We start from the raw sequence: 134,462 nt of genomic DNA on the forward strand, positions 1-134,462 counted from the left end.
TTATAGGAAAATGATTATATTATCAATAACATTTTTTGATAAGTAGCAAATAGAATAAATATACTGAATTACTTCCCAATGAACTTGGTACTGTTATAACACATGGGTTTATATTTGATACATGTCTGCAATGTAGACGTTACTTTTTTGAAAGATGTCCCACCATCAGTGCTTTTCGATCTGACTAGAGAGGTCAGGAAAGCTCAGTACTGAAGTCAACATTTTGGGCGTATAATGTAAATGGTAGTACTTAACAACTTTGTTTAACTTTCCTCTTACCTAAAGATGCATTGTTGAGAGTTTTTATTGAAAAGCAGTCTGGTATTATTTATATTTTTCATCGTACATCAAGATATTATCTTCTGTCTGAATCTGATAATGTTTCAATATCAGAATGATAAATGCATTCATTAACATTAATATGGTGTGGTATGAATGTCAATTAGAAAACTATACACCTAAGACCAAAGTGCAAGGATGAGATGATTATAGTGTTTAATAGAACTGTATAAATTGTATTACCTGCAGAGTAAAAACATCTTTAGACTCACTTAAGTTAATTTTTTTTGGCTTAGAAACCATTGAAAAGCCAGGCACATCATTGGTATTAGATACGTGTTATCCCAAAGCAGTTAATATACTATTCATATATACCTGGATTGAAATTTTATATTTGCGCTAGACACGCGTTTCGTCTACAAAATACTCATCAGTGACATTAGATAAAACAAAATTTAACATGGCCAAATATAGTACGAAGTTGAAGAGCGTTGAGGACCAAACATTCTTCAAAGTTTTGCCAAATACAGCCTATGTAATCTATTCCTGAGGTATGAAAAGCCTACGTAATTTAAAAAATTCAAAGTTTTGTTAACAGATTATTTATCATTATGACCATATCAATGATGTAAAATTGTCTGTTAAAACAGAAGTGCTGACTATTGAGTTTGTGATAAACATTTTTAGGCTCGCTTCAGTTAATAAGTTATTGGCCCAGAAACCATTGGGAACCTGGCACGTCAACGGCTTTAGATACTTGTTATCACAAAGCAGTAACATATTTCATATTCAGTGTGAAATTTGTGCTCCTTCGGTAAAAAATATTACAAAATAATCTGTGAGATGAGTTTTGAGAAATTTATTTGTATTACATCATTTGATCACGATTTTCACACTTTCTGAATAAGTTATCACTAGTAGGTAAACGTACAGATATTAATGTAATAAATAGTAATTAACATGGTACATGCATATGATATATTTTTTGTTTAATTAAGTATACACATTTCTCTAATGAGTTATAAAAGGACATTTAGTGTCAGGTAACATTTACATGAGGACGTTTCAAAGACTTATAGAGTGCACAGCAAATCTTTCAAAATGAGAAAGTTGGCTGTGATATGGATATTTACTTTATTTATAGTTTATAATAATGCAGGTAAGTGAAAATATAGTGATATATAATTTTTATATTTTCATATAGATTTTTCATGCATAAAAAAAACAACATTCACTATATATGTATAAAAAAAGCATTAAATGGTAACATTGAACAACATTTTATGTAGATATGAAAAAAATGTATGTTCGATACGATGATTTTATATATGTACAAAAAAGAGTGAAATCAGTGATAATTCAGGGATTAATAATATTTTTTTTTCTATTTTTCGAAGTAAACAAAATGAATAAAAAAGGTCAAAATGTCACATATTTTTCTGAAAGGTTTAATACAAATTATTATATAAATATATTATATACGCCGTACAGTAATAAAGTAAGTTAAATTCTTAGCCAAAGTTGACTTATGAAACACTAATTATCCACGAGCCACATTACAAAAACTGATTGATTGTATCCTTAACGATTCAATGTCAGTAAATTCCCTTGAATTTGTATACCGTTGGATAGAAGTTGTCAAGTAACACTTTCTTATATTTAAAACAAGGCTCTTTTATATATCGACCATGCTACGATATCATTATCTTAATTCCGCTCTGTTATTGTTTTTAAATTATTTTGAATAAAATCATATTCAAAACAGTGTGGTCCTGGCCATTGATTGGCGACCTAAATTATCCCATTGACTGGGACAGATTAGGTGAACGTTTGTCGGTAACAATCACTGCTCACTGTGTACTTTTTAAAGACACTGAATCTGTGGGGTCACCAAAGGTTCTCAACACCGAAATAAAGCAATTCGAAAAACAAATCCGGAATAATACGATTATAAAGGCGTAAAGAACCTTTGGTGACCCCCACAGTTTAAATTCTATAATAAGTAAGAAATGAGCAATGGTCGTTACAGACAAACGTTCACCTAATCTGTCACAGTCAATGGAATAATTGAGGTCGTCAATCAATAGCCATGACCACACTGTTTTGAATATGATTCTATTTGAGATTCAAGGAATTAACTACGTGTTTTCTACAAACTTCATATAGATATAAGAAGATGTGGTGTGAGTGCCAATGATACAACTCTCCATTCAAATAACAATTTATAAAAGTAAAACCATTATAGGTCAGTGTACGGCCTTCAACACGGAGCCTTGGCTGAAACCGAACACCAAGCTATAAAGTGACCCAAAATCACTAGTGTAAAACCATTCAAACGGGAAAACCAACGGTCTAATCTATATAAAAAAGTTTATATATTTGCTTCCGCAAATTTGCAGATCTTGTTGACCTGAAATTTAGACGAACTACTCATACAGAATGTATTTTAAGCCTTGTATCACCATCACTGGTGATGCGATGATAAAATCTGCCGTAGAGTTATTATGGTATAGCCTGTATGGTCGAGTAGTCAAGCGCGTTGTGTATAGTGTAAGGCGATTTGGTGCCACGATATCTCAGTAGCACGACTTGCTAGGGAAGAACAAAACAGAGTTACCATTGTTTGGCTGATATTAGAAAAATTATATATTACATATATATAGTGTGACTATGTGGCATGATTGCAAAAGAGACAAATCACTTCCAGAGTTAATAGATTGTCTTAGAAGTTAACAATCCTCATTGGGTTTCTAGCAAGTTCTATAGGTAACCGTACGTCTTCAACAATCAGCAAAATCTATACTGCATAGCAAGATATAGAAAAATTATGAAATGTTAACCCCGTGAAAAATTTACATAAAAGCTTAAGGTGGTACCCAACACCTTGATTAAAACTCGTTTAATGTTCAAAAATTTTTACAAAATATTTACATTGACCCTTTGAGATTCCTAATATTTCTTATAAATACACCATGATTATCCGTTTAGCTGATTTTACAGAGTTATCTCCCTGTAGTGTTAGGTTAAACCTTAACATTCCTTTCTTGTAGTTTCCTGTATATGTATGCATGTTTTGACGATGGTCATTAAGCATTCATATCAATCAATCATTCTATGATTTTTGACTTGGAAAATAGACACAGGTATTTATTTTGCTATTTGCTAATTAATTTCTATTTTGTAAATTTCAATTTACTTTTATTTACAGGAGGACTTTCTGAAGCACCAAACGGTAGACAAGGTGTAGATGAACCACCAAATGGTAGAAACGGTGATGGAAATGGGGGAAATACTGGAACTGGCGGAAGTAATGGAGTAGTTGTGCTGCCAGGAGGTGATAGTACATCACCTTCAATGAGACCAAATGGAGATGATAATGCTACACCTTCAATGCAACCAACTGAACCTGCTGTGACATCACCAACAACTGAAGGTGGTAACCCAACGCCACCGAGTACAGGTGGTAACCCAACGCCACCGAGTACAGGTGGTAACCAAACGCCACCGAGTACAGGTGGTAACCTAACGCCACCAATTAGAGGTGGTAAGCCACATAGGAAATTCAGATTAAGATCGCTTAAAAGATGGGTTCGTGATCCTGACAGTTGGGATTTCAGTTCCGAGAGTTCTGATGGTGCACGGAGGTCAAAAACAGTGCACGGTGGACAGAGTTCTAGTAGCTGGGAAAGTGACAACGGTTGGGATAGTGATAGTTATGAAATTCAACCAGCTATAAATAACATGAAGAACAGATTGGCACCAAGATTTGGAGACGATTCTGATAGCGATGATTGGTATAGTGAACGATGGGATAGTGATTCGGACGATAGATTTACAATAAGGAAATCAGCGATAAAAACTGTAGCACCTAAACGTCGAGTTGGAGTTCTAACCAATGTTCTAGACAGTGACTCGGGATGGTATAGTGATGATTCCAGTGACAAATCAGATGATTGGTATAGTTCTGAAGAATTGGACGGTAAAATAATGAACAAGGTTGATAATAATAAACAAAAACTCATTAATAAGGCAGAAGAGAGACCGAGGGGTCAGTTTAGTGATTCTGACAGTGATTGGTATAGCAGTGAAGAATGGAACGACAAAAGGATAAACAAAGTGGGAAATAACAAAAGTAATAAAAATATCAAGGCGGGAAAAAAGGTGAGGGCTTATTTTAGTGATTCCGACGACAGTGATTGGTATAGCAGTACTAGTGAGGAATGGGACGACAAACAAATTAAGAAGAATGGAAATAATAAAAATAATAATAATATCAAGGCGGAAGTAAAGAAGAGGGCTCATTTTGGGGGCTCCGACAGTGATTGGTACAGCGACGATTGGTACAGTGATGACAAAGACGACAGGAATGATGATAACGGCGACGATTGGTACAGCGATGACAATGATTTATGGGAAAGTGATAGTTCAGAACGAAATTTTAAACGGAAAACTGCAAATCCCACCAAAGTTCCGGGAAATGGAAAAGTAGTAATACCGAAAACAGTTCTTTCCGAGGGATGGAAAGATGATGATTCAGATATGGATGACTGGTGGGAAGATAAAGGAAGAGCATCAAACATAGTAAGACGGTTGAATACTCAAAAATTAAGAAGTCGTACTGCTAAAAGACGACCGTTGTCTAGAGCTTTAGGTTTAGACGACGATGACACAGATGAAAAACCAATACCTGGACTTAAGTTTTTAGGACGAGACGACGACTAGCCAATTGTTTAGATTACAATCCCATCGACCATCCTGGTTGTAATGAAATTTGCTGCCTCATTTTATTTTCCTGACTAAACAAAAATGAAAATTGAGAAAAAGATGAATTGAAATTATTTCTATCTTGGTGATTTTACAAAACGTCTTAAAAAAAGAAGAAACGATACGTACGATTTTCATATAAGACTATAATTTTTATATAATTTGTTTTTCTATTACCATGATATATAGATCAATCGATAAAAACATTGTATAAACTTTTTTTATGTGATAGTTGATTGCATCTTGAGTTGTTTCCCTTCAAGAAATTGTAACTGAAGTTTTATTGATGATGATCAAGGATGAACAAAATTACACCGTTCCTTCATTACTATAAATATTCAATGAGTTCAGCGTTTTAGTCTCAGGAACATCTCAAAACTTATATGACAGTATCTTCTCCTAATTTTAACATCATTAAAATAGTTTTATTTCAAATTTAAATATCATTTATATGTTCATATTCTGTTTTGTAATAAAGTCCACTGTAAGACAAAGATTATCAGCAATATATTTGATTAGTAAGAAATAACATGAATTACTTGATTCTGCCCACAGTTAAGGTCCAAAAAAACATTTATGTAAAATAATGCATTATCTTTAAGGTCAGACATTTTGCGTTGCTAAATGGAACAGAAGACCAAAAGTAATCCAATACATGTAGTTCTTTTACGTGAGAAACTACATGATACCTTTGAATCTGCATGTCTGCTGTTCGGACGTGACTTTGTTGTAAAAGTATCTTACAATCAGTGTTTTTTTTTATCGCACTAGAGAGTTCCTTTTTACCATATTTCCGTACTCAAGTCAATCTTGAGTGTGTAAACAATATGCAGTTGATCTCCAATTCTGTTTAAATTTTCTTTAACCTAAAAATGCATAGTGAAGAATTTATATTCAAAAGCTATTCGGTATTCATATTTAATAAATGGTAATGTTTCTCACCCTACATTAAGATCTTATCTTCTATTCTTATCTTGTCATTTTTTAATTTTAGAATTATCAATTCATTCAGTAATATCAAAATAATAAATGTGGTAGAATTGACAATTAGAAAGTTCTACACTAAAGACCAAAGGGTAAGGATGTGCAGATTATAATGTAGTTGCTTTAATAGAACTGAATAAACTGTATTACCTGCAGAATTAATACATATCTATGCTCGCTGAGGGGTGTTTGCTTGTCATGTTTTGGATTCTTTGTCAGATTTACGGAATCCTCAGGTTTTATCCATTTAAATGCTTTAAAATATTTGCCCACTAACCCCCATTTTTCTTTTTATAAATCTTTTACATTGATAATTATAAGCCATCTGTAAAAGTCTTATACAATCTTTGTTATTTTTTAATAGTTTTTGAGAACTTAAACTTGTCAATGATAAAGCTATGAAAAATCAACAGAGAATATTTTCCCGCCAAAATTTGTAATGTCTAGAATTTCGAAAAACAAGCACATTGACCTATATACTCATATAGTTTCTTTAATAATCCCATATCAGTATATACTAGTGTTATGAGATGCTTATTACTTGGAAACTGAGTAGCCAACTTCCTGAAGTAAATTAGTTATGGATCCAGAAAACATTAAAAAGTCAGACACATTAATAACAATATACATTTGTTATCTGAAAGCAGTAACATATTCCAGCACTTCTGTGCTCACATGAATTATCATTGATATGGTCATATTTATAAATTATCTATTTAAAAAACGTTTGCATTTTTGAAATACTAAGGCTTTTCTACCTAAGAAATAGATTACATTAGCTGTATTTGGCAAGGTCAAGTATGGTTGTGACTAGGTTGAGCATGGTTCAGACTAGGTCGAGCATGGTTCATACCCGTATAAAATGGTTAAGAACAGATCAAGTACAAATTCAGACGGTTAAGTATGGTTTAAACTACAGTCGGTTATTATCAAGTAAATATCAGACCAATTCAGACTGGTCGAGTAAATACCAGTACAGTCGAGAACAGATAAAATGTACAGATCTTAATGAAATATATAGTAATTAATTTTGTACACGCATATAATATATGAAATGTTTAATTAAGTATACACATATCTCGAATAAGTTATAAAATGACATCTAGTGTCAGGAAACTATTACACGAGGACGCTACAAAGCTTATTGTGTGAACAACAAATCTTTCAAAATGGGAAAGTTGGGTGTGATATGGATTCTGATTTTATTTATAGTTTATATTGATGCAGGTATGTATAAAAATAGGGTTGTAGCATATATATTTTGTACACACAAAAAGAAATTAATGTAAATATAAGAAAATATGGAGACGCGATAGGACGATTTCCTTGTGTCTAAACTACCACGGCAAAAAATTTTTGGATTCAAAAGTATCTAATATCGGGTATGGTGACGGACTACCAGTAGACAGAGAAAAGTAGGATTTCTTTTTTGTTTTGTTATATTTATGATATTGAAGAATATTTATACACATATAACTATTTACGCTTGTGAAATGTAAGATTTTCTACAACCGATTTAGAACAACGGAGAAATAAATAAACCTGAACGTCAAAATGATGAATTGAGTGAACTTTGCCTCGAATTTGTTAAATTTCTCATTACATTGTGCATATTGTACGGAAAGAAATGTACGGACTGAAAGGTATTCACACAGAGATTGCAAGACTAGTCACGTTAAGTACATCATTTTTTTGTATTAAAGAGCACGGAACGAAAGAAATGGGTCATGTTAAATTTGAAGGACCCAGTTTTGTCAATGTGTACGACCCAGTTTCGTGGTAAAATTTCACAAAGCAGGACCCGCTTTTTTCATAAAAAATAATCGTATACAATAAATTAAAATACGTCGTTCAGAGGACAATTTATCGTTTATTTGAATCCGTAAACACTTGAATTCCTGCTTTATAGGAAACAAATAATTTTTAATCTTGCTTTGTATAAAACAAATACTTTTACGGCGAAATACAAAGAAATGAAGGTTGTTATGCAATATGAGTTTAAGCTCTCTATTAATTTTTTTTTTATGAATTATGTAAATTTAAGTGATCAAATTTGGATAGTGTATATTTGTGTGGCCTTGCAAATTGAAGGACAGATATTTGATATGGGTTATTCTTGGACAACAGAATGGTTATTCTAATAAATATTCCACTCTACCTTGGGTGTGAAATTCTTTCTACTGTCGTCTGATAAGAAAAATTTCTAAACACAAATGTCCATAATAACGCAAGAGAATAAGACAACATATGATTATGCATGCATTTTCATACGGCGCTGTGATTCCAATAATCATACATCAAAAATCTAGATACCCCTCCTTGTAACTATTATACTATATATAATTCTTAATTAGTAAATGTCTCTGGCCATCCATAAAATGCAATAAGGATTATACAATCAATAATTTTATAAATAAATGTGGTTTTTTATCTCATCATTGTGTAATGATTATTGTACATTGACAGTTATCATTTATAAACCTTGAAAATCATGACATAATAATCTAAGCTATCGTTTGCTAAAAAAGGGGCGTCCGCCACTGATATAATATAACTCTATAGTGTATACCATCTTAATATTTTATAAGAAAAGAGAAAAAGGGACAACCGCCAAATAGGATGTGTATTGGATTACTAAGTTTACTGTGGATTCATTATTATTCGTTGGATACCAATGTTCGTGGATTTTGTGGGAACAGTCGAACCACGAAATTAAATGTTCAACGAATGACAAATTTTCTTATGGCTTGTATGCAGACTTCGGCAAAACCATGAAATCAAACATCCACGAACATGTAAGTTTTCCTCAATCCACGAAAATTGGTACCCACGAAAATAAATGAATCTACAGTATATATTTTTTGAGAATCGTAATAGTATATGCAAGTTGAGTTTTAGACGACCCCCCTCCCCGCCATTGGATTACTAAATTTATACATTTTTGGGGAATCGTAATAGTATATGCAAGTTGATTTTGAGACCCCCCCTCTTGCCTTTCATTTTAAAAATCAGGAGATGTGGTATGATTGCCAATGGGACAACTATCCACCAAAGTTCAAATAAAGTGGATGTAAGCAATTGTAGGCAACTGTACGGCCTAAAGCAAGAATTACCCATACCGTATATTGGACAATTTAAGGCTCCGACATAAAAAAAAAAAAGGAAACAATTCAATTGAGAATACTAACGGTCTATTTATATATTAAAGTAAAAGTTATAATCATATCACAACAAAGATATAGTTTTAAGCACATTTACTATACAGACACTGTAATTGAACAAGTTATGCCCTGTACAACTGATTTTTGTAGTTTGACTGTTCTTATGTTACATGCTGTTACATCACTGTGAAAGGTGGGAGGTGAGGGGTTTGCGCCGATGCGTTTTAACCCACTATTCTTTGAATGTGCAAGTCCCGCATCCAGTAGCATGTAATTTAGTGGTTGATTTTTGTTGCTTTATATCATAATTCTTTCCATGCACACAAATACAAACATTGAGATGCTCAAAGTGACTAGTCTTGCAATCTCCGTTTTAATATGTTTCTTTCTGTACCTTAATTACCTTACAAGGTGCACAATTCAACGATAAAATTAAAACAAATCGAGGCAAGGTTCAGTCAATTCATCAATTTGACATGCTTGTTTACTTATTTCTCCGTAAATCTAAAACGGTTGAAGAAAATCTAACATCTCACAATCGAAAATATTTATGTCTTCACATATTCTTCAATTTCATAAAAATAACAAATAAATAAACAGAAATCCTACCTTTTCTCTGTCTATTGGTGGTCCGTCATATGATTTTCACCTGGATGGCTGCACATGCCTTATGTAGCTAATTTGATTAGCAAAATACTGCGTGGATATATATAGAATATGACAACTATTTCTTTAACACTCATTCGTATGTTAAGGTTACATTCTCAGACATGTATATAATCCAATTTAGTAACTGCATCAGTTTATTTTCAAACTGATCCACGCCTAATTAGATTGAATGTTAATTGTTGCTATTTTTAGCCACCGAAAGCTTTAGTGTCTAGAGCCTAGGTGGTCAAAGTGCAAGGCGATTTTGTGCCACGATATCCCATTAGCATGAGATTCAAATCTAGGCCAGGGAAGAACCAAAAAAGTTGCTACCTCAAATTTACAGATCTACCAGTGTTGTGCTGTTGTTTAGACGAATTATATATACAGAATGAATTTTCAGCCTTGTATCACCATCACTGCTGGCGATCCGATGGATAAAATCTGTTGTAGAGTCGTCACTGGTTCAGACGTACTTATAATACAATTAGTTTTGTAACTGCATCTTACATTCATTTGTAGGTAGCTTTACAATAGATAATTAAGCTGTTATCTTAAAATTCCGTCGTCATGCCTATTATATCATGTACTGTGCTTCAATACTAAATAAATCTAACGAGTAAAGGTAACACCCACCCAACGCAAGCTTGGTTATTATAAAGTCTCGGTATTATAAGTACATCTGAACCAATGACGACTCTACAACAGATTTTATCCATCGTATCATTTTTTTAAGATCCAACTGAAAAAACACCCATGTTTTCTACTTGATACCTAATTGTTCTGCTTAATTATGTAATAGATATATTGAAAACTTGTGCAAATGATGTTTTTATAATAAAATACTTCGTTATTTAGCCTAAAACTGTCTTTTTTCTTTGTTTCTAATAGTTTTTTTAGATTTTGTTACTATAGCAAACATTACAGTAAGCATTTAGCGCTTTTTCTAACAAGGAGATTCGATTCTTTTGTTCTATTTCAACTGGGTTTCCGTCTGATTAGCATGCGTTCGAATTCGGGACAGGGAAGATAAAAAAAATGCTTCCTCAAATTTACAGATCTAACATTGTTGGGCTGTTGTTTAGACAAACTATATATAAAAGGTAACAAAATGGATCTTTGTACTAATCTAATACCAAACAGAAAACAATAAACTTGTGGCAAAGATGTTATACCACAAACATGAGTACACCATATCCTGATTTCGACAATTAATGTCTCTTCGTTGATGTTAGGGATAGACATGGTATTTGGACGGCCACATAATTTACCTCAAGTTAGGATAGACTCTTGAATATTTAAAAAAAATAGTTGAAATAGGATGAACGGATTATATAAACTGGAGGGAAAATATAATACAAGCCCAAACGAAAATTTATAAACAAGTCAGAATTGAAAACAACGTTCAAACCCATGTGTGCGTTGGATAAAAACCGCGATTTTTATACGTGAGAGTGTAAAACAAATTTCGTAGTAGAGGGATCTAAAAACAGCACAAACAACATTTTCCAAAAGACCAAAAAAAGTGAAAAAGTATATTTTAACAAAACCCATTTAACTAACAGGTCGAACAACTGATGTTCTTAAACCCTGTTGACTGCCATTGGCGATTGCCAAATAAATTGATAAAAAATGTAACAAAATGGATCTTTATACTAATCTAATATTGATTTTAAAATACTTTTAGGTGTATATAAAGACAAAAAAATAGAAATGGAATTTTTTCTTCCAATATACTCGTTGGCAAACACGATTATAAAGCTGATAATGTGTGTAACCTAAATATACACATAGCTTTGTTTTACTTCACGTCGGTACTCTGCACTTCAGTATACTTCTAAACGAAGACAATAATCTATATTTAAATGTATATTTTAATAAGATTCGGGCTTTCGGAAGTGAGTTTCTGTAAAGTCCTATATGTAACCGTACAGCCATCGACAATGAGCAAAACCTTTACAACATAGTAACCTTCAAAATGCTAAGAAATTTACAATCTAAAACAGATTACATAAATGTTTTAAATTTCTTTCTTGTTAGTGTTCTATATATGCATGTATAATTTGTTGATGGCCATTTAGTAGTCATCAATCAATCAATCTATTAGTATTGTCTATGCCTTGAAATATAGACATAAGTGTTTATTTTACTATTTGCAAACTTAATTTGTATTTTTTAATCTTAATATACCTTTATCTACAGGAGGCACCGGGGATAATGGATCAAACAGTAGAAACGGTAATGAAAATGGGGAACGTAATGGGAATGGTGAGTTTAATGGAGATGGTGGTATGACAAATGGAGGTGGTATGACAAATGGAGGTGGTATGACAAATGGAGGTGGTATGTCAAATGGAGATGGTATGAAAAATGGAGGTGGTATGATAAATGGAGGTGTTATGACAAATGGAGGTGGTATGACAAATGGAAATGGTATGACAAATGGAGGTGGTATGCCAAATGGAGGTGGTGGAGGTGGTATGACAAATGGAGGTGGTATGACAAATGGAGGGGGTATGCCAAATGGAGGGGGTATGACAAATGGAAGGGGTATGACAAATGGAGGGGGTATGACAAATGGAGGTGGTATGATCAATGGAGTCGGTATGCCAAATGGAGGTGGTATGATAAATGGAGGTGGTATGACAAATGCCGGTGATATGCCAAATGGAGGTGGTATGACAAATGGAGGGGGTATGACAAATGGAGGTGGTATGATCAATGGAGGTGGTATGTCAAATGGAGGTGGTATGACGAATGGAGTTGGTATGTCAAATGGAGATGGTATGACAAATGGAAGTGGTGTGCCAAATGGAGGTGATATGATAAATGGAGGTGGGATGACAAATGGAGGTGGTGGAGCTGGTTTTTCAGATGGAGGTGGTTTGGCAAATGGAGGGGGTATAACAAATGGAGGTGGTATAATCAATGGAGGTGGTATGACAAATGGAAGTGGTTTGACAAATGGAGGTGGTCTGCCAAATGGAGGTGGTGGAGGTGGTATGCCAAATGGAGATGGTATGATAAATGGAGGTGGTATGACAAATGGAGGAGGTATGCCAAATGGAGATGGTGGAGGTGGTTTTCCAAATGGAGGTGATATGCTAAAGGGAGATGGTATAGTAAATGGAGGTGGTATGACAAATGGAGGGGGTATGCCAAATGGAGATGGTATGATAAATGGAGGTGGTATGACAAATGGAGGTGGTTTTCCAAATGGAGGTGGTATGCCAAATGGAGATGGTAGAGGTGGTTTACCAAATGGAGGTAGTATGCCAAATGGAGATGGTATGATAAATGGAGGTGGTATGACAAATGGAGGTGGTTTGACAAATGGAGGGGGTATGACAAATGGAGGTGGTATGACAAATGGAGGGGGTTTTCCAAATGAAGGTGTCATGACAAATGGAGGTGGTCTGCCAAATGGGAATGGTGGAGGTGGTATGCCAAAAGAAGATGGTGGAGATGGTTTTCCAGATGGAGGTGGTTTGACAAATGGAGGTGTTGGAGGTGGTATGACAAATGGAGATGGTATGACAAATGGAGGTGGTATGCCAACTGGAGGTGGTGTGATAAATGGAGGGGGTATGCCAAATGGAGGTGGTATGACAAATGCCGGTGGTATGCCAAATGGAGATGGTTTCACAAATGGAGGGGGTTTGTCAAATGGAGGTAGTATGAAAAATTTAGGTGGTATGTCCAATGGAGGGGTTTTTTCAAATGGAGGTGGTATGACAAATGGAGGTGGTATGATCAATGGAGGTGGTTTGCCAAATGGAGATGATATGACAAATAGAGGTGGTATGATAAATGGAGGTGGTGAAACGACGCAACCAACTGAAGGTTATCATCCAGTAAAACGAAATAGAGGTGGTAAGCCACATATGAAAGGGAGATCAAGATCTGGTAGAAGATGGGTTCCTGATCCTGACAGTTGGGATTTCAGTTCCGATAGCTCTGATGGTACATGGAGGTCAAACACAGTACGTGGTGGTCGCAGTTCAAGTAGCTGGGGTAGTGACAATGGTTGGGATAGTGATAGTGACGGAAATCATCCAGCTAGCAATAACAGGAACAAATTGGTATCAACAATTAGATATGATTCTGATAGTAATTTGTATAGTGATCGATGGGATAGTGACTCGGACAGTAGATTTACAATAAGAAAATCAGCGATGATAACTAGAGCACCTAAAAGTCCGGTTGGAGTTCGAAACAATGCTCTAGGCAGTGACTCGGAATGGTATAGTGAGGATTCCAGTGACATATCAGATGATTTGTATAGTATTACAAGTGAAGAATTGGACAGTAAAATAATTAACAAGAATGGAGGTAATAAACAGAATAACATTAGTAAGGCAGTATTAAGGCCAAGGGGTGATTCCGACAGTGATTGGTATAGCAGTGAAGAATGGGAAGACAAAAGGATTAAAACAAATGGAAATAATAATAATAATTATAATAATAATAAGAATAATATCAAGGCGGGAAAAAAGGCGAGGGCTCATTTTAGTGATTCAGACAGTGATTGGTATAGCAGTGAAGAATGGGAAGCCCAAAAGGATAACACAAATGGAAATAATGAAAACAAAAATAATATCAGGGCGGGAGAAAAAGCGAGGGCTCATTTTAGTGATTCCGACAGTGACTGGTATAGTAGTACTAGCGAGGAATGGGACGACAAACTAATTAAGAAGAATGGAAATAATAAAAATAACAATAAATATATCAAGTCGGAAGTAAAGAAGAGGGCTCATTCTGGTGACTCCGACAGTGACTGGTACAGCGACGATTGGTACAGCGACGACAAAGACGGCAGAAATAATGATAACGGCGACGATTGGTACAGCAATGACAATGATTTATGGGAAAGTGATAGTTCCGAACGAAATTTTAATCCGAAAACTGCAAATCCCACCAAAGTTCCGGGGAATGGAAAAGTAGTAATACCGAAAACGATTCTTTCCGAGGGATGGGAAGATGATGATTCAGATATGGATGATTGGTGGGAGGATAAGGGAAGAGCATCAAACATCGTTAGACGGTTGAATACTCCAAATTTAAGAAGTCGTACTGCTTAAAAGACGGCCATTGTCTAGAGTTTAGGTTTAGACAACAATGACGATGACACAGATGAAATATTCCATAATTTGACTTAGGTTTTTAGGACGAGACGACAACTACCCAATTATTAGATTAGTATTCCATCGACCGTCCATTTGGTAAAGATATATGATAACTTATTTTGTTAATCTGACTAAACAAAATCAGAGACGAATTAGAATTATTCCTATCTTGGGGATCTACAAAACAAAAGAATTGATACGTGCGATTTTCATATAAGGTTATATACATTTTTTAAATACCATGTTATATTAGAGATCAAACGAAAAAATGTGTAAAATTTTCTAATGTGATGTTCAATTGCATTTTGAGTTGTTTTATTTCCAGCAATTGTATTTGAAGTTTGATAGGCAGTGATCAAACAAATCGGCTTTGTTTTACTACACTTGCAAGGAGCTATGATATTGAAATTAAAAAAATACATCTAGTAATGAAGGCCTATGTATTCTGTTGAGTCAAAAACAAAATAAAGATTTAATGAAAAAATTGATAATTACGTTATTTTCAAACAGTTAATTTTTGTAAGTTTTACTGAACCATAATGACATTTCATGTTGAAAAATTTACACTATCAAATAACTAAAAAGCTTTAAAAGGGAGTTAGTTCATGCGAAGTAAATAGTTTTTAAAAGCTATTATAAGTTCAAGAAGTCATTTTCCCAAACACACACAATCAAAGCCACATGATTACACCACCTTGTTCAGAGGGTGAACAAACAATACTGTGTTTATAAGTTCCAGTTCAGCAACATAATTAAGGTTTAAAAAAACACTCACCGAGCTACCAGGCTTACAATTGAGTACACCAGACAATGTAGTGTCAAGTCAAGCTAAGGTTATCTCGTCTGGGGTAGACAACTCATAGTTTTGTAAACAGCTGATATAAAAATTAATAGATGAGATATGATTGAAATGTAACATTTATCCATCACTGACCAAATGACGTAGAGGTTAAAAAATGGAGGTCACCGTAAGGCATTCAACAATGGATAAAACGCATACCCGCATTGTCAGCTTTAAAAGGTGATAACAAAATAAAATTGAAACAGATGAGAAAGAGAAACTCAATGGCCTTATGGTAGACAAAAATAAACAAAAAAAATGGTATACATCAACAATTGTCTACATTTTTACCACTGAATTACAGACTTCTAATTTTGGACCAGCATACAAAAACAATTTGCAGGGTTAAGTTATTTGCTTTCAAACCTCCTGTTATATAGGGAACAATAGATGTGGTTCTATTGTAATAGGTATCAAAGGTACCAGGATTATAATTAAGTACGTCAGACGCGCGTCTCTTTTACATAGGATTCATCAGTGACGCTCATGTCAACATATTTATAAAGCCAAACAAGTACAAAGTTGGAGAGCATTGAGGATCCAAAATTCCAAAACGTTGTGCCAAATACGGCTCAGGTAATATTTTCCTGGGATAAGAAAATCCTTAGTTTTTCAAAAAAAAATAAAGTTTTGTAAACAGGAAATTTATAAAAATGACCACATAATTGATGTTCATGTCAACACCGAAGTGCTGACTACTGGGCTGGTGTAAATAATACAACCATCCACCAAAGATTAACTGAAGTTGATGTGAGAAAATATAGGCAACCATTCGGCTATCAACAATGGAAAAACCCATACCCGGTGGTCGGCTATAAAAGATACCGACATGAAAAATATGCAAAATTCAATTGAGAAAACTAATCAAGTTTTGTTTGGCAGATATTATCCATGCTTTATAAATATTAAAAGATATGATAAGCCTGCCATTGAAGCAACTCTCCATCAAAGGTCCTATTTAGTTCATTATGTTGTATTTTTTCCTATTCTATTCTATAGTCAATATTTGATAGGTTTTCATTGTTAACATTCTTTCCATTATTTCTTCTTACACTCTCGTTCTCATTTCAAATGTTAACATACAGTCAGGTTAAATGCTTGCTAATATTTTTCGTATCGATTGTAAGCATGATTTGGCTTCTTTCAGTTGCTCGTACATGTCAAAGTGCCAGATTGTCTGTCCATAGAGTAGGTGAACTGTTGACAAATTGCATACTCCAGAGTTTAAAGTTATAAATATTCTAATATTCTATTCGGATACTTATATTAAGATGAAGTTTAATACTACGGAGCCCTGTTGGTCTAACACAGATTATAAAGTGTCTTTTAAAGTCCTGATCTGAAGATGTGTAAAGTCTATCGTTGAAGATGTAAAGTCTAGCGCTGGAGATGTTAAGTCCAGCGCTGAAGATGTAAAGTCTAGCGCTGGAGATGTAAAGTCCAGCGCTGGAAATGTAAAGTCCAGCGCTGGAAATGTAAAGTCTAGCGCTGGGGATGTAAAGTCAAGCGCTGAAGATGTAAAGTTTAGCGCTTGGGATGTAAAGTCTAGCGCTTGAGATGTGTAAAATCTAGCGCTGGAGATATGCAAAGTCTAGCGCTGGAGATGTAAAGTCAAGGGCTGAAGATGTAAAATCAAGCACTGGAGATGTAAAGTCAAGCGCTGGAGATGTAAATAAAGGCAACGGTAGTATACCGCTGTTCAAAACTCATAAATCCATGGACAAAAAACAAAATCGGGGTAACAAACCAAAACCGAGCGAAACGCATTAAATATAAGAGAACAACGACACAACACCGAAACGCAACACACACAGAAACAGACCAATCATCAGACAAAACACCACGAGAACAACAAATGTAACATGAAAACCAAATACATGAATTTGGGATAGACAAGTACCGTGCCACGTCTTATCTCAATATCTCAAAAATAAGAGAAAACACAAACGACTCAACGTTTAAATGCAACACAAAGAGAAACGAACAATATTATAACAATGACCATCTTCCTGACTTGGTACAGGACACTTTTAAAGGGGAATAAAAGTGGTGGGTTGAACCTGGTTATAAGGCATGCCAAACCTCGCACTTTAATGGCAAAGTTAAATATAACATTGAAATGACAACATAATATTACAGGACTACAATACAAATAAATAGGAGAACATATTAGACACAGAAAAACATGATTAATAGATAACAAAAAGCATCAGGTTTAAAATTCAATACGCCAAAAACGCGCCTTGTCCACACAAGACTCACCAGTGACGCCCAGATATAAAAGATCGAAAGTGAAAAAAGTACAAAGTTGTACAGCACTGAAGATCAAAAGTTGAAAAGGTTTCGCAAAATACGGCATTGTTTTTATGCCCGGGATAAGAACATTCTTATTATATAGAACAATTCATGCTATTGCAAACAGTAAATTTTATCAAATGAATATGAAAGAGATATACACAAAGAAACTAAAGTATTACCTAATTACAGAAAACTAAACCTGAATACATAACGCCTAGATATAAAAGATCGAACGTGAAAAAGGTACAAAGTTGTACAACACTGAAGATCAAAAGTTGAAAAGGTTTTGACAAATACGGCATTGTTTTTATGCACGGGATACGAACATCCTTATTATATAGAATACTTAATGCTATTGCAAACAGTAAATTTAACAAATGAATATGAAAGAGATATACATAATGAAACTGAAATATGTAAAATTAATCGCTGGAGATGTAAAGTCAAGCGCTAGAGATGTAAAATCAAGCGCTGGAGATGTAAAGTCCTGCGCTGAAGATGTAAAGTCAAGCATTGGAAATGTGAAGTCCAGCTCTGAAGATGTAAAGTCCAGCGCTGAAGATGTAAAGGATAACCAAACCTTTGCACAGATTTGTTCACAAGAGATAAAGGTACGACGTGATGGTCAGTCAGTATAAGATGTCATTTTCTGAAAGTAATATTAAGGAACTCATCAGAGTTTTAATATTGTAAATAAAAACACATTTATTCCAAAACCTTTTGTTTGGATTATACAGTGTAAATTATTCTAGTATGATTTATGATGAGTTGATACTAAACCAATAACGGAACAATTTGTGGGTAATTTCTATATAGCTAAGACATAATCTTTCGATCAGATATTAAAGTCTTAATCTGGCGTAGTAATACCTTCAAGTAATTCTTTATTAATTTGTGGTATCATAGTAGTAGTTTTGGTTACTTTCTTCTATTAAAAAGTCGAACATCCGAACTTTTTGTTTTCAATCAAGAAATGATTTTGACCAATAGATTTAATTGTAGAACTTGTATTGCTGATCATTCTGGTATTTTTCAAGGGTTTTCTCCATCTATTGTACATGTTATAGTTTTCAAAATTATACGCAAAATTGAAAACAAAAGGAAATTTTTGTCATTTAAGGTAAAACTATTTCCTATAATTGTCTGCATTTGTTTAAAATATTTCTGTTTTAAGATTCCAAACAGAATACCAAAATCCATGGTTTCATCCCAAAACGTACTAAATTACCTAAAAATTACTAAATGATATTTAAACAACCAAACCCAGATTTTTTGAATTATTGTTCCAAATGCTAAAACAAAATCGATATTTCTACAATTCTTGCGATTTCCAGTCGTTATTCATCCGTTTCATGAAGGTCGGTAAGTATGCGTCTATGTCGAGGTCAGTTGCAGTACTGATAAAAAGTTAAATCACCAAAAACTGAACTCGAGTAAAATTCAACAGTTCCTAATCAAATGGCAAAATCAAATGATAAAACGTATCAAACGAATGGACAACAACTGTCATATTCCTCACTTGGAACAGGCATTTTCAAATGTAGAAAAAGGTGGATTTGATCCTGGTTTATAGCGCTTAATCTCTCACTTGTATGACATTCGCATCAAATTCCATTATATTATAAAATTCAATTATTTGAAATGTGGTTTCTAAACCTGTGAAGACAATTTGTTTGTTACAGTAATTAAATAAGGTAAAGAAATCACGTTTGTGGTTTTCGACGTGGTTAAACATATGATATTGTTTTTCAAGTGCAGTGATAATTTCTAATTCATTTATCAAGTACTTTACATATTTTGATTAACAAAAGAGGTTTGTTGGACTTCCAGTCTTAAATACAGTTGGTAGAAAGTATGTGTATATAAAATCGAGACACTATGTCAATTAATGATGATATGTATATATATCACGAACATACAGTTTGGAAATTATGTATTTTAGTTTTAGAATTATAATAACTTATTCATAAATTCAATTGATGACGCATAGTGTAGTGTTACATACCATAAATCATAACGAGACAATTATTGCACAATTGGTTTTACATAATAACGTCTACTAACTACGACAAGAACAAAATTAAATGCTGCAATTGGACAACTTAAATTATGTTTATGGTATGACACTATTAATCTGTATTCGTTTTCATATTTGCATTACACTAATGTAACCTTAAATAAGACGTTTTACGTGTTTTTGCCGTTTATCTGGATAAAGTAAAGCGTCATCAGGACTTCTTATATCGACAAAATTAGCTTCTGACGTATTCGATCTGTCGTGCTGGAATTAGGAAGACTTTAAGTGCAATTCCAAAGATCATCTTGTAAACAAGCTAGTTTTATTCTTTCAGTGAATGATTGATGTTCAAAATACATATGAGCAAATCTACAGTAATTGAATGAGAGTAATCTGATGGTTTGTTCATCAATAACAAAAATATAACACGAAAAAAACTTACTGTGTACAATTCAAGTGCTGAACATTAATCTGAAAATATATTTAGGAAATTCAATGTACTGCCGACAAAATGATAGTCATTATGTACACTAAAGGGGCACTAGCTACGAGATGCATAAAAATTTAAAGTATGATTATTTTTGTTCAATCAATAATACTAGAAGTGAAATAGTGAAATGATAATTCGCTTATAGCAGCCAAAATGGTTCAATTTTGTCAAATTAAGCTAAATAATATTGATAATGACTGATTCACTTGAATTGCAAGTGAAATAGTCGACCTCATTAAATCCGTATTCATGTGAACTTCAATGTAACCCCTTAACAAGAGATGGACAACGCATGCTTTGTACGTGTACTGTTTATTTAAAGGACAGAAATGTCAACATTGAAAGTGAAACAAAGGTAAATCATTTAATGACTGATTCGATCCACTAAAATCTTTCTTCTACATGTAAAAACGACGAGAAACACATATTTTTAATCTATAAAATAAAATTAAACAGACATATAAAAATTCAAATGCACGTGTTGGCCAAATCTTTTATATTTATGTTAACATCACCAATATGGTCATCTGAGGTCAACTCATTTTCCATTAGATGGAGTCCAGACTAAAATACACACGAAACGATATTACATATTATTGACCCCCTGCTCTGTAAACTGCTTATTTCACACTTTTGATAGTTTGGATAAATGTTTTCCATCGTTATAAATAGAATATGAAAATTTGTGTCAAATCGGTGACCATGAATTTGACAGCTAGTGCCCCTTTAATACGAATATTATATAACATTAAGAAATTCACATCGGACAAACCAAACTTTATACAGAAAAAACACTCCTGTCTACATTGCTGTGTATTAACAATGATCATGGTCAGGAAAATGGATTTTTATCAATTGTGTCAATATAAGGAATCTATATACAACTTGCATAAAAATGGGAGGCTCAGCTAGCTATACAACCAGGTTTAACCTATGATGATGATGAGGAGGAGGAGGAGGACATATAACCTGTTGACGTATCTGCTCTTGATCTTTTTATGATTCATAAGGTTCATCAATGTAATTTTTTCATTGGTTTGTATCGTCTAAATAGATTTATGAGATTTAAAATTCGGTAAACTACTGCTGCGTGTTTTTAGGCAGCTTTATTAAGGAATTAGATCATTATTTATCTATATGTTTGGTAACAAAAGTCATGTAAAACCGTTATATGTATTTTATACGGAGTATATATCTCCCAATTGAAACGATATTGTTTATCCAATCATGAATTCCTTGTTTAAAGATTGCAGCTCACAAGGAAGCTATTAAACAATGAGTTCCAAATGGTGAAATTGAAGGCATCCTTAAGTAAATTTTACAAACGCCAGCACGAGTTAGTTAACGTTTCACAGATGTCGTCTACAGTCCCCTTCCCTTTTCATCACCTACTGAATGAAGACTATTTACCGGCAACACGACGGGTGCCACATGAGATTAGGGTCTGCTTATCTTTTCATAGCACCTGATTACACATCCGGGTTTTGGTGGGGTTTATTCTGCCTAATCTTCAGTTTTCTTTATAGTTTGTTGTGTACTTTTATTTGTATGTGTGTCTCTTTTTTAATTCACGGTGTTTTCATTTTTTTTCGATCTATGAATTTGACAACAGTATCTTTCGTCCCTTTTTTTGAGTAATTACAGTACATCATAATCTTAGTCACTTTTTTTAATACAGTGACTACTTTAATATCCGTTTTAAAAATTGTTTATTTTAGTCCTTTTTTTGCACTATATTTACTAATATCATAACCAAAAATTCAATAAACACAGATACACTGACATTTTAAAAATCGTTATGAAATACATGTACATTTGCGTGATGATTTATAGTTACTGATCTATAGGTTCATGACGGAAACGTTTTATTTAAATATGATGTTAACTGAATACGAATCATCCCGTAAAACATATCGGACAGACTATCCCTCCGTTTAGTATTTAGGTAAGTTAGATGGCCTTCGACTGTATCATCTCCTTGGTCGTGTTGTTGTCTCTTTGACATATTCCCCATTTCCAATTTCAATTCTAATATCATTCTAAATTTTAAAGCACAACTGAGAGTCACTTAAAGCCATAACATTATATAGTCTCCACATGTTTGAGATGACAACATTAACACATTTTTTCGGTAACTTCATAGAATAACATACGTCTACAGTTTTGTTAGACCTCACATATAGGGTATCCATATTTTATGTTTTAAAAATATAGACAAATTGTATACGTGAAGGTTTACCTAAAATGTTACAACGCCAGAATCACAAAAGATGTTGACAGCATTATAATAATAAAACAATGAAAGATACAGTCAGTCACTAATTGTTCGGGAAAAGTACAATCTCAGCATTTAAAAAAAACAAATTAGTGCCTACTGTGCTGTTTTCATTTTGTTCATTGATGAATAGGACAAATAATTCATCAAAACTATGCTGTAACATTATTATCATAAGTTTCTGTTCAATAGAAATCTTTTATTTATACTATCAACCTGTTTGATTGGCGTAAACAAAACGTATCATTTGGGGGTAAACTGATTATGAATTAATATGCAAATGAAAGATTTAATCTGCACGACTGAAATTCCAATTGGCGCAAAATAAAATCACTGGTAAGGACTAACACATAAAATGATACAACTGACTACTTTTGAGGTATGTGCAAATATATGACATCCATTCTATTTAGGACCGACTAGTTGACAATAGAAAAATGTATTCATTCTTCTTTTTTTTTATAGATTGTAGTTTTTCAATATCCATTCGCATCAATTCTGAGAGAAAAGATTCAGGTATATATCAAACATTATCTTCTTTGTAATTAAGATACTATAACTTTCAAATCAATCAGTACCAATTTACTTTCAATTTTAATCTTCATTGAGATGAAACATATATACAAATATATAAAACGTACCATCGTAATGTCGTTACAGCTTTTAAAACCGACATAGATATTATGCATTAATACACATTAGACACAACACGCTCGATATAGATACACCATTAACATTTTAAAACAAACATGCTTTGATGAATGACATTTTAATTTTGAAGAGTTCAAAGTAGAGCAATATAACAAAGTATTCATATATATTGCAAAAGAAACAAAACAATATACTTTATGCTGAAAACTCAAAACAAGATGCACTATACTAAAAAATCTAAACAATATACACTATGCTAAAGATTCAAAAAAAGATGCACTATGAATCAAAACAATATACACTATGCTATTTCAAAACAATATACACTATGCAAAAGAATCAAAACAATATACACTATGCTAAAGAATCAAAACATTATGCACTATGAATCAAAACAATATACACTATGATATTTCAAAACAATATACAAATTGATATTTCAAAACAATATACACTATGCTAAAGAATCAAAACAATATGCACTATGCTAAAGAATCAAAACAGTATACACAAGGCTTAAGAATCAAAACAATAAACACTTTGATAAAGAATCAAAACAATATACACTAGGCTAAAGAATCAACACAATATACACTATGCTAAAGAATCAAAAAAATATGCACTATACTAAAGAATCAAAACAATATACACTAGGCTAAAGAATCAAAACACTATACACTATGCTAAAGATTCAAAAAAAGATGCACTATGAATCAAAACAATATACACTATGCTAAAGAATCAAAACACTATACACTATGCTAAAGAATCAAAACAATATACACTATGCTAAAGAATCAAAACAAGATACACTATGAATCAAAACAATATACACTATGATATTTCAAAACAATATACACTATGCTAAAGAATCAAAACAATATGCACTATGCTAAAGAACCAAAACAGTATACACAAGGCTTAAGAATCAAAACAATATACACTTTGATAAAGAATCAAAACAATATACACTAGGCTAAAGAATCAACACAATATACACTAGGCTAAAGAATCAAAAAAATATGCACTATGCTAAAGAATCAAAACAATATACACTAGGCTAAAGAATCTAAACAATATGCACTATGCTTAAGAATCAAAACAATATGCACTATGCTAAAGAACCAAAACAATATAGACTATGCTAAAGAATCAAAACAATATACACTAGGCTAAAGAATCAAAACAGTATACACAAGGCTTAAGAATCAAAACAATATACACTATGCTAAAAAATAAAAAAAATTACACTAGGCAAAAGAACCAAAACAATATACACTATGCTAAGGAACCAACACAATATACACTAGGCTAAAGACGCAAATCAATAAACACTACGATAGAGAATCAAAACAATATAAACTAGGCAAAAGAACCAAAACAATATGCACTATGTTAAGCTCCCTAAACAATATACCCTATGCTGAAAAACCAAAACAAGATGCACTATGCTAAAACAACGAAAACAATAAACACTGGGCTAAAGACTGAAAAAAATATACACTAGGCTAAAGAATCAAAACAATATACACTACACTAACGAATCAAATCAATATACACTAGACTAAAGAATCAAAACAATATACACTAGACTAAAGCAACAAAACAATATACATTAGACTAAAGCATCAAAACAATATATACTAGGCTAAAGAATCAAAACAATATACACTAGACTAAAGAATCAAATCAATATACACTAGACTAAAGCATCAAAACAATATACACTAGGCTAAAGAATCAAAACAATATACACTACACTAACGAATCAAATCAATATACACTAGACTAAAGAATCAAAACAATATACACTAGACTAAAGCATCAAAACAATATACATTAGACTAAAGCATCAAAACAATATATACTAGGCTAAAGAATCAAAACAATATACACTAGACTAAAGAATCAAATCAATATACACTAGACTAAAGCATCAAAACAATATACACTATGTTAAAACAATGAAAACACATGCATTTCGCTAAAAAGCAGAAAATAAAAACACAGATGATATGAGTACGTAACAAAGGATTCACAAATTCGCTGTAGAGCATTTATTCTATCATAGTGTTTTCTTCGTTTCATAAAATTCCTGCTAAAAATCAGCATGTACGAACAGGATCGGATTTCAGTAAAATTCAATAACCAAACCATACAGGAAGATGTCATTCTGTATGACTTATAGGTGGTACTAATGTAGATGATTGTTTATGAAATGTATATTACAATAACAATTCAGTCATTAAATTTAAACTAGAACTAACGTATTTCCGACCAACTTCAAATCACTGACAATACAACGTCGAAAATGGAAAAGTACTATATTACTGATGTCATGTCCAGCAAAAATATACTGAACATACTGGGACCGATAAGAGTAAAAATGATCACAATTTTCTAAATAATTTCAGTTTCCAATTGACCAATCGTTTACATGATGAATAACTGTTCGATCTATGAATGTCCATCTGGTATTATTCGTCCCTCTTATATTAATAAAAGCGAACCTTCACTGTACAAACACATTTGATGACTTACAGAATGTAAATACAAAGTTTATAAAACTAAGAGGTAAGATGCAAAACAATATCAGAAAGACAACCATAACCTTGCCAAAAATATCACTAAATAAGATAACAAAAGGAATTTTGTTGTACCGTTTACATGGAATACGGAAATATTTTTGGGTCTTCAATGCTCTTCAACTTTGTATTTGTTTGGCTTTTTAACTGTTTTGATCTGATGAGTTTTATGTAGACGAAACGCGCGTCTGGCGTATCAAATTATAATCCTGGTACATTTGATAACTATTTATAGGTTTCCTAAAACACTTAGGCCGTTTTATTTTCAAAACAGAAATATATAAGGCATATTTATCATTCAAACAACTAGGTTCAATTTCCATAACTTGTGAAGTGGAAGATTAGGGAAGTTTTTTTGTTGATATTCTGGTAATATTGTTGACGACTTCCATTTTATTTTGTAAATATTCAAACATGGACGATACCTACATTTGTTCACATAGATATAAGAAGCTGTAGTATGTAACACTGTTTTGTAAAAAGATTAAATAGTTTTTGTCTCAAGAACATATGCTGATTAAAAGTCCCACTGAAATTAACAAATTATGCATATCTATTAGAATAATAAATAATTTTTAGTGCCTTTTGGTTAACCGCTTTATATATCTACCTAACATTAATATTTATATTTTGACTATAAATGTAACTGTTTGCTTTGTCATGAAAATCGTGTTTTAAACTTCTTATTCGGTCAAATTTGTGTGGTAGCAAATGTAAATAACAATTGTCTAGCATATGTTTCTGTTGCTGTGTACGTATTAGATAATAATCAATAACAGATCTGGTATTGCGTCATGGCTTAACCTATGGTTTAACTTATCAGGGTATTTCATTAGAATAACACGAAGGGTAAAATGTGTTAAATTCTTTTAAAATCAACATTAATAGAAATAATATTAAATACAGGCATCAGTAGTATATGTATACCTCTGTTAAAAATTCATAAATCAATTGAGGAAAAAAACAAATCCGGGTAACAAAGTAATACTCAGGAAAAATCAATTATAAGAGAAAAACAACGTAGCTACAAGAACACTGAAGTGCAACAAAGACAAATGCCAATGCAAACGAACTATTAAATTACAACTGCCATATTCCTGACTTTTAAGAAAAAATTGTGAGTTGAACCTGGATTTATGGCTAACCAAACTAAATATGATAGTTCTATATTTTATTGTTATACATCAATCATTTTAAATGTCCATTAAATGCATATCCATTAACAAGCAAATTCTATAATAAACACAGTGTTTCTAATGTTTAACACGTATTAGCTAATGAAATAAATTTGAATACTGTAAATTTATAGATATTATGTGATCATAAATAAAGTTACGAATATGAGTCAATTTTAAATAATGTTCAAAAATACAGACAAAGAACAATAAATATGTAAAAGGTTTATTGAATTTGTTATCAATAATGATCATGCAGTATGAACAATTTTTAAGTTTTTAACGAATTTTTATTGTTGATATTCATATTTCTGATAGAGGTGGGTACACGTATTCATAAATTGGTCATATCGGTCATTTTGATAACGAGGGCTTATCAGGAACACACTCACCAAGATAAACATATGATGTTTTAAATATCAACGAATAAAATTTAAAATTAATTTATCAATTTTCTCTTTAATATCAACATGCGGATCGAGGTTTGAATATGCTTGTAAAAGACACTTATGCTGAATAAACAAAATAATATAAAAGCCCAAACAACACAAATTGTGTATCTTGTGTTTTATTATATTTGAGTCTATCCATGGCGACGGATATCTTTAACCTAAAGCTAGTCAACCGGGAAAATGACCAATTATCAGTAATTGTCATCATTTAAATAAGTAATTACAATACTTTTTTTAATTCTACATGAATTTGTTTAGGGGCCGGCTGAAGGACGCCTACGGGTGCTGGAATTTCTCGCTGCATTGAAGACCTGTTGGTGACCTTCTGCTGTTGTCTGTTCTATGGTCGGGTTGTTGTCTCTTTGACACATTCCCCATTTCCATTCTCAATTTTAAGAAATGGTTTAACTGAAAAGATATATTTATCATCATTTGACATCAGTATATCTTAAGTTTTATAAGGTATACATGTTATTAGCATGTTTGATGACAAAAACATATTCAAATTGTTAGTCAAAGGGAGACAATTGAAATAGATATTAATCAAATGTCAATTGGTATATGTTAATTATTTTATAAAAAATATAAGCATTGATTGAAAACCAAATAATATGCATATACAGTACATGTACTAGTGAAAATCATTTTTAAACAGTATTGTTTAAAGCCCATATATTAAAGTGACGGTATCATTTATTATATATTTGTCGTGAATTTATTAAATCAGTCAAATTTGTTTTGAGCAAATATGTTCTATTCTACCATACACCTCCATGTGTTTAAATTCACTGATTTATGTGTTCAGCAAGTTAAACATTCACTGATGCATATATTCATCTGCAATTATTTCCTGTTCAGTCTTCTACATTTTCAGATCCCAATGGTTGAATTCGTGGTATTGGTCCATGCGTAAATGATGTCTAGTGGCAAATAGCCAAACCATCCTGAAATTTTAAAAGAAAGTACAATTTACATCGTATATCCCCGCATAAGACTTAGGATGCTACTTAGCCATACATTTTGATTCATATCTCGATCTTTTCTCGAAATTGACACAGTTGGACGACTTCAGACTTAATTCTCTGAAAAATACTTTATTAATTCAATTTTTCCAAGTGTCAACTTCCCATTTCTCCCATTTCCCAGTGGATACCTCGTGACATAGTAACAGTTGTGTGTTACTACAAAAAAAGTATGAGATATTATTTCCAAAGATACAAGCCAAATTGTTTTGCAGTCTTAGATCTTTAGATGCAAAATATAAGTTAGTATATGAAATTTTGTGTACAATTTCCGAATGCAACATTTTGACCTAGTCTAGTTTTTCGTGCATTAGATTCAATCAGGTTTTATTTGCTACATTGATTTGTCATTTTATACGGTTTTTAAGATTTTAACATTGGTAAACTACTTTTGTTTTAAAATAAGCTTATAGTCAAGAACTACAATTTGAATGAAGTTATTTTTCGATACATAAGGTACTTCTGATTCAAGTGCATGTTAAAACAGTATATGTATTGCCATTAAAAAGAAATGTTTGCCAACACAAACAGCTGGTATATTGATTAAATCTTCAAGTATAGATCTACTCATCTAAACATTTTAATTTCTTGCTTAATGCATGCCTAAACAAAGAGCCTAGCTATATGCATACTAAAAAGTATCAAAGACCAATGGCTTGACATCACACCAATTCAATAAGAACAATGGTACAAAATAAATGCATGAGGCTATCAAGAAGCTTATGAGGCTATCATGCCTATAGGCTATCATGCCTACCGAGGCTATGAGAAAGCCTATAATGAGACAATGATGAAGCCCATAAGGAGGCTATGAGGAAGTCAAGTAGGGTTGATGCATTGAACACAATCTTCAGTATCGATATTGTAAAGAGAATGTGTACGTAAGGAGGACGAGATAGTGTCCCATGAATACATATTCATTAGTGAAGAATAGATTTTACTGCTAAATCCTACTTAGTTTGATATTTTTGCATTTTGCATGAATGAAAGTCCTCTTGCAAAATAGAATAATAAACAGTAGTATACCGATGTACAACAATCCATAAATCGATAGAGAAAAAAAATCCGGGTTACAAACTAAAACTGAGGGAAACGTATAAAATATAAAAATATAAGAACACTACGACACAACAGAGACACCACACCGAAACGTGACACACACGGAAACTAACTATAATGTAACAATGGCCATTTTCCTGACTTGGTACAGGCTTTTTATGAAAAAATGGTGGATTGAACCTGTTTTTTCGGCATGCCAAACCTCCAGCTTTAATGGCAGTCCTAACTATACCATTAAAATGACAGCATTACACAACAGTGTTTCAATAAATTAACAGATAAATGCGAGAAAATATAGGACAAAGAAACATACGATTAATAGCAATCAAAAGGTAACAGGTTAAGGATAGTTTTATACTCCAGACGCGTGCTGCGTCCACACAAAACTATAATGAGATGTAAAACGTTTTAAAAGCCATAACAACTAAAAAGTTGAAGATCGTCACTTGCACTTTTCTACAAATCGGAAAAACTTTATTTTTAGTTCTTTTTTTTTTACATTTTGGACAAAAAAGTATTTGTTTTAAAAGTTGTAACTTAAGATTTCGCCAGTATTGAGAAAATCAAATGGTTTGACTAGACGTCAATAATGAGTCATTCAGCCCAAATTACTTCAATGAAGGTGTCGATTTTCAATTAGATTGCTTGGAAAATGTCTATCAAATTTGATTATTTATTTAACAATATGTCATATAATGATAATTTATTGTTACATATTTCTATCAATCATTCAGAGTCCATTAATCTATAATGTCAATCATTTTTCAAATTAATTAAATTGGCATTATTTTTACTGCACTATTTATACTTAAAACATGAATTGTGTGTAAAAAGGTGTTGATTTGTAAATATGGCCAAATAATCAATAATTGATGCTTGTGTTGCTTTTTACAAAAACAAGTAATAGAAAAATCAATACATCATCTCACGGTATTTCGTATTTCAGGTTAACAGGCCAGGATTTGTATAAGTTCACAATATTTGTATGAGTAAATATATTATAGATTATGTATGTTTTAAGGATTTTTTTTGTCGTATAACACCCCGAGGTTTGTTTTATTACAATAAAAACCTGAAAATATGCATTATCTGACTTATATGGCGTCAAAACATACTATTATTTTGAGATTTCCAGGAATTGCATCATATTTCACCAAACACTGAAGTGAACTATATTTTTATTTCACCCTACGGTTCGTTTAAAACATGAAATAAACTTTAGAAATAACTATCCAGATACATTAACATATACCTGTAATTGCAAAAAAGCAAAACACAATTGAATGATTTCATTTTAAAGTAACTTATTGTATCAATATAACATTTGTACGAAAGGGAAGTGCTTTGTCCTTTTCCTTCTTTTTTAGTGAAATTCTTACAGCGGCAAAGCAGCCTATTTATTTTTATCGCACTACTCAGAATGGTTGTTTTAATTTTTGTGTAAGGCAATACAGGTTTTTCAAACTGATAATCAGGATTGATTGTTATACTCCTAACTCCCCACGCAAAATAAAAAAAAATGTTCATTTAATCAGGTGTTAGATTCAAAGTTACATGCAGATGTAAAAAGTTAAAAACTAGCACGAAAACAGCTATAAATTGTGAATATGTAACTCGAAAAGCAAATAACCATAGGTCAAAGTGGGGTTTCTATTACAGAGTGATTCTGTGACCAGATTGTTTCCCTTAAATAGTAATACTTAGTCACCCATAAGTCGTTGAGCTCTTAACGTAGTTCTTAATCTTAGTCGGTTGGAGTGATATCTTGTAACACAAAGATCGAGGGTTCCTACCCCTGAGGAGAAAACGTGACTTTGTAAGAATCCCGCTCTCCGGTTTCAATTATTGCATAACAATTACAACCCACAGTTAGAAAAATTACCTAGCTAGTGAGGTGTTAGAGATAACATCCTTATTATAGAATAATGACGTTTGATGTTGGGGAAGTGAGGCAGGATTACCTCCCTTGCATGGTAAATACTTTTTCAGACGTAAGCGGATTAGCTACATGAGAACTTCAATAGCTCAAGCGGCTAAAGCGCTGCATTAAAGAAAAGGTCCCTGGTTCGGATCCCGGATGAGACAAAGGGATTATGTATTAATATTCATGCTATCTGGTTAAAGCTTAAACTATTTACGCGCTTATGTGTTAAATCTAGATAGTTGAAAAGTGTTATAATATTTTTTAAATTATTTAATTCACAAAGCGACCCGAAAGTTCGCATGAACGTAAACTTCAATAGCAGGTATTTCGGTCTATTAAATTGAGAAAGGGATTGTCTCTAGTTAAAATTATCCATTGATTAAAATGAAAATGTATATCACTGGTCACAACACATGATTAGTATATAAAAAGTGAATGTATCAGGAATTTATACTTTGGATGTAAATCAAGGTAAACAATTACCCTCCGTAGGTCATTATTTAATGCCTTGAAGCTAATTTCATAGGAAGTTATTATCCAGTTTCACTCTATGAAAGAAGCGACTCGATATAAACGTTTCTTATATCAAATAGCGATATTGTCTTATATCACGAGTTACACTGTGGAGAATTTCAGACGAATGCTGACGTTTGTACAAAGAAGGCAGATTTCTCGGTATAAAGTAATGATTTTTTTCTTAAAACAGGGTGACATTAAACACGACATACGTCTGCTGTATAATTTCTATGAATTGTTCAATACAATAACAAGCAATGTGTATTCATACGAGAAAAATGAATTGATGAATAATTGAAACAAAAATGCACGATTTATCATTTGTAGATGTACACATTCAATACATATCTTGTAGCAAATCCAGTGGAATGCAATTGAGATGAATTCAATTGTTTTCTAATCCAAAATCACTGCTATATTTTATTATTTCAATGCGGTGTTTGTCTTATTTAATAGCGATGTGTTTTTAATATCAAAAATTCATGAATGCGGTACTTTTCTGATATAACTGCTATAGTTTTCCAATAAAAATGAATGCGATAACACGTCACAATCCATGTCAGGAAAACTGCAAACATAATTCACAAACTTAGTTAATTACCGGTTAATGTTTGAGGACGAATATCACTAAAAGATAGTATACCTTTGACAAATTTAACACTTTTGTTGCTTGACCATGTTGACAGTGTTAACAACCTGTTTAGTCCATTGTTTACAATCACATGGTTTTACCGACTTATTCTATTTGAAGCGATTATGCAATGGTGACATTTTAATGCGGTGTAAAGAGTCTCTCGACCTATTAGATTCTAATATAGGTAACACTGATGTAGTTTATTCACATTCACAGGTTATATCGAAATAGACAAAAAAATCATTTCTTATTGGAAAAAAAACATTCATTCAAACAATCCAATCCAATACAGTTCCGTATTACTCTTGACAATGAATATTTAAATGGTAAAATAAAAATTCCAAACAAAAAGCTCGCCGATAGGACGCTCTTTCACATCGCGATGATTGTTGCCACATAGATATGACTTTCGTTTTTGACTGGTAACCGATCGTATAAATACGCGGACATTTTAAGTGCAAAATAACAATCCGTATCAAGTATAGCTTCATATTTTTGAATGAATACTCATAAAGATATTTTTTAGAACACAAATAGATAAGATTTCAAAGTCTTTTGACGTTAGAAATGAAAAAATAAAATCATTTATATCTATGCACATGTACAAAATAAAATATGTTTTAAACACATACTAGAGCATATTACATAAACATTGTGTGGGAACACTGAGTGCTTAATAAAATTCGTTCGGTTAGATTAATCGGATTATTACAGAAAAGTGTCCACCATACATTAGCTCTGCTCTATTATAAAAAACAAGAATAGAATAATATACAAATATATGAAATTATATATACATATTACTGATATATGCAAATATTAAAATGAATAATATATATCCATAAACCAGAGTATACTGATTTCTATCACTACAATGTAATAGTTGTTACGGTGAGGTTGAATTGTCTGTCATTTATTCGCCATTTAAGCTCGAACTTTTCTTAGAAAACATATGTCTCGGTACATTTACCTCACTTTTAGGTAATATATTGTTATTTTTTAAGACAGGTGCTTGTGACCCTCAACAAGAACTAACGGTCATCCGGTTTTCAGTACCGTAGTACTATTTTTCCATTTTCAATTTTATTCAATTTTCAGAGGCTTGCAAATAAACTTCTACCCTTTGGCCCCGGAATACAGTTACTTCGTGGTGCATTTCTTAACAGGTTCAAACACAATAATTTTTGACCTTTTTTGACTGGACCATAGCCAGAAATTAGTATTGGTTTTGCTAATTAATATTCATAATATGTAAATGAGAATTATACCACGTGATAGTAGTTTGAACTGGACTGGCTTGATAGGCTTGATATCATTAAAATCTTTAAAACACGGATATTATAAGTTGCCCGTCACAGAATCCTTATTCACAATCACTTTGATATTTCCGTAAAGTTTTCGGCGGTCAAAACAAATGAACGCGAATTTAGCGAATTTTTCATGCTTTCGTGAGTGTATTCTTCTTGAAATAGTGACATTTTAATTTTACCTGGGAGCCTAGAGTTCAACGACTACACATACAAGGTTTGGACTTGCTTATAACTATTTACACCACTGGGTCGATGCCACTGCTGGTGGACGTTTCGTCCCCGAGGCTATCACCAGCCCAGTAGTCAACACTTCGGTGTTGACATGAATATCAATAATGTGGTCTTTTTATAAATTTCCTGTATACAAAACTTTGAACTTTTTGAAAAACTAAGGATTTTCTTATCCCAGGCATAGATTACCTTAGCCGTATTTGGCACAACTTTTTGGAATTTTGGATCCTTAATGCTCTTCAACTTTGTACTTGTTTGGGTTTATAAATATTTTTGATTTGAGCGTCACTGATGAGTCTTATGAAGACGAAACGCGCGTATGGCGTACTAAATTATAATCCTGGTACCTTTGATAACTATTTACACCACTGGGTCGATGCCACTGCTGGTGGACGTTTCGTCCCCGAGGCTATCACCAGCCCAGTAGTCAACACTTCGGTGTTGACATGAATATCAATAATGTGGTCTTTTTATAAATTTCCTGTATACAAAACTTTGAACTTTTTGAAAAACTAAGGATTTTCTTATCCCAGGCATAGATTAACTTAGCCGTATTTGGCACAACTTTTTGGAATTTTGGATCCTTAATGCTCTTCAACTTTGTACTTGTTTGGGTTTATAAATATTTTTGATTTGAGCGTCACTGATGAGTCTTATGAAGACGAAACGCGCGTATGGCGTACTAAATTATAATCCTGGTACCTTTGATAACTATTTACACCACTGGGTCGATGCCACTGCTGGTGGACGTTTCGTCCCCGAGGGTATCACCAGCCCAGTAGTCAACACTTCGGTGTTGACATGAATATCAATAATGTGGTCTTTTTATAAATTTCCTGTATACAAAACTTTGAACTTTTTGAAAAACTAAGGATTTTCTTATCCCAGGCATAGATTACCTTAGCCGTATTTGGCACAACTTTTTGGAATTTTGGATCCTTAATGCTCTTCAACTTTGTACTTGTTAAGGTTTATAAATATCTTTGATTTGAGCGTCACTGATGAGTCTTATGAAGACGAAACGCGCGTATGGCGTACTAAATTATAATCCTGGTACCTTTGATAACTAATTATTCTTTGGAAATTCAAGTTACAAATTTCACCCGGCAATCTGTTTTTGTAATGACCTTGTAAGCCAATTTTCAACATGAAGTTTGTAAATTTGACGTTTCAGCCATTTTAGCCTGTATTTTACACTGCAATGTTAAAAGCCTCTCGCTTCGATCTTTAAAATAGCTCAGGAACCTGTATCTTTACAACAACAGTCATTATGTTTTGTTTAAATGGTGTATATTGTTGTATATATACAGTTTCTGTCCCCGCAACCTGTCTATCACTTAAATTAAAATTAATACAGTAAAACCTGTATAAACCGGCCGGCTACGGGACTTTGAAAAAGGGCCGGTTTGGACAGTGAACCGGTTTATTCAGGTTTCCGTTTTGACCGGAAGTTAATGACTTGTGGCGTTTGATTTTTTACATGTAAAAGTTCTCTGATTGTAAATTATATCTGATAAATTAAAATTCTTTCAATTCGTTTTTCTTTGTTTGCATTTGCATCATAATGCTCGCTTTGTTTGGAGAGGAGAGTTTCTATTTACCTCCATGATAATTAATTTGAAATGTTGGAATGGCGGATTAAAAAGCCAGAATATTATCAAACGCAATTTCATTACTATCGAAACATTGTCGTACAGTGTACAATACCCATCGATTGTTGTCATCCGGGTGTTTTTCATTATCAAGGTCATTTATTTAGGGGTTCATAATAGGGAATCCAGGATTTCGAAATCACGATGTAAATTTCTTACTCCGCGATTAAAAGTTGTTTATTCAAGTTACAACGCAAGTTCAATCCGAGATATATTCGGTGTGTCTTTTTGTTTAATTGATACGTTTATAATGTTTAAATAAATAATAAGGCTCACTTCTGTACGATTGTAAGTTCACAGTTTAACACCTGACTAATTGATTATCCTGAAAAGTCATATTGTATAAACAATTATGTTTTGATTGCATATCGATCATTGAAATTAATTAGACAAACCGGTTTTGACAGGTAATAATAAATGTAATTAAGAGTATTCGGACTTCATAATTAGACCGGAATTCGGAATACACAGGGTCCGGTTTACAAAGTGTATTTTAACAAAGAATTTGAAGGGAAAAATATCGGACTTTCATTTTCGGCCGGAATGGACAGGAAACCGGTTTATTCAGGGTCCGGTTTAATCAGGTTTGACTGTACATGCATTTCAAAATTCCCTATCATTTTAATGTAATTTCCATGACTCGTATCCGATTTCTTTTAAGTATAATATTCAAATAAGCAAAGTGGCGTTGATTTCTGGATATGCCAAATCACTACTTAACATAAAGATTCAGCACCCAAATGACTGTTTTAAAGGACTGGGAAGCAGATATTTATAAGGGAGAAATTACAGATATAAGAAGATGGTGTATGAGTTCGAATGAGACAACTTTCCATCAAAGTAATAATTTGTTTAAAGTTAACCATTATATATCAAAGTACGGCCTTAACCGCTGAGTTTTGGCTCACAGCGAACACCACGTTATCCTAACCGTTATATAGGATCCAAAATATGTTTAGGGTTAAACCATTCAAACACGAAAGCCAACGAATTAACTTGTATTAAAAACGATATTCAAAAGTACAGATTAGATTCTGTCGAATCAGTCTGAACTAGGACAGTATGATTCATCTTTGGCACAAGTTAGTTTCATTATTACCAAAGAAAGTCTTCCTGATTGGGATTTCAATTTGGGTTTTTTTTCCGAGCGTCAATAATGTATCTTATGTAGACAAGATCGTTTATGATTTATTCTAGATATAAACCAATTCCTTTTATTTAAATGAACGAAATTTATCATAAATTTCACGCGTTCGAGCGCTATAAAGAATAAACATCACCAGGAACGCTTTTACCCAAACATTGAGAGACAACGTATGTTTATGACATACATTTTGGATATTCCTATATATCTAAAAAAAAAAAAAATACAAAATAGCCCGATTTCTTTTAGGTCAAAATATCCTTACATGTTACTTCTATTAAACATCTAAAATATCCTTACACGTTCTTCTATAAAACATTAAAAACACGAACATGAGGAAATAATATATCAAAATTGTCTTAAACAGAATGTAGCACTGAATAAATTTTGATATAATGAAAATATGCCGTTGAATTCATATTTACATGCTTTATCAAATAAACCAAATGAGATAGATGTTAGCATTTTACATTTTGACAAATAATGTACAGCATTTAAAAAATTAACGAAACCCACCCTGCATGATTAAGCTATAAAGGACTCCGACATACCAAAATGTTTAATAATCCAAATTAGAAAATCCACTTGCCAAATTTTGTCCAACACAACAAACGAAAAACAAATATGATATGCAGTATCACACGACAAACACTGAACAACAGGGTCCTCTATTATGACAGACTCGTATTATAAATTTACTGCAAAAGTTTTATTTATATGAAATACTAAGGATTTTCTTATCTCAGGGATAGATCACCTTAGCCATTTTCGACACAAAGTCTTTGAATTTTGGGTCCGCAATGCTCTTTACTTTTTTACTTGTTTGGCTTTCTAACTATTTTGATCCGAGCGTCACTGATTAGTTATGGAGAAGAAACGCGCGTCTGGCGTATCAAATTATAAATATGGTTCTTTTGATAACTCTAATCATATATAATGTAGAGAGGGGTCTCTATTTAACGATCGTCTAACCCTCTACTTAACAGTGGCTATGGTGTTACATAACATAATAAGAACAACTCATACAAAGCAAGTTGAAAAGGAATTGATTAATCATTTCGACCTGGTTTACATGTTAAATGACTTTAAAACCATGTAATATAAAAAAAACAATACTATTAATAAATATCATTTCAATTTAAATGTGCATTGTACGTGTTTTTCGTCACATACATTCTAAATCAAGTTTTGAAACCGAATAATGTGCAAAAGAAAATGATTTATATTGAGAAATTTTTCTGGATGATTTTTTTTTCCATTTTCGACTGATTGTGACCCAAGCTTCAAGGCTTATGGCTAACTCTGTACAGGGATCGTTTTCTTTCCAGAACTATTTTCCTTTACTCCACCGATTAGTGTGGCGTAGTTTTCAGAACGAAGCTTAAACTGACGGGGAGTTTGAATGTTTGTGCATTGTGTTAACAATTGCTGGTTTTCGTGTTTGGCATACTATAATACACTTACTTCTTTCTCTTACCTAGTGGTGTATTTTTATAAATAGGTCTTCAAAACTATAATCGAAACTAATTTCATCATATCTAGTCATATATGCTTAGATGTTGCAGTATGTAAGTCCTGCATGTCTGGCTTTCTAACTATTTTGATCCGAGCGTCACTGATTAGTTATGTAAAAGAAACGCGCGTCTGGCGTATCAAATTATAAATCTGTTTTTTTTTATAAAATCTAATCATATATAATGTAGAGAGGGGACTCTATTTAACGATCGTCTAACCCTCTAGAGTGGTATAAAATGCCTGTACCAAGTCAGGAATATGACAGTTCTTGTCCATTAGTTTTTGATGCGTTTTGTTTTTTGATTTTGCCATGTGATTATGGACTTTCCAAATTGATTTTCCTCTGAGTTCAGTATTTTTGTGATTTTACTTTTTCCTCTACTTAACAGTGGCTATGGCTTTCTAACTATTTTTACATATTTTATGATCAAAACGAAGTTTTGCTACACACTACACTATATATTATATTGCTTATGCATAGAGATACTTTCCAGATATTGAAGAAGGATGGTATCACTTAGAGAAGAACTTAATATGAATCCTTTTTATAGAATATTTTAATGTTTACGGCATAAGAAATGTTAGCAGCACGATCAGAGTAATATTTTGCCCATGGAGAAATAAAAATATAAACTAGTGCAAGCCTCTCACATTTATAATAAGAATTAAAACCTTATAGAATATAAAGAAATAAAAAAAAAACTAGTGCAAGCCTCTCACATTTATGATAAGAATAAAAAGCTTATAAAAATAGTATAAAATATGTAAAAATGAACCATGAATTCAAATCTGAAATTTTGTAGGAAACGGTAACTTTCGACGACATAATTATACATGTCAAAATTTACATATTTTACTTAAAATAGATATTTCACGTTTAAGTTTTTTTCTGCATTATCATTACAGAACAAAACAATTACACACATTTCCATATTTAAAAGTGAAGTTTGTAGCAAAACCTCGTTTTGATCATAACTTGTTAAAAAAAACCAGGTTTAATCCACCATTTTCTTCACCAAAGTATGCCTAAACCAAGTCAGGAAAATACGAAATTCATTTAGTGCGTTTGAAGGAATCAGAGCTTGTCATGAGGAAGATATATTCCTTAGTTCAAAATAATTTCCAAATCTTTTGTTTTAGAAAATTTCAATTAACACATTTTAGTATTTTTATGTCAAAATCATAGTACTAACTACTGGGTTTGTGATACCCTAGGGGACTACCAGTCCACTAGCGGATATATCGATCCATTGATAGTAATAACACAAAATAGAGAAGAAAGATATCAAAGAAATATTCATAACTTAAAGGCGAAAACAAACTGACTATTTCATGAAAAAAGGCGGAAAACCATGAAATATGAATCCCTTCAAGAATCTAATCTGATCTCAGTTGGTCCAGCAGAGTAAAACATCTTGCTCCACATGTGGAACCCATTGATTGTCCATGCAAGTACAAACCATGTGATAAGTTTTAATCGATAGGTCATATTTGTGAAAAAGACAAAATTGTGCTTTCAACCATTGGAACATATCCTTCTTAATCTGTGAAATAGAGGGGTCCAGGTGGTCGAGTTGTTTAAGTAGTTGAATTAATGTATAACTATCCAGCCCTTTTTCCTATTGAATATTGTCAGTTTTATCCAGGGGCGGGTCCAGGTAAGGGCGTAATGGGCGTACGCCCCCCCCCCCCCCTTTAAAAAAAAAAAAAAAAATATCGTTATAATCTGCTAGTATTGTATTGAATAATGGCAATTTATCATATTCATTAATTAAACACATACTCTGATTTCTTTTTATACTGATTCCCCAATCTGGTGGGTCATCATCAACCGTAAAATTTCGTTTCCTTATCTTGATGAGCTAATTCAGCAACTTGACATGCGTTTTGGTCTAGATGCTGTCTCTGTTGTTCGTGCCCTGTCAATTTTGCCTTTCCGAGTTCACCTTATCTCCGAAGAGATGGAGAAGGATGTTTATGATTATTACAATACTGATATGCCTTCGCCTGAAACATTCAGGCAAGAGATGAGACTCTGGAAGTCGTTTTTGGGAAAATCAACCAGACAAACCAGAGTCAATAACATCAACCTTAACTGATGTAAGGGCATGCTCGACTTTATTACCAAACATCATGAAAGTTCTCTTCTTACTTGCTTTGACGAGCGTCACGTCAAGCTCCACCGAAAGAGCTAACTCATCCCTTAAGTTGATCAAGAATAATTTGAGAAGCACCATGAAGGAGGATCGCCTAAATGCTCTGCTTCTTTGATATGTTCACAGAGACATTACGCCATGAGAAATCCACGTAAAATGGTTCTAATGAATCCACTCTAGTAATTGAAAATGAGAGTCCGTCAGTATTTTTCTGTGTTCATTTTAGGTTTTGCGTCAAGGTTCATGTATACTAGAAATATGTATATATATATATATTTCCATATTAAAGCAATACTCGCAGGCCCGTAGCCAGGAATTATAAAAGGGGGGTTCGTTTGACTCACAAACTCGACTTTAACAGTCACAATTCGAACAGAACATTGACTTTAACAGTGCTTATATGTTTTCAAGGGGGGTTCGGACAGGAGGGGGTCCTCCGAACCCCCCCCCCCCCTCGAACCCGTCCTGGCTACGGGTATGACTCAAAACGAAAGAACTTTATTCTTCAGTGTTTATTTGTCTTGTATCATGTGTGTCGTTCAACGAATTAATGGAGAGAACTCGGCATAAAAAATGTCACACCCTGACACTTTAACTATTAAATATACATCCTCCAAGTCAGGAACCGTTACATTAGTGCAATTCTCTATTATTTTATGTTTTTAAGCCAAAAAAAGGTCCAAAACTTTTTTTCTACGCCCCCCTTTCTAATATCCTGGACACGCCCCTGTTATCCGGGCTTTTGCGTCTGTAAAATTTAGGAGGGATGATTTCAACTTCTTCACCTTGCACTCTTGGTATCTATGATGAGTTTATTTGAACAATATAATACTAGTAAGCAGCAACTCTCTATCAAGGATATCATTTTAAGAATCGCCATCTCTTGAGTATCGCATTATTGGGAAATTTATAACACTTATCCAGGCGCTTCAGGACTGTTCTGCATTAGTTTTGAGCAATGATGATTATTTCCAGTAGTATTGATTGGGTGAATACCAAAATACCAGGCGTGTTATTTGAGATGAAGGATACCCTGCTTTTTGTCAGATTGCACCCTAAAAGACATTTAACTTAAATTCATAAGAAACCTCAAATTAAAAAAAATAAAAATTAATGCATATGTTTATTATAACTTAATGGATAGTTTTCATTATAAAACTTATGTCCGTATATTTTTTTCTGAAGAAAATTCTAAAATTTGTTCATATTTAGAAGAAGTTCACTTTATTTTAAATACTTCCTTCAAGGAAGCAATTCCCCGACATGTTTTCCGTATGCAAAGTGACCTCAGTGTTACCCATCGTAAATAAATCAGGTGAACGCAATACGCATTGATGTCCTAAAAATAAGCTATTATCTGATTGTACATGTAAAACACGTGCTCAATATCCATGCTTTTTTGTTGTTTGTTAACAAACAGGTGACAATCGCTAAATTTCGGCTTCAAAACACGAATTTTAATTACCTGCCATATTTTCACAACAACCCTGACCGATTGAAAAAAAAATTACGATGATACGAAATTTATGCGAAAAAAATGATAAAATCGTTCAAAGAAGACTTAGTTTATCATGTTTATGGTGTTTGTTTATGCATTGGATCAAGACTTGGAATAACATTATGTTTCACCGGTCACTCGTTTATCATGACTTTAAGTACAATTCACACCCCTTTTCAACACGAATGTTACCTACCGAATTATACTATTTAACGGGTTTGTAATACCATGAGCAACACGACGGGTGCTACATGTGGAGCAGGATATGTTTACTCTTTCGGAGCACCTGATCACCTCCTTTTAAGGCTTTGTGTTGCTTAATTCTTAGTTGTGTATGTTTTGTCGTGTGTTCTTTTATTTGTCTGTGTGTCTTTTTTTTATTTTGTAGCCATGACTTTTTCAGTTTCAGTAATGAGTTTGACTGTCCCTCTAGTATCTCTGCCCCCTTTTGCAATATAAATCTGTTCTTAACGTCTTATCATGCACAATCGTTATGCTATAAACCTCTGATGTGGCAGATGTTATTTAACTTATGATAAATTAGACTTTAAATAGACATAAGAGTGCACGTTGCACAATAAGACCGTTCTGCATCCGGCACGAAAGGTATTATGTAATCCTTAATGCTGTCGGCTTCCTTCTTACACACAGATGACAAACACTTTGATTCTTCAAAGGCTATATTAATGACACAGTGAATCTATTTTTGTTTAAACTGATAATGATGTTAATAATGTACCTTGTCACTTAAAGTCCTGTAAAAAGAATATATAGATAGCTTATTAAACAAAAAACTCTAATTTCCTAATAATGGATTCATGTTCCGAACAAAAACAAACAAACAATTGTCAGAATAAATTAATATAATCATTTCAATGAAAACAATTGATGTATGTGGCCCCTTAGTAAGAATTGTATTGTATAATACCAGTTAAAAGTTAGAACAGAGAAGGCCACGATGACAGGTTGGAGTGATTTCCTTCTCCTGTGCTTTTTGTTTAATCCAACATGGACTCGTATGTATTTTATTACTTTTATATTGTTTTAATGGTTATTTTATTTGTAGACAAACTATGTCCATTTCAAACGAACTATAAAAATTATTATCTTTTTATTATTTTCTGGTATTTTAATAGTTTTGATTTTGGTTGTGTCTTTTTTAATAGTATTTCTGAGATATTTGTCAAAACTTAACAGCATACCTGTTGCTTAATCAATAATGTGGATTCATTTTATCTTTTCGATACCAATATTTATAAATTTGGTTATAAAGTTAAACAACAAACAGATATTTTCGTCGAAAGGTATACACATTTTCCATAGGTATTCATGCAGACTAAAGTAAAACTATGAAAACAAATGTCAACGGAATTATATTTGTTCCTAAAACCACGAGAAGTAATATCTACGAAAATAAATGAATACACAGTAATAGAGAAATATATTCTACTGGCGTTGCAGTTGATATTGAACGTAGGATTTTATAAATGTCCCGTTGGTATCTTTTTCTAATCTTGTGTATCGTTTTCGTATTTATATTTTATTTACAATAGTTACTTATTTTTTAGTCAAAAAATGTTACAGTAAGTTTATGGCTACAACTTTCACGAATACATGTACCATGATATATAAGTAATTTAAGAACAGGGTGTCTTAAAGATACGTTTTACTTTATGAGTGTTAGTTAATCACATAATTTAATAAATATACATATAAATGCAAATCATCTAAATTTGTAATTTCAAGGTTTCGTAGTTGATCGAAATTCTAGAGACTTCATAGTTGATCCTAATACCAGAAGGGGTATACAGAGCGATGTGTACATTGTCAGCAATAGGGCCAACATTAGAATTCACCATGATGGAGATAGATACAAAGTCAGGAGAAGATTAACACCAGGTATGTTATATTCAAGTATAATGACGGTTGCTGCATATTCATATCAAGATCGATGCAAATATTTTATGCATTTATTATCATTACGTTTTTGGCGTATGATTATCTTCATTACCTTCCTTTTTATCATTGCGTTTTGTAAACATATTTTCATATATGAGATTCGATTAGCCGGTTTTTTTCCAACGGTAGCAATTACTGATTGTAGTCTGATTGGATAACATCAGATACAACAGCATGCTATGTAGAGTGGATAATTGATACAATTTTTCAATTCAAAGAGAAACAATTGATCATTTAAATGGATATTATCATTAGAATAGAAAGTTTATAAGAAGGTTAAAAATGAAAAGTAAAACAAGTAAAACTATATTCATGCAACTGTCAAATTTAGGAAAAACAAAATTTTAAAAACCAACAACGCCTAATAAACTTGTGATAAATGAATTGGAACATTAAAATGGAAGTAATAAATCTGTTATACAGTGAAAGTGGAAAAGGCCAATATTCGATTAATATTTCTGTGGAATGTTTCATTTTCTTGTGCCAAATGTTTTCATTGATTGGTTTTATTCAATTTTATATTTTTTATTTTCTAGACGGGCTAAGACCTTCTCTTTCTGCAGCGGGAAAAACAGATGTCACAAAAGTTGCCCTCTCAGGAGATGGAAGTATAGGTACCTATAATCAACGAAGGTTAAATGGGGGAAATAGGAACGAACAACCCATCCCAAATGACAGAAATATGGATGTTCAAATCGTTTCAAATGACGACTTTATCAAAAGGAAAACTAATAATAAAGGGAGAAGTGACATTGAACAGCCTGTAGTAGATGACCAGTTGGGTTCTAATAATGTCGCAAAAGTGGAAAGTAACGTAGTTCAGTCTGCTCTTAAAAATGGTATTGTCAACGGTCATCAGGCGGCTAATATTAATGATATCGTTAGCCAGTCTACTTTTGATGGCAGTTTTGTCAACGAACAGTCAGTTTCAAATGGTGGAACGGATAATGGACTTCAAATTAAGATTAAACAACCAGGTAAGGGGTCTTTAAACTCGTAGATTAAATGTATATATTATATATATGTATGTATTTAGATTAATGGATAGAAATTCCGTATCATTCATACTTTTAAAACCTTTGCAATATCTACAATAATTATCCGGTTAACATACGTTTGCCTGTATGCTCATATGTTCGTCTGTCCGTTACACAATATGTTGCATGTTTTTAGCTAGTCTCATCTGGTAATTCCATGACAAGTGACCAGTTTTTAGTTCCTATTGTGATTTCATTTCATTATGGTTAAAAACTTAAATATTTGAAATGTCACTGAGTCAACTTCATTGACGGGGATATAATTGTTAAACACTAGTCCCAAGTACATCTTGTTGTTTGTAAATAATTGCGGTCAATCTTGTAATATGATAGTTACCACAATGTCCTGGTGCATATTTCACAAGGGTAAAAAACGAAACTCGTTTATATATATAATAATGACAAATTGGTGAATATTTTACAAGTTATCGTGACTAGCATTATATTAAGACTTTTTACAACGAGGAAAATTTTTCCCTGAATATCCATTTACCGTCATAACTAACTATGTTTACTTTTTGTAAAAGCTTGTGCCACTTTAAAGACAGACAATGTATGAACTATTGATCAACTTGTTAACATAACGTGTTATGTCAAAGGTAAACGTCGATTTGTATGACAGGTGTCTTAAGGGCATTCATTTGTAATTTTGATATGGAATTTTGATATGTTTCAAAATGTAAAGTAATCACCAACATGACAGCTATCACTCACACATCAATAACTCAAATATTAATAAAAATTAGATATCTGATAAATCTAAATGATGTTTTAAATATAATTATAATCAAAATAAACAGGTGGCGTCTTAAACTTACGGTGAGAGTCGTTTTGTTCCGTTTTGAAGTCCTCACTGTTTCATTGCTATTTGTGTGGTGTTAGCAATGCATGTACTGATTTTGTGTCGTGGATTGATAGTCCATACACTTTGTTTATATAAAAATAGAAGGCAGTACTTAACTTATAAACTCATTATTTATACAAGAATTGAAACAAACACAACAAAAGACTCATCAACCAATTAATAAAAATCATACAATCCCCAACTATAGTATGTATGCAGGTTAAACGATAGCAGGAGACTTATACTCTGTCGACGAGTTCGGATTCACTTCTTATGGAGATACATTTGTACCGTCAGTGTTTGTTTCCTTTGTATCTTCTTTGTCAATTAATAACACTTGGAAATTGGTTAACTAATGTTGCCTACTATACAACTAGTACAGTGATGATTTAAATAAAACAATGTGATAATATCAAATACTGACAAGTTCATATAGGTTATTTGCCATAAATGAGGTTAATTGGTTATCATTTGTAAAACCTGTCAGATTTAAACTTTCAGTACCGATGCTTTATTTTGTTTGCGTGAATCAACACAAAGACGAACAAATTAGTTAACCTTATTTAACATGTTTAACCCCCCAGAATATAAAGGATCACTCTTTCATTGTGGTGGTATTTATTTTGTTCAGTCTTTCATATAGTCTTTGTTCACTGTTTGTCTTTTTGTTTACGAAACGCACATCTTAAGTAAAAAAATTTAATCCTGGTATCTATCATAAATCTAAATTATAAATAGTAGTAATTTGATAAAATATGACATCGGATGTGTTACAACTATCGTAACCGCAATCATGTCCACTCCTGAATGTGGCCTACCGAATTAGACTTTGACTGGGGTTATTCTTTTATCAGAATCACGAGGGTATCATTCGCGGAGCATGGTCTGCTAATCCGTCCAGCACACCTGCGATCAACTCCAGTTTTATTGGGTTTATGTTGTTCGGCTTTTTATTTTCTGTGTTGTTTTTTGTGTGCATTTGGCTGTTGTTTGATGTTGTTTTACTTTTTATGTTTTGGCGTTGTATATTAATTTTCAGCTTATCAGATTAAATGGCCTTTTGTACCTCTCTTATAAATGGTATAAGCCTTTAAATCGCAAGGTCTTTTTTTATCATTTACTTATATATTTATCCACGGTGCCTTTAAAGATACACAATAAAATTATCTCAATTAAATATGTAATAAGAAGAGGTTTTGGAATGTGTGTCAACTGTTCGGACTCCTTGGTGCTTTTCCATACAATGCAGTGTAAAATATTTTGCCCCCTAACACCCATTTTTTTTTTATATATTAGACTTAATAGCTCATGAAATTTCATATACCAAAATTTTAGAAGATTTTTGATTTTCTTTCTTTTGTTTTGAGACCTAGAAAATACCAACGCAAATATAAGATAAAAGTCCAAGTCAGTCTTTTCCCGCCATATTTTAAATCTCAAATATCTCGAAAAAATGGAAAAGGATATTTTTAGCTTATTTTTATCTTTAATGATTTTTTACCAGCTTATAGTTTCAATTTTAAATTCTTAATTTACTAATTTTAACCTAACCTCACCTTAGTACATCCTTATATTAATATACCAAACCTAGAACGCTCCTCAATAAAGTCGATTCCGTTGAACGTTGATCACATAAATCACCGATAATAATATTAAAATTTTGTTCTCCTTTATATAAAAAAAACTCTCAATTCTATCTTAACAATGTTTCGCAACAGAAGTAAGTTCTGGTTGATCACTAAGGTTTTTTTTTTCTGAAATAGATTATAGAATCAAAAAGAACAAAATATATAGCGAAATTTAACTTTATGGATATTCGATGCACACTATTTACAATTATAATGCTTCTAGATCTAGGCGGATACACATTGCTGGATGATACGCTTATGGGGGAGAAGGAGACGTCGTTATATATGAAGGTATACTGTGGATTCATTAACGTTCGTGGGACCCAATTTTACTGGGATTTCGTGGTTTCATATGAAATCCGAATTTAAATGTTTAACGAAGTACAACATTTTTATTGTCTTGTATGCAGACGTTAGAAAAACTACGAAATCAAATATTCAATATTCTCAAAGTACAATGTTTCCTCAATCAAATAAAATTGGTACCCACAAACATAAATGAATCCACACTATACAAGTATCAGGATATCTTTTTTAAATTATCAAATATATCAAAGAACTGCAATTTCAACAGAAAAAAATATAGTTAATTTAGAAATAAGTGCATCAAATGGTCTTAACTTTGTACTTTATTTGGCCTTTTAAACATTTTTTATTCGAGTGTCACTGATGAGTCTTTTTAAGACGAAACGCGCGCCTGGCGTAAATATAAAATTTGGATCCTGGTATCTATTATGAGTTTATCTTAAAACTTCATCTTCTTTAACACGTATATCTGCTGATCTTTTTAGAAAAAAACAGTGGTTGTCAGATAGCCGAGAAACATATCAATTGGTAATGATTTTCCTATCCAATGTGTTTATGAGAAAGGACTTTTAGATGAAAAAAAAATGATGTTCTTAAACACAATTGGTTTCCCCTCAAAAACACAAATACTGGCTCAATTTTGATACTGTGAAGTACTCCATACCTTTGCAAAAGGGTTTAACATAAAATATGCAATATTTAGTTTAAATTTTTATCAAATGACAAAGCAAATGTCAAAAGTAAAATACTAGTAACAAAGTACCCAATTTAAAGGTAAATTCAAAACGGAAAGTCCCTTTAAGTTAACAAACGGTAAAATCTAAAGATCAAACACGTTTAAAAGAATGGAAAACAACTCATTATTCTTGACATGGTACAAGCATTTCCTTATGTACAAAATGGTGGTTTAAACCTCGTATTATTTTTGTAGTCAACATCATTAAAATTAATGCAAGTCTTAATCATATTTGTTTTACACTGACAAGAACAATTACAGTGAGTCATAAAATCAAGATTAATGTAATATAAAAAAATAAAGGCAAGCGTAGGAAATGAACTTGTCGAGTATGATAAATGAATATTAGAGTACAGTTCCGATCTTTTGTTGAGTAGGTTCGGAAATTGACAATAGAATGGTAATGAATTAAGTAAAAGTCGAGAATAGTTTTATAAATTGATACAACACAATTGGAATATATCATAATAAATAGAATACAATATTTGATAATAAAAAAGTATGGCTATCAATTGGGGATAAAGTTTACTCAGTAAAACAGACATATGTTTGGTAGTGCTGATGAATGCCGTCCTTCTCTGCAGTGGTCACCACATTCGTCATTATCAAAAACACAAACAGCCTTTATATGGAAATAGTTTTCAAGAAAATGTGATCTTCATGATTTTGTAGAATTGCAAATAGCTAGCAATATGAATCTCTGATCATATTCTCATCAACAACTTACTCTATTAGGCAATTTATATTTTTTGATACAAACGTCAATGGTAATGTTCATTATTTCTTCAGCAGCATGCATATCAGTTCGAATGAGCGGGCTTGCCAGTTATTCTTGCCGAGAACGTCCGAATTAAAAACAATTATGCCAAATAATTACAAGCTTTTGAAACGTACACAATGTGTATATATAACGTTATTACTGTTTTAAAGATATTGAATACTACGTATTGTGAAAAGAAAGACAACTTAAAATATAAGTTTCACCATTATTCAGTTCAAAGTATTTAGCAATGAAGCTATTTAAGTATTATAAGCGGACCAAAAAAGCTATATACGAACAACTTGTATTATCACTTAAAAGTAAAGTATATTTTGACCTCACGTGCGTGAATTTGGTTTTTGTTCTCTAGTATATAGTAGTATTCATGCTAAAGAGCATTTATACAATACGACTGTTAGAAAAAAAGACTTAAAGAGATGTTTGAATTGAAAGAACAAATAGTTCTACAAAGATTGCTTATTTAAAAAAAACATTATTCATTTGAAAGTATGAAAAATGCATATTCTTTAGTGTGATGAGCGGATATGGTCACTTGATAACTCGTCAGAAACATTTTTACAAATTAGCATAACAAATTGTAGGAAAACAATAAATCTGTAACGGCTCAGTTAAAACTAATTTATATCTATAACATTGTATCTGGTACTAGTAATATGATGCTAGATATACATATTTTTCTTGTTTGCATTGTTTTACATTTGTCATTTCGGAACCTTTTATAGCTGACTATGCGGTGTGGGATTTGTTCAATGTTGAAGGTAGAACTGTGATCTATAGTTGAACATTTTTGTGCCATTTGGTCTCTTGTTGAGAATTGTCTCATTGGCAATCAAACAACTCTTTTTTCTATATTAACTATATTCATCGTTATTCTGTTATATAAAAACCATTTTATTTTGTCTTAAATAACAATAATGCTCTCTTCTGATATCTAATCATTGTGATATTGTAGTCATCGGGAGGGGTTTGTGTTTTTTTTTAAAGGAGTAGGTCCAGAAAGACCCCTTTTTGGCCCCAAAATATAGCAGTTTTACAAAATTGTTAAAATGTATACTTTTAGTTATCTACTGGACAGTAGAATGCTTCTGCTACATAAATATGGGCTGTTTTTGACAATACGATGTATATATATCGAGTACTAGCACCATTAAGTCATGCTAAATTACTGAAATCTTCAAAATTCTAGCTTTTTTGTTCAATTTTAGACGGTTTCCGTGTAAAACGAAAGTGGCCGCATTCGTGTTCATCCAAAATATCTAAATGTGAGTTGTATTTGATGATAATGCTTAACATATATAAAGGTTGAGGATGAACACGGACGCGGCCACTTTCATTTTTGAAAAAAACCCATCTTAAAAGTGTTATTTTCAGCATATTTGGTAGATTTTTCATATTTGAGCTTGAATCGGAGCGTTTTTAATGACTACATTAGTTCAAATCTTTCACAAAAATTAATTGAATCAAATAAAATAGACACTTAAGTGTTTAAAAAGTGGTCAACATCTTTCGTCAGATGAACCTGAAATTTGAGGCCAAAATCGGTCCTTACCTTTTGATAGTTAATTTATTCTGATGCAATTCGATACATATCAGTAAATTCCCATCTGTTTAAATTGCTAGTATCTACTTATGTAACCGCAGGAAAACCCGTAAGAACAATTATTGTTTTCAAATTTTACACGCGACTGTAGCATCTAAATATGCATAGAGTTGTATATAAAATTAAGAATGGAAATGGGGAATGTGTCAAAGAGACAACAACCCGACCATAGAAAAAAAAACAGGAGGTCACCAACAGGTCTTCAATGTAGCGAGAAATTCCCGCACCCGGAGGCGTCCTTCAGCTGGCCCCTAAACAAATATATACTAGTTTAGTGATAATGAACGCCATACTAATTTCCAAATTGTACACAAAAAAATAAAATTAAAATAATACAAGACTAACAAAGGCCAAAGGCTCCTGACTTGGGACAGGCGCAAAACTGCGGCGGGGTAAAACATGTTTGTGAGATCTCAACCCTCCCTCTATACATCTAGACAATGTAGAAAAGTAAACGCATAACAATACGCACATTAAAATTCAGTTCAAGAGAAATCCGAGTCCGATGTCAGAAGATGTAACCAAAGAAAATAAACAAAGTGACAATAATACATAAATAACAACAGACTACTAGCAGTTAACTGACACGCCAGCTCCAGACGTCAATTAAACTGACTGAAAGATCATGATTTCATCACAGGAACATCAGGCACAATCCTTCCCGTTAGGGGTTTAGTATAATACCATCATAACATATAGGAGAAGAACATATTCCGTGTCATGCCAACAACTGGTTTTTGAATAAATGGGTTAAGTTCTGATGCAACCATAACCCTAACCCTAACATATACTTGTATGTTTCTAACCCAAACACAAACTCTATTAAATTAACAGGTGTTGGGATTTGGTTAAATTGATGCTTCAAGCACAAAAAAACACAAAAATAAATTGGCAAATTGCTTTCAAATCGCATTCAAATCTCTTTCAAATCGTGATTCTGCGATTTGTTAGTACCCTTTGCTTGCGATTCATTAAACAAATCATAGACAAATCAGAATTTTCCAAATTACCTAAATCTGATTTCTATGTGATTTCTTTCTATTGTATGATTTGTAATCCATTTGTTTCTGCTTTTGTGTGATTTCTTTATGATTTGTTTACTTAGAATATCGTATGAAATGATTTGAAAGAGATTTGTTAACTTTGTTAGCCAGAACGGTGTGATTTCGTTATGATTTGTTAACTTTGAATTTCATATGAAACGATTTGAAAATAATTTGTTAACTTTCTCGGCTATCTTGGTGTGATTCATTGATGATTTGCTACAATAAATAAAATGTTAATGCATTCCAATTTTCTTTGTTTATCAATCTCTCTGACTTCCGGTTGAGGTCAAATTCAAATTCAAAATACTGTTCTATATTTACTGAACAAAGAAGGTTGCAAGATGAGGAATTTTATTCAGTCTATGAAAGATGACGGTGGTAAGGAATCTTTATATTTATAATTTCACATATTTAACTAATACTATTCAAATGTTAACCTTTAAAATTCAGAAACTGTGCATTTCAGTATCTCCTTATAATCATGATAGTTTAGTGCTGTCTGGATTAATTTTAAAAATAAAAATGTGTAAAAGATCTGTAAACAGATCAAAACATTTTCAGACTAGCTTCCCGAGCCAGCAGATAAAATTCACTGGCAAGTTTAATGTTTTAATTGTTGTTTACTGACCAGGTCCCGGGCAAAATGGACAAAGCTATAGATATATCGTCGCTGGGTTTCTAAAATGTCGTATATGACTTTTTTTGCTAAAAATACCATTTGACACCAATGGTCCGGGCGGGAGGATATCTTTGGTATTACAAAATAGCATACAGTTAGACCAATCAAAATGTGTGAAATAATACATTACAAAATTGAAAATGTCAGTTGTTTGTAAAGTTTGCATCCAAAATATGGTATGAAAACTTGAAAATCGTTGTAGAATGGCTTTGGGAAAAAAATAATTGTACATTTCTTTACTTCTGTGAAAATAATTTAAGTTCTTGGATAATCCAGAAATGTGAATGTTTTTATTTCACTGCTATATACAAAAATGTTCAAGTTCACATATGACTTTTTGGAGACATGCATTTTGCCAAAATTTTCAAAGCCTGTTTGTGAGATATTTTTTTCTTGATTAATTTGTAATTTACAACATTTTAGAAGCCCAGCGACGATATATATATATTACAATGTAGCAGATTTGGACCAAGACTAAGAACCATCACCTATTCGACATTATTCTACTAAGTACACGTGGTTGCCTATGTTTTTTTCAAGTTTCGTTTTAGTCAAATTCGGGTAAAAAGTAAGAGAAACTTCACAAAGAACAATTTGTCCCTCATCGCAACCAAAGATAGTACTCCTTTTTACAATAAGTGGAGTAGCTATGAAAGGTCAAATGAAGACACTTGCGCTTCAAAGTTTGGGGGTTTCAGGGGCAGAACTTATTTTTGATCTGGATGTTAATGTAATCTGTGAATTGATGATTGATGCCAATTTATTTACGATTTGCTTGAGGTAGAAATATGATTTACTTCTAATTTGTTAAAGATTTAATAACAATTTCTTAACGATTTGAAAACAATTTGCTTCTGATTTTTAAATGATTTCAAAACAATTTCTTGGCAATTTGTTTATGATTTGCTTATGATTTGTAAGCAATTTGTTCGTGATTTGTTATTGCGATTTGTTAGCTCATTTGCATGTGAAATTTTATCACTTTCAAATCACAAAGAAATCATACGATTTGTTTAAATTGTTACCCTGATTTGCTTATGATTTGTAAGCAATTTGTAAGTGATTTGTTAGCTCATTTGCATGTGAAATTTTATCACTTCAAATCGCAAAGAAATCATACGATTCGTTTATCATTTGTTACCATGATTTGTTCCTCAATTTTTTTTTGTTTGGGTGATATTCATGTAAACACCGAAAAGCTGACTATTGGGCTGGTGATATCCTCGGGGACGAAACGTCCACCATACATTTTAATATATTTTTGAAAAAAAAACCTTCATTTTGACAAGTTATCAAACAATTCTATCAATTTTAATTAAGACGCCATAGACACCTTAATGCTTAATTGTATAGAAGATATACTTGATCAAATTATAGATTCTTAATATTCCATCACAGTTACAATGTAAATCTAGTTTTGTTTGAAATGGACACAAATAATTCAATTCATAGCCTTTGTGAAAACAAAGAGGGTTACAAAATATGAAGAAAATTTCCTTTGAATAACTTTTACTTTATTGCATGCATCGTTCAAACAAGGCATTCAAAGGAAGATGTTGTCGCGATAAAAACAAAAAAAAAGACATCAGGAGTATAATCCTGTTCAAAATTTGTAAAGAGGAAACCGATGCATCTGTTTGACATGCTCTTGCTTCACGTGATATTTTACATAAAACGTACATATGTCATTACAATAAAATGATTAGTGTCATGAAGCGAGAGATATTTACCTTTTTTTTGTCCGTTTTACACGAACTCGTGTAATCAAGGTTAAAAAAAATACCAATTACTCGTGCTGCTATCTTAGATAAGTAGATGATAGTGTGTATGAATCAATAACTCTCTTATGTTCAAAATAGGACTACTATTATGAAGAAGTAAAAGACGTTACAACAAACATACATATACTAGTTTGGTAATAAATGTTATAAACACCAAATAATGCGCTACTTTCTAGAAAATATAATAGGTCACTTAGTGATCTCGAACAATAGTCAAAAACATATACTGTATATTAAGCTTTAAAGGACCCTGATAAAATGAAAAACGAACCAAAAGAGAAAAAGTAACTATCTCATTTATACACAAATACTTCGCAAACAAAAAACTCCAATTTATACACAAATAGTTCTTAAAAGAAAAACTACACAAAGCAAAATGCATCCGATTGAATTAATTTTCTTGGTTTTGGACATGTATATAAAGAGTATAGCGGGTTATAACATATTTGTGTTCCTTCAACCATCTTGGCAAATTAAAATCACCCCTTCGTACATTATATGGACGCCATATCAAGTTTGTTGACCGTTAGGAGATATTTTTTCACAGTTGATATTTGATATGTTTTTTATGTCGTTACTACAATCCCGTTCCCTTTTCATGATTGTGACCTACCGATTTAGACTATTTACAAGGTTTGTAATCACATGGGCAACACGACAGGTGCCACATGTGAAGCAGGATCTACTTACACTTCCGGAATTTGATATCACCCCCAGTTTTGGTGGGGTTCGTGTTGCTAAGTTTTGAATTTTCAATGGCTCTTTTGTACTTTTATTTGTCTGTCTGTCTATTCTTTTTTAGCCATGATTTTGTCAGTTTATTTTCGATCTATGAGTTTGACTGTCTCACTGCTATCTTTCGCTCCCCCTTTTCAACCCTCTATGTAGCCTGGTATGTTAGGTTAACTCCACAAAATGATAATTTACCGTAATAGTAAGAGATTGGGTCATCTGATCGGTACAAAGCACAACTATATTAAACAAAAAGTTAAAGCAAATGACAGTGTGTGCGTCGAAGAGTACTTGACTTTAAAAAAGCCTTTCAGATTCAAATTGCGATGACTAATCATTTTCGCAGCCTTATTATGTCAAGCAATAATAACGGCGACAGTTTTGGTGTACAGACTTTATAACTAGACCTTTTGTAATGGTTGAAGATAAAATTGTTCGAGTTTAAATACTTTAAAATGTCTTAAAAATATAAATTCAAAGGGGACCTCAAACAGATTAAACATAGTGCTAATTAGTCCTTTTTGCTAAATCGATGTGCTACGTTAGCCTAAGATGAAAAAATTGCAGTGTTCATTTTTGAAGGAGTTTATATTGTTTAGTCTTTAATTGGGATCTTAAAATTATAAGATATGGTATGAGATAATTTTCAAACTATACGACACCTAACGCCCCGATACTACAAACAGTCAAAAAGGGACCGACTTGACAAATGTTAAACATTTAAAGCAAATTCTAACGATCTTATTTATTTCCAAAATAATGGAATGGCACAAACAGAATTTTGGCAGGGTTCAAAATAATTACGGGCTCCATATCCTTGACCAACAGTGTAACATAACAAAACATAAACATTTTTCTGACAAAAGAAACATGACATACCTTCAAGTAGTGTAAGTGATTGAGTTTCAAATAATTTACCGAATGTGATTCATTCATTCAGTGTTTATAATAATGTTGGTTAAAATACTTCTTACTACAATTTGAAAATAGGTCACATTTGATAAGATATAAGAAAAAATCCTGCTTGGAGGTCGGTTCAAACTTTTGCCATCAACCGACACTTATCGATGTATTTGTCTTATATCTTTCTAATCACGTTTTTTTTTACATTATTGCATGCATCCCTTAGTAATTGTTTTTAATTCTAATCTTATTTATGTCTTCATTGTGAGAAAAGATAATTGTTCTTGTCTATTTGTCGTCATGATACAACGTGATATTCAAACTGTATTCGTTTAGATGTAAATATAGACATGTATCCTTCAATGCGGAAAGTTATATAAACAACATCACGGTAACATAATGAACTTCCTCAAACATGGGAACACATGCTTTTGTTCTTTACTTATTATTCTCATGCTTCTGCGTTTCTGCTTCAAGTGAGTATTGATTATGTTTTATATGTTACTATTTTGATATGGTCTTTTTATAAATTATGCTTTTAACAAAAATTAAAACTATACAAGGCCGTACTTTAACCTATAATGGTTTAATTTTTAAATTGTTATTTGGATGGAGAGTTGTCTCATTGGCACTCACACCACATCTTCCTATATCTTAAGATAATATTTTTACCTACAAATATGAGAATTGTATTATTAAAATCATTCTTGTTTTTCTTATGATTATTATCTTTAGAAATGATTATTTTCTATCATCTCCGGAAATCTTTATCAAGCAAAAAACATTATCTCCGGTGTTGTGTGTTCAGGATCGGGAAAATATGAACTATTTTAAATCGAACCTGCTAATTCTCCATTTATTTTTCTGTTTGAGTTATCTCTCCAGCATTAAAATGGTTAATGAGGATTAAACACATGCATTGTTAAATGTAGAGGGTAACTAAATATTAGATTTAGTCCATAACTAAATATAATATCGATATCTAATTACATATGAACTAAGCAATTTGTGGAATCTTTTTGAAATTACAACCTTTCCCACTTAAAATGTGGTTTGCGATTATGCAGAAAAGGAGTAATTGTAAGAGAATGAACTAAATTGTTACAAACAATAAAGACTAAATTTTGCTATGTTTGAATATAAATACAGCTTATTACACGAGATATTTCCCTAACAAAGCATCCTGGAGTTTATTAAATATCCATAACTCGGAAATTATTTGTCGGCTCCGTTATGAAGGTCAAAGTCATCGTGACATTTTCGATTATAGACTTGTTATTTGAAGAAAATTCAAAATAAAGCTAAAGGTAAAATTTCTCTAATATTCTTTACGCTGTGCAGACCTACATGCAAACTGAGCGAACATATAGATTAAATATTAATTGCAAAATTCGTATGAGGTGCAATAAAATCAGCAGGTAATCAAATTACACCCCACCCCACCCCCCTTTTCCATTCACCCCATAAAATTATTCAACATCAATTTACAGTAGAAATCAAAAGGGAATATGGATTTAAAAAGTACAACGAAAAAAACATGATAACGCACTCTCAGATAAGCTATAAGGGCACTTCCAACCATCCCGTTTATACGGTAACTTTTACACCAAACAATTTTCAGTTTCTGCAGATAAAACCTGTAACAATAGCTTATTCACACACACAGGAAAATCAAATAGCCTATAAATTGTTAAATTGTTCCTTATTTCATGAAGATGATGAATGTTCATTATGTGTACCACCGTATATCAGTAACTAGTTAATGATATTATACATTTATACCAGACTGAACACATGTTTTTTATGTCCCTATAAGAAGCATACATTTATCAACTATGATTTCATAATTAAAAAAACACCGTTGTTTACTTATGATTTATATTGTGTACATGATGTCCAGACATGTATGTGTTGTGCTTATTGGGATATCCAATATGTATGTAAAATTCATATCCAAATGAGTATTATACGTTTAAAATTTATAATTCGTTCTTGTTCTGTAAGAAAATTTAGAATTGATTTTTTTTTTACACTTTTTATTTGAATGAGAAACCTTGGTACCTGTCCACATTGTGTTTTGAAGTGCGATCTAGTGGTTTGATGGTTATTAAAAAAAAAATTAAACAACATTTCCCTTTTGCCTTTTTGTATATTCTGTGTTATTCAACTGATCGATATAAGAGGTTGATTATCACAAATAACTTCCTTGTTGCACAGCATGGAACATATTTTAAAGATGTATTTCCTATATTTGCGTTTAAACATTAGAGTGTTTGTATTCACTTATTCTATTTTTGCTTTTTGCTTTTAAACGTTTAAAAATTAAAATTTGACAAAAAATAATTCTAGGATCTATATCATTGTTACAACATTTTGAAAACGTCTCGCTAAAGGGAATGTGTCATTATGTCAATGAAGGAACTTTTCTGTTAAGTTTATCTAAAGGGAATAGCTGTGGTTAAATAAGAAAGCGATGGAAGTCAACGTGCATACCCAATGTCGGAAACTGTTTTTGTAACATAATTCTCATTTTTGAATACGTGTACGTTTTTTAATTTATTTTTTTTCTGTGGTCATTAACACATAATATATGTTTATTGCTTGCTGCCTTATCCATGTTATCATGATAAAACTGACTTCTAAAAAAACATACCTTCTATCAACGACATAGATAAAAAAAAAAAAAAAAAAAAAAAAAAAAAAAAAAAACTCATAGTTCAGATAACTTGACATAGAACCTTCACAAAATGTGATTGGATCAGGACTATATGTTGTAAAGCTCGATCCAAAACACACAATCAGAAACCTGTAAAGACAGCAACTCACTTGGTTTGCACTTACTTGGGTTTATTATCGAATAGTTCGTTTCTATGTATTTTGGCTATTTTTGTTTGTAGCAGTTTAGTGTTTCTGATGTTACAACGTTTCCCTGTTATTGTTGATGTGTTTCCCTCAGCATTGTTTTTGTGACCCGGAATTTTTGTCGCTCAAATAAAGGCAACAGTACAAAGGTTAACCGGTGTTCAAAAGTCATACATTGATTGAGAGAAAACAAATCTGTTTTTTTTACTAACACCGAGGGAAACACATCACCTATTAGAAGGGGGAAGAACAGAAGGGACACTGAAGTGCAACAAAAACAAACGTTAGCATACATAAAAACGAACTATCTGAAATCAATGTCATATTCCTGATTTGGTACAGGACATTTTGTAGAAACAGTAGTGGGTTATACCTGATGTAATGGCTAGCCAAACCTCCAGTTTACATATATATGGCAAAAATACGTTGGTTTACAGTATTCAATTATCATGCATTTATCAACGGTACTTACATCATAAAAATGTCTGCTTTTCTCTATAAAATATATTCTGTAAGCAGTCTATATTTCCCCTATTCAGCCCTTTAAAATGAAAGAAGATTCCGTGCCGTAAAAAAGATCTTTAATAAGATTATATCATCTTGTTACATATAGTCATCATAGGAAATATTGCCCTAAAAACAAAGATTGTCAAGTAATTTTGAATGCTGCATAATCGTGACTGTGCAATTCCAGGACATGATGCGAATATATTACCTGTCTGAGATATTGAATTGAAACTATAACGTTATAAACCGTAACTTAGATCTAAGTATGGTTCTGGTGATGGATGATAGAAATGAGAACATTTTTCGAAGAGGAAAAGATCTGTTATACGATTTGTAATATTATGGGTATCCTAGAACTGATTGCTGTATTATATTGCTGTAGGATCCAGATGTATACATGCGAGGTGATAGATCTCTTCTAATATAAAAGCTTACAAGTACGTCCAGCTGATTCTGGAAACTTTTTTAGAATGTCAAATATATTAATAAACTGATCTTTCACTGTAATCTTATATCAATGGCTAAAATATGTATGTCAATGGATAATACCGTTTATCTTCTTTACAGTTTTATGTAAACACTATGCAATTATATTTTTACATTATTATTTAATTATTCGTGTTGTATACATTTAGTTCAGATGTTAATTGTATGTTAAATAGCTTGGAATAAATGAATGGTGAATATTTTCCTATGACATATGTTTGTAATGATTTTCGAACCACTATCAATTTGAGTCGGATTTTAAAACACAGTCGGATTTCTGTACCAAATTCCTTTTCCTTAAATATCATACTCAAACTAAAGTTGTGATACCGCGAAGCTCTAGATCTCCTCAACCTTTTTGAAACGTCAACTTGTATATTTTATAATCATGATAATAGAGAAAGTTTGTGTTTTATTGAAGCATCAGTAGTTTACCTCTATTCTATTATAGACCCGACTAAATCATACGGCTATTCAATTTGTTACTCAAATTGACTGTTTATCACAATATTAATTATAGCAAATGTCAGGTAATATTCGAATGTATTCAGTTCACGTTTTAAATCCAATTGTAACCTAGCTATCTTGTCCAGGCAAAATTCTTTCATCACTTTGTACTCTACAATCTAATGACAATTAAATTACAATCATACCATATCTTCTTCTTTTTTTAATTTTACAAATGTCATTACTTATAATAAAAAAATAACAGATCATGAGAAGAATATAAGTCATCTTAGAGATGATATATTTATTGAATTTGGAAAGAAAAAAAGTTGTCTATTGAAACTCAGATATGTATTTTTTATACTAAGGATGTGTTTTATTATTACATTTCAAAGACACATGTTTTTTTGTTATATTTAATAAAGAAATATTGTAAAGTTTATACAGCGCTAGATCACTCAAAATATAACATTTACCGAATCTATCATACTTGGCATTTAACATGGTATTGAAGCACAGGATATTATCATTAAAGTGAACTGTTCTCTTATTCAATTATCGTGACCACGAAATAATTTGAATGTGGCAAATTTTACCTAAAGGAAGAAAACTGATAAAAATATTGTCATCAGTGTCAATTATCGTGACCACGTAATAATTTGAATGTGGCAAATTTTACCTAAAGTAAAAAACTGATAAAATCATTTTCATCAGTGTCAAAGGCATCGGTTTGGAACATTTCTAGCAGAGCTACAAATGGGTTCTTAAAATTTATTTTCGGCCTACTACATATATCTAAACATCGAAGAGCATTTATTTTAATGATGCAGTCAGATTTATTAGACCATTAATTTTCGTACTCTACAATATTTAAAAATTGTAAAACAATTATTTGCATAAATTGCTGCTATTATGAATGAATTTTCGATTCCATATATATCAGCGTTATAAGAATATCGCATGCCACAATATGATAATTTGATCTTACTTACAGTTATCATATAGTGTATTCGATTATTTTTTAACAGATCTTTTTGAGGGGTGCAAATAGATTTTACCTAGAGAACATTGAGATGTACTTCGTAAATTATCTTAGTTTGTATTGCAAATATGTGGATTTAAAAAGAGCAAATTATGATGTACTTTGAAATGTATGCGAAGAATTTACATACATTTCCTTTTGGTCTGTATATGTATTGTATGCCTGTTTGTGAACATTGTTTGTATCTGTCAAAGTGAAAAATTGTAACTATGAAAAGAATTTGGGAAACTTTTAAATGCATTCTGTTTACATATTTCCTTGTTCCGTCAAAGAATATTAAATAATCAAGTGTTTGCGGAAAACACAAGAAGCCCGTCAATGTATGTGTGTTGCTCTTATAACGATATGACTAGTTATGTGTTGTCCGAAGAAAGAAGTAATAGTCGATGTACGATCCTTGGACGGTGTGAAATTTCCATTTATAACATACATAATTTCTTCATGCACCACATATAATTATATAATGCACTCTAACTCAATACACTGTTTAATGAAATACTTTTAAAAAATTAATAAGTTATCAAATAAAAAGAATACCAACTAAATGCAAATGTTTCTCTATTATCAATGCTTGAAATTTGTTTTCTTATCATAACACATAGGAATACATTCGATGCTTTTTTTCTTTCAGTTATAGATACTACTCACCGCAGACTTAAGTCCAGAGTAGAACAAGGGGATGTCCTTATAAGTAGGAAAGGTAATATATATACATGATACATAAATGCTTAGTCAAATGCGTTTTTTTGAAATATACTTTTTTTTTACTTTTGGAAATGTTATTTTTGCTACCAGAATTTTTTTAGCATACAAACGTATAATAGTTGCGAATTATCTAACTCAATTAAAGGGTAGATCAGTGTTTTCAATTAAGACTTTGTTGTACATATATAGATATATACATGTAAAGCGTAAACAAAATTGAAAAGTCAACAGTCTACCGATTTTAAAATATTGTATAACGATTTAGAAAAGACAAATAAATGTAATAAATCAAACCGAGGGGAATTATCTGAACACCAATAGGAAAAAATCCGATGGAGTTTTCAGGGCAAGCTTCTCCTTCTATGTATACATCAACTGCCATTCGAATCCACATTCAGTGACAATGTTACTATCTGAAATATCATATAGTCGGTGAAATTATCAAGCATAAGACGATACTGGTATCTAAAGATCTAAGACAGCAAAATCATATCGCCAATGTGTTGAGACACAGACTTTAAACGTATGATAATAAAATAGAAAAAACTGATATGCGGTATCCATCCTGTCATTTAGACACATCAACATCACAAAAAAAACACTAACAGTGCTTGTATTGATATTTTTTTGTTACAAAGTCACCATAAGTATCTCCGTCTGCGCTAATCTACACCATTCTTAACAAAAAAATTCCATTACGGTACCAATAGTTTATATAGCCAAATACTGAATATTGTGATCATAGGCGACAATATACCCTTCGACAAGTATGTGTAATCGTTCATTAAATTCCATTTGAGGTTTACATATCTTTAAACTGAATTATCGGAAATCAAAATGTTTTATGTGTGTTTGCTAAATTTGTATTATATTATTTTTGTATTGGTATACAATTTTTGGGCAGAATTTCGATTAAGATGTTCACCAGTTCTCGTAATTAATTCAACAACCAAAACGTACAGCGGGAGATATACCTTTTAATCACAACATTAATTCAAGTGTCATTAACACTTTAATTAACTGTAATGCAAATGAAATAGCGTCTATCATTTGCATTACAGTTATTTTTCAAGCATCAAATTCATAAGTTGGTATTTTCATGCACTAAAAATCTTTAAAAACAACTATTTAAAATTAAGTAATTTATATCAGTTGTTTATTTTCCAGCGTATCGCTTTCTTTTTAATTTACGATCTTTGACAATTCATTTCTGACTTATTGCAATACTGAAAATAAAATGTCCATCATTGCTCATCATTTATCCAAATGTAAAACAAAAAATAATTGAGTCAATGAATTCATCATGAAATCATTTGGTAAGGAAATTCATACACAACCCTCAAACAAAAAAGTTTCATATAAGATTTTTAGTGCATGAAAATACCAACTTATGAATTTGATGCTTGAAAAATATTGTTTTACATTTTCTTTGGAATGCTCAGAACAAAATATTTTAAAACAAAGAAAAACTTAAGATTCTCCATTTACTAAAAGGACTTAAAAAGTAAAATAACAAAAAACTCCAAGAAAATTCGAAAATTCGAAACCAAAAGACTCTCATAATATTGCAAAAACAAATGAATGGAAATAAAATAAAGTGGAAAGCATTTATCATATTCCTGACTTGCTGGAGGCATTTCCTAATAAACATATTATAAGATTAAAACCCAGTTTTATATACCTAGCTAAACATATCACTTGCATTGGCAGCAATCTGAGAGTAAACAATAAGACATAAATAGGTGAAATAGGTAAAATGTCTAACATAAGAGTATACATTCACTATAATTTTTTTAGAAAAAGCTAAATTCATGTAATGTTATAACATTTAGTATAATTATCATCATTATTATTTTTAGAAAATGGTCAACAATTCTCAAACAGAAATAGTCAGGGAAATGGTAACACAGGTATGGGAAGTCAACTAAGGGAACAAATGGTAGGCGGAAGTGATGGAATAGTTTCTTTAATCGGTCTGAATGCGCAGAATCAGGGCCAAAACATAAATGGTGGTGAAAATGGCCAAATGGTTGTAACAACGCCTGCCCAAAATCAAGATCAAAATGGTATGCAATTTGACAACGTGAACAGCGGAAATGACCAAAACGGTAGGCAATTTGACAACGTTAATGGTGGAAATGGTCAAGACGGTCAAAACGGTAGACAATTTGACAATATTAACGGTGGAAATGGTCAAGACGGTCAAAACGGTATGCAATTTGACAACGTTAACAGTGGAAATGGTCAAGACGGTCAAAACGGTAGGCAATTTGACAACGTTAACGGTGGAAATGGTCAAGACGGTCAAAATGGTATGCAATTTGATAACGTCAACAGTGGAAATGGTCAAGACGGTCAAAACGGTAGGCAATTGGACAACATTAACAGTGGAAATGGTCAAGACGATCAAAACGTTATGCGATCTGACAACCTTAACAGTGGAAATGGCCAAAATGGTGCACAAGTCGGAAATGACCAATTTGGATCACAATTCGAAACTGGCCAAACTGGTTCACAAAATGGAAATGAACAAACTGGGTCAGAAAATGGTATTGATCAGTTCGCTACAAGCACAGAAACAGTTGAAGCAAGTCCACAGGAAAATTTTAATCCAGATGGCGAGCAACAGGGTACTGACGAAACTAGTACGGATCCTTCTACTTTTTCTACTGAGTTAAGAGGAGAAGGTGGAGAAGGAGGAGGAGAAACAATACCAACAACACCTCCAACTACCCCGGCAGTTCCAACAGACGTGGAAACTACATTTATGCCTGTAACCGGTGAACAGGAACAAGAGGAAACACGTGTTACTCCAATTGATGGAGTGGGCGTAACAACCACACCTCAAGACGAAACAGAGGTCGGTAAAACTAGGAGACCAAGACAACATAGAGGGAGAGAAAGAGAAGATGGTGAATCTAGGGAAACAATTGAACGAGGAAAACCTGTCCATGACGAAGGAGGAAGGGAAGTTGATTCTAGGGAATCAAAAAAATATTTCAAAAAACGTCATGACGGTAGTAGAACATTTGCAAGGGATGAAGATGACGACTGGTGGGATAGCGACAGATGGGATAGCGACAGATGGGATAGTGACAGATGGGAAAGCGACAGTTGGGAGGTCAACAGCTGGGATAGTGATTCATCGGACAGAAATGTTCTGTCAGGAGATAGACAAAGGAAAGTGAACGCAGTTCAACCCTTTAGGCCGTATTTTACTTTAAGGAGAGAAAACAAACTTAAACGGTCAGATGAAAGTGATAGCAGCGATTGGGAAAGTGAAATATATTCAAAGGAAGACACAAAGACCGATAATTATGACACACGTAAAAACCAGGTTTTAAAAGAAGAAGGAGAAAAAAGAAATATAAGAATGAAGAAAAGAGTAAATTATGAATCAAGCAGCGATGATTCGTTTTGGGATTCCTTCGAGGACAGCGACAGTGATAGCGAAGATAGGTTGATTAAACCAGTAAAAACTAAATTGATAGACGAGAACCAAACTAACGATGAACAACCGACTGGTTTACGGAAACAAGTTAGAAGGAGCAGAAAGGAATATCCTAGCGATAGTACGGAGTCTGATTTTTCTGATGGGGTAAATAGTTATAGAGATAATTCTCAGATAAAACAATCTAAGTTTCAGGAATGGGGGGTTATGTATGACGATAGTGACAGCTGGGACGATTCCGATAGCGGATACTGGGAAGATTCAGAGAGTGGTCAGAAAAGATTAAACAAACCGGCGATAGTTAAGTCAAAACCAAAATCTAATGTTATATATGACCGTAGATCTGACGATGATGATAGCTGGTATAGCGACAGCTGGGAAGATAGCAGTGAACCTCGTCGTACATCAAATAATGTTAGAGATGTCAAACCGAGATTAACAGATAGTTCTTCGACTAATTTTAAAACCGATAATGAAAGAAAAGATTCTAACACTAATAGGTTAAGACGTGGTGACAATGATTTCAGCTGGGAGAGTGATTCTTCATGGGAAAACGATGATTGGGAATACTATGATGATCCAGATGAATATGAAAGTAAAGCAAAGACACAGCTGGAACCAGCAGTCACTGCTGCACCTGTTGGTAGAAATGAGATTCGGAGAAAGCAATCGTTTGTCAAACAATATGATGATGATTCAGACAACGGCAATATGAGACTTAGATTTCGAACAGTGAGAGGGAGTAATCGAGTTCTTGATGAACCTTCTCGTTCAGATAGCAAAAGAAGACTTCATTTTAAATTGTCAGGTCGTGTACTTCTAAATAGACCAAATAAGAAAACAAACGATCTATTTGATGATTATGAAACCAGCGAAAACGAGTCGGAATTTGTTCGACCATTAAAAAAATCAAGAAGGAAATCAAGTAGGAAATCTAGTAGGAAATCGAGTAGAAATCAATTGTTTCTATTAGACACAACAAAATAAAAAGATTGTTAAATTATTGTTTTGGATCATATTGCATACTATTTAATGTATTGAATGTACCTTACAAATTGTATATACTAAAACGTTACAATGATTACTCACACATAAAAACATAAGTATTAATAATATGTTAATTTTAAAAACTTCATCGATATTGAGATTAGGTAAGTAATGCAATATTTAATCTGTAAGAACAATGGTTTGAACATTTTATACAATTCGAAGTAATATTCAATGAAAATGGAACTTACACTATAAATGTATTTGTTTGTAGAAAAAAAATAGTATGTAAAACATAACCATTAAGTAGTAATAAGAAGATGTGGTATGTGTGTCAATGAGACTAACTTATAAGAAAAAATTTCTTCGTATGACGTACTTGATGTTATTGAATACACACTGGTATTTATTGTATTATATGATAGCATGTGTGAAATACAATGCTTTTAATATAGAAGCTAAAAGTAAACAATTAATTTTTAGTTTTGCTTGATCATGTTACGTTACATCATTTTACTGAAGTAGAATAAATCATTTATTTTCAAACAGTTTTTGTTTTCTTTGAATATACTAGAACCTAACTATTCCACTTCCTCTCATTATTGCTACTTTGCTCAATTGAAATTCTTCCATTTGTCTTGTTCCGACATGTCCGTATATTTGGTAGTCCTGATTTATAAATATTTTGATATGTGCGTCACTGATGAGTCTTATGTAGACGAAACGCGCGTCTGGCGTACTAAATTATAATCCTGGTACCTTTGATAAATATTTTACACCACTGGGTCGATGCCACTGCTGGTGAACGTGTCGTCCCCGAGGGTATCACCCACCCAGTAGTCAACATTTCGGTGTTGATATGAAAATCAATAATGTGGTCATTTTAATAAATTTCCTGTTTACAAAACATTGAATTTTACGAAAAACTAAGGATTTTCTTATCCCAGGCATAGATTACCTTAGTCGTATTTGGCACAACTTTTTGGAATTTTGGATCCTCAATGCTCTTAGAATTAAGCATTAAGAATCCAAAATTTCAAAAAAGTTGTGCCAAATACGGCTAAGGTAATCTATTCCTGGGACAAGAGAACCCTTAGTTTTTCGAAAATACAAAGTTTTTTAAACAGGAAATTTATAAAAATGACCACATAGTTGATATTAATGTCAACACCGAAGAGCTGACTACTGGGCTGGTGATACCCTTGGGGACGAAACGTCCAAAAGCAGTGGCATCGACCAAGTGGTTTAAATAGTAATATATATTTAAATATAATTTAGTACGCCAGACGCGCGTTTCTTTTACATAAAACTCATCAGTAACGCTCATATCAAAATAGTTATAAAGCCAAACAAGTAAAAAGTTTAAGAGCATTGAGGATCCGAAATTCCAAAAAGTTGTGCCAAATACGGCTATGGAAATCTATTCCTGGGACGAGAAAATCATTAGTTTTTCGAAAAAAAATTTAAGTTTTGTAAACAGGATATTCATGGAAACACCGAAAACATAAAATATCTTGCAAATATAAAACCAAACTAAATATCACTCAATTACCAAGTCGGAAATGCAGCCTTTTGTGAGGAATGAAATATCATTTGTTTATTAATCATCGGAGGCATAATTACATTTTACTTTTTATGTCATACTTAGTATATATGTCGTTCTTATTTTTATTTTTTTTATTTTTTTTGCCTGTGTAACTTTGAAATCGACGTAAATATTTCTTGTTACTTTATAATGTTGATGCAGATTTTTTTTTTTTTTTAATGAATTGATTAAAAGACTGCTTTGAAATAATTTTTATCTTTCATCTAACATTATATACTGCTTTTGTTAATTTTGGTTTTTTTATGGCTTTATATTTGACTATAGAATTTGAATATTCTATTGAGATCCAGAACTTTATTCAAAAAAGAAACCAAGTTTAGTTCTGTCTTTATGAGGAAAAAAAACGAATAGTACAAATGTGTAAAAAAAAAGTGCTATAAAAATTGTTGTTTTATTTCCTATGTATTATAATATGTTTTCGCAATTAAAGTTGATATTCTTTTCTTAACTTCTAAACATATAATTTATTTCTTTAAAAAAGAAAAGTGTAAATATAAAGTAATTGGTGTACAGGGATCAAACCTAGTCATTAATCTCAAAATTATATGTGCGGATACAGATGAACTACTAGCTTCTGTATTGGCTGTGGACGTTTTGAGTTTGGGTGCTAAACACCTGGCCTTGAAGTCACAAAATTTTCGAGTCAGTTTTCCGGATTCGAACTCAAAATTTAACCAATCAAAATGTTAGATTTCATATTTCGAGCATGATTTTTGTGCTCTGAGCACTGAGAAAAGTTTTATAGTTTCAATCCCAGGGTCTGCTTCGTCATTTAGTAAATATATATATATTAGAGTTGGTGATATACCTCAGCACATTTTAGACTGCATCATGTATTGAAGTTCACATTTGATCGTTCGAAGAATCTCCATTTTTAAATTAGCCTGCTGTTATCGCTGAATTAGACAAGCTATGACATTCGCTACTTAAAGTGACTTATAAATCACATCCTGATGGTGCAATGATGACAATAGATCATTACATCACCACCCTTAATTTAATTTTGGATTACATGAGGTGATTCCAACAGTTTTCAGTCGACTGTATGCCAGTCTTTTTTCTTGTCTATCTTAAAGTTTAATTGAATGGTTTATCTTCGAATATGTATTTAGATTGTCCCTTTGGTATCTTTCGCCTCTTTTTTTGTGATGCCAACTTATTAAATAGAAGGGGCGTGATGGCGATTTCAGTTTCCACAACATGTTACCAGAAATATATTTTTCAGTTACGCAAATATGCAAAACATGAAAAATATAATGTATTTTATACAAAGGGATCCTCTTTCTTAGGATTACCGTCAATCTTGTCTCAGCTTCGAGTTTTGAAACAGTTTCTTACAACAAACCCTGGCATATATGAAATACATAATGCAGATTCAAATATTGTCAAGTTAAGAGTATCAAAACTTCAAGAACAAAAAACATGATAATTCAAAAGATTGAATCTAAATATAAAAAGTTATAGGCTCATCAAAATAGATGCTTTTAAGAACCCTGACATAAATGCAACAATTGACCGCGTGACAAACAAAGATAGGAAAAAGATGATGTGTTATGATTGTCAATGTCACAACTCATCAAAAAAGACAACATGACACAGAAATTAACAAATATGGTCAACATACGGCCTTCAACAATGAGAAAAGCCTTCACCGCATGGTCAGTTGTGAAAATCTCTAAGATGGCAAGCTTAAAACAATTCAAACGAGAAAATTTAAGGCTTAATCTACGTACAAAAAGTTAACCAAAAAAAAATATGTAACACATCAAAAAAAGGACAACCACCGAATTACAGGTTCCAAATTTGAGACAGATACACAAACATAATGTGGCGGGGTTTAACTTGTAGTTTGAAAGCGCCAACACTTCCCCTACCCCGGGACAGTTTTGTAACAGTAGAACCTAGGGAAAAACTATAAAAATCAGTTGAAAAGGCTAAAACTCATTTGATGGATACAAATAGAAATCAATTCAACAAAGGAAAGAGTAGACACGGCCAGGTACCACCACAGATAACGTTCGAGTAATTGGTGGATATTCTAACATGAAAACACTATGATGAAATACAGATAACTGTTAGATTTTCAACAATGACGTTTACCCTATAATCATACGTACGGGTCGAAAATGGCTGGATTTGTGTAATTGTTTGTTTGGTTGGTTTTTTTTAGAGCCAGGATTGAATTTCAGTTTCAAAATGTTATACTAGTACTAAAATTGAATACTGTATTATCTCCCTTAAGATGGTTAGTTTACGATTTTCTTGTTGACCTACAGTTTTTGTAATGAATACAAGTTGGAACGTTTGATAACTTCTAGCTCTTACAGCCAACTGTCTATCCTGCACAAAACGCTACATGGTGTCAGGTGTAGAAGCGAATGATGGAATTTCTTCTACAAAATGGATTCGGTAAGCACTCCATCTCCGTCAATTGACTGGGACATTTCAAAACTTTCCCGACGCTTGGAAAAACAATTGTTATTGATGGAGATGAAAAACTTGCTCTAGAAAAAAAGCAATTTGTATTAGTTTTGAATAATCATAAGAACATTTATAACGTATCTTACCCTATAAGAGTCGAAATGGACAGACTTTGCTATCAAAGCGTAAACTGAAAGCGTACAATGGTGGTGTGTGGTGCTCACTACGTATATGTCGTCTGTAAAGTTTGTTGAACTTCACAATATGTAGAATTTTATGTTATGTATATTAAGAGATCCCCTATCTTCGGACTACAGTCTTGTTTCAGTTTTGAGTTGTTTTAACTGATCTGTTTCGTTCATATTTTTTTTCTATTTTTGCAATTTCAAGGGTCAAATTTTAGTTCTTATTGCACATCCTCCTTTATCTGTAATAGTGTTGAAGTTAATCGTAAGAGTCAAACTGGATTTATTATGTTAACTATGTTAGTTATTGGTGTACTTTTTTTATTCCTTGCTCGGTTATATGTTTTTTTTTTTCATATTAAATTTGAATAGACGCGAACCAATTGAATCAAGCAACGAAATCTAAAATCAGTTTACTTTGACATATATTTCACGATTATGTGACAAACCCTAACGTCTTCAGTACTGATTAAGTGACATACGAATACTTTAAGGTATGGATGGATTCATATAAAAAAAGAAGATATGGTATGATTGCCAATGTGACAACTGTCCACAAGAGACCAAAATGACACAGACATTAACAACTATAGGTCACCGTACGGTCTTCAATCAGGTGGTTATAACAGCATTTCGTCAACATTTTATAATTCTTTTGTACACTTCACCCTATGTAGCTTTTTAAAAGTTTAATTTAAGAGTAGTGCTAATAGGGGAATAGTGGAATGCAAACATATAATTGGGGGGGGGGGGGAGGGTTGATATTATGAAAGAGGAAGTATTATAAAAAAAAACGGCATTGTTGTTCGGAGAAGATCACACGATATTATAAGCAACTAAACAAAATGGAAAAAAAATGCCTCCAAAACAACACAAACAAAAACTAAGGAGTAAACAACAAATAAATGGAACTATATCGCGCTGTATTTTTTTGTTGTTGTCACGGCTACCTAATAATTTCAAAATTTCAAATGAAGTTGATGTAATAATTATAGGCAACTGTACAGCCTTTAACAGTTAGAAACAACTCTACCGTGTAATCGGCTATTTATTGCCTCGACATGAAAAATAGGAAACTATTCAATAGTTATAAAACGAATGGCCTAATTATTATAAAAAAAGACCTATTTAGAATGTTTCAGGTTTTGACATGATTGAAGGCGCCAACCCTCCCCTAACCTTGGGCTTTATTTTTCGGAGTTTGCCATCAACCATGAATGTATTAATCCGGGTTACAATTGAAACAGAAGAAAACACATCAACTATCAGAGGGAAATAAAAGAAAACAGGAACACCAAGGTGCAACAAAAACAAACGCAAACTTACATACAGTGTAGAAACGAACTATTTGATAACAACTACCATATTCCTGACTTGATGTAAAACATTTTAAGAAAACATGGTGGGTTGAACATTGTGTATGGCTAGCCAAACATCCCGCTCAGATGGCAAATATCACTAAATATATATGACAGATAAATGATTTTATAAGGGTTGTGTGACAATCGGGAGAACGATGTAAACTTTGTATTCGGTGATTGTCTGTGTTTAAATATTATTTTTTTTTACACAAGTAGCGGCAAATAATAAATGTATATTATAATATTTTAGGAATATTTTATTAAATTCCATATTTCTTTATAGTGTTCACTTCTTCCATTCAAATGGATTCCATTCTTCCAGATCAGCAATCTCCTCTTGTTCGTCAAATTCATTTGAATTCCATTCTGTAAAGAAATCTCGGCGTTCTTTATGCAAAAAGTTTGTTGCGCTCTTTTTATTCAGTTCAACTGTCGATAAACCTCCTCGTTTGATCTTATCTGCAATAACAATATAATATTTCAATAGTACCCAAACACGAACATCTTAATTCATTCAAGGACAAGTTTAGCTCCACTGAAATTCACCTAAAACGAGCTTGAATATAAAACTCAACTGAAATTTCTCACATGAGTTTCACGTGAACGGAGATTGTGAATTTCTCTGATGAATTTCAAATGAATTTTACCCCAAAATGTTTTTTAATCAAATTTGTAAATCTAAATGTTATCTCAGTATAACTTTAATTTCAAAATGCATGTGATTTTGAAGTGAGTTACAAGCTATATTCATATGAATTGCATCAAGTAGGTATAAGGATTACAATTGTATTTCGTTAACAAAGATAGCCAGTAACGCTCAATGAAAAATGCCAAATTAAGTAAGCGAATAACGAGTATTTAAGACCCAAAATGCCGAAAGGTTTTGCGATATACAGCTATATGTAAAGTATTCCCTTCCTGAGGTAGAACACCATCGGGTGTTTACGAAAAATTCAAAGTAGGTTAAATAGTTAATCATTCTGTAAGTATGACAATATCAATTATAGTTCATGTCAACACAGAATTGGTGTGTAAAAAGAGAGAAACAAACTTAAAACTTGCAAATACAAATATACTAATCATAGATATGGATTTAATAAATATTCTTATTCTTCTTACTCCTCTACTTATTATGTCACCCGATCGACAATGTCGGGTGACATATTGCTTTTCCTCTGTTTCTTTTTCTGTATTATTATTATTATTCTTCCACCTTTTTTGTCCGGCAGTTTTCTCGGAGCTAATGGAACCAATCTTAATGATAGTTAACTATAATGAGGAACACAAAATTTCGGAGTGCTGTAGGTCTTAAGACCATAAAAAATGGCTGCCGTTACCATGGAAACGGAACAATTGTGAAAAATTCCAGTTTTTGGTTTTAATGAATTATTTGGAGTTCCTTTAACTTAGAAGCATTATATTTTGATACAATGTAGGTGCCGGGCATATACTGGTTTTGGATGATTTTGGCAATCATTGGAACTATCATGTTGCCATGGAAACTACACCAAAAATTTCCAAAATATCAAAATGCTCCAAATTTAATAAAACTCCACAGTAACGATGAGCAACATTGGTAGATGTAAAATTTGGCGTTGGAATTTCAAAAATGTCAGCTGTTACCATGGAAACAAGTCAAAAATGGTCAAAATGCTTCAAAAACCTTAAAGTGGCATTTACTTTCTTAAAATGGTAGGTCAAATCCATTGAAACTTTGATGGTATGTTCCCTCCCATGTACCAATGTGGTATCTGCCATTAGAAATTTGGAATGGTATCTGTTACCATAGAAACCAACCAAAATGTCAAAAATTTCAAAAATTTCAAAATGCTCCAAAATTGATGAAACTTGATATACTTGTTCACTATCAAGTCTGCATGAGACTTTTGAAGTTGGAATTTCCAAAATGGCCAATGTTGCCATGGAAACTGCAGAAATGTCAAATATTTTCAAAATGCTCCAAACTTAATGAAACTTTATATTATTGTTAACTGGCATGTATAGATCAGACTTTTGACTTGGGAATTTTCAAAATGGCTGCTGTTGCCATGGAAACAGAAGAAATGTGAAACTTTTGACAATGCTCAAAATGTACTGAAAGTTTACAGAAAGATATATCGCAATGTGTTGATCTGCATTCATTGTTAAATTGTTTTCAAATGGCTGCTGCTTAGTGGCAATAGGGGAAGGGTGACATCCGCTATTGCTTGCAATGGCAATTCTAGTTATTCTTATTCTTCTAAGATATCAAAATTAAATTTTGTGTTTACGCCAAACGCGTTGTTCGTGTACAAAGACTCATCAATGACGCTCGAATATAAAAAATGTTAATAAAGTACGAAATTGGAGAGCATTTGGGACCAATAGTTCCTAAATAAAGGCAACAGTAGTATGCCGCTGTTCGGAACTCATAAATTCATGGACAAAAAACAAAATCGGGGTAACAAACTAAAACCGAGGGAAACGCATTAAATATAAGAGGAGAACAACGACAAAACACTAAAATGTAACACACACAGAAACAGACTAAGAATCAGACAAAATCCCAATTGAATAACAAATATAACATCAAAACCAAATACATCAATTTGGAATAGACAAGTACCGAGACACGTCCTAAAAGTTTTCTAAATACAGTTCAGATAATCCTGAGGTACAAAAGCCTTAGTATCTAAAACAAAAATCATAAGTTTTGTAAACAGTAAAAAGACTGGCATAAAGTCATACTGTTTTGAACATTTCTCATTTTCATTTTGTCATTTAGTATTTATCATCTAAGTTGATATTTTCCTAAGCTGTAGACAGGAGGCCCCACTATGACCGTACTTTTTCATATTATGTGCAGAGAGTTTGACAATAAAGGTTAGATGTAATATGAAATACAGGGTATAGACATTTCTCAAGTTGAACATAAACTATCTCAGTTTGCAGATGACACTTCACTGATTATGGATGAAAGTGAAGAATCTATGGAAGAAGCTTTATTAGAGCTAGATTGGTATGCAAAAATTTTTGGACTAAGGATAATTTTTTTTTAAAATCAAGTAGTATGGAATGGAAGTATAAAATACAGTAGAGAAACGTTATGCCAGAACAGAAATGTATCGTGAGGTTCAACTTCTGTTAGGCTGTTAGTGGTAAACTTTGATATTGATCTTGATAACATTTTAAAACTTTTATTATACTGATAGGTATCTTCAGACAAAAACTTTGATTAATACATGGTCTAAAAGAAACTTAACAGTTATTGGTAAAATATCTGTGGTTAAAAATCGTATTCTTCCTATACTTAATCATCTCTTTTAAACATTACCAACCCAAATGCTGAGATAATTAAGAAAATAATATAATGACATTTATTATTTCATAGAAAAAAAGTGCTACACATGGATTATAAGAATGGTGGTTTAAAGATGATAATTATTAATCTAATAATTTACAAATATAAATGAAGAAAAATTGTTCAAACTAGGAAATTGTTACACAACAAACACTATTTCAAATGTTAAAAACAAACTTTTAATTGATGTTTTTAAACCATGGCAATATTTTGTAGATAAAGATATATATTCTATACATGGGAATGTATTCTTGCTAGTCCGTTATGGATGAATAAGAATATAAATATCAATAACAAACATGTATTTTATAGAAGTTGGTATGATAAATGTAGTTTTTCTGTAAATGATGTGATTAGTAATAGTGGAAAGTTTTTTTCCTTTGGGGAAAAAATGTAAAGACAAATTCGATATTTCTGGGAATATAATGATGTATAATAGTATCATTTCAGCATTAAATCAGACAAAGAAGCTGTATTCAATGGAAGATAATAAACTCGCAGAACCTTTAATACCCTCTTTTGTTCCAACCATTTTAAAAAGAAAAAAGGGAACTAAATATATATATTGGATGTTAAGACCTAAAGTGGTTCCTAATGGGCAGAAAAAATGTGGAATGAAAATTTGTAACTTAATGAATTAGAATGAAGAGAAATTTCCAACTACCTTTTGCAGTTACTAATAACACTAGTAACAATGGTTACAGTTTAGAGTAAATCATAGAATATTAGCTACAAACAAATTTATGTGTAAAATTACTTTCATTAATAGTCAACTTTGTAATTTGTGTAAGGAAGAAATAGAAATTATGGAACATGTACTATGAAATTGTGAAAATGTCCAGAATTTATTAGAAGAAATAGATATATGGTTTTTATCTAATGGTATAAGTATATCATCCGCCAAAAATTTTTTTTTTGTTTTGTGATGTCTCACATGTATACAAGGGTGAAATTTCAAACCTGATTTTTCTGTGTCTTAAACGATATATTTATAAGATAATATACTTCCAGGAAGTTTTATCAATTCATTCTGTGAAGAAAATAATAAAAGATCTTAATTATTTAGAGAAGCAGTGATATTGTTGGTTTTTTTTTTTAAAGCAACCTCTACCCTTTTTTATTGGGAAAATATGTATCATTTTTATCAAATTGGGAAATTTATAATAAACCATGAATTTGGCTGGAACTTTACAAACCCCCTTCCAAGGGGTGAACCCTTATTTGAAATAAGACCCCTTATTGTCAGTGATGATACATTAATATACCCTCAAATCTGCACATTTAGCCATTTTAAGCACGAAAAATGTTTAAATGAGTGTTTTTCAATTTCTATTCATGCACAATTACTACTGAGACTGGAAAAAAGTTGGTTTTTTGGGAATGATTTTAAGCCATTTTTTTTCAAATTGGAATTCTTCTCCAGGTGAAAAGGCCTTTGTTCTCCGGTAGTATAAGGCAAATAATACCACTGAGAAGTGTATAGCAGTAAGAAACAATAAACCTAAGAGTTTCAACAAATTGTGGATTCATTTTACTCATTTCATTGATTGTAATAAAAGTTATAATTCATATGTGAAAAACATTATAGAATGTTAATTTGTGAACTAACATCAACAATATTCATCAGAACATTATATTTATTTTCAATTTATTTTCTTATGTTTTAATTTTTTGGTTAATTTCACTTATTTTCCTCAATATTTCCATTCTTTGAAAAACTATGGAAATTCGAATATTTGTATGTTTGTTAAAATATTTATTCTAATATTATCATACATTTATCTGTGGTCCTTTTTTTTTTAGATAAAAAGAGATAGCAGAAGTTACAAAATTGAATTTTCCGAATAATTTCGCATATTTTTATGCATGTAAATAGCATGAAAACGTACTACATTATAAAGAGAAATCATATTTATATTGTCGATTCAGTAGGATTTAGACATTATTAATTAAAAAAAAAGACACCGAATATATTTAATATAATGAAAGTAATAAATAAATGTTTTGCCAGATGAGCATATTTCAAAATATTGATAGTAACGAAAACGATTTTAAAATAAAATCGTAAAAATAGTATTTCATTATGTAAATACAAATATGTGTCTTATAAAGCAGTAACTAACCTTCCATTGGTAATGACTGCACAAATGTTGCCAATATCAAAATAACATAAAATGCAACACAAATTTTTGAAACCATTGTTAGTCTACTTGATGCTTTTGTTGGCAATGATCTCTAGTTCGAGATACAATATTCTAGTTGATGAAACTGAGGAAAAGGTTATACTATGAAGCTATTATAATTTTAAATGTTGGAGGTGAAATTTTCAAAATGATGACAATTTGTGGAAGGTTACATACATCACTTACTAGTATCTCTCAAGTTAAATACGTTTGATTACAGTAATTGGTGTTTGACATTTAAAGTGTACATGGGTACGATGATTACACATCTATCAATAGTGGTGCTACGACCTTAAAGTTTAGAAATGGAAAACAACATTTTATTAAATGCATGAGTCAGAAGCGATTTTCTAGACCATTAAGGGACGACATCAAAAGTTCAGTGTAGGATGAAAAACTTAAATCGTATAGTTTTTTCACTGACCCCCTACCCCCCTCTTATCTTAATTAGGGAAAATTTGATTGACCAATAAGGTTAATATAAAATTGATGTCAATTAACCAAAACTTGCAGCAATTTGACCCCCACCCCCAAACACTATTTGAATTAAATTTGTTATCCTTCGTTGATTTTTTTTATGTCGTCCCTCACAGGAACTGGTTTAAAGCGGAATATTTAAAAGCCAATGATCTAGATAATATGAACCGGTACTGTTGGGAAAAAACATAACCAGAAAGACCTAGTAAAAATAAACAAATCCTTCAAAAGTCATATCTGCTTTAGTAAGTTAAAACCTAAATTTCTTTAGAAGTGTCATATCTATCTTTTCGGCAAACAGAAAATTAAAATCTAGTTTCCGAATTCATATTTCTGGTGGCATTTTTATTTAAATTAGTTAGAAGAGAAAAAAAACCAACATCCATTGGCTTAATAATTAAACACCATTTTTATTTCGTCAGCGGTGATTGAGATGGCCATCAAAAATGTTCAGCTGTTTGCATTGAGCTTACCTGTTTCATTTAAACAAATATAATTACAGACGGGAAAACTGATGTACGCATTTCTGTTTAGAAATTAGAATATCTCTTCCAAATCCTTTTTTTTTTATTTTTAGAAATGACACAACAATTTATGTCTTTTTTATGTACAAAATTCTAATCTGTCATCGACCTTTCAGTTGTATCATTGTTTGTGTACACCACTACGTTTCAAGTATAAATATTTTTCACAATGTAAGATATGTTTTTTTTATAATAACATTACATGTATGTTTCATTTTAATACATTCTTTTTGATTGACCAACAGCAATCTCGCTTCGAGATCATTCTGAAAATAAAAACCATTTTTAAAATAAAATGTGGCATTCATGGTAACACGAGCTTATAAAGTGCACATGTAAAAAAATGAAAACTTGATAGAAAGGGTGTTTTCAAGATCCTTGCAAAATTATGTAATTATAAGTATTAAAGGGTGGTACCTTACACTACAGGGAGATAACTCTGTGAAAATCATAAAAACGTTTAAACCACGGTGTATTGATAATGAAATACTAAGTTCTCAATGATCAAAATTAGTGTTTGTCAAACTGCCTTATAAAAAATGTACTTCGGTCAATACTTTTTCACCCCAATGAATTTTCAAAAAGAAGCATTTAATTCTTAAGTAATAATACCAATGTAAGAGCAGGAACCACCTACCCATCCGGAGCACCTGTACTCCCTCTGAATTCATGACTATCGATAGGAACATAGAGAATGTATCGAGATCAAACAGGTTCCTACTATGTGAGGGAACAACACAACAAATAACATATAATATTTTAACATGTGAAATATATTCTAGAACAACATACAATTATAACTGGTTAACTTGCCAGGCGAGTATCCAAGGGGAAGGGAGGGGATTGAAACCACCCTTTTTTCGATGATCAATGTATTTGAATGGGGACATGTAGTTTGAACACCCCCCATTTTTTTGTCCTAGGATAGGAACCCCCTTTTTAAAATGGTTGGATCCGCCCCTGCTAGCCTAACTATACCAATTTTTAAAAGTTGTATTTATAATTATTGATGCTGATTGGTTTTTGAACAAAGAATCGCGTTGAACATATCCTGTGTGTCGTGAATTTCTCAATGCACGTTCTGTTACTCTGGAAGATGTACCTCAGTACCATTTTAATCAATATGCTTACGGTTTGGATTTATTTCGTGAAAATCGCGGTTTAACCATATTTCCGCATGCTGTATAATTTTTCAAGAGTTATTATTTTTAAAGATTAATAAGAAATCAAATATTGTACACAAATATAGTTTTAAACTTATGAAGCCTATTGTATTATTATTAAAATGGGATTTTTGGTATACATCCATCACAAGGGGTACATCTAGAGATTAATTTGTACTTGAATCATGATTAACAAGTGTTAAAATTTTAATTTTAATCAATACCAATTTTACAAATATATATAGATTCTTACATTGATACCAGTGGATTATCGGATTTACCCAATCGAGATAGTTAAATTATCAATTTTAAAGTTCGAGCCGCCTCGGCGAGTACTTTAAAATTTATAATTTAACTATCGAGATTGGATAAATCCGATAATCCACGAGTAACTATGTAAGTATCTGTTTCTCTAATGATTAAAAAGACATTATCTTTTTTTGTTTACCGAAAACCCCTTCAAGTGCCTTTCACATTGCACGAAGTTGTCAATTTCATTAATACCTGTTATCATATTTTGGTTCATCCAGTCAACCAAAAAGGTCATGACCCTTAAAATCATCCAATGATCTTCTGAGATCACCAGCAACCACACGTTGATTAATTTTTTTTATACAATGGGTTCGAAAAGGGATAAATTTCCATAGAATTATAGAAACCAATTTCTATATTTTTATTGTGCCATCAAAGAATAAGATATACTTGGTTAATTTTTTTTTATGTTATTCATTTGCATTCTAAATGAAATCACGTGAATAAAATATAAGATCAGAATGATGTACATGGTAAAATAATGTGTTTTCGATAATTGTCATACTTTTAAACACGAACAAAACACATATTATTTTTAAAAAAAACGCTTCCACAATTTGAAAATTGAATACTTATTGTCTAGTTTGTGTTCTATTATTCGATTTTGCAAATTGATTAGGGACTTTCCGTTTTTAATTTTCCTCGGAGTTTTTTGTGATTTAATTTTTTTCTAAATTAATTCACTTTAATAGATTGAATAAAATCTCAGAATGGTGTACGTGGTCTGCATTGTGCAGATGATTGTCGCTGTAAAAATAATATGACTTTTGTTACAAATGATTATTTTTATCATGGGTAAGGTCCGGCGATCAAGAGGTTGTCAGTCTGTTCACTTGCTGTCATGATACAACGTAGATGTCATTTTTTATACATTAAATATAGATATAGACAACAAAAGTATCATTCGGCCTTGTGAGATTAAATGCAATAGAATTACACAGTGTAACATCTTAAAAATCTAAGGATGCAGGCTATTTGCCTCCTTTTAATCGCATGGTTTTGTGTTTCAGTTTCAGGTAAGAATCGATAATTTCTTTTCAAATTATCTTGGAAAAGTTTCTTTTTTACAGTTATTTAACTAACTTAAGATTAAAACATCATTTTTTTTTTTCGAAGACCTATAGTTCGAATTTTCAATAATGAATATTTAAAGCATTCATGTCCTTACATGACTTTGAGAGGTCATATTAATCTATATTTTTGTTGTTGTTATTGTTGTTGTGATCTAAGATATCAGTATTAAATGATAATAAAAAGAGAATGAATTACATGTAATAAAAGACTGACAACATCGGTCAACTCAGGGTTTCAGGATATTTTATTCTAATATTAAATACAATAGTACTCTAATTTATAACGCCCTTTTTCAACAGATAATAATATTCGGTCTTTCTTCAATCCCTTACTTTTTTAAGTATTGTTTAGTAATATTTATGTTGTTTTACTTAATATCATATAATGCATGTTCACATTCAATGTATTGTTTTATATATTTTATTGTGGAAGAAGACTTTATAATAGATTTAAGAAGATGTGGTATGAGTGCCAATGAGGCAACTCTTCATTCAACTCACAATTTGTAAAAGTAAGCAATTACAGGTGCAAGTACGGTCTTCAACACGGAGCTTTCGTTATAAAGGGCCTCAATGATGACAAGAGTAAAACCATTCAACAGGAAAAATCAACGGTGACAATACGGACAAGTTTACGAAGCAAGATACATACTAGAAAACTTAAGACTTAGTAACACGAACCCAACCGGGGATGAATTAAAGTGCTCTATCTACAGTCCAAATGCTGCTTGTTGGGTATTACCCTTCATTATTGATAATGCACTAATGTAACGGGGAGCAACCAGTGGTAGTAATATAATCCTATGAATCATATTTGAATTCGTTAGAGTACTACACGTGATTTTAGATTTTCTCCGTCCGGTTAGCCCAAAAAACTTCGGAAAATTTAGGACAAGTTTTCGTTATATTGTTACTTTTCTGTTTTGGTACGAAAATGCTCCTTTAGAACCAACATACGGTGTCTATAGTTCTCAACTTGTTTGGTTTGTCCGTACCTTAAGTGACGTTTTCCGTTCAAAAACGTAATCTATATGTTTCTTGAAAATTATTCAGTAAAATATTTCGTTACCAAATATACCTTAAACCTTAACTAAGTTCTACTCTAGATGAAAAAAATGTTATCAAAGTTTGGATGTACATGTAAATTGCTTATTACAAACGGGATAGTACAAGTCGTTCTCATTTTACGAGGATGCTTTTTACCGAAATATTGATACGATCCGTGTAAACTTATTGATCCTTTGAATACACTAATTCTAAAGGCTTACCAGTTCATTGCTGCATTATCTTGAATTCTTTTTATTTGTACATGTAAAACATTGAATATTTTATCAACAAATCCAAACTAAATTAAATATTATGGTTAAATGCACAGTCCTATCATCTGTCGGTTACTGATATTTAAAAATTAAATTGCAGGTCATGTTTTTCTTCAACTTTTAATTCCGTCGTTATACTAAATACGTTAAATAAATTGTGAATGTGTACTGATTGGTATCTTAGTCTTTAAATATACACGATTTTTTCATAATTTGTTTCTTCTGTGTACTCTTACACCACTTTCAAAAGATAAGGGGTAGAGTTTGGGGCGGCAACTCCGCTACATTCTATGTGTCAGTCCAAAGTAAGGAGCCTATAATTCAATTATGTCGTTTGTTGCTGTACTCATAGTATATCATTATTTTTTTCGTTAATGTTTTGTACATTAATCTTTGTTAACTTGTTTGAATTTTTTGTATTAGCCTTTTCGCGGTTGTACTCAAGTACAGAGTCAGCACAGTAGGACATCGTCGTACTCATATACAGAGTCAGCACAGTATGACATCGTCGTACTCAAATACAGAGTCAGCACAGTATGACATCGTCGTACTCAAATACAGAGTCAGCACAGTATGACATCGTCGTACTCAAATACAGAGCCATAACAGTATGACATCGTCGTACTCAAAAACAGAGTCATAACAGTATGACATCATTTTTCTTAAGTCTATGGTAGTAACTGTTGTAAAATAATCAATAATGCAAAATAGGTTTTGTCCACTAAATTTGTCAAACTGATAGATACTGATGTATGATCATCATAAAGCTTGTTTGCAGTAAAATCAACAGTAAACGTAGTTTGTTTAAACTACAAATGTAACTACCAGTAACTGCGAATACTCTCTGATCTATACTTAGTGTCTTTTTGTTGCGGGGATGAATAAGTACATTGCCACGTTCTCTATGTGGTTTTGCATCAATCTGGCGATCGAGTTAAGTCTTTTTCATATGATTTTTAAAGTCTGTTCTTATGTTATAAGCCGCTGTTATGCCACTGTCTCGTGTTAAAAGGGGGGCTTTAAACGTTGAACCCCGCCACCTTCTATAACTGCCTGTCCCAAATCTGAAGCCTGTAATTCAGTGGTTGCCGTTTGTTGCTGCGTAACACATTTGTTTTTCGTTCATTTTTTTGTTCATCATGAATTAGGCCGTTCGTTTTCTCGTTAGAATTGTTTTACATTTGTAATTGCATGTCCTTTTATGCAAATAGCGAACCATGAAGACCAAACGGTGACCTATACTTTTAAATTTCGTTGTCATTTGCTCTCTTGTGAAGAGTTATTTCATTGGCAATCATACCACATCTTTTTATTTTTATATCTACCATAAGTATAAAACAACAACAATGAGCAAAGTCCATACCGCATAGTCAGCCATACAAGTACATGCTTCCCTTCATCGTTTTCCTTGAAATCTAAAGTGTGTACGTGTCTTATGACATTGGGCTAAATCAAATACATTTATTTGCTTAGGTGGAAGACAGTCAGGATTACAAAATTCCTTATTACAGCATGGGGATGTTGTTTCCAGTAGATTAGGTAAACATTTTTTTTTATATGAAAACCTTTGACGAAGATATAAAACCTTTTTAAATGAGTGACAAAGATTTTATTGATATTAAGTTGTACGTTTCACTTCCCGAATGCTGTGCGTGCCCGCGTAACGTCATATTCTGCTGCTATACTTAGAAATACTAGCAAATAATAAAACGTGTGTTGAAAATGTTCGAATTAAAGTAATTAAGCAATTAATTAAAAAAAAATATATCACATTTGTGTACCAGTAATACTGGTTTTACCTTTCTAAACAATCTACAAAATTAAAAATGTTCTAGAAATGTGGCTGAGGTCGTTTACTGTAGCATATGAAGCTGACATCATGGTCATTAAGTCACATGACTGTCATGGCGTTAGTTGTTACACTTAAAGTTATTTTTAAAACGGAGTTGTGCATGATCTTTACAGCTTTTTAATGAAAAAATACAATATCAATCAATTTTGATATACAGAAACAACAGTCTGTCAGGGGAGATTACAGACAATACCCATCAACCTAACTTCGATTCACAATACCTTTATTAAAGGGGGTCTCATTGGGGGGTTCCGATCCCGGATCCCGCTTACTGTTTTGTCAGATTCCCGTATCCCGCTTACACTCATTTTTTTGTCATTTCCCGAGTCCCGCAAAACCTCATTTCCCGTTTTCACGCCAAAATCATTTGACTTTCACGTGTCACGCTTACAAAAAATAGGCAATCCCGCGTCACGCTTAGACCCCAATAAGACCCACATTAAAGTGTTTAACAAAAATCTGACTGTGTAAAAGATCATACGAGACACAAGACTTGCACCAAAGTGCCTCATGAGAAATGTGTACAACTAGTCAAATAAATATATCAAAATAATAGTGTATATTTTATAGTTAAAATTTTGAATGGAAATGGGGAATGTGTCAAAGAGACAACTACCCGACCATAGAAAAACAACAGCAGAAGGTCACCAACAGGTCTTCATGCAACCATTTAAAATCATTAAGTAATAAGTTTAATCGCCTCAAACACTTTAAATATTTTGATATAAACTTTGACTTAAAAAGAATAACCAATTCCGTATCCGTACCCGTTTATTAGGTAGCAACCATTTGTTTTTTTTGGGGCGGGGTGGGGAGCTATAATTTTTTTTTTTTTTTTTTTTTTTTAACATGATAGAGAAAAATGTTTATTCACCCTCTGCAGTCACTATTTGTAATGCTAAAATTGAAATAAAAAAGGTTTTCGGGAAAAAATCCATAGCACGCCCCAAAAAATCAAATGGTTGCTGCCTTAGTTATATCGAAAACACAAGACGTTACGTTTTGTCAACAAAGGTGAAATGAATCTAAACAACTCAGAAAAATTCTGTGAAAATTAAGATTGAAATATAATACAGAGATATTAATATTATGTTATACTAGTGTCTCTAAAAAAAATATCAGGTATGTCTATGTTATTGTGCAAACATATAAAGGGAAATTTCTGAAAATTATGTCAGTAGGTCCAGAACACAATACACGAGGATAACAATCTCTCCCTAAAAACAGATAAAAACTCCTATAAAAATCTATTTGTTTTTTATTACATAGATGGTCAACAATTTCCTGATCAAAAAGGTGGTCAACAGTTTCCTGATCAAAATGGCGGTCAAGGTCAACAGTTTCCTGATCAAAATGGCGGTCAAGGTGAACAGTTTCCTGATCAAAATGGTGGTCAACAGTTTCCTGATCAAAATGGCGGTCAAGGTCAATCGTTTCCTGATCAAAATGGAGGACAAGGATTTCCTGACCAAAACGGAGGACAAGGGTTTTCTGATCAAAACAGAGGACAAGGGCTTCCTGATCAAAACGGAGGACAAGGATTTCCTGATCAAAACGGAGGACAAGGGCTTCCTGATCAAAACAGAGGACAAGGGCTTCCTGATCAAAACGGAGGACAAGGGCTTCCTGATCAAAATAGAGGACAAGGGTTTCCTGATCAAAACGGAGGACAAGGGCTTTCTGATCAAAACAGAGGACAAGGGCTTCCTGATCAAAATGGAGGACAAGGGCTTCCTGATCAAAATGGAGGACAAGGGTTTCCTGATCAAAACGGAGGACAAGGGTTTCCTGATCAAAACGGAGGACAAGGGTTTCCAGATCAAAACGGAGGACAAGGGTTTCCTGATCAAAACGGAGGACAAGGGTTTCCTGATCAAAACGGAGGGCAAGGGTTTCCTGATCAAAATGGAGGACAAGGGTTTCCTGATCAAAACGGAGGACAAGGGTTTCCCGATCAAAACGGAAGACAAGAGTTTCCCGATCAAAACGGAGGACAAGGGTTTCCTGATCAAAACGGAGGACAAGGGTTTCCTGATCAAAACGGAGGACAAGGGCTTCCTGGTCAAAACGGAGGACAAGGATTTCCTGATCAAAACGGAGGACAAGGGCTTCCTGATCAAAACAGAGGACAAGGGCTTCCTGATCAAAACGGAGGACAAGGGTTTCCAGATCAAAACGGAGGACAAGGGTTTCCAGATCAAAACGGAGGACAAGGGTTTCCAGATCAAAATGGAGGACAGGGGTTTCCTGACCAAAATGGTGGTCAAGGTGGTGGAGGTGGTGGAGGTGGCCAACAGTTTCCTGACCAAAATGGTGGTCAAGGTGGGGGAGATGGTGGAGGTGGTCAACAGTTTCCTGACCAAAATGGCGGTCAAGGTGGTGGAGGTGGTCAACAGTTTCCAAACAAAAATGGTGGAAACCAAAATGGGAAAGTCGATGATGAAAAAAGAAACATTAAAAGAGATGACGATTCGGAATGGTGGGGTAGTGATTCCTCTGAAGGAAATTATATGTCCGATTTAGAGGCATGGAAAGTTAATATAAAAAATCTGTTTGAAAAACACCATCGGCCGTTTTATAATCGAGATTCGTCAGACGAAAGTGATAGCAGCGATTGGCATAGCGACATATATACCAAAGAGCACACCGATAAGCTTGGCAAACTTAAAGATCGAATGAGAAACAGAGTATTTTACGATTCAAGTAGCGATGATTCGTATTGGGATTCGTTTGAGGACAGAGACAATACTTATCCTGACCGGAACCTCATTATGGTGAGTAAACCACATAGAAAAACCAGAAGGGAATCTTCAAGCGACAGCCGAGATTGGGATAACAGCATGTATTCTGAAGAAAATACAAAAACTAATACTCTTGGTATACATAAAGATAATATAAGAAAACGAGTAAATTACGATACAAGTAGCGATGATTTGTATTGGGATTCATTTGAGGACAGGGACAGAGCTTATACTCACCGGAAGGTCATTGTAGTAACAAAACCACATAGAAAAAATAGACGACACGATTCTAGCGATAGTGAAAGCCTCTCCTGGGATAGTAAGATAAATTCCAAAGAAAGCACAAATAACAATAATCATGGCATACATAAAGGTAATATTAGAAACAGATTAAATTACGATACAAGTAGCGATGACTCGTTTTGGGATTCATTTGAGGACATGGGCAAAGCACGTGCTGACCGGAAGCTGATTATGAGAAGAAAACCACACAGAAAGACCAGAATGCAATATTCTAGCGATAGCAGTCAATACGATGATTTCAATGAGGGTAACAACTATGCTGTTGATAATCATAATATAAAATCTACATTTAATAAACGGGGAAGGATTAACGATAATCTTGACAGCTGGGACGATTCTTCTAGTTCATTTTGGGAAGATTCAGAGAGTGATGAAAGAGGATATTATAAACAAGCACGTAGTAAATCTAATTTAATAAATAGGCGAAATTCTTACGATGATGATAGCTTTTACAGCGATAGCTGGGAAGATAGTAGCGATCATCGTCCTATTAGAAACCGCAACGAACGAAAACATTTTAAGAACAATCGTGGAAAGAATTATGACTGGGAGAGCGATTCATGGGAAAGTGATAGCTGGGATTACCGAAGTAAATTGAGAGACATTCCGAGAAGAAAAAGTATTTTTAGGTTGAAATAAAAACAAAATGGATGATGAGAATTTTATACTGTTGTCGAACAATACTGTACAACGATTATTTTAAGATGGCGCGATAACCGCAAAATGAAAAAATATCAAATACAGGAAAACTTGCTTGAAATTTGGTTTGAAAGCTAAGGTTGATTTCATTTTAACTTTTTTAAAGATATTAGGTCTTGTTTTTTACAAAAACATTTAGACAATGGCGACAAAAAAACATAAGATTTATCACAAATTAAATACAGTTAGACGAGATTATATGAAAATTTATATTCGGTTTAATAGCTGAAGCGGATTTTAATTTTAAAATGTCAGCTTTACATTTTGTATATGTCAAAATATAAAATGAAATCTTGATAAGAATAATAATTTGATAAATTCGCAGGAAAACTTCAACGCGTTCAATACTTGGCTATTACATACCAATAGTTTTAATGAACGACGACTAAAGCGATTATGAACTGATGTATGTCACAGTCGAATAAAGGATAAGTATAGAAAGAAAATGTATGCAAAGCTATGATTTTTATTGTTCTTTTTTTGCATGTTAATTAAAGCAAATGACGAAAGATTTCACATTTCATATAAAGCAAATTGTTTCGTTATTTATTGATAAATGGTTACATTTGCTTCGGGCATCAGATGAAAGTTTTATTAGCGGTCAAAATGTCAGAAGGATCGTGTGTCGTGTATATTTTTGACAAATGTGTTTAAATACCTAGGAAATTAGACAATTACATGTACACGTATATAACGATTTTGTTTTACAAAATCTAAAATAAGGCTTCTGAAACTATTTTTAACTATATATATTAAGGATGTACATGTCTGAGGAGCCAGACATTTCTAGAATTAAACTTTCTTTCTTTACCTGATTTTTGGGTTAAGATGGCAGTCACTAAAAAAGCATATGACCGAAGAAAAATATATGTGGTGGTATATTTTTTTTATTACGGACATTTGATTTTCACATTTTTCATCAATGTTGATCCTTTTGGGGCTATTATCATGAAGAAAAAAACAGTTTCACAATTTAACTTTTTTTTATACTTTCGATAAAGAGGTAGTTGAACGTTACAATCTGACTAAATTTAACTTAAAAAACAAAACTATAGATAATTGATGATATAGGAAAGTTTTATCAAATGTGTTGCTTTTTTTAGGCAAGTTGACCATGCTGTCAATTTTGTAAATATTGGATTTTTCTACATTTTGAGAACAAAAAGCATATGATTTCTACATCTTTGTAATAATTGATTAAAAAACTACTTTATCCAATAAATTAGAAAAGAAAAAAAATTATATGAGATGTATATATGTTTCTGATAAAATCATTTCGTGTAACCCTCACCCATTTTCTCAACCTGAATAATTATGGAAGTTCCAGTAAGATTAAAATAAATTTGATATTGCTTAATCAGGTTTGGTCAAGATTTTATTAGGAAATATAGTAGATTAACCGACAAGTCGAAAACAAGCTTTTATTTGTTTCTTAATGTGTGCACTCTTTTTATTTGCCTCTCTTTGCAAACCATTTTCTCTGTTAAACGCTCGGTTAAACGTAATCTTCGACAAAATAAATTTCAATTAATCGGTAGTAACTGATTTATATGAAGGAGGCTCGCGGGTATAAGATTTTCAGAAAAAAAATAAACATTTAATTTTCATTACAAATTTTATAAATTACCTTAAGTAGTTGTTACTTTATCATATGGCACAAAAATCATTCCAAAAATCAATTCGTGTTGGCCCCAGCTGACTTTTTAAATGTAGATATCATTGAAAAAGCTCGAAATTATCTCCCTTTGGTGCAACAATGCTATTTTTTGGCTTTAAAATTGAAATATCTTTTTTTACTCATCGGTGACCTATATTTTTTATTGTTGTTTTCAAATAAGCTATACATAAACTAAATAATTGTAAAATGTAAGCGATTTTTGTAATTAGGTTCTTTTTTTATTTCGATATTACCTCTTTTTCTCCTATTACTTCAACAGAAAAAAAGAACATTTATAAAAATGTATGTTTCTTTCGAAGGCAGATTGTGAGCGTAAATGATCGATGACCCCTCTCTTTTATTTTAATGATAAAAAAAAAACCCTCTCTCTTATTCCATTTTTCTATTAGGTATAAGATAAATTTCATTTATGGAAAAAAATAGCGAAATCTTATATTTAATAAAAAAAAATGATTTAGACCCGTGATATGATCTGTTTTCTAATGATTAAATCTAAAATGCCCAGTGTAATGTCCCGAACGGATATGGTGTAAATCATTCGAGACATATTTGTCTTCTTCAACTGTATTTTTTTCCCAGATTGCCTTTGGGTTTCTTCTTTTCGTTTGTTTCTCTTGCTTCTATTTTTTCGCAAACGTGAAAGATGGTTTAGTTGAATGGATTCGATATAAGAGATTTTGTTCTTTTTATCTTTCTCCAAAATTATACAAGATATCAGATTTGTATCCGAAGGTTTCGATAGGTTGTACACAAGAATTTTAACTCCACTAATTCATAGCCACATTGCTATTCTCTATTAAGTTTGAATAAAGTGACAGACATTGCCTGTCAAAACGATACCTACATATCAGCCTCGCTTAAAAAAATCCGCATACCTCAAATCAACGGAAATTGAGAGCACATGGAAGTCTTGAAGTACAAAAACATTTACTTCCGATCTGCGAACTGACCAAAACGTGCCCTTCTATTTAAATTTCATACAAGTTTATTATCATTTAAAATTTTCTTTCAGCAAAGATGCAATAAAGATCCCAACACTAAGGGCTTTCATTTTATAACATATCGACCAAAATACTGTATATGCTTTGAAGTTACAGATTTGTGTTAGAACTTTTTTGTGTTACATGTGTACACTATGGACACTGGAAGGACTGTCAATATGCTGGTTTTTTGGGGGCTAGGCAATACTACATATCTCTTTTATAAAACTATATTATGTTTTGTTCCGTTTTCTCAATATATAATTGGCCACATTTGAATTGTGTATTATAAAAACTTAATTAAAGCTGCTTAAATATTTTCTTAAGAAAGTTATTTGTAGCTTTATTTTATTCTAGTAAATTTTATTTGTTTTAATCTATTATAATGTTACTGTCATGTCAAATGTTTATGTCTTTTGGCATTTTAATGAAATAAAAAATATTTCTTCGTCTGTTTCTCCCCTGTATAGAAAAATAATGAGATGCGGTATAATATTTGCTAATGAGACAAATATCCACCAAAGTTCAAATGAAGTGAAGTCAATTATAGGCAAACGTATGTAGTCTTCAACATCCTCATACCGTAAAATCGGCTGTTGAAGGACCGTATACTACATCAAAAAAAATATAAATCAATTCACTAGATAAAATTAACGGTTTAATTTATAACAAATCAAATAGCGGTATAAAACAAAATGGCAGACATGAACCAAACCACTGAAATACATGCTCCTGACTTGGAAACAACACAATAGAAAATATTATTTCACAAAATACAACTGTATAAACTAAAGCAAAACCAACAGAAACGTCTTTAAAAAGATAAATTGCGATTTGCATCAGAAATATATAATTGGATGCTACAAAGATATATATGGTATTATGTTCAGTAGGATATTTAAGATGTTTAAGTTAAAATATTCATCTTCCTTCCGTTTTCTGTACGGTACATTCCGTCGGTATTGTTTTCGATTAAAAACATTGTTGTTGCACTATGGCTATAGATTGCATATTGTATGTAAATCTAAGGCAAAGGCAAACCACAGGTCATCAAGAGCCGGACTTTAGTTCCCAGTCGGCAGAATTCATCGTCTCTTGAGGAAAGTAAACTATTCAGAAAGAGATGACTCGGAAGGACTTTTGCCAAAGCCTTTGATAAGGTGCCACATAATAAGACGCATTTTTTAAAATGAAATTATGAATTGTTTTGGTCTCTCGTAGATAGTTATATCTGAAGGTATTGTTCCATCATCCTGATTTTTTTATAAAGAACATATATAGTTGGCAGATCTATGATTAGTATTTATTCGTAAAGATTCAAAGCTAGACATTGTGTACATACACTTATTGCTGACGACTGTATGTCGCCCTCTCTCTATATATATATATATATATATATATATACAACTCGTCTAAACATCAACCCAACAATGTTAGATCTGTAAATTCATTCAGTTAAATTTTCTGTAAGCTAAGAAGATAAGAAGAGTTTATTCTATATAAGAATACTAGTAAGTAGATGTAGTATGATTGCCATATATATATATATATATATATAGGAAGTTGTTGTATGATTGCCAATGAGACACCTCTCCATCCAAGTCAAGATTTGTCAAAGTAAACCATTATAGGTCAATGTACGGTCTTCAACAAGGAGCCTTGGCTCACATCGAACAGCACGCTATTCATGGCACCAAAATGACTAATGTAAAACCATTCAAAGGGGAAAACCAACGGTCTAATTTATATAAAAAAAAAACAAACGGAAAACACTAATGAACCACATCAACAATGCTAATAATATTGTTGTGTTGTTGTCCCGATTGGCATATACCCAGCATTTGCATTTGTTCATAGAGAAATGCCTATTGAGATTATACATTCGAATATCTCTAAACCGTTCGTATAATTATACTACATTTGACTAGAATAAGAAAAAACGCGCGAACGGTCTCTTCCTTTAGTACTATAGATATTTACTATATTAATTTTGCAATTGTATTTAAGCTGCATGTAAGGATTTTTTTTATTTTATGAGTTCTGATAATTGTATTTTTTCTTTTTAAATGTTTGGTTCTGGGGAAAATTTAGTACAACATATCTAAAGGAAAAAGTAAGACACAGGCTATGATCAAAGATCTCTAGCTCCCATACATTAGTCGTCGGGAAAAATCTAGAAAGTATATTCACTATATATCATGTTGTATTATATCTCATTCTTGAGTAGTATGCCATCTGACTGTTGTCAGATCTGTTATCTTGCTACTTATATTGAAAAAGACGATACGGTGCGTTTTTAGTCTTTTGTTTATTGTTTATTTTAATGTTGCTTCATGTAGTTTAAACATGTAGATCATTTTCTATTGTAAAATTTCGCTCCTTAAGTTATAGCTTTGGACCAACAACAAAAAAACGAAATGTTACTGCGGACATGATTTCTTAAGGAGTGTGTATAATACTATTTGTATATTTCGTTTTTTTATTGCATTGTACTAAATTATATACGATATGATTTATGCACATTTTTTGTATGTCTGTACGTTGACCTTTGGTTGTTTTTATCCTCGTCCTACAGTTTCGAATGGATAGTTGTCCCATTTGGCAATCCTATACACATGTCCCTATGGTATGACCTTCCGGGAACAAAATCTATTTATTAAAATTTAAATGTACACTTCTTACTATAAAACGCGTCACTCTTCGCCATAAATATGACAAATCACGTTTGCAGCATGCAAAGATGTGTAGTAACTGCTTTACTGTTCTTATAACTATTTAACACACATTTTTTTTCAATAAAAATAACACTCAAAAGAGTTGGCGTCGATAATTTTTTTCATATCAGTCTTTATGGGTTATTTCTTCGCATTAAAATAAAATTCATTCAGTTAAATTTTCTGTAAGCTAAGAAGATAAGAAGAGTTTATTCTATATAAGAATACTAGTAAGTAGATGTAGTATGATTGCCAATGAGACAACTCTCTAAAAGACCTATTCCCTATTCCCTGTCACATAAATTAACATTTAAAGGTCACCGTACAGCCTTCTATACCTTATAGTCAGCTATAAAATGCCAAAAAATCACAAATGTAAAACAATTCAAACGAGAAAAGTAATGTTTTTTTTCAAATGTTTTAATTTCTAATGAGGATAATAATAATTCCCGATTCTCTGCCATCGTGTGAACACATTTGTCACCTGTGAATAAACGTGTATTCCCCGCCGTGCAAAACGTCTCGTCCCTTTGCGTTTATAATTTACGTTTCGTTGAATCGTGTTCTCTATAATTCTCATAAACATGCTTAACCCCGTACATTTTTGCGCCTGTCCCAAGTCAGGAGCCTCTGGCTTTTGTTAGTCTTGTATTATTTTTATTTTAGTTTCTTGTGTACAATTTGGAGTTTAGTATGGTGTTCATTATCACCGAACTAGTATATAGTTGTTAAGGGGCCAGCTGAAGGACGACTCCGGGTGCGTGAATTTCTCGCTACATTGAAGACCTGTTGGTGACCTTCTGCTGTTGTCTTTTCTATGGACGGGTTGTTGTCTCTTTGACACATTCCCCATTTCCATTTTCAATTTTATTCTCGTATGAAGAAATTCATGAAGAGAAAATTTACTAAATAAAACCAATAGGAAATAAGTAGTTGGTTTTATTGGACTTTTGAAAAGCTTATATTCATTTCGGCCGCTGGCATCAATAATTTTTTTCTTTTAAAAGTCATTGAAACAACATAATTATTTCATCAAAAGACATTACTTGTATAGTGTTGTTGCATGACATATACAATATATGTTGTAAGAAACTCCTGCACCCGCAACTCGTGATGATGATAACAATAGTTTACAAATAAAGGTAAGGTCGGATGATCAAGAGATTGTCCGCCTGTTCATCTGCTGTCATGCTGAAATATTATTGTCATATTTTATACATAAGATATAAATAAACACGACATAAATATCATTTGATGCGGACTTGTAAGATTAATTTGAAGAAGAAACAAAAATGACATTGTGAAACTTCATCAAACATGGATATGCAGGCAGTTTTTGTGCTCTTATTCGCATGGTTTTGCATATCAGTTGCAAGTAAGTATTAATATTTGTTATTGGAAATTGATTAAACCATATTGATAAGGTCTATAGATCAGTGTTTTCAGATCAAAACGTGAAAAATTTAACCAATCATTATTCCCTTATTCAAATTGTTTTTGATTAAAAGCTAAGATTTTCTCATTATCAACGAAAAAACCTTACTGTATTCTTTAACATTAGTTTCCGTAAAAGACCATTAGAAATTGTTTTTAACTCTACTTTTTTTTGCGTTACAAAATATAAGGTATATGATATTAACATCAAAACGATGGTAAAATTAATTATGAACCAAATAAATTTCCTCACTAGATCTAGTTATCAAAAGTTGGTACAAAAGCATTGACTAAAATTAATTTGGCTCGTTTAATTTTCCTAAATTTTTGACAAAATATTCGTTTTGACCTTTTGACAAAAAAAAATTAAAAAATCAAAAAAATCCTTGAAGCACACACTTTATTGGAAAATTTTCATTGGATATAATAGCAGTTTGACAAGCTATGATTTTGATCATTGAGAAGCTTTTATTTCCTTAAAAACGTTCAGCTGATTTTTACTGAGTTATCTCCCTGTAGTGTTATGTTTCACCTTAATGAACAGAATAGATACTACAGTTGCATGTTTGGGATGGCAAAAATATAAACATTTGTAAAAGCTTGATACATCCTTGCACAGAAGTTTCAATTCCAATTCAATCTCTTTTAGTTACTATAGCTCAGTCAAATGGGTTTCCTTGCGTTCATTAAAAAACCTCGTTTAACTAAATCTTTGTTAAACACTTCCAATATGTTTGTGATGCTCAATTTTCTCTCCATTTAGTTATAATGATTCATGTAAGTAGCCATAGCAGTAATATACACTAGCTTCACATGCTATTTCAAACCTTCTTTTAATGATGTGCAATGCATAATATATTGACAAAATCATTCATTTGTATTTGTATAAAACACTCATCTGAGAGGTGAATGCGACTTTTTTATGAATCTATTTGAGTGTTAAAACGTTTACCGAAACCCCAACCTAATCCTTATTTATACAATGTATCGTTATTTATATTCAACAGATCCAGTGAAACAATTAACTGGTGGATCACATAATAGTAAAGGAACCAACACAGCATCTGTGGGAAGAGCCAATATTGGACGAGCGGGTTCATTAGCAAATAAGATACTCATACCGGGAAAGAAATCTTCAGGGATAAAACTTTTAGAAACATCACATCTGTTAGGCACTGCAGGTCCATTCGATAGGAATGTGCTGCCATCCCAAAACGATTTAGGGTTAGATAACTCTTTCTCAACATCTACAAACAATGGTATACAGAGAGACACAAGGAATAACAAAAGAAGTCACGACTTTGATGATTGGGATTCTTGGGAAAGTTCTGATGAGCATAGTCACAGACGAGGAAATGAAATTCGTAGAGATCATTCCGATTGGGACAGTTGGGAATGGGATTCAGGTGAGTTTCATGCAAAAGAAAGATTTGAAAAAAATCATAATATGCGTGGTGGTTGGACGGTTAGAGATGATTGGGAAGATTGGGATTCAGATATATCCTCAGAGGGAATGTATGATCGAGGGAATCTTAATACCAGACCAATAGGGTCACACAGAGGGTTGAAAAGAACAGTCGACGATTGGGACGACGAGTGGGATTTAGATAGTTCTTCAGAGGATATAGAATATCGAAGTGGACTCAAATTCAGACAACCGTTATTAAATAATAGAAAGAAAGGAACAGTCGATGATTGGGATGACTGGGATTCAGATATATCTTCAATGGAAACAGATGATTGGAGAAAAGTCAGACATATTTTGCCAAATAACAGAAGGAAAGGAACTATCCATGATCAGGATGACTGGGATTCAGATACATCTTCATGGGAAACAGATGATCGGAGACTATTCCAAAGCAGAACAATAATGCCAAATAACAGAAGGAAAGGAATACTCCATGATCGAGATGACTGGGATTCTGATTTTTCTGATGAAAAGAGGGATAGTGCACATAACCAAATGAACTCAAGGACAAACAATGGACTAAAAAGAAATTTTAATTATCAAAGTGATAGTAGTGATTGGTTTGATGATTGGTCGGATGAAAGGTTCGAACAAAGTAATGGTAATGTTCGGAAGCCACATATGAGAATGTTCTCTTCCAGGAAAGATGACAAAGACGACTTCTTTGGTGATTGGTCAAGTGAACAAAGTGAAAGGACACATAGAAGAGTAGGCAGAAATAATAAAAGAACATTGCATGGCAATAACAGGTCAAATAGGTTAAAGAAAGATAACTTATATTTCGAAAGTGATGAAAATGAAATGTGGGATAATGCCAGGGACAATGATAATGAACGTCAGAACACACAAGATCCATTTTTGAAACGTGTGCAAAACGCTTTTTTATTAGACCTAGATGATATGGAAGACTTTAATAAAATACCAATGAAGAGAAAAACAATGTTACCAAAAGGAATCCAGTTCATTGGAAAAGATAACTGAGACCACAGAGAATTAATTAACCAAAGATTAACGGTTCAAAAATCCGATTTAAAATTTTCTGTTTAACAACCTTTTTTGTTACAGAATGTCTGGTGTAGAAAAGCGAAATACAAACGACAGGAACGATGGAATGTAGAATCCTGGTTCCGATAAAAAAAAATGCCTTTGTCCTTCTCCTTTGTTAAACATTTTATAGACTTTTGTTAGGACGATCTCTACTGAGTTTTATACTCAGTAAATACAAGTATTTCTATCTTATGCTTATGCCTACTTTTTCATATTCATAAAAAAAATTATGGACCTTAACTTATCCTTTGCAACGATGTTATATTTCAATTTTCGTGATTTTGCTGCGTTGTTGCATTTGATTTGCCACTGGGTTTTGATTGATTGTTGGTTGATTAACGTCCAGTGGCAAATATTTCATGCATATTCAGGACGAGAACAAGTTCACAATAAATACAATAGGTAGGTTGATACAAAAGAGGCCATCTGGGATTATGGTCGGGGAAATTTGGATTGCCACTAGAAAATGAGGGTATATTGGATAGGGACAGAAATTTTGCCTTGCAACAGGCCACCTACGGACCCCTCAAAGAGTTGTTGCAAGGGTTCTTAACGTGCAAAGATCGTGGCACTCTCTTAACACGAGGCATCGGATTTAACGTCCCCTTCTGACCGGACGTGACTGCGAACTTGATACATCCCGCACAGCCAAACGGACACCCCACTTCGGCAAGCGTTTTACTGGTCGGGGGAAGACCAAGTGACCATATTTCTATACCCCAGTCACCCTTGGGGTTGATTTGCCACTGGGGTTTTGATTTTTAATCGCGAATCATTTTGATCAAGTAAAATAAGGAATATATTGATTGATTGATAATTTTCTAGTTGGTAATTGTCCAACAATTAATATGACATGCACATGGACGATTAAGGGTTTATATAAAAAAATATATATATGAAATATGATTATTTTTTTCGTTAATGTTTAAGAAAAGGTAAAAAAAAATATGTATCGCTTTTAATAGCCATTATGGTTAAATTTTGTCAAAATAAGCTATGAAACATTGATGATGAATCATTCACTTGCAGGTTAATAATTCGCTCTCATTGAATCCGTATTCATTTTATCCCTTAGCTGAGATGGATACTGCATGCATTGTGCGTGTTCAGTTATTTAAAAGAAAAGAATGTCAAAATTGAAAGTGAAACAGAGGTGAATCATTTGATTGACGTATTCTATCCACCAAAAATCATTCCTATACAGATGAAAACGACGACTAACGTATATTATTAATTTATAATATGAAATGAAACAAAGACAAATCCAAATGCACGAGTCTAAATCTATTTGCATCTATATTTATGTGTATATCGGTTGTATGGCAACCAGAGGTCTTCAGGGGTCAACTCCACAATTAACAAGATGGCGTCTAGACTAAAATACACACGAAACAAAGCTACATATTATCGAGCCCATGTCAGGTCTATTGTTTATTTTAGAGTTTTTATAATTTGGATAAATGTTTTACATTGGTATAAATCAAATATGAGAACTTGAGTCAAATCAGTGAACATGAATTTGACAGCTATTGTCCCTTTAACATGATAATTATATATTAGTATATCCTGCGTTGTGATTTTAACGTGTTAGCCTCAACGGCTATAGTCTACTAAAAGACTCATTGTTCTACCCAAAAGTTGAATCACAAAAATACTGAACTACGAGGAAAATTTATAAAGGAAAGTTCCTTATCAAATTTCAAAATCAAAAGCACAAACACATCAAACGAATAAACAACAATTGTCATATTCCTGCCTTGGTACAGGCATTTCTTCACTTGTATGACAGTCGCATCAAATTCCATCATATTGACAACGATTCTGGAATAAAACAAACAGACATACCAAGTAACATTTTACTTTTAACATTAACTCTGGTCTAGAACCGTGTGTTTGACATCAGAACGTAAACGTCACACAGGTAGAGATATAAACTAATGTTGTCGTTCAAAGTATGCAACATTTAAGGTGGTATGGGAGTTTAAAATAAAAATGATAGAATTTGTTAATACTTTGCCAAAATGTACTATCTATTGATATATGTTGAAAAATATAATAAAAATGATAGGTCACCGCGCATTTTCTCAAACTACAGGGCGTGACAAAATGACACATTTTGAATGGGTTATACAGGAAAAAACACCATTTTGTGATTAGAAACTAAACAAAATGATAGAACTGTTAAATACTTAGGGAAATGATATCTTTCAGACAATGCTTTGAGAATATCAAAAGAAAAGAAAGGGTCACCGTACGTTTTTTGCGGCTAAAATACAAAATAGGAAAATTCCATGTAGAATCCTTCAGAAAATGCACTGATTTAGAGTTACCTCCCCTTAAAATGACAATTTAAATTAATTTTTTTAAAAACAACCAAAAATAATCAACATTTGCAAAAATATTAATATTGATAAGTTATATTCTTATAAATTGGTTATTTTAAATGAAAATTCACATTAAATATATGCATTCCTGCACCCAAATTTGCTTACTCAATAGAAAATCTGGACCTATGGTTCTCCGTTTTTTACAATCCAAGATGGTGGAAGACATCCATACCACCTTAAATAGAACAATAACGCAAAGTAGAGTTGTATATTAACTGTACATCTGTAAAGCTGTATATTAACTGCAACTCTTTTAAAATGTACATTTACTGCACATTTTTAAATCTGCATATAGATTTTACCGCTACATCTTGTGAGTTACGATATTTATTCATAGTTTAAAAGAGGGACGAAAGATACCAAAGGGACAGTCACACTCATAAATCTAAAACAAACTGACAACGCCATGGTTAAAAATGAAAAAAACAAACAGAAAAACAATAGTACACATGACACAACATAGAAAACTAAAGAATAAACAACACGAACCCCACCAAAAACTAGGGGTGATCTCAGGTGCTCTGAAAGGGTAAGCAGATCCTCCTCCACATGTGGCACCCGTTGTGTTGCTTGTGTGCATGATTACAAATCCAGTAAATAGTCTAATTCGGTAGGTCACATTCATGAAAGGGAAGGGGATTGTAGTAACGACGTAAAGAACATATCCGATATCATTTGTGAAACGGTTATTCCATAACGGTCAACCAACTCGTGATGGCGTCCGTAAAATGTACGAAGGGATGATTTCAACTGCACCATTTGGAACTCTTATTTTTATAGCTTCCTCGTGAGCAACAACCCTCTATCAAGAAAATCATGATAGGAAATGCAAGCACGGGAATATCGTATCAATTGGGAGATATGTATTCCGTATGCAGGTGCTGCTGGCATTTTGCTACTTAGAAATGGAAAGTTCACAATTGGAAAGCTGAAATCATCTCTTTTTTCGTAAATTTTTGTTTTCAACCGACCCTCATTGTCAATTTCTAGATGTAAGTCAAGATATGAAGCCGACTTAACACTTAATATACACAAATTACAGATGTACAGTTTATATTCAGAATTTCTGTTGTACAGTTGATATACAGCTTTACACTTGTAGAGTTTACATACAGCTTTACACTTGTAGAGTTTACATACAGCTTTACAGTTGTACAGCTTACATACAGCTCAGAAGTCAGGAGTCTCTGGCCTTTGTTTCTTAGTTTAGTATGACGTCCATTATCACTGTACTAGTAAACATGTTTTTAAGGGGCCAGCTAAAGGACGCCTACGGGTGCTGGAGTTTCTCGCTACATTGAAGACCCATTGGTGGCCTTCGACTGTTGTCTGCTCTATTGTAGGATTGTTGTCGCGTTGACATATTCTCCATTTCCTTTCTCAATTTTGTACAGTTGTACAATTTATATACAGCTTTATAGATGTACATTTGATTTGTATCTTTAGAACTGTGCATCAAGATTACTTGTACTAAAGTAACTGTGTCGAAGAAACGCGCGGCTTGTGTTCTAATAAGTCAGATGGTTTAGATGATAGTTTGAAACTAGTCTTATGATTTTAACTGGCCGTCAATCGATTCACAACACTTGTTTCAACCTTGTGTAAAGAAATTTGATATACACTAGAATATACAACTTTACAAATTTCTTTTAATTATACAGTGCATATAAGCGCAAGCATGTTAATGGCAGTAAAATTCAAAAATATTCAGCATTTGGCTTGAAGGATCTACATGTGTAGGTTTGTCTTTTCGCCCAATTAGTATTGCCCCAGCTTATTAGTGTGCCCATATTAACATTCGTCTTTCCTATCATATTGTTCTGTTGGTGTCATTGTATAGTTAAGTACAGTCGAGACAATGCCGAGATTAGTCGAGTATGATGTGTGCTCGATTTTACTGGTCGAGCACAAACACTGGACAATGCAGACTCTGAGCAGTTTGAAATGCATACTGTCTTTATTTTCTTTGTGATATTCAAACACGTGAAATAAATTAAATTGGTATAACAATCTGAATACTATCTATATTGGGTTACAATTAAATATTTTGAAACTAAACATCATTTTTGGGGCTCTTTATAGCTTGCTGTTCGGTATGAGTCAAAGATCCGTGTTTAAGACAGTACTTTGACCTATAATGGTTTATTTTTACAAATCGTGACTTGTATGGAGAGTTATCTTATTGGCACTCATAGTTCATCTTCTTATATCCATCGAAGGAAAGTGTTCTCTTACTTTCCTAAATATTTAATGAAAACATAATTAAGAAATCAAAATTACTAAACAAGTAGCACATTTTGACAACAACTCTTTGTCGAAGTTCGAGACCAAATATTCTCAATTCCAAAATAAGATACACACGTTGAAAAGGTGAATAAGAGCCAAACGTAAATCCATACCCGGATAAAGACTCCGACCTATGCTTGGGTGATATACCTTCCTTAATTCTAAATGATTTACATAATTTAATAACAGAAAAAAACAGTACAAAAGTTTCCGTGTTATCTTGCTAGTACTGAAGTATTGAATTTTCGGCTAGTGATACCATCAGGGATTCTAAGACTACCAGCAGAAGTAAAAAAAGAAGTATATGGCTGTGTGATCTCTCATCGGATGACTGCAAATGAGACGAAATAGTAAAATCCCTTTTTTGTAGCTCCTTGAATTAATATAAATCAAAACGTATCACAAATCTAACAAATACCATACTTCGGATGTTCACAAGACATATGTTTGTAACCCATCTAGAATGGGTTCAATCTATGTACAGTATTCTTGATCTATACAATTGTTGATATATGAAATATGTAATATGTTCAATTTATAAAGATAGGAGAACCAATTTATAAGATATCGGTATTTATATTAAGGAATTTTGTCTAAGATGTTTAGCCTCAGTTTGAGCTCTTACCAGAACTATGTGGATATGAACAACAGCTTTATTCAAACTTATTCATTTGAATGATTTGCTTCAATATGTATTTGTTTTTCATTAGTTTTATATGTTTGATCTTTTGAATTTTTTATTTGATCAGGGACTTTCCGTTCTAAATTTTCTTTGGAGTTCGGTATTTTTAATATTTTACCTTTTTCACATAATTTATATTTGTGTGTGTAAAATATCATTTGGGTATGACTGCTGCTCATATTTGATACATAAATAAAGTGTGTGTAAAATAGTTGTTATAGGTAAAAATAATGTCAACTTGAACATGTTTATGACATTTATGTGACCTTACAAGTAACCTTTCTGTAGTAAAATGGTCAGATTAAATTACCCTGTTCATTTATCAATTACATGAACATATGTTTGAAAAGTATGAGGAATTTCAGAGACCAAATTGTCATTGAAAGACAAACATTCATACAACATATCTACAAAAAATAATTCACGTAGGCAAACTCTATAATTTGATGAGATTTTTAAAGAATTACGTGTAATTAGATTGAGAATGGAAATGGGGAATGTGTCAAAGAGACAACAACCCGACCAAATAAAAAAACAACAGGTGATACAGGTTACATGAAACCTTGGACATATTAGATTGGCATTTCCAAAAGTAAACCGTCAGGAGACTTATCAAAACACATTATTTCCCTTACAAAAAGACAGATAAGTTAAATTACAAAAAAACGAACCCCGATTGCGAACAATTTTAAAACGGAATGGTCATTTGATCTTATTGAATAGTTGTCTCATTGTCAATCATACCATATCTCCTTCCTTATTTTTTTATATTTTGATCACGTTTAAATTTGAATTGTGTTATGTTCAGGAATAGTTTTAACAGCTCAAACAATTGACATATGTACCCCAGGTGAAGTGTTAAAACTAATTTAATTTTTGCGTTATATTTTCTTTGGTTTAATCTTGAAGTGTTGTAAAAGACATTATTTATCACACAAATCCCTAAGGGCAAATAATTTGTTTTGACAGTGTCAATTAATATATCCAACATGTCAGCACATATTTAAAAACTTGATGAAAGGAGAAACAAATATATATCAAGTTTTCATTTCATTATAGTGCATAATATAATGAGAAAGGTTGGTTTTCAAATTTAGGAATCTCTTCAGATTATTACATTTGATTTTGCTTTCTCCTTTTTTTGTATCGAGTTCCAGTCTCGTGGATGTCATTTCATGTATGTTTGTAAAGTCAGAGAGAAAGATATAGTGTAATCTACTGGGCCGTCAATGGAATCAGTTGTTTCTTGCTAGTAATATATATACCAGGAGAAGACATCCCGTTTGCTATTTTTTCTTTAAAAACTGAATTACGTTGTCTTGGCCACACAATCTTTAAATACATGTGACATATCAAGTATATCAGCTCATCCCTCCTAAAATACTTACGTTTAAATTCAATATAATTTTGAGATTTCAGTTCAAACCGCCACTTTGTTGTGTTGCTGATTTATTACTTACTGTGTTGACAATCTTAAAATGAAATCAATATCTGCAAATTTACCTCTAACGATTTTAATACTACGATGATAACTTGATGATTTACTTAGTTAAAATCAATTATATCTAGAATTTCAAATTGATACTATAATTCGGAAGAGCATTTATTTAGTTAAAGAACATAATAAGCTTAAAATATTGATAGGTTTTCTAGATATTTATTTTATTTTAAATTACCGGAAAATGCTGACTCGAACTTTCACCTTAAATAGTTATCAAAGGTACCAGGATTATAAATTGGTACGTCAGACGCACGTTTCGTCTACATAAGACTCATTAGTGACGCTCATATCAAAATATTAAAGTTGCATGGTAATATATGGTAATACACTCTGCCCCTTCGTATGTTGTTTACATATCTCAATTGATACGTTATTCTCGTGCCTGTTAACACTTTACGGACTTCATATACATGAGTGTGCTCCTAACGCAGAAACTGCTCTAACAAAGTTATGAGGAGGATAGATTTAAAATAACACTCCGTAAATTTTATGGACACCATCACGAATTGATTGATCTGTACGATGTATCTTTGTTCAAATTTACTATGGAAATTTTTACAACGTGTTAGATTGTGGTTTGTCATTACGTCGTCTGATGTTTTCATTACCGAACGTGACTTATTCTCGATTGTGACTGTTTTGATGAGTGTGAATTCGCATTGCTATAAGACATTGTCACGATACTTTTCAATCCCAAATTCATTTTTATAGTTTTGATGTTATATTTTTTATTGCCATCGGATTTGTTCAAATGTCTTAACGTTTGTAGTTGTATATTATTTTTTTTCTGTTGTATTCGTGTGATATGCTAAAGATAATTGGTCATTCAGTTTATTTATTTAATTTTAGTTTGGATCCACGACATTTACACGATATATTTAGTTTCCAGTTTATTTCAGAAGAAACACCGGCATAGCTTGATAATACTATTAATTATCTAATTACTACTACAATTTTATATAAATTAGTATTGTAATTTTCATTGTTAATAATAAATGTTAGATAGTCATACATATCTAATCTTGAATTCCATACAATTTCTTTGGAACTCGTTTTACAAATTCAAATGTGACGTTATTTTGAGCGTTACACTGGGTGTTAGCTAACATGGCTGTGTATTTTTGTAATGTGTCCGTTTTTATTCTAAAACTAGTCACTACTTTTTTAGTTTAATCATGTAGATCTATTATAAAGTCATTTTATAAAATTAACTGGTCACAAAAGTATGAATTGTTGTAAATTCTAAATCATACTGATGTTCTTGTCCCAGGCGTATTGATTACAACTTTTTGAGACATTTACTTATTTATTTCTCAGTCCAATATTTTCTCAAATTTATTTGTATTGTAGTCCTGTCATGTAGTGTTGTCATTTTAATGTTATAATTAACATCGTCATTAGAGCGGGAGGTTTAGCATGCCACAAAACCAGGTTCAACCCACCATTTTTATTTTAAAATGTCCTGTACCAAGTCAGGGAAATGGCCATTGTTATATTATAGTTCGTGTCTATGTGTGCTATATTTTAATGTTGTGTTTCTGTGGTGTCGTAGTTCTCTTATATTTGGTGTGTTTCCCTCAGTTTTTTCTTTATCGATTGATGAATTTCGAACAGAGGTTTACTACTGTTGCCTTTATTGGGTCTCAATCGATGGATAAGAAATCAAGAATCTGCCTTAATATTGGTAAATGACCTTTTATGAGCTATTTAGTCTTCATTGAAAGAAAAATTATGAGCTATTAAATCTTCATTGAAAGAAAGATTGGTGTTATGGGAAAACGTATATTCCATTTTCTTTTATATTCTAGATTTTATACTTTTTGTGTAAATATGACTTCCATAAATTGGATATTTATGGTCTTTTTTTTGGCTTAAACTCTTTTTATTTCCAAATAATATTCACCTTTATAACAGATAAAGTTTCTAAATTCCTTTAGACTAAACGTGAGTTACATACACTGTCATTGGTTAACAAAACAGAAATATGTTAGAGTATTTTTGCACTGAATACTATTTTGGTAGGTCAAACTCTTCGGCCTTTTGTAATGATCCTTTTAATGCTATCTACTTATTATTTTTATTTGTTTAGACTATAAGCGGAACTCATTTATAACACGGTCGCTGTAACCATATATTTGTCAAAAATTATTACATTTGTCTTGTCGGGCTGAGGTTTCATGTCTAATTATATAAATTGATATTTTTATCGAAACTGTGTTCATTGTTGCTGGGTTTTTTTATACTTTTAAGGTCATCTATTATGACGGTTACAATTGAGGAGTTGTACATTTATTATGCCTTCATTATTTATGCTATTTTACTATATACTGTATTCTTTTGACCTAGCAATCTCTTTTCTTTATGTTTAAGTGCCCCATAGTTTTTTAGCCCTTTTCTGTAACCATAAGATTGTAACGCGGAAACATTTATCTCAGTAACGATGTCAGGACAAGTTTTCCTGTATCTTATTCCTGTAAAGATATTATAAATCGACTCAAATTACAAAATTGCTACTTCATACGTGCATTGTCGCAGCAAACAATATCACGCCATATCATGGAATATTTGTTCTGATTGGTAGTGTCAAATTCTAAATATTTGTGAAAATTGACATTCCATATCTTTTCAAAATATTGTAAACGATTATCAATTTACTGACTTTTATTAAAGCAATTGATTCAGTTGTTAGTGGGGAGGGGTTACTGTAATGTCAAAAAGCTAGGGACAATTTGCCATGTATTATTTACTTCGAGGGTCAAAGTAGAAATGATGTCCAATTCTTTTTGAAATTGAATACAAAAAACTTTCTTATATAGTTATTGTCCATTCGTTTGATGGGTTTTGTCATTTGATTTTTGGACTTTACAATTGAATTTTCCTCGGAGTTCAGTATTTTTGTGATTTTACTTTTTGATAAAAATGCATGTTTTACACGATTTTGTATATTTTTGCATAGATGATTGTCACTTAATACAATATTAGTAGCTTATTTTTAAATATTCAGGCATTTATAATTTGTCTATGATAATATATTTTTATAGAATTTTGAGAGCCATTTTGAAAAGAGCTCTTGTATGAACTGAACTTATTCGTAAATTTGTTCCAATTAGGGTATCAGAAAACACTGGAATGTCAATTCACAACTTTACTTTCAAAATACTATTAGAGTAAGCTGATATACAGGAAATAGAAAATGTGTCATCTCATTGCAAAATTTGTACTAAACGTCAACGCTTCTCCTAGCCGTTCAATGGTGGTCAAAATAGAAATATTTAACACACTTGGTGTATGCCAAGTCAGTTTGTAAAAGAAAGAAGAAAGGTGCAAAAAAGGACATTCATCAAACTCTTAGGTCAAAAACAACCTGACAGTGCCATACCTACAAAAAGGAAAAGACAAACAGAGAAACAAATTATAACATAGAAAACTATAGACTGAGCAATATGAACTCATAAAAAAACTTTTGGTGTTCTCAGTTGCGCCGGAAAAGTAAGCAGACTCTGTTCCACAGTTGATTATATTTTATCTTTTCTATAGATATGAGAGTTAACAAAGAATCACTTTAAATTATCTGAGCTGTATTTGGCATTTTTTTTTAGGATTTTGTGGTCTTCAATGGTCTTCAACTTCGTACATTTTTTTGCCTTTTTGCCTCTTCTATTCGAGCTTTTCTGGTGAGTTTTTGGTAGATGAAACGCGCGTCTGGCACAAATATAATTTCAATACTGGTATCTATGATGAGTTCATTGAGATTTGCTTTATACCTCTTTTAAAAAAATATGTTTAATTCTGTTCATGTTGTTTATGACTGCATTTGATAAAATATACTTAGTGATGTTTGGATTATTGAGTGTCTGGTTGGGGGTAAGAGAAATCAGAGTATTTGACAAAATTTGCAGAAGATAAGGAAAAAACGAATATAGAAAAAAAAGTGAATTTATGAGAATTAGAGGTGTAATGATAAAGAATACAAATAATATTCGAAATAAATACAATACTTACTTTAAACGGAGAGAAACCGTTACTGTTAGGACTATGCTATCATGTCTGTTGTGCTTTGTGCTTCGTGTCTATCTATTAAGGACTGGTGTAGGAGGTAGTGGAGTGCATGTGTGTAACTACGTCACAGACTTGTCTCAATAAATGTAATATTGATTTTGGTAACCTGTTATTTTTCACGGTGGGTATGGTTGTCCTGCGAGAGAACGTACTGTGCTGGTGATTTGGTCCTGACGGGTGCTGGTGGGTCCTGATTCTGTGCTGGTGGGTTTGTTTACATTGTATCAGAACGGCAATAAAACGACTGTTTTGTTGCTTAATTTTTCTCTGATGCGTCATAAGTACCATGCAAAGTATATTACAACAATATTATATTGCAAAAGTCGTGCAAATTCGTTAAACGGAATTGTCCTGACGCGGTGCTGGTGATAAGAAAAACGGTCCTGGTTCTGTGCTCCTATGTCCTGGTTCTGTGCCTTTATGTTTTAGTTAAAAGTGGCATATATTCAAGATCATTGATGATGTACTGTTATTTACTAATTAACTGTTGCCTGGTTTCTTGAAATTGACATTGTTGTGAATCCGTGTACTGTTATTATGCAAGAAAAAATACCCCTATCTTTTTTTTTTTTAAATTAACTCTAATCTTATTTATTGGCCTGTTAATGGAACCCTTCTTGCCCCCTTTTAAGATAAGAAAATGTGTTTACGATTTTCGGGATTACGATCATTTTGCAAGATCACCAAAATACGTTGTAATTTATACAATACTTATATAAAGTAGATGATGTGGTATGTTTGTTGTCAATGAACAAATTTCCATAAGACACCAAAGGAAGTATGTGTTAATAACCATACGTCATCGTAATACCTTCAACAATAACCCATTAAATAAAAATGTAAAAGTTTTTGCATAAAAATGGAGAGCAAAAATATAGAACAAAGGACTTTCTGATCGTTTGAATCATATGTCTTTAGCAGCTTAAAACACATTTTTTGTGAACAATTGAGTGCTGACTATAAGAATGAAAATAGTATTGCGGGTTTGTTTGTTTGGGTTTTATTTGGGGGATGGGGATAAGTAAGAGCGAGGTTACAGTGAAAGTTTTAAGCTTGGAATAGTTTCCCATAAGATGAAAAAGTTTGTATTTTAAAAGAAAAATGTATCTTATAGCTGTTAAGAATCACTTGCTGTATCTGTAAGATTTTTTCAACATAACTTTTTTGTCTGAATGGTTATCAGTTTTTTTTCTTCAAAAGTTCGATAGAACTCTAAAAAAATCACTATTTTATGAAAGGGCAGTATTCAGGACAGTAACAATCAACGTAAACACGCCTGGAAAGTAAAATGCGTACTCGGCTGTCTGTAATCGACCATTTTTAGACACCCTCCTAAAAACAAACCGGGGTGGGGGTTCAGAGATGCAAATAAAGTACTTAGATCAATATTTTATCTTTTCGGGTATGGTTTATGACCCCTTCTGTGGCATGTCAATTACGAAATGTGCAAACTGCAAAAGTATCAAAACAGCTGCAGACAATGAATAATAGAGACATAATTTTGTATATATGTCAAGGGGAAACTTCTTGCAAAGCATTATTATTTATATAGATATAGGAAGATGTGGTGTGAGTGCCAATGAGACAACTCTCCATCCAAATAACAATTTAAAAAGTAAACCATTATAGGTTAAAGTACGGCCTTCAACACGGAGCCTTGGCTCACACCGAACAACAAGCTATAAAGGGCCCCAAAAATTACTAGTATAACTAGTAGAAAAAGAGAATTTGGTGAAAATAAAATCACTATTTTTGTAGAAAATTCACAGACCTTTGTACAGAGATTTTTGTTATGTTCAGCATGGGATCAACGCAAGGGTACATTATCCTTAAAAGTCTATTTAAAAGTATTTGAAACTAACGTTTGCTTTGTTAATTGTGCATTTCAAAATTCCCCAAGGGTTACTGGGAATATAGTCACTTAGTCTTCTCCCGACCGGCAGTAAAACTCTTGCCGAAGTGGGGCGTCCGTTTGGCTGTGCGGGATCTATCAAGTTCGCAGTCGCGTCCGGTCAGAATGGGGACGTTAAATCCGATGTCTCGTGTAAAGAGAGTGCCACACTCTTTGCACGTTAAGAACCCTTGCACCAACTCTTTGAGAGAGCCGTGGTGTAGTGGTAGTGCATCGGACTACTAACACAAAGGTTCCTGGTTCGATTCCCGTGCGGGATGAAAATTTCAGGAACTCGATTTTCGGCTCTCCCTTGACACCATTTGCGAGTATGGTCTTAAATAAACGATGATAGTCCGTCGGAAGTGGACGATAAATGGCTGACCTGTGTTAAGAGAGAGGACCATATCTCTTGCACGTTAAAGACACCCTTGTAGATTTCGAAAAAAGAGTAGGCTAATGCCGCTACAAGGCAGTACTCGCACTCGCAAAGTGGAAAGGGATTAATATAAGTTGCAAAACTTGTTTCCCAATCCACTATAAATAAATATGTTTAAACTAAAATAAAACTCTTTGAGGGGTCCGTAGGTGGCCTGCTGCAAGGCAAACTTTCTGTTCCTATCCAATACATAAAATTGAGAATGGAAATAGGGAATGTGTCAAAGAGACAACAACCCGACCAAATAAAAAACAACAGCAGAAGGTCACCAACAGGTCTTCAATGTAGCGAGAAATTCCCGCACCCGGAGGCGTCCTTCAGCTGGCCCCTAAACAAATATATACTAGTCCAGTGATAATGAACGCCATACTAATTTCCAAATTGTACACGAGAAACTAAAATTAAAATAATACAAGACTAACAAAGGCCAGAGGCTCCTGACTTGGGACAGGCGCAGAAATGCGGCGGGGTTAAACATGTTTGTGAGATCTCATCCCTCCCCCCATACCTCTAACCAATGTAGAAAAGTAAACGCATAACAAAACGCACATTAAAATTCAGTTCAAGAGAAGTCCGAGTCTGATGTCAGAAGATGTAACCAAAGAAAATAAACAAAATGACAATAATACATAAATAACAACAGACTACTAGCAGTTAAATGACATGCCAGCTCCAGACTTTAATTAAACTGACTGAAAACATCCTCATTTTCCAGTGGAAGTCCAAAATTCCACGACCATTGGCCTCTTGTATGACAAGACCTACCTATTGTATTTATTGTGAACTTGTTCTTGTCCTGAATATGCATGAAATATTTGCCACTGGACGTTAAGCAACCAACAATCAATCAATTAATAGCTTCATACTACCAATTGAGTTTAAAACAAGTATATAAGTTTAAAAAAGAAATTCTCAGATTTAACACCTACATTTAACTTTAAAAGGTCATAACAGTTTAAAACAATACAAATCTACACACACACACAAACTAGCTTAATTTCAAATGGTTATCAACCTGAAACGTTATCAGATCATATATAAGCTCACCTTTGTCGAGGGTTCGTGTGAGGTTCATGTATTGTCTTGGCGTCCGCAATTACAAAAAGATCTTTTCTGAAATTACTTGACCAAATGTTACCAAATGATTTTTCAAGAGTGAATCTAGGAAAAACAATATTCATCAACAAACATGACCACTGTCCGTTAAAATGTATTCGAGTTTTTAGTTACAGCCGATGCCATTAAGTATGTAGGCAAACATAATATCTTTGGTTAGCTTGCTTGTTAGCTAAACCGTACCCTCCTTTCGAAGTAGCCTGGTCGTACAGACAGAAAGATGTGTCATTTGTCGGACTAGTGTATACTCTTAAAGTAGGGTAGTTTACAATACCTAACAAAGACTTTTCTGTTTATCAAGCAATATAACCAAAGATATTCCCTTTGAAATCGGCTTTAATACAAAAAGTTCAAGCAATTAGGGCAAAACTTTCCGAGTAAAAAAAATCAAAATGTCTATCTACCATGCACATTTCAGAACATTCAGATCAGATAACGAAACTGGGTCCAGCAACATTTATAAGCAATTTAAGATTTTGACCCTCACAGTGACCATTCATTTTCCATTCATGATCATTAAATTGAACTGTAAAACATTTCTTGGTACCTTCTTAATTCCTTTATAAGTCTTATGTAAACATAATTATGACAATAACTGTTGTGAGCACAAGATTCACTGCACACTTTTAAAGTTCTGGTTCATCAAACATTAAAATGTGAACTTAAGTTTTGAGACTTTTTTAATCGACACGATTGAGATTTTTGTATATGAGAACAGGGGTTTATCTATTAGTTGAAAATGCGGCTTTGATCTCGCTTTCAGTACCTGCGAGCATTCGTCGTTCAATAATGTGTGTCTTTGTGTTATTATTTAATGTGATACATTTTTGTGTTGGTACACCACTGTAACCGGCATTGAAGGAGGAAATGAGGAGGCTTGGTTAGGTGGAAGTGGGACGGGGTATGCGGAGCGCTGACAAACATGTCTATGCGGCATGGGCTTTGATCATTGTTGAAGCATCAATGTAAGGGGCATTTAATATCTTAATAAAACTATTCTTATTTTAGATACTATATATTGTTCTCTGATATTGGACGAAAGATGTTGCCCTTTTATGTAATTATGTTATACAAGTTACGATCATTTGAAAACACATTTTAAACAGCCAAATGGATGCACAAGAGCTAAAATAGGAGTCATAGATCCTATTGACAACACTTATCTGCCCAATTTTATTGATTTTGTAACATTTGTTTCAAATATGACCAACCTCTTATCCAAAATCACCAGCACCGTATCAGGACCCACCAGCACAATGACAGGACCCACCAGCACAGTATCAGGACATGAGTAAATTGAGAAAATGCTAAATTTTAATAAATTGCAATGTTTTTTAACTAAATACTTTTGTCGTGTGGATTGCGGTATAGAAAGCGGACTCTATGAGCATTTTTGTTTTATTTTTTCAGTTCGAGATTTTCTGAAAATAAGCATTTTTGTGTTACGCTTACTGAAACAGTTTAGAGCGTCAACTTTTCAATGGTTTATATGTGAACCCATAAGAAACAAAATTGAAAAATCTCAACTGTTTTCTTCCATTTTTTATGAGTGAAAACCTCAAAAATCATCATTTTCGTCTTTGTTTACATTTTTTCATTGATCACCAGCACCCGTCAGGACCGAATCACCAGCACAGTACGTTCTCTCGCAGGACAACCATACCCACCGTGTTTTTTATCTTTTTGATTCATTATCTCATTCACGTATAGCCATTCTCTCCTTTTATATACATAAAAATAAAACCAACCGTATTAAATAATGTAAAAATACATAATATATTATTATTTTTATTATATGGACGGCTTTTATGTCTTTCTTTATATATAACAGAAAATATTCATGAATCCTACAAGACAAAACGTCAATGGCGAATACACCTTATTGCTATTAGCCTACTCGGCCGGCCGACCCGGCCGTTTGACCTTTTGACGCATACAACAATCACTTTTCCATTGTGGCGTCAGATATTTTGTTTTATGACGTCAAAATTTTACGGGAACTTGTGTGATATCCAGTAATGGCGGACAAATAGCGATAAGGTGTATAATGTAGCCTGTTGAAAAGAGTAAACTCATTAAAATATTTATGGATTAAACTTCATTGTCAATTAATTATTTTTCTAAACCCCTTTATTGTCTATTCTTAATTCATTATGTGGTCCATTGTTTCATTTCTGTAAACCGTTTTCATGCAATCTTATATAAATCTGTGTGGTTATGATTTTGACCAAAATTTACCAGAGGTGTACATGATCATGCTTTTTAGAGTATAAATCAAAACATTTAACATTTGAATAACGAACCTTTTGTGTATTTTTAGCACGATTATCATTAAAGCTATAATAGTCTAGTTATATAACTCTTTGTCTTCTGATACTATCATCCATTAAACGATGTCAGGTTAATGTTTCCTGCATCTTATTGATGTAAAGTTATTATGAATCGACTCAACTTTAAAATATTGCATCTTGATACCTGCTTGATAATAGCTAACTTTTTCATATCATATCTGTGAATATTCGAATTGACAAATTATAAACATTTGTATTGACAGATTTCAAAAATTGTATAAGCAAAATTTGAGTATATTTGGTAATAGTACAACATTCAATAAATGTTGGCAAGTGTTTGATTGTCTTTCGAAAGAAGTCGAATGTGACCATATCTCTATTCACAAGTCACCATTTACAATAATGAACAAATTATCGTGACTTTAAGAGATCATTCTCAATCATAAGAATATTTTAAAATATTTCATGTAATATAAGTTTTGTTCACCAGCATAGAGGTGTCATATATAAACAGACATAGAGGTGTCATATATAAACAGACATAGAGGTGTCATATATAAACAGACATAGAGGTGTCATATATAAGAAGTCATAGTGGTGTTATACATTGAACACATTTAAATGAGACAGCAACACACAGACATAAATGAGCAGAAGATACCTTCCATTGACTAAGCAACTTGTAACCACGAACAGTATATATACCAATAATATTTGATGTGCAGTTGCAAATAAACAGATGTACTCATATAAAATGAGATCATTTAGAATAAGAAGTACAGAAAATAAGCATCTAGCATAGGTACCTAACTCAAACAAACATTGCATAAAAGACAGATATATTTAGTAAGAATTAATCTTTTAAGGTTCCACTAAAGTCAAAATATAGGACACTTCATAAACATCTAAACTTTGCCTATATGTTTCAACCTATAATGTATAAAGTCATAAACTATGAGAACATATGTTCATTTAAACATACTTAACATAAACACACATTGTAAATTGTAAATAAACTTGAAATTGTTATGTTGTGGCCAAATCGGTTCTTGGGGTGAACACTAAATTTTCATAAAATCTGGAGGCCTGCTAGACGACTTATTTTTTTAATAATTGGTATGGACAAATACTGTTATATATAATGCAGGGCAAGCTCATGTTGATTTTTCATAAAATGTATTGATTTTCGAGTTTCAGTCAATTTCATGTATCTAAGTGAACGAATATCGAAGGTACAATACAAAAATTTGACAAATATGCCATTAAAACATATGTATGTGACAAAACAACATGCGCTTGCCCTGCATTACATGTAACAGTATTCGTCCATACCAATTTTAAGCAAATTAAGTCGTCTCGCAGGCCAGCAGATTTTTTTGAAAATTTGGTGTTCACCCCAAGAACCGGTTTGGCCACAACGTACCAATTTCATATTTATTTACAATTTACAAAGTGTATATATGTTAAGTATGTTTAAATGCACATATGTTCTTATAGTTTTTGACTTTATTCATTATAGGTTGACAAATACAGGCAAAGTTTAGATGTTGATGAAGTGTCCTATATTTTGACTTTAGGGGAACCTTAACTGAAATGAATTGGGATAATCCCTATGAAACGAACATGCCTACATGAATGCAATTATTTGTATCGATCTTAGTTGTGTTTTGACGAACAATGTTTGCGTAAGTGTTTTTAGTTGCAGCATTGAAAATCACACTTAATAGCTCCTGTATCTTGTTTTTCAGACTCACATCTTTTAACTTCTTGGTGCTATTACGGTGTAGAGCAACCAATAATCAATCAATCAATTCAACTTCTTGTGTAAAAGTCTCTGCAGAAATTGAAATTTCTCACTTGAATGGCCCCACCTACGACTATGACTTCAATGGGATCCAAGTTAACTCTGCTTTTAAATTAAAAATAGGGGCAAAAGATACCAGAGGAACAGTCAAACTCATAAATCGAAAATACACTGACAACCCCATGGCTTCAAATGAAAAATACAAACAGACAAATAGCAGTACACAGAAACAACATAGAAAACTAAAGACTGAGCAATACGAACCCCACCAAAAACGGGTGGGGTCCTGTCGTGTCGCTCATGTTATAACAAATTCGGTAAATAGTCTAATTCGATTGGTAGAAATCCTGATATAAATTTACAATGTAAGGTGCACAGTCGTTTAAGTTTTCCAATTACATTTGAACTATAATATATGTAACTAATAATAAAACACTGACATAAGGGAAGTAACTATAACAGGCAACTTCGAGATAGCTGAGATACGGAAAATAGAATATAACCAAGCCATCTCATTGCAAAATATGAAAGAACGTGGATGCTCTTTCTCGCTTTAATCTTCTAGATAGTAATTTATCACACACATAATGTCTGACAAGAAAGATTAATTCCGTTTGTAAGTTGGTTGTATTTCTTCCATAAAAATTAGATGTACTTTTACACCTAAAATAGAATAGATAAAAATCATTTCTTAATTCTATTCATGTGGTTAAATAAATTAAAACAATTTTAAATAGCATTAGTATGATTGTTTTGATTAATGAGTGTTTTCTGGATTGGATATACAGGATAAAGAGCTGTAAATATAGCAAAATATATTGGATATTTTAAATAAAATTGAGAATGGATCCGACCAAATAGCAAACAACAGCAGAAGGCCACCAATGGGTCTGCAGTACAGCAAGAAACTCTCGCGACAGGAGGCTTGCTTCAGCTGGCCTCTAAACAAAAATGTATACTAGTTCAGTGATAATGAACGTCACAATAAATTCCGAAATATACACAAGAAACTAAAATTAAAAAGCATCCAAGACTAACAAAGTCCGGAAGCTCCTGACTTGGAACAGTAGCTGAAAAATAAAAAGAGTTTAATGGAGTGCTAAAATGTAAAGAATCAAAATTAAATAATGATTAAAACATATGAATACACTCTTGTCTTGGGAAACATGAAACTTGGGGTTTTTTTTTTTTGGTGTAGTGCTTCGTAACGATTTGAATATGTATTTGCTGCAAGTCAAATTAAGCCTTCTTATGTAATGAAAAAGGTTGATATGCTAGATATACTGACTGAAAATGTGAAGAGTGATTAAAGATGTACATATTATAGCTTTTCATAATATCTTTGTATGTTTCGGAAAAATATATGTCGACAGATTGTGTGTATTCATATGGGTACCAATTGTGTCCCTGTTATAGCAGAATTGTTATGGCTCTCAGTTTAGAGTCAAATTCAGTAGAGATGGTTTAAACTACATATAATTGAAAAAATAATAAATAGGTATCAAAAATAAAATTAATTACCTTTAATATGATGATATGGTTGCTTTGATTTATCGAGGCTGTGGAAATTCACCAAAGGGAGCTTACTATAGATAAATCTTATACAAACAGCTTAAGTTGTCCTTTTCTAGATTTGGATGTTTAAGTTTCACACGGAAAACTATAAACAAGAAATACAGAAATTTTGGTTGATATTGTATTTTCCCTTTTTGGACGGGGATGTTCCTTTTATCCTTCGTACGGTATTTATATTTTGCAACTTTTTCTCTATGCCCGTATCTGTAGTGACTCTTAAAATAATAATGAAGGTGATTTGTGTACAACCAGTTGATTACTGTTTCAGGGGTTTCGTTGCCACAAATTAAAAAATACGTTTACTAAATTCTTTCATATATAGATGAAAAAAAAATCAATTGAAATTTAGCTGTACCAGTATGAATCTTAATAAAAACATAAAATCATATCTTGATGTTGACGGTGATGTTGATTATAAAGCCATTGTGTTTCCATCTGATCAATGTAAACTCTTCTTAAAAGTTATTAATTGAACAGTAAAATTTTATCGGTATAAAGATTGATTTTGTTTTCTGAAAATTTAAACATAACTTAATATTTATGTACAGCTATGATAACTCATGATCCTACGTACTGTCTATACAGCTAACTTATATTTTTGCATTGCACAAGATTGTGTGTTTTAGACTGGGTATGGCGTCTTTACGTTAAAGCCGTTGTTTGTATACTGATTGATTCTGAAGTCTCGAAGAGCGTCATTTATTTTTTTAATTTGTATTCAGTGGTTTTCATTAAATGCCAGTACTCTTCAATCGGTGCTTTAAGCTTATTGGATTTTTTTGATTTTTTTTTAGCTTTTTGGGATTTTTTTTTTTTTTTTTTTTTTAAATTGATACTTGTTTATTCCAAATATTTCCTGTTTACAATTTCCTCAGTTGCCCAGGATGCAAACTGTGGATTCCCGTTTACATTTAAACCAACTGTCCGGGAAGCAGGAGGTTGAAAAATGTGCACTATATTATCCGAAAAAAATAGTATACATGTAATAATACTTATATTCTTTTATATGACAATGAGTGAAAAAGGAATATCTTTATAGAATGTACTACTAGTGGTAAATAATATAACATTATAAAATCACAAACGAGTGCACCTATAAACCAGATTCACATAATATTTTAACATAATCGAGTGCATCTTTAAACCATGGATTACCGTAATCAATATAAATTAAAGAGATATAAAAATAAACAGACAACATGACTGCTATCTCCTGCAAGGTATGTACTTATAGTATGAAATTAATTAATGTGTTTATTTTCTCTTTGTCTAATGTATTATTTGATAAGTAACAGGGTACAGATTTCAGATGTGTTACCATGTATGATTTCCAAAGATTTAAAATATATGTAGAGGACATTTTTATCCCATCATATTTAATTTTGTTTCTTATTTTCCACAAGGACCATTTTGTCAAAATAAAAAATAGATTTACAAGTAAATTTTGGTTCGAGTGACCACTGCTATTTCCCAAAAGCATAAACTGTTTTAAATTATCATCATCTAATTGAATATTCCATAATGTAAAAATATCTTTGATTTTACTAATGATTAATTTTGTTGTATTGCAATCAAAAAATAAATGTTGAAGATTTTCAGTATTATTTACAGTTTGGCAAATATGACATTTTCCGTTTGACAATTGCATTTTTTTAAGTCTACTTTCCGTATATATGATATTGTGAATGCATTTCCATTGAAATTCTTTCATTTTATTGGTGATTTTAACTTTTTTCAAATTGCCCCATACTATTTTCCAATTAATTTCGTGGCCATAAAATTCTTGCCATTTAAGTTGACATTTTGGATATATATTCTTATTAATCATGTCTCGAATATATTTTAGTTTTAATTCTTTTGGTTTGATTGTTTTCCCAAATCTGTCTAATATAACCATTTCATTAGAAAGTTTCAATTCTATGTTTGGTTTCTTATTAATTTCATTATCAATTTCTAACATTTGTAAGAAGTCAATTGGTATTGCACTTTTAATTCTTGAAAATTCCGATATGCAGTTTCTTTTATCTACAAGTTTTTCAAATATAGAACAACAACTGTTAAATTTGTTGGTTTCTACATTCCATATGTCTTTGATATATTTCATGTTACTATTTAGAAAGGAAGAAAAAAACAATGGCTTATTTTGAAATGAAATTTTTGAATTACCAAATAGTCTCATATTAAGTACCTCGTTCTTAGTTTTGGGATTATCTCCAATTTTTAGAAAATTAGACCATGTAAAAATCATTTTCTGATAAAATAAAGGAATATTTTTAATATTTAGTCCTTTAATATTTGAACATTTACATAAAAAATACTGATCATTATACTTGTTGTCAAAGTGTCGAAGCCAATACTTGCCAATCGCATTCCAGCTTTCTAATGGTTCATGGAGAATGCGATAAAGAGACTTTATTAGTTTACTTCTAATGAATAAGTCTATACTAATCATGCCCATTCCGCCCTTTGTTATATCAAGACAACAAACCTGTCTTTCTATTTGGTTAACTTTCCCATCCCATATAAAATTCCAAATAATATTGTTTATTTCTTTTGAATATTTTTCAAGAATTCCCCGCATTTCAATTTCATAACTACACATGGGCAATATGAAATTTTTTACAATTAAGGTTTTACCACTAAATGAAAGTTTCCTGCTTTTCCAAACGTGGACACAGTTTTTAATCTTTTCTATTATACTTTGCCATATAGCATCATTATCAATTTCATATCCGTGATTTACTCCGAGGGTTTTTACACTACCTGTAATCCATTTAATTTTATTAAATTTTAGTTTTTTCCTTTTAAGAGATCCTATAAGTAAACCTTTGGTTTTATCAAAATTAATTTTAGATCCCGAAGCTTTTTCGTATAGCGTTAGGACATCAAAAGATTTTTCTACTGATTTCTCATTTTTGTTAAAAAGCTGAGTGTCATCAGCAAACATGCATAATTTAGTTTCTATATTTTTACCCCCCTCACCAGGTATTTGAATCCCTTCAATTTCCTTGTTACCTCGTATTGCACATGCCATTGGTTCTGCTTGCAAAATATATATAAGGGGTGCTATTGGACAGCCCTGTCTGGCTGAACGTGTTATCGAAAAATATTTTGAAACATGTCCATTTGTTTTTATACAAGTAATAGCATCATAGAGTAACATTTTAATCCATTGTCTAAATTTCCCCCCAAAATTAAACTTTTCTAATACAAAATCCACCCATTCCCATTCAACTCTATCAAAAGCTTTTTGTTGATCAAGAAATATTATTATTCCATCTTCATCTTCGTTGTCAATATAGTCTATTATATCTTGAATTAATCTGTTAGCATCACTAATGTTTCTTCCTTTTACAAACCCTTTTTGATCTGAATGTATTATTTTCGGTAAGACTTTTTTCAGTCTCATTGCAAGAAGTTTTGCTATGATTTTATAATCGGTGTTAAGTAATGTAAGAGGTCTCCAATTTTTAATATTTTCCCTTTCACCACCCTTATGTAATAACGTAAGAACCCCTTTATGTTGTGATTTACTTAAGACATTTTTATCAAATATTTCTTGAAGGAGTGTGAAAAAATCATTTTTTATTATATCCCAATACAGTATGTAAAATTCAGATATAATGCCATCCTCACCTGGTGATTTGTTAGTCTTGAGATCTTTGAGCACTTTTTCTAATTCTTCCATATTTATATTACTATCAAGCATCTCCTTATCGTCCGAACTTACCTTATTTTCAATAAATTGACAAAGCTTTTCACCGCTATTTTTGTCCCACCCTTCAGCCGTAAAAAGTGTGGAATAGAAATTTACTTGTTCTTTTAATATCGAATCAATATCATATTTATACTCACCCGTTTTTGTTTTTATACGATTCCATAACTTGTTTTGGCCATTTTTCTTTTCTAAACTAAAAAAATATTTCGTTGATTTTTCACCTTCTTCTGACCATTTAATTTTTGCCCTAATTTTCGCAGATTCTGTCAAATTTGTATAAATATCCTTAATTTCGCTTTCAATTTCGGTTATTCTAGAATTGGTGATACTTGTTTTTTCCTCTACTAATTTTAATGCTTCGAGTTGTTTTTCAAGTTTTTTAATGTGATTGTTATTATATACTCGATTTAGTGTTTTACTTACATCAATTGTTAGAAATTTTATTTTACTTTTGGTAATATCCCACCATTCTTGTATATCATTATATTTGTCTTTACTATTTTTCCATCCTTCCCAAAAGATTTTAAAAGCATTTGAAAACTGCTCAGATTTAATTGTATTTAAGTTCATAATCCACATACCCGGCCCTCTTTCTATATCATCTAACTTAATTTTTGATGTAACTATTTCGTGATCACTAAATGGGAAATGAGATATACGAGTGTTAAATATTTTACTATTCAAAGATTTGCTGCAGAAAATAAAATCTATACGAGACTTAGAATTTCCTCTCTGAAATGTATAACGTTTTGTATCTGGAAATCGAGATCTCCATATATCATCTAATTCATATCTCAATAAAAGATTTTTTAATTCAATTGTACCGACGTCATTATTTTGATGTGATGGCATTCTGTCTATTTTTTTGTCTAAAGTACAATTAAAGTCTCCTAATAATACGGTGTAGTGTTCAACGCTATCGTCGTCATACACTTTATTTAAGTTGCGCAAATTTTCGTAAAAAGTCTTTCTATCGGAACCGTTGTTCGGTGTATATACATTAATAATATGATATACAGCATTATCTTTTTTTATGTCACACATTTGACATCTTCCGTTTTCATCGTGATTTGTAAAAGTTACATTTTCAGAAAAATTCTTTTGCAAAAGGAATCCCACTCCCCTTGAATCAGAAGTTCCACAATTCCAAACTGATTCCCCTCCCCCAAATTTTTTCCAGTCATTACCCCAGTTATCAATATCAGATTTTGAACAATGTGTTTCTTGAAGACAAATAATATCGAACTTTTTAAAAACTAACCAATTAAAAATCATATCTCGTTTTTTATTGTTTCGTAAACCATTTACGTTTATAGAAGCAATTGACAAAGACATATTAAGATCGAATAGTTTTTTGTTTCTTTCTTTCGTCATTTAAATGTTTCATTTGAATGCTTTGAACCTGATTATATCTATTTGGAACAATAAACTTAACGGATCGTTTATGTGTATACCTTTGTGTGAACAAATCAGGTAAAACTTTAATCATAAAGCGTCGTTTAAAAACCGTATAAGGTGTAATAAACAGATACTCATTTATCTTCTCATCATATAACAATACTAAGCGTCGTTTAAAAACCGTAAAAGGTGTAATAAACAGATACTTATTCATCTTCTCAATATTTAACAATACAGTTTGGTATAGCTTAGCAATGTTTGCACTTTTTGCAATATATACATATAGGCATATAAACGAATTATTTTTAAATAACATATACATACGAAAAATATGTTTTAAAAAGTGGACATAATATTTACAGTGATACATTTGTGTTTTTTGTTTGTTTTTGTTTGTTTTGTTTTTTTTAAATATTTGTTTTTAACATTAAAATCAGATTAAGTAGTCTGAGTGTTTATTCACATGGGTTTAATCATGATCTATTCCTGTCTCTTTTCTTGATACTTTGGATGTCCGGTCTGCAGATGTTGGAGTAGTTTTGTCACTTCTGTTGCGTTTTCGATCAATCGGAGTGTTTGATACGACGACGTTTGTGTTTGGGCTATTTAGAAACTCACACAGTTTACTGTTAATTCTTTGTGCGCCCTCTGTGCTGACGTGTACCCCACTACTGTCATTTTTATCAAACAATGTTCTGATTACAGCTCCGTGTTTATAAAATTGATCATTTATATCAACAAATGCTACAGATTGTTCTCGAACACAAAGTTTTTTCATGAAACTATTTACGTTTTTGGTTGTTTCATTTATTTTCTGAAACTGAGCGCCGTTGCCTTTTCGCGGTATGATATTGCAAAGGCCTATCTGTGTCTCTGGAAAGCTAGACTTTACACGATTGACAGCGCTTGTTACAAGAAGGTTTATTTGATCAGAGTCACTTTTATTTCTACTTATGTCGTTTGTGCCTAGACAGATAACAACCTTTTCAATATCTTTGTTTTCAGTTTTTTGAAAAGCTAGATCAATGTTTTGTTCAATTTTGTCAAAGGATCCTCCAGATATTGAAGCGTTCACTACCGAATCGTCGATATGACCCAGCCTAATGCAATTAGAAGCTCCAAGGAGAACAGACACCGTCTCTCGTTCACAATTTGTGTTGTCTGATGCGATGGATTCCTTGTCGTCTTCGTCAGTGTGAATGTTTTTTGTATTGTCTTGTCTACCCTCTAATATTTCAGGACCATAACTGCCCAATTCCTTTTTTTCTGTTTCCTGTTTGTACTGTTCACAGTCTCGTCTGGCGTGACCATTGGCGTTACAGTAAGAGCAGAAGGCTTCACTTGTACAGGCGCTAGCTACGTGACCTATACCACAACAATTGTAACACCTCTTTTGATTCATGAGACTTGGTTTGTCCTTACATCTGTATGAAGGATGACCTGTGATATGACAATAAATACATGGAGTGCGATTGTTATCAGCAAAAAGTCTTACTTCAAAACGACCAAAAGATGTTCTATTAGGAAGCACTGTATCACATTCCAAAATATCAATATACCGAGACCCATTTTCGATGTTTGTGCCTTTGATAACGCCTCGTTTTAAAGAACCTGGAACCACCTTACCAAATCTAAGCATTTGAGCAACAATATATAAGTTGTCTAGTTCGTAAGGTGCGTCTTTTATCGTTACATGAGTAATTAAACTCTCTACTTCGTAAAATTTAACAGATCTGTCTCTTAGTGCGATGCCTTGAGCCGCTAGTCTGTCTTTACTTTCAGGGTTTTTTAGGGTTACTATGCAGTCTTTTTCAGTGATTTGAATTGATAATACATCCTCAATATCAATTTCCTTAGCAATTTCTGACAATACATCATCATGGGATATCCCTTTGAGTCCCTTGGTGAAAAAATGTATAGATAACTGTCTGTTTATCTTCGACATTTTTGTGAGTTCCGTTCAAGATGTCAACAAATGGACATGTATATATATCACAAATATCACAAATACTAGATTGTTTTGAAATTAAGTTTGCGAAATTTACTCACATATCCATCATTTGGTATATACCATAAGAATATCTTGAAAATTGGCACCAGAAAGTTTAGATATAAGAAATTTAGAACACTTTTCCGATGAAACAAAAACTCACACATCCATTTTCAAGGGGACATAATCCTGGTATCCCATCCCATTGGGATTTGAGCGTCACTAATGAGTCTTTTGTGGACAAAACGCGCGTCTGACGTAATTACAAAATTCAATCCTGATATCTATGATGAGTTTATTGATATTTTAATCAGTTTCAATGGTATTATATTTAGCATTTGGTTAAAAAAGTGTCTGTGTCCGACTGTGGTGGGTTAGTGTTCTTTTAATACACTGCATGCAAGAGAGAAAGGTTAGATTCAATTATCATAACAAAACAAGAGACAGTATTTGGTAGAATACTACACATGACGTCATGATTTTTTGTCAATGAAATGCATTGATTTAATAAGCATTGGTTTAAATGATTAATGAAGTAAACAGATCTATTTTATATACTGGCTTATTTCTTTCGGAAGTTTACTTGCGTATTGTTATGCGTTTACTTTTCTGCATTGGCTAGAGGTGCAGGCGGAGGGTTGATATCTCATAAACATAGTTAACCCCGCCGCATTTTTGCGCCTGTCCCAAGTCAGAAGCCTCTGGCCTTTGTTAGTCTTGTATTATTTTAACTTTTTGTTTCTTGTGTACAATTTGGAGTTTAGTATGGCTTTCATTATCACTGAACTAGTATATATTTGTGTAGGGGCAAGGACGCATCCGGGTGCGAGAATTTCTCGTTGCATTGAAGCATTGTTAATGACCTTCTGTTGTTGTTTGCTCTATGGTCGGGTTGTTGTCTCTTTGGCACATTCCCCATATCCATTCTCAATTTTATTGATTAAAATCAGCCTTAAAAAGTCTAGAAATAAATTCCTTATATGAATGTCTAATCGGAGCTTGAAATTCAAAATAACATTTACATCAAAGAGCCTTTTTTTAAAGGCAATGCTTTATACATAAAAAGTAAACAGAAATGTTCACAAGTTTGTTTACTTGTTTTGGTTAACCTGGAGGTCATTATTCACTACTCGTAGATTGGAAGATGGTCACCAGGATATTTCTTGAAATACAAGCTTTGCAAACTTTTATTTTTTGATAGAAGAGCTTCTGGTGGAAATAAAGTTAAATTGCAAGAAAATTATATAAAAAATATCAAAATGTTCTACCAGAAATGTATTATGTAAAACTGAAAAAGATTATGAGAAATTGAAGATTTGATGACAAAAAAATATCATATATGAAAAGTAATGAGGTGTTACAAATTATTAAAAAAAAAAGATGACAAGGAGAATACTCCTACGCAAGCGTATTAGCGCCACAAAACCTTTATTTCTTAAATATTTCTTCCGATGTTTGCAATATAACGCAAACATTTGTTATCTCATTTCTTATCTAAGATTCAAAGGTGACAGCAGTTTTTAATGTAGGAGGCTGTGTATATTAAAATTTATTTCATTTGTACTCATTGCAAAGTAAAAAGCTTAAAAATTTAGAACATATCATTGACTAATAAAGAACAGAATAATAGATATAAGAAAATGTGGTACAAGTGCTAAGAAAAAAACTCTCCATCTAAGTCACTATTCGTAAAAGTAAACCATCATAAGTCAAAGTACGGTCTTCAACATAGAGCATTGGTTCACACCGAACAGCAAACCATAAAGGCCACCAAAGGTTTGCAAACATAGAGAGATTTTTTTTTTAAAGTGCGTGGCGCTAATACGCTTTCGTACACATCTGTAGGACTGTTGTGGTTTTTTTTTTATCAGCAATGAATAAAGGCCACAGTATTACTGTTCAATAGTCATAAATCTATTTAACTAAAACAAACTTGAAAACAAATTTAAGGCAAATTTGAAAACTATAAAAAGACATCAACTATAAAGGGTGAAACAACTGAACAACAGAAACACTGAACTACGACAAAAACAGACTCAACATTCATAGAAATGGACTATTTGATGGCAACTGCCATATTACTAACTTGATACATGACACTTTAATACAAAATGGGTTTTATAGCTAGCTCCCGCTTATGTGGCAATAAAAGTTACACTTTTTAGCCTTTGTACAAGGTTTTTGTGTCACTTATTCAAACGTCCTTTGGTAACAATTGTAATTTGTCATGTGGTACGTTATGATATGTATTGTCTTGTGTCATTTAAATGATGTACAGCTGAACGACCCCACTTAAGATTTGAATTTGAAATATCATACAAATAAAGACTGATTTTAAAATGTTATAGACATTTTAATTCAGCTGTACAATTGAATGTACATGATCTTATGGGTTAACTTTCGAATTGGTTTGAGCTATAATCAATGCAACTGATGATGATAAAACACTTTTTTTATTTGAGCGTCACTGATGAGTCTTTTGTAGACGAAATGCGCGTCTGGCGAAAATACAAAATTGCAATCCTAGTATTTATGATGAGTTTATTGTAACATGTGTAATAGTTATCAGCAACCAAAGACGGGCTTCAAGGTTATTGTGAAACTGCCTATTCTAGAGGTGGCGTGAATCGGATGTGGATACTTAAAAATTCCAAAGATCTTTTAGAGTACATACAATCTAACTCTCTTTCATCTTGTAACAGTATTTAAACATTTGGCTTTTCTACTCTATACACAAGTATTCCACATTCCAAACTAAAAGACAAATTGAAAGAGTTGGTATTACTTTGTTTCATAAAAAAGAATAGCCAACGTAGAAACAAGTATCTTGTCTTAGGGAAGGATAAATCCTATTTTGTAAAGAATCACTCTAATTCAAACAAAAAATTCTCTGAAACCGATATTATCAAGATGCTTGATTTCTTGACTGACAACATATTTGTTACGTTCGGAGGACGTGTTTTTCAACAGACTGTCGGCATCCCAATGGGAACAAACTGTGCCCCTGTACTTGCTGACTTGTTTCTTTATTATTATGAGGCTGACTTCATGCAGGAACTTCTTAGGAAGAAATATAAGAAGTTAGCAATATCCTTTAAACTCTACTTTCCGCTATAAAGATGACGTTCTTTCACTAAACAATTCAACATTTGGTGACTATGTGGAACGCATCAATCCCATCGAATTGGAGATACAGGATACTACAGATACAGTTAAGTCGGCTTCATATCTTGACTTACATCTAAAAATTGACAATGAGGGTCGGTTGAAGACAAAACTTTACGACAAAAGAGATGATTTCAGCTTTCCAATTGTGAACTTTCCATTTCTAAGTAGCAACATGCCAGCAGCACCTGCATACGCGGTATATGTCTCCCGATTGATACGATATTACCGTGCTTGCATTTCCTATCATGATTTTCTTGATAGAGGGTTGTTGCTCACAAGGAAGCTATTAAACCAAGAGTTCCAAATGGTGAAGTTGAAATCATCCCTTCGTAAATTTTACGGACGCCATCACGAGTTGGTTGACCGTTATGGAATAACCGTTTTACAAATGATATCGGATATGTTCCTTACGTCGTAACTACAATCCCCTTCCCTTTCATAAATTTGACCTACCGAATTAGACTGTTAACCGGATTTGTAATCGCATAAGCAACACGACGGGTGCCGCATGTGGAGCAGGATCTGCTTACCCTTCCGGAGCACCTGAGATCACCCCTAGTTTTTGGTGGGGTTTGTGTTGTTTATTCTTTAGTTTTCTATGTTGTGTCATGTGTACTATTGTTTTTCTGTTTGTCTTTTTCATTTTTAGCCATGGCGTTGTCAGTTTGTTTTAGATTTATGAGTTTGACTGTCCCTTTGGTATCTTTCGTCCCTCTTTTATCAAAGATACCAAGATTATAATTTAGTACGCCAGACGCGCGTTTCGTCTATATAAGACTCATCAGTGACGCTCAAATCAATATATTTATAAAACCAAACAAATACAAAGTTTAAGACCATTGAGGATCCAAAATTCCAAAAAGTTGTGCCAAATACGGCTTAGGTAATCTATTCCTGTGAGAAGAAAATCCTTAGTTTTTCGAAAAAATCAAAGTTTTGTAAACAGGAAATTTATAAAAACGACCACATTATTGATGTATGTGTAAGTGACGATGACAACAAATCTATCGTACTGTTCGAGGTAACTGAGATACAGAAAAATATTGTTAACATTTTAAATAAAAAAACTAAGTCATCTTATTTGAAATATGTACGAAACTTATATGTTTCTCCTCACCTTAATGTTAAAGATATGTAATCTGTGACACACATTGTGTCTGACAGGATAGATTAATTTAGTTTGAAAGTTTATATTTCTTCTTTTCTATTATAAATGACATATATCCAAAAAAAAATAAGGTTAACTTTGCATATTTAAAAATAATTAGAAAAAAGACAACATGTTTGAATTCTATTCATGTCATTTATGAATACAAAGAAAAACAATATATTCAGTTTGTTTTGATTAATGAGATTATCACAAAACAGAAATATGGATAGAAAGTGACGAAGAAAGTGCAAAACTAAATAAAGAATAAAGAAAAGTAAGCAGAAAATAATTAATATAGAAAACTTATCCGAAAAATTTAAAAGAAGAAAACAATGATTTGAATGACATTTTTTTTAAACCTTGGTTGTTGTTCGTTTAACTTTGTGTGTGTGGTTTTTGTTTAAATTATTTCTTATGCAATTTATACAAAGGGAAAGGTTAAATGTGCGATTTAATTATGTTTTAATAAGGACGAGACAATATTATTTAGAAGACAACGGGTCTTTGCCAATACATTGTATGGTTTAAATTAGCATTATTTTGTATGATCAATGAAGTAATTAGTTCTAATTAAAAATGGTCATTGTTATAATATCATAGTTCGTTTCTGTGTGTGTTACATTTTAATTTTGTGTTTCTGTTGTATCGTAGTTCTCCTCTCATAATTGATGCATTTCCCTCAGTTTTAGTTTGTTACCTGGATTTGTTTTTATTCTGAGTCGATTTATGAATTTTGAACAGCGGTATACTACTGTTGCCCTTATCTAATTATTTATTGGTTTACTTCTTTCAAAAGTATACGTTTTTGCTCAACATGATTTAATGACTGCAGATTCATAATAAGCATATAAAAGACACAGAAAACGCGTGCCTAGAAAATCAACCTATCGATGTTAGAGTAGATTTGATTCGTAACTTCCTCCCCGGCGCCGTGGCTGGAACCTGTACTCAGTGTTGAGTATGTCTACACTGCGTCTTAAAATGCAAAGTAGCATCATGTTTATGAAAGACTTTATTATAACTGACAATCTGTGTATACTTTTTAAAGTAAGATAAATGCACTCATAAGTGTGGGTGCTAGTTTTGAGTAATCTGTAGGTAGTTATCTGTTTTTGGTAGAAATCAATGTAAAAGTTTTTGAAAGAAATAATGAAATTATAAAAACGAATAGTCAAAATGTTCTTCAAGAAGTTTAAAAAATTGAGAAAGGAAAAAGGGAATGTGTAAAAGCGATAACAACCCGACCATAGAGCAGTCAACGACCGAAGTCCACCAATGGGTCTCCAATGTAGCGAGAAACTCCCGTACCCGGAGTCCTCCTTCAGCTGGCCCCTAAAAATATGTATACTAGTTCAGTGATAATGGACGTCATACTTAACTCCGAATTATACAAAATAAACCAAAATTAAAAATCATACAAGACTTACAAAGGCCAGAGTCTCCTGACTTGGGATACATAGACTAACAAAAAACTTTGAAATATAATACGGAAAAATATTGCATATGGGACAAGGACAAGTTTCCTCCACTTTTCTCTACTCCTTTCTTTCCACTGTGTCCTAGGTATATCTTCCTTCCTTTATTTCATATTACATTGTTCGCAACCACGTTGTTTTTGTCTTCCTCTTTTACGAAATCTACAAAATTTACAAGGAATAATCTCTGCCCCTCATGGCACTCTTCTGAGATGTTTAATAGGACATATGTGTCTCATATGCAACTCTACCTTTTCTTAAACCAGCTTGTTCTGGTCGTAGTTTCTTTTCAACAGCTTTTGTAATTTTGGATATTAAAATTATGGAGAAGACCTTACTTGGAAAAGGACAGTAAGGTGGTTCCTTTCCCGTTGTTGCAGCTTGTTAAGTCTCTGGATTTTGGTATTATTATGTTGCCTTTAGACGGACTGTTAGGGATAACTACTTGATCCCATATTTTGTAGTATACTGGTTGTTAAGTGTTCGCCGTTCGCACTGGGTCTGTCTTTTAAAGTTCTGCATCTCGTTTGTCGGTGCAAGTTACCTTTTGCTTTTAACGACTTTCTGTATTTCTTGTTTTTAATTTAGATCTGATGCATCGGAACTAAACACATTTATTAGAAAAACCAGTTGCTGGCATGACACGGGTTATGCTCTTCTCATATTTGTTATCATGGTATGATACTAAACCCCTAACAGGAAGGATTGTGCCTGATATTGATATGCTCGAGACATAATCTTTCAAACAGTTTAATTGAAGTCTGAAGCTGACATGTCAGTTAAATGTTAGTAGTCTGTTGTTATTCATGTATTATTGTGAACTTTCCATTTCTAAGTAGCAACATTCCAGCAGCACCTGCATACGGGGTATATATCTCCCAATTGATATGATATTCCCGTGCTTGCATTTCCTATCATGATTTTCTTGATAGTCGAGGGTTACTGCTCACAAGGAAGCTATTAAACCAAGAGTTCCAAATGGTGAAGTTGAGATCATCCCTTCGTAAATTTTACGGACGCCATCACGAGTTGGTTGATCGTTATGGAATAACCGTTTCACAAATGATATCGGATATTTTCCTTTCGTCGTAACTACAATGCCCTTCCCTTTCATGAATGTGACCTACCGAATTAGACTTTTTACCGGATTTGTAATCACATAAGCAACACGACGGGTGCCACATGTGGAGCAGGATCTGCTTACCCTTCCGGAGCACCTGAGATCACCCCTAGTTTTTGGGGGGTTCGTGTTGTTTATTCTTCAGTTTTCTATGTTGTGTCATGTGTACTATTCTTTTTCTGTTTGTCTTTTTCATTTTTAACCATGGCGTTGTCAGTTTGTTTTAGATTTATGAGTTTGACTGTCCCTTTGGTATCTTTCGTCCCTCTTTTATTGTCATTTTGTTTATTTTCTTTGGTTACATCTTCTGACATCAGACTCGGACTTCTCTTGAAATTTATTTTAATGTGTGTATTGTTATGCGTTTACTTTTCTACATTGGCTAGAGGTATAGGGGGAGGGTTGAGATTTCATAAACATGTTTAACCCCGCCGCATTTTTGCGCCTGTCCCAAGTCAGGCGCCTCTGGCCTTTGTTAGTCTTGTATTAATTTTAATTTTAGTTTCTTGTGTACAATTTGGAGTTTAGTATGGCGTTCATTATCACTGAACTAGTATATATATATTTGTTTAGGGGCCAGCTATATGATGCCTCCGGGTGCGAGAGTTTCTCGATGCATTGAAGACCTGTTTATGGCCTTCTGCTGTTTTCTGATCCATGCATGGTCGGGTTGTTGTCTCTTTAACACATTCCCCATTTCCATTCTCAATTTTCTTAAATCGGGGTCTTGCAGTTTACCAATATCAAGTGTTCTTTTAACAGTTAGATAAGTAGACAACTATTTAAGTTTGCAACTTCTAGATGGCGGTCACTAGCAACATATTCATCCTTCATAACACGTACAATATGACGTGTCTTTGCACTTATACATCCCGGCATTGTGTTATTGTGCTATTGTAAATTAGTGTATTATTGTCTTTCATTTTTGCTCATGTGCTTTGTCTATATGCCTTTTTTGCTTGATTGTTAGATGTTTGTTTATTTTTGTAGTGATTAAGATTATAAAGCAATGTTGGCTGTTTTACATATTATGTCCTTTTGTTTTATTAACACATCGTTGTAAATGTAATAGAATTTGTTGTGTATGTCATATAATTAAAGGTTTAGCTAGCTATAAAAAGCATAGCATTGAATGATAGTAAGGAGTCCATACCATGCTTTAAAGCGCGCTCTCGGCATTCTTTCGTTAAACATTCAACATTCGATTTCAATATTCAACATTCAACATTCAAATTGTTTGGGTTTTTTTTTTTTTTTTTTTTTCAATGTATCCATTTTCAACATTCAACATTTGATTTCAACATAATATTCGTTCATTTTGAAATTTGAAAATCGAATGTTGAAAACGAATGTTGAATGTTAAAACGAATGTTGAATATTGAAAACGAATGTTGAATATTGAAAACGAATGTGGAATGTTAAAAACGAATATTGAATGTTTAAAACGAATGTTGAAAGTTGAAAATCGAATGTTGAAAACGAATGTTGAATGTTGAAAATCGAATGTTGAATGTTGAAAATTATTGCAAGAAAAAAAAAATTTGAATGTTGGATATTGAAATCGAATGTTGAATGTTGAAAATGGATGCAAGAAAAAAAATTGAATATTGAATGTTGAATATTGAATTCGAATGTTGAATGTTGAATGTTGAAAATGGATACAAGAAAAAAAATGAATGTTTAATGTTGATTATCATGATTATTGAAATCGAATGTTGAATGTTGAAAATGGATGCAAGAAAAAAAAATATTTCTAAATTGAATGTTGAATGTTGAATGTTGAATGTTGAATGTTGAATGTTGAAGTTGAATGTTGAATGTTGAATGTTGAATGTTGAATATTGAACCAACTTGACATCCGTAAAACCTTATAGAGTTCAAATTTAAGTGATTTTCTTCTGAATTGTTTAGTACCAAAAAAGTTCTATATTTTTTTTCTAAAATGTGAGGTCTACCAGCCACTCGAGACCAGCCACCGAATTCAATCAATAAAATATATCTTTCTAATTTAGAAAACAGTATATATCTTGCTTCATTGCGGAAAGGGCGATCGAAATGAATTGTACGTTTACATTAACTACAGTATTGTTGTTTTCCGTGTTCCGTGTTCGTAAGTATTAATACTGCAAATGTAATTTGTAATTGAATGCAATGTTTTGTTTTTAAGTTCAGATAATATATATAAGTATTCGTTATTTTTTTCTTTCTTATATTCGAATTTTTGATATCATATAATCATTTTTTTATTTTTAAGGAAATCATTCTTGTCCCGGCAGCCTGCGACTTTTGTCGCAAAAAGTTCGACATAGGTATAGTGATCAGGCGGCGGCGGCGTTATCTTATTTCTTATAATATTCTATAAAGGTGAAAGACCTTGGTGCTTCATACTTTCTATATAGATGCCTTATGTTACGAAGTTCCCGTCTATTCATTGTCCTTTATCTCATTTTCATGGTTCAGTAACTACTTGAAAAAAAATTCAGATTTTTGTAATGTTAGTTTCTCTTTCTTATGAGTAATGTGATAACTATATTTGGTATGTGCGTACCTTGCAAAATCCTCGAGCTCGTGTCCGTCATACAGTTTTCACTAGCTTGACTACGACT

At 32.4% G+C, this 134,462-nt stretch overlaps 4 protein-coding genes across 6 annotated transcripts; all 4 read left to right on the forward strand.

The window, feature by feature from the left end:
- The first annotated feature begins 7,196 nt into the window (after positions 1-7,196).
- On the forward strand, positions 7,197-14,917 carry LOC134722469 (uncharacterized transmembrane protein DDB_G0289901-like). Its single transcript, XM_063586090.1, has 2 exons — positions 7,197-7,254; positions 12,039-14,917. The coding sequence occupies exons 1-2, from the start codon at positions 7,197-7,199 to the stop codon at positions 14,915-14,917; spliced, it is 2,937 nt and encodes a 978-aa protein (XP_063442160.1).
- A 28,384-nt stretch (positions 14,918-43,301) lies between these two features.
- Positions 43,302-67,423, forward strand: LOC134721053 (dentin sialophosphoprotein-like). 2 transcript variants are annotated; one of them, XM_063583756.1, is made up of 5 exons: positions 43,302-43,423; positions 44,154-44,306; positions 44,903-45,343; positions 62,415-62,483; positions 64,348-67,423. In XM_063583756.1, exons 1-5 carry the CDS (start codon positions 43,366-43,368, stop codon positions 66,924-66,926), a joined length of 3,300 nt encoding a protein of 1,099 aa, XP_063439826.1. In that variant the 5' UTR covers positions 43,302-43,365; the 3' UTR covers positions 66,927-67,423. The 2 variants fall into 2 exon arrangements, with proteins under 2 accessions (XP_063439826.1, XP_063439827.1); XM_063583757.1 differs by lacking the exons at positions 43,302-43,423; positions 44,154-44,306; positions 44,903-45,343 and adding an exon at positions 56,796-56,915 and having other exon boundaries at positions 64,348-67,422.
- Positions 67,424-81,308: 13,885 nt separating this feature from the next.
- On the forward strand, positions 81,309-88,547 carry LOC134721054 (uncharacterized protein DDB_G0290685-like). 2 transcript variants are annotated; one of them, XM_063583758.1, is made up of 3 exons: positions 81,309-81,514; positions 84,364-84,429; positions 86,012-88,547. In XM_063583758.1, the coding sequence occupies exons 1-3, from the start codon at positions 81,463-81,465 to the stop codon at positions 88,423-88,425; spliced, it is 2,532 nt and encodes an 843-aa protein (XP_063439828.1). In that variant the 5' UTR covers positions 81,309-81,462; the 3' UTR covers positions 88,426-88,547. The 2 variants fall into 2 exon arrangements, with proteins under 2 accessions (XP_063439828.1, XP_063439829.1); XM_063583759.1 differs by lacking the exon at positions 84,364-84,429.
- Positions 88,548-95,032: 6,485 nt separating this feature from the next.
- Positions 95,033-98,096, forward strand: LOC134721055 (bifunctional endo-1,4-beta-xylanase XylA-like). The gene is made up of 2 exons (XM_063583760.1): positions 95,033-95,232; positions 96,299-98,096. The coding sequence occupies exons 1-2, from the start codon at positions 95,175-95,177 to the stop codon at positions 97,738-97,740; spliced, it is 1,500 nt and encodes a 499-aa protein (XP_063439830.1). The 5' UTR covers positions 95,033-95,174; the 3' UTR covers positions 97,741-98,096.
- Positions 98,097-134,462: the final 36,366 nt, after the last annotated feature.

This window comes from Mytilus trossulus, chromosome 6 (assembly GCF_036588685.1).
Source record: "Mytilus trossulus isolate FHL-02 chromosome 6, PNRI_Mtr1.1.1.hap1, whole genome shotgun sequence".
NCBI lineage: Eukaryota > Metazoa > Mollusca > Bivalvia > Mytilida > Mytilidae > Mytilus > Mytilus trossulus.

Coding starts and splice junctions, on each gene's coding strand:
- LOC134722469 (XM_063586090.1), top strand. CDS start 7,197: ATGGGAAAGTTGGGTGTGATATGGATTCTGATTTTATTTATAGTTTAT. Junction 7,255..12,038: donor TATAGTTTATATTGATGCAG/GTATGTATAAAA, acceptor CTTTATCTACAG/GAGGCACCGGGGATAATGGA.
- LOC134721053 (XM_063583756.1), top strand. CDS start 43,366: ATGACAGGTTGGAGTGATTTCCTTCTCCTGTGCTTTTTGTTTAATCCA. Junction 43,424..44,153: donor GTTTAATCCAACATGGACTC/GTATGTATTTTA, acceptor TGTAATTTCAAG/GTTTCGTAGTTGATCGAAAT. Junction 62,484..64,347: donor TGTCCTTATAAGTAGGAAAG/GTAATATATATA, acceptor TATTATTTTTAG/AAAATGGTCAACAATTCTCA.
- LOC134721054 (XM_063583758.1), top strand. CDS start 81,463: ATGCAGGCTATTTGCCTCCTTTTAATCGCATGGTTTTGTGTTTCAGTT. Junction 81,515..84,363: donor GTTTTGTGTTTCAGTTTCAG/GTAAGAATCGAT, acceptor TTATTTGCTTAG/GTGGAAGACAGTCAGGATTA. Junction 84,430..86,011: donor TGTTGTTTCCAGTAGATTAG/GTAAACATTTTT, acceptor TTTATTACATAG/ATGGTCAACAATTTCCTGAT.
- LOC134721055 (XM_063583760.1), top strand. CDS start 95,175: ATGGATATGCAGGCAGTTTTTGTGCTCTTATTCGCATGGTTTTGCATA. Junction 95,233..96,298: donor GTTTTGCATATCAGTTGCAA/GTAAGTATTAAT, acceptor TATATTCAACAG/ATCCAGTGAAACAATTAACT.